This window comes from Camellia sinensis, chromosome 14 (genome assembly GCF_055761805.1).
Source record: "Camellia sinensis isolate YWXY chromosome 14, ASM5576180v1, whole genome shotgun sequence".
Lineage (NCBI taxonomy): Eukaryota > Viridiplantae > Streptophyta > Magnoliopsida > Ericales > Theaceae > Camellia > Camellia sinensis.
The window spans coordinates 112,866,941-113,011,119 of NC_138974.1; the positions used below are offsets into that span (position 1 = coordinate 112,866,941).

The window sequence follows — 144,179 nt, forward strand, 5'->3', positions numbered from 1 at the left end:
AACTCTGCTTTTCTTTGCCATTTCTTCTTCAGCTGTTAGTGGGACAAGTCTTATCTCGGGCAAAGTTGGGTCCGGTTCTGGGTCTTCCTCGAGAAGAAAATCGGTTACCTTTGCTTTCCGTCGACCGCTGTACCGGTAGGTCGGTTCGAAATTCAGAAGCTTAGCCCAACTCCTCTTTTGGCACCGTAGTGCGGCTCGCAAAATTGCAAGGTTGGGATAACTATATAGAGAACGGAGGTGGGCAAAATCTGCAAAAAAGAGAAGTGTTAGTTCGGTCAATGGACTGAAAAACCGAAATAAAATGCAAAGAAGAAGACCGAAGTTAAATTACCAGGCTCTCCCATTTTCCAATTTATAGGTCGGCCAGGAATTTGAGCTTGAAAATCCTCAAAGTTCCCAGAGACCCAAAAGAAATCATCATCGTTAAGATCTTTGTCCGGAGTGTGTTTAATTATCTTCTCTCGGCGGCGGCGAATTCTAAGGTAATAGACCCACCCAGCATTCTTTGAGCCGATGGAATACTGATGGAATATTTCGGCTAGGCCAAGATTTAGTCCGGTTTGGTGGTTTAATGCGGCTATTCCCATTATAATACGATATGTATTGGTGGACAGTTGGGTGGGGCACAACCTAGTTTGTCTAAGAAATTCGCAGATTAGCGGTTGGACAGGAAACCGTAGTCCGGTTTCTATTATGGATTGAAGGGTAAAAGGGACGAAGCCTTCATTGTCCCAGGGAGTAGCATCTTTCTTGGCCAACACCAGTTGGACATCATCAGGAATCTGGTAATCTTGCCTAAATTCGGCCATGCCACCAGGGGTTTCGACTAAATATCTATACTTACCCATTTGTCGTATAATTTATGAATAAATTATTTCGGTACAAAAACTAGGCTCAGTAGCTCGGTTGAGCACACGCAGGAATGCCTGGGCAACCTAAGTCTGCAAGGTAGAAAACAAAGGGGTTAAGCACAGATCGTTGGACCGCGCTACAAATTATAAGCAAGATATACAAATCCTACTTCGGCTTAGTGGGCTGGTTCTACCTCGGCCCATCAGAAGGTTTGTTAGCTCGGTTTTGAGCAGTTTAGACCGGTTTAACGTCTAGGGGCAACTTTCTGAGTTCGGTCTAAAAAACTAAGAAAGCTGGTTTAGTCCCAAAGCTTAAATCGGTTGCGGTATGAGGAAAGTTACTTCGGTTGAACCCCTAGGGGCGGTTTTCTGAGTTCGGTTTAAGAGCTAAGAAAGCCGGCTTGGCCCCGAAAGGCTTAGCTCGGTTATTAACCGAAGTACCTAGTTCGGTATGTACACGTTTTTTCGGTGAGCTTATCTTGGCTAGAGTGGTTCAGAAGAAACTACTGATATTCCTACAAGTCCTAGTTCGGTTGTTCTCTGAAATCTATCTACATACATAACACAAACAGTATCCTAGTTCGGTTGGGATGTGATTCTGGATCAAAATCGAGTTTTCTCTAGGGTATATGACATATACTCATGGGTTCTACTGGTTTCTTCATAAAAGTACAAAAGCAAAGCAGACAAATGGAGAAAAATGTTTGCAAAAAGCATACAAAACAAAAACAGATGAAAAAACAGGCAAAACAAGAGGGATAGGCGTGTTTACCCGTATAAGAGAGAAGCTAGAGATGGAGACGACAGCAGCAATGGAGACACGAGCACAGCAAGAACACAGAAAGGAAATGAAGAATGGAAGGTGAAGTGATTCAAGGAAAAGAGAGGATGTTTTGTGAAAAAAGAGAGAGAAAAAGGCGGAAAGAAAATGCGGGAACTGTTTCAAAATCACGAAACACGAAGACGGCGTGACAGCCGTCCTTAACCAATCAAAACATGCCACGTGTCATAAGAATGGGAAGCGTTACAGACACTATGATTGAAGAGACATTTTTGACCGGACAAAACAAGGCCCAGAGTAAAATTAGCTCGGCTGAAAAATTCGAGGGTTTTTAGCTCGGCTGGAATAGCTTAAAACGACGTCAGCTCGGCTGATGGACTGGTAATCCCAATCATGCTATGCAGATGGAATTAAGGGGCAATTGAGAGGGTAATTTTTGGGAAAAATTGGGCCGAGCTGCGAGTTGGGCATTGAGGCCCAAAACGCGAAGGACTAAGTAAGAAGGCCGCAATAGATACTCCGGCCCAGAAGGGCAAAGTTACTCCGGCCTTGGGAAGACAAGGTTACTTCGGCCCAAGGAGGTAAAATTACTTCGGCTCACGAAGGGTAGAGTTACTTCGGTTAGAAGATTGTAAATGAACTTCGGTTTGGGAGCAACTTGAAGTTATACCGGTTTGAGAGTTATACCGGTCGACTCGTTGGTTCGGTCCGAACACACCACGGTTCGTGTATGAGAGAACCGAGATATGGTGTAGCATGAAGAAGAACCGAACAACTGGTAGTACGGCCTACTTTGTGGCTCGGCATAGCCAAGTTTACTTCGGTCTAAAGGAAGTTCGGCCGTAAAGAAAACCATCCCACTTGGTTTGAGCAGTGGGGGAGGGTGTAAAAGGATAAGCATTATCCTTAGGAGAATGAATCCTAGGAGGACTCTGCATGGAGAAGTGCAAGTCCTACTAGGATTGTGCCACGGGAAACTTATAAAGGCTCACAAGCATCACCTTGGAGGAGGTAATTGAAAACAATCTTTCTGAGAACTTAGAGCTTTGTCTATTTATCAAGTTTTCTGACTTAGGCATCGGAGAGGTTTCCGGCACACACCCGCCGGCTAGCTCACGTTTGTGTTTTCAGGTGACAAAGCGACGTCGTACGGAGGAGCGTGGACTTGGTCAACAGGATTATACGAGGAGAATTATTTCCTCCCCGTACACTACTCATGTTAAAAAGTGTGCCTAACACTTACTGTAAAAGAAGGTTGGTGTTGCTAGGCAACCCTTTGAGAAGTTATTGGTTTTGAACAACACAAAGTTGAAAAGCAATTTGCAAATAATAATAATAATAAAATATTGTATGCTTTAGTTGGAGTATTCTGATTTTATGACATTTAGGCTTGGTTAGGGTACACTATATACGTATATTTTTTTTGGGTCACATCACCTCTCTATTTTTATGCACATTTTTTTATAAAAAATTAAAAAATATATTTATTTAGATCATTTCAAACAACCCCTTAATTTGGTTAACCATAAAGAAAGTAATTACTTAATTACGACATTGTTTTTATTTTTATAGTAATAATGAACTTATGAATTCAATTTTTTTTTAAAACAGAATTTATCCCCAAAAAATTTGCTAAGAAAGATTATTTGTACTTTAGATTGAACTTTTATATGGTCGGAAAAATAAAAAAAGTTTTTCATAAAAATATGAGCCTAAAATCCACATCATAATGTATATATATATTTTTTGGGTTTGTTTGTTATTTTTTCAATCAACATGTTCAACAAAATGGAATTATAGAATTTTTCATATTTTCAAAAATTATAGAATTTATACTTGAAATAAAAATAAATTGAATGTAATGAACAAAATGAATGTAAACAATAATTAAAAGGAAACCAAACACTCATAAAACATGTACGGTCAAAGCAGATAAGATGTGCTAGCAATTTTTTTTCTTACATAATTACAGAATTTATACAAAAATTAAAAAAAAAAAACAATGACTAAGATGTATTTTGATAATAAAAAAATAAATAATAAATAAATACCATTTTTTTTTGACTAAACAATTATTTATACTATAAAAAAAGCAATCACTGATAGAACACCTACAGTTAAAGAAGGGTGGTGTTGTTAAATAACCCCTGGAGAAGTTATTAGTTTTGAACAATATACAAAAAAACAAAAAAACAAATTAGTTAACATAAAGAATGCGATTATATAATCAAGATATTATTTCTAGTTTTTTATTTTTATAATATATGCAATAAGATTTTTACATAGTGGGGTTGCATCATTGGTGTATTTTAATTTTTTTTATATAATGGCATATGTTACGATATGTTTGGTTGGTAAAAATAAAAGAAAAATAATGTGATGAGGCCATTAAATATCACTTAGATTGAACTTTTATATGATGGGAAAAATAAAAAAGTCTTTCATAAAAATATGAGCCTAAAATCCATATCATAATGTATATATGTTTTTTTTTTTTAATTTGTAATTTAGATTGAACTTTTATATGGTGGTTTTTACGAATAAATTTGTCATAAAAATATGAGTCTAAAATCCACATCATAATGTATATATGTTTTTTTATTTTTATTTATTTTTATTTTATTCTATTTGTAATTTAGATTGAACTTTTATTTGGTGGGAAAAATGAAAAAGTTTTTCATAAAAATATGAGCCTAAAATCCACATTATAATGTATAAATGTTTTTTTTTTTTTTTTTTGTTGTTGTTGTTGTTTTTTCAATCTACATGATCAACTAAATGAAACAATAATGTATACATGTTTTTTGTTTTGTTTTGTTTTGTAATTTGGATTGAACTTTTATACGGTTGAAAAAATGAAAAAAAAAAAAATCATAAAAATATGAGCGTAAAATTGACATCATAATGTATACATTTTTTATTTTATTTTATTTGTAATATACATTGAACTTTTATATGGTGGAAAAAATGAAAAAAAAATCATAAAAATATGAGCCTACAATCCACATCATAATGTATACGGACCTTTTTCTTCTTCTTGTTATTTTTTCAATCAACATGATCAACTAAATGGAAATGTGAATTTTTATTAGTTCTAAATTGTTAATTAATAAACATAAAAAATTAATAATAAATAAATACTATTTTTTTTACTAAACAATTACAAAATTTATACTTAAAAAAAAAAACAAACATTAATAGAACACTTACAATAGAAGAAAGTTGATTGTGTTAAACGACCCCTTGAAAAGTTATTTGTTTTAAATAGCACAAAGTTGAAAAGCAACCTGCAAAAAAAATAACAATCTGACAACAGGTCATCCCAAAAAAAGAAGTCAGTACCTAAAAAATTCTCACATGGTGATGAGGGCATTCATTATCACTTAGATTAAAATTTTATATGGTGGGAAAAATAAAAAAAAAAGAAAAGAAAAAAAGAAATAGGATACCTTGAATAATTGAAGAGAAACCATTATGCTTATATTATAATTTTTATACATTATAATATGGATTTTAAACTCCACCAATACACAAAATAAGAAGTTTGTGAAACAACAAAAAGAAAGTAAACTTCTAAGTTTGAGTTTCAAAATTCGATGCACCTTTAATTTGCTTTCTCATGTTCTTATGTATTGCCTAAAAATTAAGGAAGCAATAGGGTAATAGAACAACACCTCCATCTGAATTGATTCATCAGAATTTTTATGATACATCATAATAAAGTAATAAAATTTAAAAATAAATTAAAAAAAACTAAAGAAAAGAGTTTTAGTTAAAAAGAAATTTAGAGAAAAGTGGAAGAAGAAATTTTTTTTACAGTACGTAGTCTGTATTTTACATACCAATAACAAAAAAATAAATTGTATAAAAAAACATACCTAACAATACTTATTTTTATATTTTTACTTGAGTAACAATCGCTTCAAAAATTAACAAAATGATTAAGATTAAAAATAAGAACAACAATCGATCCGAACCCATTAAAATCAGACCCGCACCAATCTTCCAACCATGGTTGAACCCATTCAAATTTGACTCATCTGACTTCAAACTATTGGGCGAATTAACTGAATTGAATTCGCTGATACAGAATCGTTGAGAGAGATTGGAAATTCTTTGAAAAGTTTGGGCAAAGGGATGAAGTAAAAAGTGAGGGAATAGATGTGAGGGATAAAGTTAAAAAATGTAATTGGGCAGTTAAAAGTGAGAGACGATGTAGGTGTGAAACAATAAAAAGTGAAAGAATAGAACATGTAAGTAGTGACTCATGCAGTTGTGGTTTTTTTTTTATTTTTTATTGCTCCTGTTTGGTACAGTTTTTTTTTTAAATTTATTTTAATTTAAACTATTTTGATATATTTGATTTAGTTTAATAATTCAGCTTATAATTTTTTGTAAATCAGAAATCAGCTTATTCTTTGAGTGGGACAGGAGAAGTTTAATTTATAAGTCAGAAATCAATTTATGTTCATACTTATAAGGTATAAACTGTTAAGGCATAAGCTATAAGTACTTTCCTACAATTCTATTAAACATGGCCATTATATAATTTTTAGGGGACGAAAACTTCAAAGGACTATTGAAAAGTTAGATATGAACTTATTTTTTTATCCTCCTATCTTTTCTAGATCACATAATTTTTTAATTATTTTATACATATTTTTATAAAAAATTAAAAAATAACCTTATTTATTTAGATTATTTGAAATACTTCACTTAATAGATAGTATATAGCTATAGATACAGATAATAGATAGTATGTAGCTATAGATGCAGATATAGATATATAAAACTGAGGTTCATCCAAGTTCCACCTTTGATGGTTAATCTCCTTCTCATCAACCTCAGATCTAGGCTTTGGACACCAAAACCCTTTTCAAACCCTTCTTCTCTCTCTTCTATTCACACTCGCTCTCTCTTACCCCACAAACACAAACCCACCAACTGGAACACAAACCATAGCTTCGTCCTCTCAAACCCCTTACTCTCCCTCTTGGAAAAATGCACTTCCATGGCCCGTTTGAAGCAAATCCAATCCCAAATGACCGTAACCGGCTTGATCTTAGATGGGTTCGCTTTGAGTCGATTGGTCGCCTTTTGTGCAATCTCAGAATCTGGTAGTCTTGATTATTGTAAAACAATATTGAACAATGCCCAAAACACCAATGTGTTTTCTTGGAATGTAGCAATTAGAGGGTATTCGGAGAGCGTAAACCCAAAAGAAGCTTTTTTGTTGTATAAGAACATGTTGACAAGTGGTGCATCGAGGCCAGACAATTACACTTACCCTTTGCTGCTTAAATGTTGTGCTCGTTTGTCATTAATTCGGATGGGTCATGAACTTCTGGGGCATGCTTTACAATTGGGTTTTGATTCGGATATCTTTGTGCATAATGCTGTAATTCATTTGTTAATGTCATTTGGAGAATTAGAGGTTGCCCATAAGGTGTTTGTTGAAAGTAGTGTTAGAGATTTGGTTTCTTGGAATTCTTTGATTAATGGATATGTTCGGAGTGGGAAAGCGCATGATGCTTTAAGGATTTATCGAGAAATGGAGGCACAGGGGATTCAACCAGATGAGGTAACAATGATTGGGGTGGTTTCATCATGCTCTCAGTTGGAGGATTTGAACCTTGGAAGGGAATTTCATCAATATATTCTAGAAAATAAATTGAATTTTACAGTTCCACTTGCTAATGCTCTTATTGATATGTATGTGAAATGTGGGAATCTTGGGGCAGCAAAGGTGTTATTTGACAACGTGGAAAAGAAAACCATGGTGTCTTGGACCACAATGATTGTAGGATTTGTCAAATTTGGGCATTTGGAGGTTGCTCGGAGGCTTTTTGATGAAATGCCAGAGAAAGATGTTGTGCCGTGGAATGCCATGATAGGTGGTTATGTTCAAGCCAAGCATTGCAAGGAAGCGTTGGCTTTGTTTCACGAGATGCAAGCTAGGAACATAAAGCCTGATGAGGTGACTATGGTTAGCTGCTTATCTGCTTGCTCACAACTTGGAGCACTTGATGTTGGAATATGGATTCATCATTACATTGAGAAGCACAAACTTTCTCTAAATGTTGCCGTTGGCACTGCTCTAGTTGATATGTATGCCAAGTGTGGTAACATCACTAAGGCACTTCAGGTTTTTCATGAGATTCCGGGAAGAAATTCTTTGACTTGGACAGCAATAATTGGTGGTTTAGCCCTTCATGGCAATGCACATGATGCCATATCTCACTTTTTGGAGATGATTGACATTGGTTTGATGCCAGATGAAGTTACATTTCTTGGGTTATTATCAGCATGTTGTCATGGTGGTTTGGTTCAAGAGGGTCGTAAATTTTTTACCCAAATGACCACCAGATTTAACCTCTCCCCCAAGCTTAAACACTACTCTTGCATGGTGGACCTTTTTGGTAGGGCTGGTCTCTTGGATGAGGCAGAAGAGATTATTGGGAGCATGCCAATGGAGGCAGATGCTGTGGTGTGGGGGTCATTGTTTTTTGCTTGTCGAATTCATGGAAATGTTGATATGGGAGAAAGGGCAGCTAAGAATCTACTTGAGTTGGATCCTCATGATAGTGGAATTTACGTTTTGCTTGCAAATATGTATGGGGAAGCTAGAATGTGGGAGAAGGCTCGGAAAGTGAGGAAGATGATGACGGATAGAGGAGTGGATAAGACTCCTGGTTGTAGCTCAATTGAGGTTAATGGTAGTGTTTTTGAGTTCATTATTAGAGATAAGTCTCACCCTCAGTCAGAGCAGATTTTTGAATGCATAGATCAGTTAACAAGGCAGCTAGAACTTGTTGAGTGCATACCTGGTATTCTTCCTCTGGGAGATAACTTTCTTTTTGGCTCTGAATCTTGCAAGCAAATTTGAATAATCTGGTTAGTTAGATCTCAATCTGCTTCTTCTTTTGGGAGATAACTTTCTTCTTCTGCTTCTTCAAGACTCGTTTTCAGATCATAAATCTGATTTTGGAAAGGTGTATAGATAGTTGTTATTGTGAATGAATTTTTGGTGACAACTTTCTGTGCTTTGGTTTAATTGCTAGGTTTTTGTTCGTTTACATGTTCATTATTTTGTTAGTCTGAATATCTGTGTTCTGCAATTAATCTGGTACTCATAGTCTTAAATATGCTCCTCATGAGTGGAAATTTTTTCAAAATTGTGTTCAGTGGATGATACTGAATTGCTATCTTTCGATTATCTTTGGCTGAAGTTAAAGTTGGAGGATCAGTCTCCACAATGACTATTGTCTCTTTAAACAAGAAGATTGGTTTAGGGGCATACAATAACTTTTTCCCCAGTGCTACAAGTTAATTATTCTCTATTTTATCTGCATGTGTGTTGTGTGCAAGCGTGTGTCAATATTTCTCTCTCTCTCTCTCTCTCTCTCTCACCTTTTTGTTCTTTTATTGTTAATATCTTTACTGATGCAGTAGGAATCTGGCCAGTTGCATTTATTCCAGTCTCCCCAAGGTTTTTGAGCTCATTGTGGGTGATTCCAAACCACTAAAATCCCATGACATGGACATGCCAACTACAAGCGATCTGTCATTGTTTTCCTATAACTGCTGACCTATGTCTGTTCAGCTCTGTCAGACAAATGGCTTTGCCAGCTTTGCTCCAAAGAGGAAGAACCATTCCTGCAGTGTTTAAACTGGTTGGCTGCTCAAGGTATGTGAAACATTCGTATAGTACCACAAATAAATATTTAAGGCATGTCAGTTCTCTGTTTTGTTGGCACTGACTTGGATACTTTTGGGTAATTATGGAATTGGGTTTTATGGCCTAACATCAAAGATGAAGGGATCATACTATGGAGATGGAACGGAGTTGTCAATATGTCATGCCATCCTGCGTCTGGTCTCGGTTTGCTATTTTTTGTATTTTAATGACTTACGTCCCAAAATTTTCTGTGCATTGCAAATTATTGCATGCTTATTGTTATTGGTGCCTGAACTTGTCCCCAGGCCTTAAATTTTGCACTCTAAGCCAATTTCCAATTTCAAGAAACATCGGCTGTCCCTGGAAATGGTATCCTTTAACCTGGTTTCTAAGGAATGCTTTTCTGATGCAAAGGTATTATTCTTTATTTCAGATTCTGCATGTCACGTGTTTGTCCCACATTTTTTGATGTTCTCCAATTTGAAATAGATGGATCTATTAAGCAGTGATCGTAATGAGATTTATGTGTGTGTGGCTATAGTGATGTTTAAGCTTTTAAGGAGACTTGAACCGAAGCACTTAACGTCATACCAGCATGCTTGATTGACACAACTAAGCTAGCTTGCATATATCCTGAATTGTAAAGTTGCTTTGTTGGATACTTCTTATATGAGTATAAGATCTGAGAATGAAATTTTTGTTAGTTCTCATTACCTGGGTGTTTTTTTCTATCAAATAGATTTCAACATTAAACTTGAAACATGTTGATGAACACGTAATAGTTTCGTAATTAAGACTGACGTGTATTGTTACTTAAACATAAAAAATAAAAAAGATTGCGAGGCATGGAGCAAAGTGTTAGAGTTTGGCTATGGCAAATTCATAGGAATAGTACGCTAAAGTAAAACTAATAATTTACATGGATCCCAATATCCCAACCCAAATAACCTTATCATTATTCTGAACGTTAAACTTGGTAATCAGATTATTAATCATATTTCTTTGACAATGGGCTCCTAAGTTCTTGGAAAATAATGAAGATTAATTTTATTTTGTTTTAATGTCTCTATGTATATCCATGACAATGATTTCAAATCCCCAATTGTACCCTCTGCCTTCAATGTTATACTTGACGCAACAAGTCATTAACATTTATCTCCATTGGCTTCTATATTTGTTCCTGTAAACTCTAATGGCCCATGAACTCCTTTCAAATTTCCTTCAACACCACATTACTATGGTAAAATATTTACATTTTTCTAAAAGTTGGTTTAATTTCTTTTTTTTTTTTTTGGATAAATAAAAGTAAATGGTTTAATTTTAAATCCATTTCAAAGAAGATCTATTAAATTAACAATCAATCTCATGATTCTATAACTCTCAAGACTTTTATCATTTTTATGATATAAAAATTAAAGTTGATTTTTTAATGAAGGTTTTACCTGTTAAAAAAGAGAAGTAAATAGGATAGGTTGGCTTAATTAATTTCATTCTAAGAGATTTATTAGTTACATATATTGATTTAATGTTAAAGACATGTATAGTGTGACTATGACTTGTGTGAGAATAGTAGGGGAAGAAATAAGTAAATTTCAAATAACAATAGTCTTATACCAAGGATCATCTTACTAGGAACATTTAGGAGAACATCACCCGGTGTATGTTATTTGCAGTCAATGTAGTTTTAGATAACTTTTAGCTAGAATTGTGGAGAGATACTTTAGAATCTAAAGGGTTTGAATTAAGAATGAATATGAAGTATAACTTTAACAAAACTAGAAGTAAGGATGAAATTAGAGTAAAACTTGATGGGTGAGATATTCCTAAGAGTGATCATTTTTTGGTATCTTGGGTCAATTATAAAGATGGATAGAATAAGAGGATGTGACCCACATATTTTGGGAATTGGCCTTTTTAGTAACTTTTTGATTTTTTACGAAAATACATATAAAAAAGAAGAGAGAGAGTGGGTTGACTTTTTGTTGTGGCTTTTTGGCTAAAATTGTTACTTCCCAAAATAGGCTAGTGAAATATTGGAGTTTGAATAGATTGTGCCTAGAGGGAGGTGAATAGGCCAAATTCTTAAAATTATGATTAATTAATCTGATTCCCAATTTTAATCTTTTGTACAGTTAATCAATCAACAAAGTAATCGATGCAATCACATTGTAAATTTATACAGAAAACCCAATAGAAAAATCTCCAAGAGGGAATAAAAAAACCACGGTCCCGGCACCCAACAAAATCCACTACATGAATCCAGAGTACAAGACACAAATGAGCGGACTTACAACCAATCACCTAGTGTACGTAACTCTGACGCCTTGAAGAAGCTCCATGTGCACAATCTGACCTATTCAACCTTCTTGGTCTGCTAGACACAATGAAGCTCCATGCTTCAATCTTCATTCTTGGATGGCTTCAGATTACCCAATCGGCCTTGGGTGATAGAACGATGCAATGATATACAATGGTATGATGGTTTTTGAAAACGATGTCTCACATAAATCAGATATAAACCTTAGAATTTTTATAGAGCTTAGAGATAAAACGATTGTGTAAAATAATGGTTGTGATCCCTAACAATGAATTATGAACTGTTTATATAGAAAATCAGGGTTTCAAAGCCAATTTAGGGAAGGATTTGGAGATTCCGTCCTAGCTATAGATCCTCTTAAGTGAGTGATTGATTGCTACCCTTTTGACAGCAACCAATTGCCCATCCATCTCTGGTTGATCATTGTTTGCTGGAAAAACATTGTTTTTAATTTTGATAGAGGGATTGATCGCACTGTGATCTCATGTCGATTGCCAGTCTCTAGAGAAGATTATATCAAAAAGTACATTAAGGGGATTGATTGCTCCTAGAGGGGATCAATCGCCATACCGTTTTAAGTTCTAATGGAACTATTTCTAGAAACGTCTTGCGATCCATTAAAACACTTCTTGCCAACAAGTCCTTTTTCAGTTGCAATTAAAACATGTATGCAAGAGAATACCTGAGCAGTTAATGGAGTGAGGCTTGAATCCGATGTGCCGGGCTGACCGAGTGTGACCAATTGTTCAACTACCCATACACAACTAAATATTCTAAACTACATTACAACGTGACTTGTCACCAAAAAATGTCAATTAACTTTACTCGATTGCACACAGAATTAGGTCATGATGGATGAATGGAGCAGTGCATCAGGAGTGTGGTGTGATTTTAGGATTCCTATTAAGTTGAAAAGGAAACTTTATAGGACTACTATACGACTTGCTATGATGTATGCTACTGAATGTTGGGCAATTAAGAAAAAAAACACGTTTAGAAATGAGTGTAGTTGAAATGAGAATGTTGAGATGGATGAATGGTATTAATTTAGATAAAATAAGAAATGAATCTATTAGGAAGAAGTTAGAAGTGACACAAATTGAAGATAAGATGGGGGAATTTGGTTTGTGATGGTATGAATATGTGCAGCGCGGACCAATTAACATGCTGTTTGTATCATAAATTTCCTTATCAAATATAACAAGGTTACCTGTGCACAACCGAGTCCTTTTTGCTTTCCCCTATTCTTCATCCTCTTTTTTTCTGTTGTTGTTGTTGTTGATATGTTGCTTTTTTACTTCCAAGATCTTGGCCATTTATCCAAGTGTAAGGGATAAGATTGTTTTTTGTTCAAGACTTGCCTTTTGATTTGGATTTGTTTGTTTGTTTGTACACTGGTATTTTTTCTCAATGAGGATATTTTTATTTTCAATTATCATACATGAAATTGTTGAGTGGACTATTCATTTCGGATGCATGAAGTGATATGTTGCACATGGTGCATCTCAACACTACATGCAATCTCGGTATTTTCACATTGCGGACCTTGTGGTGCGTCACACAAGATACTCCTCTATACTTGAATAAACCCTCCAACTAGATGGTGGCCTTTGAATTTTTTTGCTGACAAAAGTGAGTTGCATTGCATTAGCAAAGCGTTATGAATAGAGTAGTGTCTTATATTGGTATATTTACATACTCCTGTTTGTATTACCAATTCTTGATCATTAAGTAATTTTTTGGTTTTTTGGTGCAACCTTAAGCAACTTTTTGATGCTTCTGCTTGTGCATATAACTTTGTTTTTAGTTGAAAATTTTATGTTCTTTGAAAGGAATATGTAATATTATACATATGTGTTTGAGTAGTTTAACATTTTTTTTTTCTCTCTTTTTTCTTTTTTTTCTTTTTTTTTTTTAGTTTATGGATTTAGTGATGTCACACACGTGAGCAAGAAGGAAAGTATTGGCACATGATAGAAATAAATTTTTATGATTCATCTGGATACCTATGTTTTTTCAGATATTGATCTAATTAAAGGGTACCATCTTGGACATTGTTAATCAATTTCGTGGTTCCTTAAATCATTAAATTACTCCTTTTGTGTAGTTTGGAGTTTCTTGTCTTTAACCATAAAGCTACATTGCAGGATTGAACTTCAAGCATGTCTTTCTGGGTTGTTTCTTTATCAACATAGATACTAGTGCTTTAATCTTGAAGTGGCAGAAATCTCACATTTTATGAAAATTCTTCCCTTACTGGCAGAAATCTCTCATTTGTTTCTAATTTTGAATTCTTCCCCAAGTGGCTTCTTCCTCTACCTCTTTCTACTCCTCCATAAGTGGCTAGTCTCCCTCTTTCTAGGGTTTTGGTGAAACCCTAGCCAAGTATATAGGGTCTTTCTTAGGTTTTTGATTGTTGTAATGATTTGAACAAATTGTATAGTGTTTAAAAAGTTTTTCAATATATTTTTCTTTCATTCTCTTTAAATGTTCTTCTTTTTGTGATTATTGAATGCTTTCCATACAATTATTATCTTTTCTTTCGTATTCAAAATATGTGACGAGTCATGCTATGAGACATGAATCGTGTTGCTATCCTAGTTCAGAGCGAACGACTCGTACTATTTGAGATTATTCGTGCCCATACGTTGAACGCGACAATCTTCTTGATCAATACTTCATGTTTGTAGTTGTGAAGTATTGGGTGGTTCGAACCATAGCACAATCGATTTTCAATTTTAAACCTTATTTATGTAACTAGTGGTGAATTTATTGTCCTAGAATCTTCCAAAATCAGTATCTCAAACGATACTTTTAATTGTCAATTCAATTTCTAAATTTCATTTTAATTCTTGCTTAGTCATGATATCCCACAATCTTTTTTTATCAAAATTAATTTAGGAAACTAGCAATTAAATTAGTTTAATTTCATAATTCTCCCTGTGGATCGATATCTAGACTTGCCATTATTCTGGCATAGTTTAGCTCTTTATTTTTGGTTTGCAAATGACCCATCATCGGGTCATAGACGGTATAAGGTAAATATTATGAGTGATATAATTTTGGGATTAATCTATGCATTCAATAGTCGGCCTAAAGGAAGACTTATTGTTTATTGGGAGAAGACCACTTGCATATTATAATACTTGTCCAAAAACTTGATTTAATAATGTGTTAGGTTTCTCATGAGGGCCCATTGCTAAGGTTTAATATTTTATTATTAAAGTTAATGCCCTATAGTCTAATTAATTGCCTCTTTAATTAGACTATTTTTTTGCATGATAATAATAATTATGGTTTTATTTTTATCAATGCATTAATGTAGATGGGACATTTATTAATTGTAAGATTTATGGTCTTATATAAAGTGAACGCATTTGCTATATCTGTGAGTTTGAATAGTATTCTAGTTCTCAATTGTTGTAATTTTACAAAATTGAAAAGAACATGTTGCTAGTGTTTTTTGGTGTATGTATTTGAATCATGCGCTTTGTGTTGATGAGCTTTCCACACTTACTGATAAAAGTACAGCTGATAAAAGCTATATATGAAAGTGGGAACGCTTGAATCGCTTAGGTCTTATAATAACAAAGTTATTTGTCTTTGACACAATTCGAGGTGCAATGTCTGAGGAAAGAAATGTCAAGAAATTTCTAAGCCAAATTGCAAACTGATTTGTTGCATCGGAAAAGGTGGAGGCGAGTATGCTTTTTAGCAAACTTGTTACCATGTGATATAATGGCAAAGGAAATATAAGGGAGAATACTATGAAGATGTCTAATCTTGTTACTAGAATGAGAGCACTAAAGTTAGAATTTTCTGATGAAATTCATGTGTCTCATTCTAATTTCACTTATGGCACAATTTGGTCCCTTTAAAATTAATTGTAAAATTTAAAGAGAAAAGTGGACTCTTAATGAGCTCATTGCTTAGCATGTGCAAGAGAAAGTGATGCTAAAGAAAAGACAAAAAGTGCTCACTTGATAATTTTTCTCATGGCAATTCGGGCACTAAAGGAAAAAAGAAAAAAAGAAAAATGAAAAGAGACAATAAAGTAAGGAAATTGCAGATGTTGGAACCTCACAAGCAAAAGTGCAATAGAAATAGAATAAGGTTCTTTACTAATTCTTTTACAAGGTTGCTGGTCATGTGAAGAGGGATTATCCCAAGTACCATTACTTAGCTCGCAAAGAAATGTGGCAATTTCTATTTTTTTTGTTTGTTCTAGATTTAATTTAGCTGAAGTACCAATCCACACTTGGTGAATAGTGTAGAGTTGCCTAAGGAGTTGTCTGGCCAATGAATGCCGAAAGGTTTATTTACATGGGAGATGATAATAAAGTATGTGTTGAGGCAATTAAAGTCTATAGATTAAATTAGAATCTGATTTTTATTTGAATTTAGATGAGAATGTTTATGTGTCGTCATTTAGACAGATTTTGATTTCTTTTCCCTGTTTGAACAAATCTAGTTATACTTGTTCATTTGGAAAATGAAGATCTATCTCTTTCAAAATTTATTGGTAATGATTCTTTGATTGATAATCTATATTGGTTAGATTTGGATGCCTCACACTTAAAGTCAAATGAAACTTTGTATGTGATAAATTATGGTACAAAGCAAAAATTGATTAGTGAGAGCTCTTTCTCTTTTGGGTTATCTCTTTATAGAGATATGAAAGGCTTGTGTCAAGTAGAGTTCTTGGTCCTCTTGATTTTACAGATTTTAAAATTTGTACTGTTTGTGTGAAGAGGAGGCAAACAAACATAAGGAAGTTAGGTGCCAACATGAGTTCAAATGTCTTAGAAGTGATTTATATCAATATTTGTGGTCTATTTCTTATGGTTTCTTGGAATAGTCAACGATATTTTATCACGTCCATTGATGAATATTCTTGTTATGGATATCTATACTTGATATATAAGTATTGGATGTATTTAAGGCATATAAAGCTAAGGTTGAAAATCGGCTTCATAAGAAAATTAAAGATGTTATATTTGATCATGGTGGTGAATACTATGGTAGATATGATGGATCAGGTGAATAACGTCTAGGGCATTTGCGAGATACTTATAGGAATGTGGCATCGTTCCTCCGTATACATATCAAGGACCCTATGTCAAAATGGTGAGAAACGAAATTGGATCCTAAAAGATGTGGTTAGAAGTATGATAAGTCATTCATTTGATAGAGTTTCTTTTGGGGAAAGGCCTTGAAACTGTAGTTTACATTTTTAATTAAGTACCTAGTAAGGCAGTAGCTAAAACCCCATATGAATTATAGACTGGAAAGAGACCTAAAATTAAACATTTTCATGTCTGTGGTTGTCCAACAAAAGTTTAGCTTTATGAGCCAAATGAAAGAAAATTGGGCTCAAGAACTATAGTTGCTACTTTATTGGATACTCGGAAAAGGTTAAGGGGTTTTAAGTTTTATTGCCCATTCAGTAATGTCATTATTGAGATGAATAATGTCTAAATTATTGGGAATGCTAAAACTAGTGAGAGTTTAAACCCAATAATATTTTGTTTAAAAGTATTGACATTCCTATGGTAAATGTTGAAAATAATGAGGCTGTGACACCTGTTATTGTACAGGAGGCAGGCAGATGCATGTGGGCTCCCTCCTACTAATGCAGGAGAATCTCAATAACTTTAATTAAATAGGGAGAAGAGATCAGTAATTTTGGTTGATGATGTCATTTATCTCCAAGAGCATGAGTTTGATAAATGATTAAAAGATGTTGTAATTTTTTTTAGTCAAGCCAAACAAAGTGCTCACTTCTTAAAGAGATAGATGCTATAGTTGATGAGTTAAAGCATACGTGAGACAATGACTTTTGAAATCTTATTGAATTGTCTGTAAAACCAATTTGTTATAAATGGGTCTTTAAGACCAAACGGGACTCTAAAAGCAGTGTAAGTACATCTTGTCAATAAAGGCTTCACTCAAAAGGAAGGCATTGATTACCAAGATATCTCTGGTTTTATTGAAGACTCATTAGGATTATTGTGGCACTTGTGGCTCATAATGATTTATAGTTTCACCAAATAGATGTAAAGACTCTGTTTCTAAATAACAACGTTGAAGAAACCACAATGGTGAAACTGTAAGTTTTTTATACTAAGGGATCAGAACCTTAGTAGCAGGAATCGTTACAGTAGGTGACGATTTTCTTGAAGAAACACAATTTTGCGTTCCTGAATCAGAATCGTGTAAGAAACGCAATTCTTAAGAGAGAAAGTCGCGTTTCGGTATGAGATGGAAACATTTATGAAAATCAAACAACTCCAGATGCAAAATAAATAAAAACAAAGATTTGAACAAAATTTTGGGTAAAAAATACGAAGCATATATACAAAAAAAAAAAATAAATAATAACAAATACTAAATAACCATTAAATTCAAATATTACTTATAGAATTTGGGTATATCTAAATCTGATTGGCAATTTCATGAATAGGTTCATATCTATTCATATATCCATTACTCCATAATCAGTGAGGATGGCTCTGGGTCTGTCGTTGGTAATGTAATTGCTGGGCTTGAGGTTAGAAAATGTTTGGTGTGGAGAGAGAAGATAGATACTGGGTTGTTTGAATGGAGGAAGAGGAACTGTGTGGTGGGGTTGATAAGACTTAGCACCTATCAAAAAGAATGGAGGAAGAGGAACTATGGTGGAGTCAGTCGGCAAGAAATTGGAAAGTTGGTCATCGAAGATATAAGAGGGGGGGGGGGAGAGAGAGAGAGAGAGAGAGAGAGAGAGAGAGGTATATGCAGAGTTTTTTAGTTTTATTTTTTTAGATGGGTGTATATGCAGAGTTTGGGTGAGAGAGTAAACAGTGTTTTAATCAGACTTTTAAGATCTCCAATGGCCTCTACAAATAGGTGTAGGCTGTAATTATTTTCTTTGGGATAATAGAATAAATAGTGTTGTAGAAGAACAAACATTATAAGGAGGCACTTGTTAATATATTGGAAATGTGAGAAAAAATATACTCCCTCCGTCCTAAAGTATTAATCCCTGAATCCCTTATTCCATTTTTTATTATTCCAAAATATTAGTTCTTTTTCAAAAATTAAGGACAAAAATAATATAAATTTTTGATTTTGCCCTTCTTTTAAATTTATTAACTACATAAAAACTACAACTATGACAGTTGATATACCCCAAAAAATGTATTATCAAAGAATAATTTTGGAAAATCAATTTTTTTAAAGTGCAATAATTGTACTACCAAAAAAAGTTAGATTCTCCAAAAGGGACTATTATTTTGAGATGGAGGGAGTATTGAAAAAGTGTATTGATTTTATAAAAAAGTGTATTGAATTCATGAAAAATGTATTGAATTTAATAATAAATGTCTCAAAATTGATATATTTTTTGTCTTGTGAAGTGCCCTGGAGGCACTTGTTAGCAAAATCGATATAATAATAATAATAATAACAATAATAATAGAAGAAACAACAGTAATAATCAAAAAACAAAATTTATAGCAGTGAAAAAAATTATATAAATGTTATATTTTTTCATAATTTAATAATTTATTTTACTGTCATCATCACTGTATTGTTATTTTCTCATGATAATATTATGACATAGAAAATAACAAAAAAAAATTTACTAGAACAATTTTAAATACGAATTTTTAAATATTTTATTTAATATTTACGTGAGTTTAAATACAAGCCATAAAAAACCCACCCTTATCATATTTATGTCAATATTTAATAAATATTTGACAATTCATTTATGGTGTCTAATATTTTTGAATACCCCACCTCACTTATTCATACAAAAAATTTACAATAATGATGTGACAATGTCATTATTATAAATAAATGTATCTTCAATAATGTTTTGTTATAAAGTGAATGAATTATGAGACATATCATTTTGTATAAAAATTATGTAGTAATTTTGTGTTCATATAGTATTACTATTTTGAAAAAATTATACATAATAATATGTTTCAACGAACACATTTTTTCAAAACACAATCATAATTGTATTGTGATTGTGTCACATATGATGTTATTTAAAATAATATATATAGCGATTCTGGTTTAGATCTGACCTATTTGATGTTCTGAATTCAGGTTTCATTGTCTTATATGGTTGTTCATGCTTTGTTTCTCCTTATTTCTCATTGAGTTTGGCTATTGGAGTGTCTCAATTGCATTTGGAACAGGTTGGTAGCTTGTTTTTCAAAACTATTGTTGTTCAGAATTTTGCTTCTTTGCTTGAGCGGTGATTTTTGCGCTCGAGCGGTCTTTGTGAATTTCCACTACTTTTGTAGGTCTGCAGAGATACTGAGAGATGGTATTCTTCGCTCGAATGGTGTTGGCTTGAGAGGCCCTTCTTGTCACGACCCCAAACCGCCCCTAGTAGTTTGGTGCCGTGATGGCCAGTAATCCGAGATTACCGAAGGCCAATTTTCAAAATTCACACACAATCAGAGTATAGATATAGGGGGCTCACAAGTGCGGAAGTAATAATCTAAAATACAAGTGATCCATAAGAGCAGTGCATAAGTCCAATGGAATGGCATACATCTTTACATAGCTTTGAAACTTGGATACAAATACAATGAAGTACAAAAACACATATTACATCCTGGTAAAAGGCTTCTCAAGCCGACATGTTCAAATACATAAGCTTCAAAATTGCCGACATAAACATTGCTGACCTAACATGCATCCAAAACATCTTGCAAAACATACATCTCGGCGCAGCCGACTACTTGCTTGTTACCTACATACATACATAGGGAGGGTGAGCTTGGATACTTAGTGAATGGTATAAGTAATAAAGGGGTTAAATGAATGATACCCGAGATCTTTACAAAATAATACATATTATATCCTTGTCAAAATCATACATAATATAGCTTAGCTTGGCTTGAAATAAAACATCATTCGAAACTTGGTCTTTCAAAACTTACTTACATACTTAACATACGTCAATCTTAAAACATAACCTCGGCATAACCTTGGTCCTTCAAAACAAAAGCATAACCTCGGCATCGAGCACACCCGTTCATAGTCCGTTGGTGGTCGATATCTTAACAAGGGTGCTACTTAGGCTTAACGTCCCCTAGCACGAAAGGACGGTGCTACTTAGGCTTAAAGTCCCCTAGCACGGAAGGACCCTCAAAACAAGATGTGCTGCGAAAGTTTAGAGTCCTCCAGCACAAGGGAATAATCGACCCGGAATCGATTAGACAAACCCACCCGCATAAGGCAGTCGGTGGCAAGGGAGATATCTCAAACAAGGGTGCTGCGAAAGTTTAGAGTCCTCCAGCACGAAGGACCTATGTTACAAAGGCCCGTAGCCCTTTAACACTAGAGTGCTGCGAAAGTTTAGAGTCCTCCAGTATAAGGGACTTTCAAATCAAGAGGTGCTGCGAAAGTTTAGAGTCCTCCAGCACGAGGGACTTTCCGAGAATGTCGTCAAAACAAAGCTTACTTGATACATAAAATAGGGATATCATTCATGCTTAACAAATACTTTTATCACAACAAGGCAAAGCTTTATCAAAACCTTAAGAACATAACTTTATTAAAAATACCACTCACATAGTTCTTGGGACGTCGGGGTCAAGGCAAAGGTCCAAGTCTTACAACACATGGCAAAGCATACTGAACATACTTCTCAAAACAAGTCTTGCATGCATGCAATTAATCTCGGGAAAACATGCTAGAAGTCAAAACACTGTTTTACATGTCAGGAAGACATGCTGGGTACCAACCAGGTCTTTGCCGAGATCCCACACCTCCTAGCCGAGGTGTGGCTACCTAGCCTTCGGCATGCGGCTGCACGCCGAGGTGCGCACAAGACAAACTAAAAGTGTAAGTGATCATGCAAGGTAGGCCAAGGTGAGATACGATGCTTGGCCTAAGTGTGAGGTCTAGGTAAGAGTGATCTTGGCGACTACACCTCGGGGAGTGAGGTCTGGAGATCTGGGTTTCCACCCGTGAAGAACAGGAAGAACATGAACATGAAGAACATGAGGAACATGAATGCTAAAATCATAACTTCTTTATTACAAAAAAATATGGGATTTTATGCTATGAGTTCGAAAACATGGACCTGGGTACCCATACTTGAAAATCATGTGAAAACAAACACAAAACATGGATTTAGGCATGAGCTTTCGGATCAAAACATAACTTTTCTTGAAGAACACATGAATGCTATTTTTTCTTTCCAAAACCGAACTTCAAAGCAATGCATGGCTTACAAATCATATTCAATCATGCAATGCAATAACATTAACATGAAGAACGACAAGAGCAGATCAAGAATCTAACCTTAGAACACGGATCTAACGGTTCGATTTCTAGGGATCAAGCTTGGAAATCTACTTTCTCTCAAGAACTCTCTTCCTCACCTAGAGCTTCTCTCTCCTCTTCAAAACAAAGATATAGAAATGATAGGTTTTCTCTCTCTATCGGCTGACTTAATGCTCAGCTCGGACACGTGGCAACGACTGGTTGGTTCTCCTAAAAAAGGTGATAGATTGACAAGACAAGACAAGACTATGACAAAGTGTATCTAACAAGCTACTCGGTATGGCACTCCGGCAAGTGTTGACATCGGCTAAGGACAAGGCTTCGGCAACTAAGGTGACAATGATCTCGGCTAGGAAGGACGACACTTGACTAAGCTGTGCCACACCTTGGCCTAGACGTGCCACACCTCGGTCTAGGTCATACCACTCTAAGACAAGATCACTCAGGTGCAAAGGTAACATCTCGGCCTAGATGATACACATCTCGGCCTTGGTGATTTACACCTCGGCCTAGATAATGACATCTCGGCCAATATGCCAGGGCGAAGGTGGAGGTCAAACAAAGGGGTTCCAAGATACTTTTAGACTGAAGATGACCTCGGCTTGGAATGATCTAGGCATAACGTAACCTAGGCTTGGCATAACTTCGACTTAAACATAACTTAGGCTTAACATAGCAGGGAAGGGGCAAAGCATGCAAGCAACACTTAGACGTAACACATAAAACACAAAGCAAGACGAGATTCATGAATGCAAACTTAACAAGACAAAGTCATGTAAATGAACATGAACATGACTACAACATGAATATGGGTTGCTACATAAATCTTAACATGGCAAAACATATAAATGCATGCAAACATGACTAAGCCATAAATGTGGGTTGTTACACTTCTTGAGCTCGAGTGGTGGTCTTCTGTCCGCAAAACTTCTGAGAGATTGTATTCTACGCTCGAGTGGTAATACTTTTTGTGTTTGGTCGCTCGAGCGACACTTCTTGCGCTTGAGCGGTCTGAGCGTATATTAGATCGTGAAGTCACCTTTTTGAGTCACTTTTTCATCTCTAAACATTTCAAAACCTTATTTTCTCTCACTCTCTCTGTAAAATTCACCTTCTCTCTACAAATACACCTAGATCCATTGATTTCTTCACCCGTGTTCCTTTGATAAAAAGGTAGAGCACGGCGAGGGTTTTGTTATAATCGGAACAAAGTTGGATTTCGGCTCCATGGTGGTTTCTTCTTCTCTCTCTCTCTCCTTGGTCTTCTAGCTTTGAGGTAGGGATTGTTTGCACCTTGTTATGGTTTTTAACTTAGTTATTTGCTATTTCTAAAACAATATTGTGATTTGGAAATTTTTGGACAAATCTAGGGTTTAGGATTAAAAATCAAAAAGAGGGGTTTTCAAATGGACTCTTGAAAATGGTTGTGGGATTGGAAATGAGATTGAGTTGTGATAAATGATTGGTCTTTATACTTGGAATTAATTTTGGAAGAAAATAGGGTTTTGCACTAATTATCTCAAATGTTGATGTTGTATAAATAAATGGAATTGATGTTGAAAATGCGAAATTGGATTGATGTTGATAAGGATGGTTGAGTTGGGTTTGTATTACCACTCACCTCTTGGAATTTGGAAAGTCTATCCTTAAGAAAGTTATTTATCTGTTTAGAGATATCTGTTTTGGGCTATCGGTGGATGGTAACTACGATTGTTGTAAAAATTGCATGAGAATTAAGAGAATTGAAACTATTTTCTCATCCATGGCATTGAGCATTGTTGCATATTTACTACATTGAAAATGTGTATTGTTTTGAGAAAAATGGGTGAATCTGGGAAGTAAGTATTGCCTTGTTGAAATAAGTTGGCCTGTGTGTCCATGATGAAAGTCCTAAAAACCGCGCATTTACATGGGTGCCGATCTCGCTGATGAAATTTCCATGAAATGGCAATAGTAGTGCTTGTATAGCCTACGTTTACATGGGTGCCGGTCTACGGTTTCCTACAGATGAAATTTCCATGAAGGTTGTATTCGTTTTGACATTGCCAGAGAGTGTGATTCATTGCCCTGTTTTCTGTCATAATGGAAATGATTTTATGAATTATGACATTAACCTGACATTGCATGGTTTGGAAAGAGATATAAAATATTTTGGCACGAGCATTGCATATGCATTCATCTTATATCTTTGTTAAGATTCATATACTGTGTTGGATTATTTATACTGGGCTTTGGCTCACCCCATATGGGAAACCATTTTTAGATGCTGATGATATGCCTCCACTACGATCATAGCTTGAGAGGAACTTCGAGCTGAAGGCTTCTTTTTAATTATCTGATGTATTTGTTTTGTACAAGCCAAGGGCTTTTGACTGTATTAGATTTTAAATCCATCTATGCTGTAACTAAGCATCGTCTTGGGAAGTTGTAAGCCTTTAAGGCATTTGTTATCTGTTTAACTTTTATTTCATATTTCTCGTTATAACACATGCTGTAGATTCAAGTTTATGACTTATGAATGTATAATTACATATGTTATCTTTTGTATATCTGAATCATAATGGAAGGACATTATAATTAGAATGCTTGTCATTTATTTATTATTGAGAAAAGAGTTTATTATCATTTATTTCGGGGCGTTACAAAATGGTATCAGAGCATACCGGGTTTGAATATTTTGGGTACGTGGGGAGTGGTTCTTACCACAATGGGTTCATCTCACTTGATAGAGATTTTTGTATATTTGATATGCTACGTGATAACATGTTTATGTGACTAAGTGTGTATGAAATTTAATTTCTAAGACATTGATTGGGTCTGCAAGTTTCTAGAAGTCTTGTTAGAAGAGCATTTGATCACCGTTATTTCTAACTAGAACTCTGGCAACGTTGCGGGACGATCATTATCTAGAAAGTAGTTTGTATGTGTTTATGTGATTATGTGGAGTGAATTATCTGTTGTCCATTGCATTAGGACACGAGTGAGTTTGCTGCGACACATTGGTAGGCCTAGGCGGCAGGAGGTGCCTATAGCAATTCTGGTTTAGATCCGACCCATTTGATGTTATGGATTCGGGTTTCATTGTTTTGTATTATTGTTTGTGTCTTATTCCTCTTTTCCCTCCTTGAATTTTGCTATTGGGTTGTGTTGATTATGTTTGGAACAGGTTGGTGGCTTATTTTTCAAACTTGTGTTGCCCAGATTTTTGTTCTTTCGCTCAAGCAACACTTCTTGTGCTCGAGCGATCTTTGTGAAACTCCAGTACTTTTGCAGGTCTGCAAAAATACTAGGAGTTTGTATTCTTCTCTTGAGCGAAGCTTCTTGCGCTCGAGCGACGACCTCTATCTGCAAAACTACTGGGAGTGTGTATTCTGCGCTTGAGCAAAGTTTCTTGCGCTCGAGCAGAACAACTTATTGTGTTTGGTTGCTCAAGCGACAAGTCTTGTGCTCGAGCGAGCTGTGCGTATATCAATTCGTAAAAAGGCCATTTTGTATCACTTTTTCATCTCTCTCTCCCTCTCTCTAAACTTTCTAAAAACCTTAAGTTGAGACCCTATCTTTCTAAAACTCACATTCTCTCTTCTAAAACACTTGGATCCATTGATTTCTTCACCCTACTCCCTTTGAGAAAAAGGTAGAGCTCACTTAGTGCTCCGTTTTCATCCGAGCAAAGTTGGATTTCGGCTTCCTTGAGGTTTCTCTATTCTCTTCTTGGCCTTCTAGCTTCGAGATAGGGATTCTGCACACTCTTTTATGATTTTTAATTTAACTATTTGTTTTTATGAAACAATCTTGTGATTTTGGAGAATTTTGAACAAACCTAAGGTTTTGGTTTAAAATCAAAAGAGAGGTTTTCAAATGGGTGTATTGAAATTGGTTGTGGGGTTGGTTATTAGGTTGAGTCGTGAAGAAATGATTGATTTTGATACTTGGAAGGGATTTGGAAGAAAAAGGGGTTTTTATCCTAAGTGGCTCAAATATTTATTTTGTATAATTAAATGAAATTGAAGTTGAAAATATGAAACTGGTTGGGTATTGATATGGATGATGGAGTTGGATATGTATTATTACTTACATCTTAAATTTTGGAAAGTTTATCTATATTCGAGATTTTATATCTGTTTAGAAATATTTGTTTGGGCTATTAGTGGAGGATAGCTATAATTGTTGTAGAAATTGCATGAAAACTAGGTGAATTGAAACCAAAATTCTCTCCTACGTGCATTGACCATTGTTGCTCATTTAATACATTGCAAATGTATATGAATTTGAGAAAAAGGGGTGAATGTTGGAAGGAGGTGTGTAAGACCAAAGTAAGTTGGCCTGTGTGTCCAGGATGAAGTCCCGAAAAATGCGTGTATACATGGGTGCTGGTTTTCGCGGACGAAATAACCGTAAAATGGTAATAGTAGTGCTTGTATAGACTATGTTTACATGGGTGTCGTTTGACGGTTTCCCACAGACGAAATATCCGAGAAAGGTTGTATCGGTTGAGATTTCCCCCTATTTTCTATTGTAAAAGTCGTGACTTGAGAATTGAGATATAAACTGAGCATGGCATGGTTTTGGGAAAGAAATGTAAAACATTTTGACATGGGCATTGCACATGCATTCAACCCTTATATCTTTGTTAAGATTCATATATTGTGTTATATTATTTCTATTGGACTCTAGTTCACTCTATTTGGAGAAAACCGTTTTCAGGTACTGGTGATATGACTTCACCAAGGACTTAGCTTGGGAGGACTATGGAGCTAAAGGCTCAATTTTGTTATTTTGTATTCACTTTTGTATAAGCCTAGGGCTTTATTTATATTAAGCTCAAGACTTATTTTTGATGTACCCAAGCCTTGACTTAGAAAGATGCAAGCCTTTAAGGTATATGATTATCTATTTAACTTTTATTTCTTTTTACTGTTTCATAATACATGTTGTAGATCCAGGATGTATTATTTATGAATATATATCGCATGTGTCATCTCTCTTGTATAGCTGCATCTTTTGTAATAGAAGGGTATTATACTCTGATTTATATTGTCATTTAATTATTGTTTATAGATGGTTTATTGTTTTTATTTTGGGTCTTGACAATGCCGATATCGGATGATATTCCAGTACAGGAGGAAGGGGTTGGTTAGGCCATTGTGGCCGAACTAGTTAGTCAGTAGGCCATAGGTATAGCGACCCCGGTCTTTCTCCTTTTGGTTGTTGTATCCGGACTTAGGTTCCCTGGATTCTCTCAATGTATAATTGTGGTTGTCATCCTTTATTTTCTCTTTTTGAGTTATCGGAATGTGTTGGGCAGGTTTGTTTTAGATTGGTTGGGTTTGGAAACCAGGTGTTACTGTCCAGAATTTGGATTGGTCGCTCGAGCGAGAGTTTGGTCGCTCGAGCGAGTGTTGGGTTTTGTGTCTGGTGGCTCGAGCCAGGGTTTCTTCGCTCGAGCGAGAGTTTGCGTCTAGTTTAGACCTGAGAGCAGTGTTTCTTAGCTCGAGCGAGCGTTTCTTCGCTCGAGCGAGGCTTTCCTGTGTCTGGTCGCTCGAGCGACCAAGTCTTCGCTCGAGCGAGCCTGTCCAGTTTAAATAGGCAGCAGCGAGTTTTGATCAGTCTTTTCATCCTCTTCTAGTTTCCAAACCCTAGGTCCGACTTCTCTCTCTCTAAACTCATCTTCTTTCTAGGTTTTCATCTACTTCTAGTGTGAATCCATCTTAAGTTCTTTGTAAGAAAGATAGAGGGCGGCTTGGGCTTCATTCTAATCTGAAAAATAGTGGATTTGGAGCACTTGGACTTTGGGTCATCTTCTCCATTTTTGTTCTTCGTTCGAGGTAGGGATTCTCCTTGTTTCTTTTCAATACTTCGTCTATAGATAGACATGTGGTAGTTTTTGTATTGCATAAAAATGGTATCATGTTGGATTTGTGAAAATCATTGGGACTGAACCTGGGGTTGGTTGTTGAATTTGGGTTTATTATCATTAGTTGTGGTTTGGGCTAATTGGAGTGTTAATTAGCATGTAGTTGTTGAAAGGAGAGGAAACCCTAATTTCTTTTATTTGATTTAATAAATTAATTGAGGGGTTTTGATCTTTGGGAAAATACTTAGGTATTTTGAGTCTTAATTGTGGTTATTGTTGTTTGTTGATGTTAATTGGGCCTTTTTGGTCAATATTGAGAAAGAGGAAGGAAAGACCCTAAATTGTTGTTTATGACTTAATGTGCATAATTAGTTTGAAATGGCTTTGAAAAGAATGTAGCCAATTTAAATGAAGTATGGCTTTTGTCCATGGGAATGATTTTTGTGAAAACAAAGGAAGTAGAATTCATTTTGTGAAATGGGAAAGGTATTTTGAAACAAGTATAATAAAATTGGAATGTTGTATCTTGAGTATTGAACACACTTGTGTGGGGTATAGCTTTAACTACCATGTTCATGTTGTTGCTGAGTTTTGTAATCTCATGTTAGTTGGGTCTGTTAGTAGATGTATAATATGCATGCATCTGGAGATTTTGGTCATCAGTGGAGGATGATAAGGTTGTGTTGAATTGTTGTGTATGTATTACACCATTGTTGATTGAACATCATATGTAATGAAATGCTGAATTACATTATATTTGTATACCGGTTGGGGAGAAGAGAGGGGTTGTACTCCAGTGTGTGTGAGAAGATAGGGGATGGACTCCACACACTTATGTGTTCAGCGCTTATAATCAGAGGTATCATACCCTTCCAGCTAGCGCCTGGAGAACTGACGCGCTGATAATCTAAGGTACCATACCCTTCCAGCTAGCGCCTGGTAAACTGGTAGATTGTGGTGAGAAGTGTATCTTTGGCTTACTACACATATAGCTAGTAGTGCAGTGTTGTTTTGTTATTGTTTCAGTGTATCTGGAAACATTGTGGATTGTATTTGTTACAGTGTTGGAGGGACGAGTTGACTCATTGATTGATTTTATGTATGTAGTTGAGTTGTTCTCTTTTTATAGAGGTGTGCATGGATAATTATGATATAATTGGAATTGTATTGAAATGCCAAATATGTTTTGAAAAGGCACATCTGTTGTATGTGTGGCAAATGAAAGAGTAACGGGCTTAATGAATCTATTTTTCTAAGTAGTTGTTAATGTTATAAAGATTGGGAACGTGGGTTAAACAAAGGAAAAATGAAGGAGAAATCGCTTATAGCGGTGAATTAAATGATTGTTTTCAAGAAAAGTTCATATATATATTCATATATATATTTTGTATAAACTGTCACATTATTATTTTAGTATGAGAATGGGTGTTCATGATCATAGCTATCTGTAATGTTGTTATTGTTAAGGAGCATGTTGAGTTCTCTACTGGACTATATGTTCATCCCACGTTGTTGAATCTTTTTCAGGTGTTTAGCAGGGTGTGCTACAAGTTTGGATCTTCTTATTTGTTGGCCACGGGGCCTCAGTTATGTTGGCGGAATGCCATTGTTGTAAAGGGTTACACCCTTCTTCTTGTACTTTTAATGATGTAAGCCCAAGGGCAATTTATTAAGTTAGTTCATGTAATATTTACTTTGCATACGAATGAGAGTATTGTTAATCACTTCTACGGATTGAATGTATGAGTTTATTTCCGCATGTTATCTCTGAAATTGAATTAAGTTAAAGAATTTGGTAATGACTCCGAGTAATAAAAAGTGGGGCGTGACAATAGGCGTTTTGGCCTGAGAAATGGTCGGAGCTTTGCGAGAATCCATGGATAGTCTCAGGATTGAGAATCAAGCCCAAGCCCATGTTATTGAGACAGAGCCGTCTTTCTTAAAGAGGGAGTTTTTCCGGTTGAATCTGGATGAGTTTTTGGGTGATCCTAAGAAGCCACTGAAGGCGGATGAGTGGCTAGAACAGATGGTGAAAACATTTGAGATGCTTGGCATCGAGGATGATGATTTGAGGGTGACCTTGGCATCCTTCCAACTAAAGGGAGATGTGTGTCAATGGTGGAAGTATGCACGAGGGCGCATTGGGGTGACTTGGGGGAGGCTTTTGACAATGCCTTCCAAGATAAGTTCTTGCCTCCCACTGCTAGGGAGAAGTTGAGGGAGCAGTTTTTGGAGCTCAAGCAGCTTGGTTTACCAGTAGACGAGCTTGAGGTAGTTTTCACTAGCCTCTCTAGATTTGCACCAGAGCTCATGGCGACGGAGGAACGCCGTTGTATCGAGTTTGAGAAGAGATTGAGGACCAGACTCCTTTTCAAATTGGCTAGGTTTATGATTAGGGACTATGGACGCCTTATGGAGGCGGCGGCTCATCTCGAGACCGTGGTTCAGATGGAGGAGAAGCAGATGAGGGGCTGCAAGAGGAGTGAAGAGGTTCAACAGGAGATTCGAGACAACAAGAGATAGAGGGATTCTACCCAAAACAATCTTAGGCAGCACAGTCTAGATCCACCTTTCCTGTGCCTAGTTCGGGTTCATGGAGAGGTAATCAGGGAGGTTTCACTTGTTTTAAGTGTGACTAGTTGGGTCGCAAGTCTTCAGCTTGCCTGCAGAGAGGAGGAGGGCAACAATCTGCACCGTTTTCGGCTGGTCCTCAAAGCCGGAGTCAGAGAAGAGGGCAGCTGCCTACTTGTTATTAGTGTGGGCAGTCAGGGCATGTGAGGAGGTTTTTCCCTCAGTTGGGTGGCACACCTGGTGCGTTTGGTTCAAGGTAGACATAGAGTCATCAACCTACCCAGTTAGTACAGGCCTCGAGGGCTAATTAGGGTGCCTCTTCGGCTCAATCTGTGCATCAGACTTATGCTCTGAGGGGTGAGTAGGTAGAGCAGAGACCTACATGGCGTGTGTATGCTGTTACTACACCATATTTAGTGCCAGCGCCTTCGGTAGTGAGAGGTAACTTCTTGTTGTATAATTTTATTGCCAATGTGTTGATTGATACCGGTGCATCCCATTCTTTTATCTCGTCTGCATTTTCATTGGTATTGGTCTTAGAAATGGCTCAGTTAGCATCTCTACTCAGGGTATAGTCATCGGCTGGTGGAGAGGTTGTGTTGGACCATGGGTGTCGGGGTTGTGAGATAGAGGTTGCCGGATGCTGACGTCCTTTTGCATTTGTATTGATTGATATGTCAAGTTTCGATGTTATATTGGGTATGGATTGGTTATCATCCTATCAGGCTGTTATAGACTGTCACCATTAGAGGGTTACTGTATGTACCTCGAGTGGTGACTGTTTTTATTTCTTGGGGGACCGAGTTGATAGAGCTTTATTGCCAATGTGTGATCCAAGTGGTCAGGGTGATCTTAGTCTCATTTTTGTTACATTTTTGGGTGTTGAGAGTGATGTGGTCCGAGTTGAGTTGCCAAGGGTAGTTTGTGAATACCCAGACGTCTTTCTCGAGGATCTCACTAGTTTGCCACCTCACCGTGAGATGGAGTTCTCTATTGATTTAGTGCCTGGCACGACAATAATTTCTATGGCACTGTATAGATTTGCACTCGCCGAGTTGAGTGAGTTGAATGTTCAACTTCAAGAATTGTTAGATAGGGGCTTTATGGGAGCACCGAGTCTCTTTGCCAAGAAGAAGGATGGCATGTTGTGACTTTGTATTGATTACCGGAAGTTGAACTGGGTAACTGTTAAGAACAAGTACCCACTACCTTGCATAGATGATTTGTTTGATCAGTTAAAGAGGTCCTATTATTTCTCTAAGATAGACTTGAGATCGTGTTATCACCAGTTGAGGATAGGGAGGAGGATATCCAGAAGACGACATTCCGTATGCGGTATGGTCATTATGAGTTCTTAGTGATGCCTTTTAGGCTAACCATTGTGTCGGCCTTGTTTATGGACTTAATGGACCGAATCTTTCGCGAGTTTCAAAACCATTTTTTGGTTGTCTTTGTTGATGACATCTTGATTTACTCACCCTCTCAGGAGGAGCACGAGGAACACTTGCGAGTTGTACTTGAGTTGCTTAGAGTCCACAAATTGTATGCTAAGATCGGGAAGTGTGAATTCCAGTTGAAAGAAGTGAAGTTCTTGGGCCATGTGGTATCCGGGGAATGAGTGACTGTAGATTCTTCTAAAATAGAAGTAGTACAAGATTGGGAATAACCTAAGAATGCCTTTGAGATTCGTAGTTTCTTGGGGTTGGCCAGGTATTACCATTGTTTCCTGAAGGATTTCTCTAGATTAGCCTCACCATTCACTAGACTGACGAGGAAGGGAGTTAAATTTGTGTGGAATGTGTGACAGCCGGGTTCCTTCCCTTTCTCTTTCTTTCTTTCTTCGCTTCGTCCTCTAATTGCCTTCATTGGATTGAAATGTCTGGGATGGTTCCCTAGTTTAGAGCTCTAGTGTTTTTCTTTTCGGTGTTAAATTTCGCTTGTTCCGGAGGATGCGTGGGTGAGTCTGGAGTGCCGGAAGTGAAGCAGATTTCTTTGGGTGGCTGGGCTTGGGCCGCACGTGCGGGGCCCTAGGCCACACGTGCGGGACTGGGCCGCACGAGCAGTGGAGGCTTAGACCCAGAAAATTCGATTCTGCCTAGAGCGCACGAGCGGAGAAAATGGACCGCACGAGCGGTCAAGGTGGGGCGCTCGAGCGATGGAGAAGGCCGCACGAGCGGCCAAATGGGCAGTCCGTGCCCTGTTTTCTTATAACATTTTGGTCTGAATATATATCACCTCTAACTCATTTTTCTTTCATTCTAAACCTAATTTCTCTCCTCCTTCTCTCTAGAAAACACCTCAATCACCCAAAACTCTTTGATTCTTGTGATTCTTTGAGCAAGATCATCAACATTTTCTCTCAAATCTTGAAGATCCAAGGCTAGGGCTTCACTTGGTGGGTAGAAATCAAAGCTCCCTCTCCTCTTTGAAACTGGGGTTTCTCTTCTCCATCTTCTCAAAGACTTTGAGGTAGACATTTCTTGAGTTATATATATAGTTTTGCCATTTGTTGTTGATTTAAAAAGTGTTCTTGAGTCTTGTGTTGATTATATTGATTTTGATTTAAAATGTAGAGAGAGTTTTGAATGGGGGTTTATAACTAAATCTTTTACTACTTCTTGAGGGTTTTTCCTCTACTAAATTCAAAGAAAATTTCTAGATGGAGCATCTGTTGGAAACATGAGGAAAGCTTGTTTTCTATGAAAACCCTAGAGATTGGGGATTTTTTTTTAAAAAAATAAAGTAGTGCCTTTGAAATTATTTATTTTCTTGTGTTATGAGGATGTGTGGGATTGAGTTCATCAAACTTTTAGCAAAATAATAATGTACTTCATATATGAGATATGAGATGTTAACTTAACATTATTGCCAACACTTAAACTTGTAATGTTGTAAGATGGTAAGTTGTTGAGTGCCATTGATGATGTGAAAATGCTTAATCGTAGTGTAATGGAAAAGTGAAATGAATGATGGCATGTTAGCCATATTGAAAGTTTGGTCATGATGGATTAATGTTGAGGAATTGTTGTGGTGTGTTGAAGACACATGACTATTGGGTGAAATGAGAAATTGTAATTATGCGTTGGAGACGCATGGGTATCTTGTGGAAGAACAAGATAAGGAGGAAATGAAAATGTGATGTTGCATATTATTGTAGGCATGTTTTTGAATATAAAAGAATGCTATGAGTTAGTTGTTATTGCATCATATTCTCAATTGTTTAATGTCATTATTGCACATCATGACATGAGTTGGAAAAACATTCATTTTGAGAAAGATCATTGTAATGAGAACTAATGGAAATGTGTATGGGGTAAATACGCTGGTAAGTCTGGATAGGGGGTGTAGATGAATTTTATGAGTTGGCCTGAGTGTCCAGGGTGAAAGACCCGAAAGCCGCGCGAATAGGTGTTGAGTCTTCTGGTTAATACCGGTAGAAATGACAGTTTGGTAGTGCTCGTAGAGACTACTTGTAGACACCAGCCTAGGGATTACCAGTGTCGTATTTACCGCCCCTGTTGATTTAAATATTGAAAGTTTGAAATTGATGAGATTGCTAAATATTATTGAGAACATAGTGATTTTAAAATGTTGCGTTGAATATTATTGAGAACATGATGATTTTGAAAAAGTGCATTGAAATAAAATTCTCCTTCATTATTGGCACTTGCATGGCATTATATATGCATTTTTTTTTTAACATTGATGGTATTGGCATAACTATATATACTTTGTGAGGAATCTCTACTGGGCTTTATGTTCACCCCTATGGGAATTGGTACAGGTAAAGATGTGGTGATCCCGCCAAGCTAAGGGTGTGGAGATGTTTGAAGAAGAGTAGTTTGACTCTTATTTTGTTGTGATATTTGTTATAAGCCAAGGGCTAATGTGTTTGGGTCTGAGAGACCATTATGTGTAACCGGGCTATTGCCTTGGAACTTGTAAGCCCTTGAGGGCCTTATTTGTTATGATTTAATGATTTCTTTTACATGCTATCGGTTCATGTACTAGTTTGTAAATAAATGTATAATGGCATGTGTGAATACTTTAGTAAGCATTTGGAACCATGTAAATGATTTTGGTTAATATCTCATTTTAGAAGTGAGCAGACGTAATAGTTATGTGGGATTATTTTCGGGGCGTGATAGAATGAGACTTGTGAGAAGTCATTTCAGGAGTTTAAGGTTAGACTTACCATAGTTGCAGTGTTGATTATTCCGGAGACGGGTTTGGGCTATTCTGTATATTGTGACGCATCTCGAGAATGTTTGGGTTGTGTCTTAATGCAAGAGGGAAATGTGGTAGTCTATGGCTCACGTCAGTTGAAAACACAGGAGAGAAACTATCCTACTCATGATTTAGAGCTAGCAGCGGTGATTTTTGTCCTGAAGATTTGGAGGCTTTACTTGTATGGTGAGAGATTTGAGGTCTTTTCCGATCATAAGAGTTTGAAGTATCTGTTTTCACAAAAATATTTGAATTTGAGGCAGAGGATGGAGTTCATATAGGACTATAATTTTGAGTTGCACTATTATCCGGGGAAGGCCATGCAGTGGTTGATGCCTCCTTTAGCTGTGTAGCGAGTATTTCCATTCGGGAATACAAGATGGGTGCTATTGGCAAGTTCGACTTGAATCTTGGCGAGTTTGTTCAGCAGCTTTGTTTATAGTAGTTGCACAACCTACACTTGTGAGTCGGGTTATAGAAGCACAACGGGGTGATTGTGAGGTAGAAACTCTCCGGGAGAAGATCTCTAGTGGGAAGGTAGAGAAGGGCTTGAACGTGTATTCTGACTCGAGTGTTAGATACCTTAATCGTTTTTTCGTGCCGGAGTCTTGTTGAAAGGAGGTACTTTGAGAGTTTCACCATTCACGTCTTGTGGTACATCCGGGAGGCACAAAGATGTATCACGACCTTAGTCGTCAGTTTTGGTGGAAGGGTATGAAGAAGGACATAGCCGTGTTTGTATTGAGATGCCTTGTCAACAAGTGAATGTTGAGCATCAAAGGCCAGCGCGTTTGTTGCAACCTTTGCCTATAGCTGAGTGGAAGTGGGAGCATGTCACGATGGATTTTGTTGTGGGTCTTCTGAGGACTCAACGGGGTAATGACGCCATTTGGGTAGTAGTTGACCGGTTAACTAAGTCAGTGTACTTTGTACCTATGCGCACGAGTGACTCAGTAGATTTTCTTGCCGACCTTTATGTTAGGGACATTATTCAACTGCATGGGGTCCTTGTGACTATTGTTTTGGATAGAGATCCGTGTTTTACGGCTTGGTTGTGGTAGAGCCTACAGAATGCTTTGGGCACTAGATTGACTTTTAGTATCGCTTATCATCCTTAGACTGATGGGCAGTCAGAGTGTACCATTTAGATCCTAGAGGATATGTTTCGGGGTTGTGTTCTTGACTTTAAGGGGTCGTGGGAGAGACACTTTCCCTTAGTGGAGTTTACCTATAATAATAGCATTCAGTCGAGTATTGGCATGACACCGTTTGAGGCCTTGTATGGCCGACCGTGTAGATCTTTTGTATGTTGGGCCGAGGTGGGTGATGCACTTGTGATAGGTCCTAAGTTAGTCCAGGAAAAAAAGGAGAAGGTTGTGCTTATTCGCAAGAGGTTGGTCACAGTTCAGAGTCGCAAAAAGAGCTATGTTGATCGTAAGATCATTATCATTTGAGGTAGGAGACCACGTCTTCTTGAAGCTATCACCTAGATGGGGTTTGGGAAGAGCAGGAAGTTGTCCCCTAGATTTATTGGACCTTTTGAAATCCTAGAGCGGATTGGGGAGGTAGCTTATCGTTTGGCCTTGCCGCCACAGCTTTCCGGGGTTCATGATGTGTTTCATATTTGTATGCTCCAAAAGTATGAGCCGGATCCATCACACGTGTTGGATTGGACCGAGCTACAGGTAGATGAGGATGCTCGTCTGAGAAGAAACTGGTTAGAGTTTTAGATACTCGAGACCAAGTCTTGCATGGCAAGACAATTCCATTGATAAAGGTGCTATGGAGACACCACGGAATTGAGGAAGCGACTTCGGAACGCGAGGTGAAAGTTCGTGAGAAGTATCTAGATCTATTTGTTGATGTTTGAATTTGTATTGAATATCTTGTCTTGCCTATTTAATAGAAACATTGTATATATTTTAGAAATGTGAATTCTATATCAGTGATGAGCACGTGTTTATCATGATGATGAGAATGAATGCCCGATGGATGGGTCATGGTGATGAATTTGCTTTACTACCATTGTTGTAATTAGTTTAATCATGGTTTTGTAGTTGATTTAAAATTTTGGAGACGAAATTCCTTAAGGGGGAGAGGTCATAGCGATTTTGGTTTAGACTCGACCCATTTGATGCTCTGAATTCGGGTTTCATTGTCTTATATGGTTATTCATGCTTCGTTTCTTCTTATTCCTCATTGCATTTGGTTATTGGAGTGTCTCGGTTGCATTTGGAACAGGTTGGTAGCTTGTTTTTCAAAACTGTTGTTGCCCAGAATTTTGCTTCTTCATTTGAGCAGTGATTCTTGCGCTTGAGCGGTCTGTATGAACTCCTAGTACTTTTGTAGGTCTACAGAGATACTGGGAGATGGTATTCTTCGCTCGAGTAGTGATTCTTGTGCTCGAGCGGTCTTTGTGAACGTCCAGTACTTTTGCAGGTCTGCAGAGATACTAGGACATGGTATTCTTCGCTCGAGCGGTGTTGGCTCGAGCGGCCCTTCTTGAACTCGAGCGGTGGTCTTCTGTTTGCAAAACTTCTAAGAGATTGTATTCTACACTCGGGCTGTCACTTCCTATGCTCGAGCGGTAACACTTTTTATGTCTAGTTGCTCGAGCGACACTTTTTGCACTCAAGTGGTCTGCTCGTATATCAGATTATGAAGTCACCTTTTTGAGTCACTTTTCATCTCTAAACATTTCAAAAACGTTATTTTCTCTTACTCGCTCTCTAAAACTCACATTCTCTCTACAAATACACCTAGATCTATTGATTTCTTCACCCGTGTTCCTTTGATAAAAAGGTAAAGCACGATAAGGGCTTCGTTCTAATCGGAGCAAAGTTGGATTTCGACTCCATTGTGGTTTCTTCTCTCTCTCCTTGGTCTTCTAGCTTTGAGGTATGGATTCTTCGCACTTTCTTATAATTTTTAACTTAGTTATTTGTTATTGCTAAAACAATATTGTGATTTAGGGATTTTTGGACAAATCTAGGGTTTTGGGTTAAAAATCAAAAGAGAAGCTTTCAAATAGACTCTTGAAAATGGTTGTGAGATTGGAAATGAGGTTGAGTTGTGATAAATGGTTGGTCTTTATACTTGGAATTGATTTTGGAAAAAAATAGTGTTTTGCCGTAATTATCTCGAATGTTGATTTTGTATACATAAATGGAATTGATGTTGGAAATGCGAAATAGGATTGATATTGATGAGGATGATGAAGTTGGGTATGTATTACCACTCACATCTTGGAATTTGGAAAGTCTATCGTTAAGAAAGTTATTTATCTGTTTAGAGATATCTGTTTTGGGGTATCAGTGGATGGTAGCTATGATTGTTGTAGAAATTGCATGAGAATTAGGAGAATTGAAACTATTTTCTCATCCATGACATTGAGCATTGTTGCATATTTACTACATTGAAAATGTGCATTGTTTTGAAGAAAAAGTGGTGAATTTAGCAAGTAAGTGTTGCCTTGTTGAAATAAGTTAGCCTGTGTGTCTATGGTGAAAGTCCTAAAAACCGCGCATTTGCATGGGTGCCAATCCCGCGAATGAAATTTCCGTGAAATGACAATAGTAGTGCTTGTATAGCCTAGGTTTACATGGGTACCGGTCTACGATTTCCTACAGACGAAATTTCTGTAAAACGTTATATTTGTTTTGACATTCCCGGAGAATGTGATTCACTGTGTTATTTTCTATCATAATGGAAATGATTTTATGAATTGTGATATTAACCTGACATTGCATGTTTTGTAAAGAGATATAAAATGTTTTGGCACGAGCATTGCATATGTATTCACCTTATATTTTTGTTAAAATTCATATACTGTATTGGATTATTTTTACTGAGTTTTGGCTCACCCTATATGAGAAATCATTTTCAGATGCTAATGATATGCCTTCACCAAAATCATAGTTTTGAAGGAACTTGGAGCTGAAGGATTCTTTTTGATTATCTGATGTATTTGTTTTGTACAATTCAAGGGCTTTTGATTATATTGGATTTTAAATCCATGTTTGTTATAACCAAGCATTGTCTTAGAAAATTGTATGCCTTTAAGGCATTTATTATCTGTTTAACTTTTATTTTATATTTCTCGTTATAACACATGCTATAGATTCAGGGTTAGGACTTATGAATGTAGAATTGCATATGTTATCTTTTGTATATCTGAATCATATGAAATGGAAGGACATTATAATTAGAATGCTTGTCATCTATTTATTATTGAGAAAAGAGTTTTTTATCATTTATTTCGAGGCGTTACAATATATATATATATATATGAATTAAACATTATTAAAAAATTTAATTCAACAGTAATATGATGTCATTACCAATCTATTATATTATTAACTATGTGAATTAATTTAAGAAGAAATATAAAATTACATCAGAATAAATAGTTACAGTTTGAATAATAAAACTCATTATCTCATCTCATGTGTAATATTATTATTGATTATATAAATAATAATGTGATATACTGAATTTTAACTTCTTACTAGAGATTCCAAATCTCTAACCCCAAAATTTACTATTATCTGGTTACTTTCAAATGAGTCACATTTTTTTGTTAATTTTTTTAGTGGCCTACTTTCAAAATTAGGTAATTTTTTTTCTTTTTCTAGTTCCTCTTGTGTAAACGAATTTAAAAAAAAGAAAAAAATTCAGAAAAAGTTAAAAAATTCAAAAGACTCAGAGATTGATTGTCAATCACAAACTCAAACAATTGATCAAAAAGTCTACCATGCCAATTTAGATCTCAAGAGATTAGATCATTATGAAAAATCTTAAAATCCCTGAGATATTGATTTGTGCTTATGTATCAATTTTAAATAGTAAATAACAATCCCAATCAAACAATCAAAGACAAATCGACATAACGACTTAATGTAGAAAATCACAATTGGAGAGCCTCCAATTGTGATAAAAAAACCCATGGGCAAAAGCCACAAAACAATTTACTAAGAAGGTAAAAAAGAATTGCACAAGTGTATTCTCAATTATCTAGCGAATACACGCCCAAATTGAATTGACCCTAATGTGTCTCTTTTACCACCATCTTCACTTCGGAATTGTCTTGCCTAGCGTTGAATCTACAATGATGATGTCGAATACACGATGATGAGCCCCTCTGGAGTCTACTAAAGCTTCAGGCTCATGTTCCACGGAATCCACCGAAGAACTACTCTATCTTTTGTGGATAAACAAAAACAAACAAACCCTTGATGATGTTGATATGAAGTTCACGGATCCATCGATCACTCTTAAATCATCAAGGAAACACTCAGAAAGCACCCTCCAATATAAACCACTTTGTATCTTGTTCCTCTCTGAAAATCTGGATGGCTCAAACCCTAGAAACAGCGAAAAGCGCACTTTATAGAGAATAGTGAAAAATCTAAGCGATTCATGATTCAGATCAAGATTAATTGTACCAATTCCTAAATGATTAAAACTAACAATCTAAACCATCTAGCACGTACGAAAGTAATTTAGGTTGTTGCTTCAAAATCAATAAATCAACAGAATCGATTTTTACGTGGAAAAATCACAATTGGAGCACCTCTAATTGTGATTAAAAAACCACGGTCGAAATGCCACTAATCAATCCACTATGAAAGAAAAAAATAATACAAATATACCCAAAAAAATTATCCAAACGCAATCAATTTGTCTTCAATAATCTGTATCTCTTTCACCACAGCCCTCGCCTTGGAATTGATCAATTTGATGTTGAATCCATAACATCCATGTCGAAATAACGACTACGCACAGCTTCGAACTCCTTCGAATACTCCACGCTTGAATCTCCGGATTTCACCAAAGAAGAATAACACTCTTGAAGTTGAACTATCAAACAACTCTTTGATGTATACTTGTCAAACCATGAGTTTAATACTCAATCAAACATCAAAGAAAACTAGCAAAATAGCCCCAGAAGAAAACCCTAGAACTCTCAAAGAAGATCTTGCAGCAATAACCCATAAAACTGACTGAAAGACATATTTACAGAAAACAGGACCGCGAAGGTCGCTTGAGCGAAGGATCTTTCGCTCGAGCGAAGAGACAGATATGCGTGAACCCTATAAGTGCTTTCGCTCGAGCCACCAAGAGGTTCGCTCGAGCGCACAAATTCCATTCCCAATATTTTTGCAGACAGAGCAAAGTACTAGGACCAAGATTTCTTCGCTCGAGCTAAGAGTCCGTCGCTCGAGCGAGTAAGACAAAAACCAGGTACACTTATAACTCGATAAATAATGTTTGTTCGCAGAATTGGCAAGACTAAGGGACCTAACAAATAGGATTGCGCAGACCGCTCGAGCGCACATATCACCACTCAAGCAGTGTGACTAAAGACTGTGTGAAACACATAGGCTGACCTCTCGAGCGGTAAACCTTTAGTCGCAGAAGTTCAGATGTTGTGCAAAAGTATTGGATGATCCTTTTCTTCGCTCGAGTGCACAAATGACCGCTCGAGCAGTGAAAGTTGTGCATAAATGACCGCTCGAGCGCACATAGTCAACGAAGTGGCAAACATGAAAGAATTAAGATCGCAAACTCCTCTACAAGGCACAATTCAGCTTGGATTCATATTTAAACACTCATAGTTTCGCTGTAATAAAAGAGTGAATAAAATTACAATTGAAAGGAGTTTTGTCAAACATGATTGCCAATAACAAAAACTTAACAATCTCACTCTTTGACAATTCTGTGACAAAACACACTTGATAAATAAAATCTTAATCACCCCAACCCATTATAGCCAACAAAAACAAAATTCTTTCTCAAGGTTATGATCTGCAAAACAGCTATTAGTGCCACAAGAGTATATGAAAAAGCAATAGACATTTGACAAGATTATCTTGAAGCATGAGATGGAAATATGAATAGATGAAAATTGGGAATTTTAAGAACATGCAGTATGAATAGATGAAAATCTTAAGAAACAAAAACAACACTAAAAAAATTGTTCCTCAAAATTCTTCCCCTTTTTGTCATGAATTGACAAAGGAAGCTTAATCAACTCAATCAAGAGCACAAACCAGACAAACAGGGACAAGATGATATAAAAATTAATAGCATGCAAGAAGTAAGTAATAAATAAGCAGTGCATAGCAACATGCAAACCAACTAATGCCAATCTCCCTTATCAAACCAATCAAAGTACGTTTATGCTAAAAAAAACCTTTGCAATGATTAACCAAACTCCCCCTCACTAAAAGCAATCACAAGCACTGAAAACAATGAATAAGAAAAAAAAATGGTAGAACAAGCAAGGAATTTCAGATTTGTACCTTAAAACACACAATAATACCCAAGAAACACAATTACTTGAAAACACAATGTGCACATCCTCTAGAAGATTTCTCATGAAAAAAAAAAATGTGATGCAACATGTGGAAAACATAGATCTCATGATAAAAGTATGTGGTTTTTAGAGTTCGGCAAACACTAGATTCAAATCCTAGTAGTGATCTGATAACTGGACCTCTAGCAAGAGAATCTAACCATAACTAAGGAAAGTCAAACCACTAGGAATCAAGGAGTATTTATTGAGTAAATGCGGAGGCTCTCCCTCAATATATGAATCTGATTTTTTTTTATAATTTTCTTTCTTTATTTTGTGCACTCATTGGCAGCTTTTACGCTCAAGAGTATGGAAACTGAACTAAAGAAGCATGGATGCAATAAGGATAGCTTGGTCGGTAACTCTGAGGTAGCCTTTTCCTCATGCCTTGACTACAAAGAACTGAGGGAAAAGTAGCGGAGATGCAAAAAGATGGAAGGCGGTTAAGAGACTCAACATCACCCATGATGTGCTAGTATAGGTCAATTCTTCTAGAAAAGAAAAAAACACAATGCTAGAAGTTCAAAGAGAATTTGATCACTTATGCAGAAGAGTCCGATATTTACACACACTTTGAAATGAGTAATGATCACAGAGAGCACACACATATTAACATGTAGTGGATATTCTCATCAATTCCAATATGCACTAAGAACTTCTAAAAAATTTCAAGCTTGCAAAACCATACTAAGAAAATCTTTTTAGATTTTTTTAAAAAAATTAAAACAAAGCAACATAGAAAATGATCAAGCACACACTAAACGACCCAAAAAGAAAACAAACAGAAACCCAAAAACAAGAAGAGAAAAAAAAAAACGAATAAACAAATTGACACAAGTCAAGTTTTCTCACCCAAACTGCTTTAGTATGAAATAAGTTGTGAGAATTGTGGTTCTTGGGTGGTGTCTTAACCTTGTGGTTCCGTTCCCCTTCAATGGAAACCCATCTTGACTTGGTTTCCAACTTCCAACTTCCAATTCCTAGGTCTAGGCAAACACAACCTTTGTTCATGTTTGGTCTCAAGCAAATCAAAATAGAGAGGTCTAATATGACCCTTAACCTCATTACGACCAATGAAATGCCTCCTACCCCATGAGATGTTGGAATTTCTTCCATCTCTATGAGACACTCTCCTATGTAACTCATAACAATAAGGACGAATATGACCATACACACCACAATGATGACAAATAAAAATAGGGTGTACCTTCTTTTCTTTGGCCTTACCAACTCTAGGAAGATTGAGAAGTCCATCCTGATGTTGAATTTTTTGTTCCCCCTTTCCTTAAGTTCTTGTATAATGAGATGTAGATGCACTCCATTTTTGCTCCTTGTTACCACAAAAGCCAATGCCACTCTTGTCACAACACATTTGTTGAGACCTAATGATATTGTCCAACTTCTTTGATCCTTTGTTCCAAAGTCCAATGGTAGCCATAGCACACTTGAGCTCTTCCTCTTTCTTGATGACTAGCTCTTCCAAGGCAACTTGAGACATCTCGAGAGTTTCAATATTTTCTTCATATGTTGCATAGATTTTTTGTAGGTCATTCCTTTCTGTTTCACAAGTAAAGAGTTTTGCACAAAGAGTTTGTCGATCACTAGAAATCTTGATGGCATAATTCCTAGCCTCAGAAATCTCCTTCATTAATTTGACATTCTCACTTTCATAGGCTTTGAGTTTGATAGTGAGTTTGTCATTCAATTTTGATAAGTTAAAAGATTCCTTATACAAATTTTCATAAGCTTGTTGAAGATCTTCATCATCACTCCCTGAGAATTCATCATCAGTGACATTCTCAACCGGCCTTTTCAGGTACGCCATTCGTCCTTCAGTTCCGGAAGTCGCCGTGAAATCAAGAAATTGTTCACTCCCCTCTTCGCCATGAGTCTCGTTGTACCTTTCATCCTTATCAGACTCTGATTCATCATCCCAAGTGATAGCGAAAGCTTTCTTCTTCCTTAATCAACTAGGGCATTCTTGAGAAAAGTGGCCAAATCCTTGGCATTCATAGCATTGGACTCTTTCATAGCTCCCTTGTATGTTTCTTTTCTTCTTCTTGGTTGTAGAATTAATTTTGAGTTTATTTGTCTTTGGATTTATGAGTTGATTCCAAAAGATCAAGCTTCTTTTTCAGAAAAGACTTTTTAAATTGTTGTACAAAAACATCCGTAATCTTGGAATCAATCTCACAATCTTCATCAGAATCCTTTCCAACTCTATGAGCACTACTAAAAACAATATCGTCTTTTTGTTTCTTTTTGAAATTCATATGTGCCTCATAGGTTTGGAGATTTCCAACCAAATGATCCAGCTTGAGGTTATCAACATCTTGAGCCTCCTCAATAGCCGTAACTTTTGGTTGGAACCAATTGGGCAAGGACCTTAAATTTTTTCCCACAATGTTGGATTCCGGTATTTTTTCACCTAAATTGAAGCTGGAATTTACAATGTCACTTAGCTTTTCATAAAATTCATTAAAGGTCTCATTATTTTTCATTGAAAGCTTTCGAAACTAGACATGAGCCTTTGAAGGTTTGAGCATTTAACAGAAGGAGTGCCCTCATAAATAGTTTGTAAGATATCCCAAGCCTCTTTTACAACTTCACAATTGCAAATATGGCTAAACTCTTCTGGTGTGACGGCGCAAAAGAGAGAATTGATAGCTTTACTATTCCAGCTACTATTTTGGTAATCAGTTGTGTCCCACTTATCAATTGGTTTGGGGAAAGTTACTTCATCAATGGTAATAGTTGGTTCGGTCCACCCACAAATAACGGATTGCCATACTTTTTCATCAATAGATTTTAAAAACGCTTTCATTCGAGCTTTCCAAAAGGAATAATTAGATCCGTCAAGTAGGGGTGGTCGAATCATAGAATTCCCCTCATGAATTGAATCCATTATCACAAATCAAATAGCAAGATCTTGCTCTAATAGTTTGAAAAAATCGACACAACAATTTAATGTGGAAAAACCACAATTGGAGCGCCTCTAATTGTGATAAACGTGATTTTTTACAAGAATATAGTACTCGACGAGTTCTACATATTAAACGGTTTGGATTATCAAAATGAGACCCGTGGTGGGCCCCCATGGGCCCAACAACACTGTCTAGTCCGATCTCGGACTGGACACAAGCTGAACCCAACAAACAAACCCTTAATGATGTTGATATGAAGTTCACGGATCTATCAATCACTTTCAAGTCATCAAGGAAACACTCAAAAAGCACCCTCAAATATAAAACACTTTGTATCTTGTTCCTCTCTGAAAATTTGGATGGCTACCCTAGAAACAGCAAATAGCGAACAATGCACTTTATAGAGAACATGATCGTGCAGACTGCTGGAGCCCATATTTCACCGTTCGAGCGGTGTGACTAAAGATGGTGCGAAACATATAGGCTGACTGCTTGATCCTTGACATAGTCAGCAAAGTGGCAAACATGAAAGAATTAAGATCACAAACTCCTCTACAAGGCACAATTCAGCTTGGATTCGCATTTAAACACTCATAGTTTCACTGTAATAAAAGAGCGAATAAAATTATAACTGAAAGGAGTTTTGTCAAATAGGATTGCAAATAACAAAAACTTAACACATTAATCAAATAGTAAGTTAGTCAGTGACATATGACAAAGTCTCAGAGATTAATTATCAGTCACAAACTCAAATAATTGATCAGAAAGTCTACCATGCCAATTCAAATCTCAAGAGATTAGATCATTAGTCAAAAAGTAAGTTGGTCAGTGATGTATGACAAAGGCTCATAAATTGATTAGAAATGACAAACTCAAACAATTGATTAGAAAGTCTACCATGCCAATTCAAATCTCAAGAGATTAGATCATTAGTCAAATAGTAAGTTGGTTAGTGATGTATGACAAAGACTCAGAGATTGATTATCAATCACAAACTCAAACGATCGATCAGAAAGTCTACCATGCCAATTCAAATCTGAAGAAATTAGATCATTAGTCAAATAGTAAGTTGGTCAGTGACGTATGACAAAGTCTTAAAGATCAGAAACTCAAACCATTGCTCAGAAAGTCTATCTTATCAATTCAGCTCTCAAGGGAATAGATTGTTAGTCAAATAGTAAGTTTTTCAATGACGTATGATGAAGTCTTAGAGATCGATTATCAATTCAGAACTCAAACAATTGATTAGAAAGTCTACCATATCAATTCAATTCTCAATAGATTAGATCAGTAGTCAAATAATAAGGTATACTATGTCAATTCAGATATGAACGATGAGATTCGATTTTCAAAATTAATCGAACGGTGCACAACTTAACCCAAAGGAACACCCGATTACAAATATAGACCACAATATATAGTTGGGTTATTAAAATAGTTTACTAATTTGTAATTTATTTTTTAAATGTACACTGATTAACTAAAACCCAATTTCATATTTCTTGAGCCAAACGGCCCAAATTTGTCCATAACAGTCACTTTATTTCTTGAGGGTTGTTCTAGTACTATCAACTTGCCATACACATACATCTCATTTAATGTTTTAGATTGACAAATTTGCCCATAACAGTCACTTTCTTTATTGAGAGTTGTTCTAGTACCATCAACTTGCCATACACATGCGTCTCATTTAATGTTTGAGATTGATAACCACCAATAAGTCAATTTTTTATTATTTATTTGCTTTCACTTGCTTCTAGCAGTGGACAAAAATTTAAAGAATACTTATAAATTTATTTTCTTAGAGTTTTGTTGTACACATCTTATTAATGGCAACTGCAGATCAAAAAAAACTTTTTGAGTTTCTATATATTTTTCTTTATGCTCGTCTTCGGTACTGATGTAATCAGTCCATCTAGGAACTTGGTGATCTTTCTCTCCCATCAACACCAACACCAACACCAGCACCAACACCAACACCAACTCTATGATGAGGGCAAAACAAACAAACGGATGCAAAAGCAGAGCCTTTGCATATGATTACTCATATATTCCTATCAGCAGAGTTTGCAAACATTCATCTCTGACAAAGGTATGATATCCTTCCAAACACTTTCAGATTTTCCATTTCTTTTACATATATATATATATATATATATATATATATATATTTATAATAATGTGTTGCATGTTTTCAGATTTTTCATAGATCTACATAGTCAAAACATGGACTCTAAAGATTATGATGGAGATGAAGATGAAGATGAAGTTGAAGAACCAAGTGCAACTCCACTTTGGAAATATGTTACAAAAGTTCCTAGTGAAGGATCTAGTGCCAAACCTAGAGGTGGTGGATCAATGAAATTCATTTGCAATTTTGGTTGCAAAATTGTGGCATATACTGGTTCTTATTCACGAGTTTGACAACACTTAATTGGAAAATTACTAGGCCAACGATATCAAGGGACAGAAGTACGTCCAAAGCTGAGCCAAGCTGAGAAGGAATTATTAAAGGAAGAGGAGTTGGCTGCACAAAGAATTTTTGGTGGAAATTTTAAGTCTAGAAAAATTCCCATGCCTTCAAAGACGCAGCAAACATCTCAGACCACTGGAAAATCTTCAGTCAAGGCTTCAATTGACAAAATGTTTCAAACAACTAGTAGAGAAGAAGTTGATTAGAAGATTGCAAGATGCATTTACGGCAATGGCATTGCCTTCAATGTTGTGAGGTCACCATTGTGGACAGATATGGTCACTACAAGAAATTGCACTTTTGGCCACTAAATTTTTAGTCGCTAAAAGTCATATTTTAGTCACCAAAACATTTTCCAGCCTAAATATTTTGGTCACTGGATTTGTCGCGGGAAGATTGTTAGGGAAGGTATTGGTGACTGAAAAATATTTAGTCGCCAAAAGTCCTAAAATGACAATTTTTTAGTCGCCAAAAGTAAAGGTATTGTAGACAAAAAAAAATATTTAGTCACTGATAGGCTAAATTGGCAGCTATTTTATTAGTCGCCAAAAGCTTAGAATTTAATTTAACATCACATTTTTAACTACTAAAATTGTTGTCGCCAAAACCTGAATGATCTAGGGTGACCAAAGTTTTAGTCACCAATTTTTTTTTTTTATTCATCTAACTTTTTTTAGCTACTAAATGTTTAGTACCCCAAAGTCCAATTTGTTGTTTAGCTACTAAATAGTTTAGTAGCCTAAAGTTTAATTTTTTTGTTTAGCTACTAAATCATTAGTCGCCTAAAGTCTTTTTTAAATGGCTACTAAATATTTAGTTGCCTAAAGATTTGTTTCCATTTAATTCTTTTTTAGCTACTAACTATTTAGTCGCTAAAAATATTTAACTCCATTTTTTGGCTACCAATTATTTAGTTGCCAAAAACACCATTTTATTTTATTTTTGTATTTTAATTAATTTGTCCACAACCTATATGTATCCTACACAACCTGTAATAGGTATAAAAACAAAATAATCCGTATATATTATCACCCATTCCACAACATGTATTTCACTTACAACCATCCAACAAAAAAGAATAACTTATAATGTCAAATTCTATACAAACCAAGTATATATTCCAATTGAAAATAATAATTTCATACATAACAAATAAGCATACAAAAACAATGTCCTCCGTACACAAAAATATATTTACTACTATTCGAAATGGCCGTTTGGCATGGGTCAAATTATCATGGGAATCTGTACCACGACAAATGGTAATCTATATACCATGGCAATAAATCTTTGTTTTATGTCAAAAGTATTCTGTACCCCGCCAAAAGTTATATATACGATTCATTCAAATTCCACACAAAAAGTAGGGGACAATAAAAAAATGAGATTATTCAAAAGTCTAAATTATCCTCCGTACACAAAAATGGAAGATCCACATGTCTATGCCAAAAGTCATCTACAAAACCAAAATTGCACCCATTAATTCCATATAGCATTTGAACATAATTTCTATGCCAAAAAAAAGATCTTATATTTGTAAAGGGAAATTTTTTTTTTGGCTGAGGTGTAGTTTCATCCTTGCAATCATAATATATTGAAAATGAAATTAACATTATTGAAATGTTGGAAACCTAAATAACGCAAAGTGCATAGGAGTAAAAGTCCAATTACCCCCTAAAAAATGATAATCCATGTAAGGTTGTGCAGCATATTCAGTAGTAATAAGAAAAAGTTTAGCCCCTAAAAATGACAATCACTGTAAGGTTGTGCAGCATATTCAGTAGTATTGACAACACATTTCTTTAAAAAACAACTTGGCAATGCTTATTTGTCAAACCAGAAGATGATTAAAGGTCAACATTAAGGTTAAATTAGGTCTTCAGATCAGGTATGTTTCTCTTCAGTTTGGGCCTATGTGTGCTAATTACATCCCCTCTGTCTCCATAAGTCTTATTTGTCACGAGGAAGCTACCCGTGACATCCACAGAGTGGTTCGGGGGCTACTGTGCATTTTCGCCCACTGAACGGTCTTTTTCAACTAAGTTTAAGGCGCTTTTCACTCCAACTCCCAACCTTCGTGTGCTAATTAAGATGATTTTTTACTGAGTTGTACACCTTAGTTTATGACTGTTTGTTGCCCTCATCTATTTGTGGTTTATATTATTGTTGTCAAATTTGGTGCTATGTAGTTACAATGCAAGCGCAAAAGTTGGCTCCTCCTCACATGATATGCAAAGACATGTTGTTACTTGTGCAGTTCATTAGGAAAAGGGATTTGTGTTAGGCATTCAACAGATGACTTATGCTATCTGTGATATTACGATGAAGTTCTAAGTCCATTGTCCATTTGAAAATCATGGTGCTGCAAATTAATTCCAAGTTCACTTGGTTGATTCAACTCAGTCTAAAATCTCAAATGACACTTGGATATCTATGTATTAATGTGTTCGAAAGGAAAAAAAATAAAACAAAATAACTATCAACAAGTATCTATGTTGTTAATTGGTTGATTATATTCAGAGTAGATTTTGATATATTAATAATGCCATTCAATTGGATGGGGCTCCTAATTCAATGACTTACCTCATATTCATAGAGCAATCCACACATGTAATTTTTTTTTTTTTGCCCAAGCACTTGCCTTGATGGTTCTTCTTGGGTCAATGGAATTCCTATTTCGGTGGCTACCACTTCTAGATTCACCATCTCATTCGGTCATGACAAAAAAAAAAAAAAAAGTATTCACCAAAAGCACAAACAATGACGAAGGAATTTAAAACAACATTCCTCATTAATATTCAACACAATTGGTTTTAATGTTCAATACTCACATGTAGCTCACTACATTTGTGGTCAATCCAGTCTCCCGTCTTCTTCGACTTGTGTGATTTCTTATAAAATTCAGGCTCATCTCCCTGTTAGGTTTGAAATAACAAAATTAAGAACTGGATAAAGTATTATTCAAAATTAAGAACAAGCAGTGATTTGTACATTATTAAATTAACAACTGCTCACCATAAGTGACATTGCTATTGGAAATGATCGAGATCCACTTGAATGGTTGAAAGGTAGCATACTCTTATTTGCTTTACTAGCTTTTGAGTGCTTCTGACAAGAAATATTTAGTCAAGAAATTTTACATATTAACGTATAATAGAATTTCAATCTTTCCAAGTGAGATTTTGTTACCAAGTGAGATTCAACTTTCCAAGCCACATCAATAAGTTGTTTTCAGTCCTCCAAGCTAAGTCCAGTAGGTGGATGACTATTGGGGTCAACATCACATTATTCCTCAAGTTCGAGGAACTCTTGCTTTAGGTTGTATCTCCAATCCTTGTATTTCCAAAGGATAGTAGAATGTCCTATTTGTCCTATTCTATATTTTATAAACTTTTTTTGTGAAATCCTATTTGTCCTTTGGTCACCACCTCATGTGATCGACAACCCCTCTCCCCCACAATCTGCAATCATTTTTGGTCATCACTTCTTTTCGAAAACCACCTTCGATGGTCAACAACTACGTTCGATTTTCTCTTTTAAATATTCCCATTTAATTAAGAGTAAGCACGACTTCATTTGGTTATAACTTAAAAACCTATTGAAGAAAAGAAAAGAAAAAACCTACTTTACTGTATAAGTCTTAATTCATTTGGTAAATCAATTTCTTATAAAAACAAAAAAAAAATTGACAAGTCAGCTTTAAGGTACTCTAAAAAAAACCATTAGGATTGTTAGGTTTTTGTTCTTGGCAATTCCATTTGACAAAACTCATTTCAGTTGTAATTTAGTTCATCTTTTATTTCAGTGAGGCTATGAGTTTTTAGATGCGAACCTATCTCGAATTGTGCCTTGCAGAGAAGTTTGTGATCTTAATCCTATCATGTTTGCCACTTCACTCACTATGTCGGGGATCGAGCTGCCCAGTTAGCTTGCGAAGGTCCAGAGGGTAGCGCCTAGGCGGGGTTGAGGGGCAGCGCCCCTAAAGCCAGAAGCAAAATTGCAGTCGAAGTTGTTTGTCCGCTCAAGCGGCCATTCCTGCGTTCAAGCGGAGATCATGACCTTGCAGAAGCTTCACTTGCTTGCAAAAGTATTGGGAGTTATTTTTTTCCGTTCGAGCGGCCATTCCTATGCTCAAGCATAGACCCTATTTAGTCACATGTATTTTAGTCAGTCCGCTCGAGCAGCCATTCCTGCGCTCGAGCGGAGATCGTGGATCTGTTTTTTATAAATATGTGGTTCTATCAGATATTAGGGTTACAGCTTCCAGATCTTGTTCTTGGGTATTAGGGTTTTCATCTGGAGTTTCGTTGCTTGTTTCCTTTGATATCTGTGAGAGTTTATATCATGAATTGAGTGGATTATATCAAAGGGTTTGTTTACTTTGTTTTGTTAAAAAATAGACAGTTGTTCTTCTATGGATTCTGTGAAATTTGGGCCTGAAGCTTTTGTGGATTCCAGAGTGGTTCATCGTCGTGGATTCGACATCAGTGTTGTGGAATCAACGTTGGGCAAGACAATTCCAAGGTGAAGACAGGCCTAGAAGAGGCACATAGGGGTCGGTTTGATTCGGGCGTGGATTCGCTAGGTAATTGAGAGTGCACTTGTGCAATTCCTTTATGTCTTCTTAGTGGATTGTTTTGTGGCTTTTGCCCATGATTTTTTTTATCACAATTGGAGGCGCTCTAATTGTGGTTTTTCCATGTAAATCGTTGTGTTAATTTGTCTTTGATTGTTTGATTGGGATTGCTATTTACTGGTTAAAATTGATACATAATCACAAATCAATATCTAGGGAAATTTTAAAATTTTCAAGGATAGCCTGAAAGATGAAAATTGTATAAACAAATTAATTTTTTTAACTTTTTAACTGACTTAAAATATATATATATATATATAACGTCATATATTGCTTGTTAATTTGTGATAAAAGTTGCTTGTAAGCTGGATAATGAAAAGTGGAAAAGGGAGAAGCCAAGCAACCATGTGACTCTCTTTGATAATAATTTGGAAACAAAGGAAAATGTAGACATAAGGAAGCTACTTATGGGTCATAATGTTTTTGTCATTTATATTGAGAGTTTTCTTCATCTTCAAATCAGGTTCACATAAAGGTCAGATCATAGGAGATAAGGGGAATTTATAGAATGGTTCTGGGGTAAATTTATGCAGTGTCTCAATTTATCTTTTGTTAGTTAAAATAATAGAGCTCGTTATTTTTGTGTTGACTTTTGAGACACAGCTAGACATGTGACACAAAATGAATGATATTGGGCAATACTTCAAGACTAGTAAAATAAAGCAAATAATCTCTAAAGATAGAGAGAATTCATGGGAGAAAAATAAAGTGAATCATGTTATGTTGTGGAATATTTTTGGTTTTGATCATTGATACAATCTTGTAGTAAAAATGGTTCAGATTGTTCATTGATTATGGGTTTGACATCAAAATTTCTTCTTTGTCAAACCCATAAAACTAAAATCAAACCCATTTTGGACATCAAGAATAACATAATTTCAAAGAAATCAAACACTTCAACCAAACCCATTTACGAAATCAACACAAACTTAAACTAAAAAAATCATATAAACCTTAGATGAAGTGTGAGAAATGGGGAAATAGGGAAAGAGAGAGAGAGAGAGAGAGAGAGAGAGAGAGAGAGAGAGAGAGAGAGAGAGAGAGAGAGAACCTGTGATTTGCGGAGTGGCGATGGTGATTTGCGGTCGTGGCGATGGTGAAGTGCGACGATGGGGTGGTGACCGTCAGTGGTGAGCGAGTGTCAGGTTTGGTGGTGACTAGTCTGTGTTTTTGTGAGACAAAATAGAGACAAAAGATCTATGTGAAACAAAGAGGAGAGGGCGCCAATATTCATACGCTTCCCTCTAAATTTTTTTTTCTTACGACTAAATTATGATTTGTTGGCAAATACAACTCAATAATGACAATTTTTTTTTTTGTAGTTGTTTGTGTAATTTGGCTACTAGGTATTGTTTTCGTCGGCAAAAACTAACTATACAATGACTAAATTTTTTTAGTCACTGATGGTTTATATTTCCTGACTAAATTCTTGGGCCGACAGATAGTAACTCAATAAATAAGCCTATATTTTGTTGACTAAAAAGTTTTTGGTCGGTAAACATTTGTGTACACTGACTAAAACCATAATTAGTAGCCTAAAATATAGGCAAACGCCGACTAAAATTTTTTTAGTTGCCTATTTACATTATTTTTAGCGACCAAATTTTTTTTTAATCGCCAATAACTAATATATGGCTACTAAAAAAATTTTAGTAGCTAAAACACAAAACATTGCTGACCAATAGAAAAATTAGTCGGTAAAGGCCTGACTTTTGGCGACTAAATTTGTTTTAGTCGCCAAATTTGGTCGCCAAAGGTGCAAATTGTTGTAGTAGGTCTCTTCTATTCTGTATGCACCAAAAGGGTACCAGTCCCCCAACTATGAGAAAGTTAGGACTGCTCTTTTGGACAAAGAACAGAAGAATGTGCAATAATCTCTCACTCCCTTGATGTAGGATTGGAGCACTCATGGGATCACTATAATTTCTGATGGCTAGTCTAATTTAAAAAAACCAACCTCTTATTAACATCATGATTTTCTCTGGATGTAAAGCCATTTTTATAAATGGACATGATGTTTCTTCCATAGAGAAAACTAGGGCTAATATTGCTGAGCTACTCTTGAAGGCCATTTGTAGCGATTCCAATTTTGACCCGGTTAGCTCGCCAAAGCAAAAATGCAAAATGCATTTGAAGTTGCTTGAGCCGCACGTGCGGAAAACAGGGGAGGGCTTGTTTGGCTACTACAATAAATGCAGGTGCGGGAGTGCAAGTACTGGAGAAGTGCCGCACGTGCAGTGGTAGGTCAGTTCGAAATTTTGGTCTTTCCTTCTCTTTAGGCTGAGTGTATCTCACTCTTGTTAGGTCTTTCTCTCTCTAAAAACCATTTCCTCTCCCTTCTCTCTACATTTCCCTATGCCAAATTGGATCAAAACCTTGATTTCTCAAGATCCAGAACTCAACTTCTCGAGGGGCTTCGTTGTGTGCGGTGAAGATCGAGTTTCGACATCGTTGATTTTGGTGGTTTCATCTCATTTCTTCTTCAAAACTTGAGATAGCGATTTTCTTAGAGTTATATATATATATATATATTTGCAAGATCTAGATGATTTTCGAAATCATCTTTCGATAGCTTTGAAAATTGATTGTTGATTCAAGAAGTTGAGCAATTTTGAAAGTGGGTTTGTCTCTTGTTCTTTTAAAATGATCATATGGGTTTTGATCTTCGTTGATTGAAGAAAAGATGATTTTGGAAAGTTTTCTTTCAAAAGATTTGAGTTGTATAGTTTTGGTGAGAAAACCTAGAATTTGGGAATTTTTTTAAAAGAGACTGAAAATCCATGAATGATATTGTTATATTTATTTTGTGTGTCAAAATAAATGGATGTTTGGAAAATTTCTTATTTATATTTATATAAATGATGAATTTCAAGGAATATGAGAATTGTTGTTCATTGTGGAAATTATTGTTCAAAACGTTGAAGTAGTCTTGAAATGACTAATTGTTGAGGATACTTGAGAAGAGGGAATTGTGTTATTCCTTGGATGATGAATTGGAATAAAAGTATTTATATTCATCTTGTGTTATTGGCATATCAATTCATTTGATTACATTAAACTTTGAAAGTTGATTTGAAAACTTGCATTGAGAAAAGAATGTTGAGAAACAAGTTTTCATGGAATGGTTTTGGGGTAAATACGTTGGTAAGTCTTGATAGGTGGTGTAGATGATATTGAATAAGTTGGCCTGAGAGTCCGGGGTGAAAGACCGAAAACCCGTGCGGATAGGTGTCGAGCCTTCCGGTTAATACCGGTAAAAATGACAAATTGGTTGTACTTGTATAGTCTACTTGTAGACATTGACCTAGGGATTACCAGAGTCATATTACCGCTTTTGAAATGAATTGTTAAGTTTTGAAGAATTGAAATTGCATGACATCATTGAGCATTATGGTTTTCAAAGATGAAGATGTGATTTTCTTTCAAAAGGGCATAGCATGGCATGTGCATTTCATCTCTTGAGACTTATATAAAATGTATATACTTTGTTAAGGATTTCCTACTGGGCTTTATGCTCACCTACGGGATTTTTGTCCAGGAAAAGATGTGGTGATGCCGCCTAACTAAAGGCGAGAAAATGTGTGTTGAGAGTATGAGACTCTCATTTTGCTGTGACTCTGTGTGTAAGCCAATGGCTGTATGTGTGTGGGTTTGAATAACCGTTTTATGTAACCAGGCTCAAGCCTTGGAAACTTGTAAACCCTTAGGGGTATTTATTTGTTTATTTACTTGTTGTTGGATTAATGTATTGTTGCATGAAGAACTATTGTATCATGTAATGTAAGTTTGGAGATTTATATTCAGTTTTCCTTGAAAGAGCCATGATTGTTGTATTATCATTTGGGCTAAAAATTTGGGGCGTTACACCATTAATTATGTTGGCCCTTCTAATGTGGTCCAAGTTGTGACAGTTAATGCTTCCAATTACAAGGCTGCAGGTGCGACAATTCAGCGGAAGGATGCCCATATTTTTCGGTTTGGTTGTATGGCTCATACCTTAAATCTGTTGATGAAGGATATAGCTAAAAGTGAGGATTCATTGCTGTCCTTTGTTGACGAGTCTTATAAAAAAAATGCAAGGCAATTGTTAAATACATCAAAAATCACTCCTCTTGTCAGTACTTGTTCAAGACCTTTTCAGCATTGGAGCTTCTCGAAGAAAAAAAAAAAAAAAAAACCAAGTTTGGCTATAATTTTATTGTATTGCAACGACTTGTTAAAGTGAGACCATCATTAATGTCTATTGCTCTAAGCAAGCAATGGGATAACTTGAGGAGGAGTTCATCCTCACCAGAGCAGCATGACATTGTCCAACAAACAATCATGAACAATGACTTTTGGAAAAAATCAAAAAAAGCCCTAAAGTTACAAAGCATATATATAAGATGCTTCGTTTTTTTGATTATGATAAAGTAGTTATTGGGGAGGTTTATGGGCAAATGCATACAATATTAGGAAATATCAAAGACTCTCTTTTTGATGATCTTGCAATCTGTGATTTGGTTCAACAATTTGTGGTGGCAAGATAGGATCAAATGAATATTCCTCTACATTGCCTTGCATATGTTCCTGTTCCTAAGTACTACAAAAATTCTTGGCTTTCACAACCAGCTTTTGGTGGTGTGAGTAGGAAAAAGCCTCATTTTGATAAAAAGGTGCAAACAGGATATCTTCAAGCAATTGGAAAAATTGTTGTTGATCAAAATGAAGCGTCTTTGATACGCCATCGAATCAACAATTTTGTGAGTAACAAAGGTGTTTTTTCACAAGCCCAAGTTGTGAAAGATAGAGCAACCATGACTGCATTATCATGATGGCATATGTATGGTGGAGCTGCTCTTGAATTGTTCTCATTGGCTGTGAAAGTTTTGTCTCAAAGTGTAAATACTTCTTGTGCTGAGAGATGTTGGAGTACATATTCCTACATTCACAATGTGAAAAGGAACAAGTTGAATGTGGATCATGCTAAAAAATTAGTTTTTGTGCACTACAATCATAGGTTATTATTCTCTTCTTTGTTTTATTTGTATTATCTATTATGTTATAGTTTTTGTATTTATTTTTTCTTATTATAATATAATATTTGTTCTTCTCTTGTCAACAAATTATAGGTTGTTGACAAGATATAGGGATGATTATGAGGACTTCAAGACTTGGGATGCCTATCTAGAAGATGCCAAGATAGAGGAGGATTTCATTACAATAGAACAAAGGGATAATGTGTCTCTCTCAGATAGTGAAGACGATGGTGAAAACAACTTTGATGATGTTGGTGTTCCAAGCCTAGCTTTAACTATTACTGCCATCTTGCCCACCTCCAAGTGTTTAAGAGTCTTCTTCAATGGAGAAAATGGAGAGAGTATAGAAGAGGCTTGAATAGGCACGGGGTAAAAAGCAAAAGAAATGAAGAATCTGCTGCACTTTGGACAAAGAATGAATCAGAAATTGTCTTGGTTTTTCTTTTTTTTTTGGTAGCAATTCTATTTTTGTGGATTGGTGGACTTCTGTTGTTTTGTTGGACTTTTGTTTTTTTGTGGTGATGCTTAATTTTTTGTCCAGACTTGGTGATATATTCTGTCTATCTAATGGGAATTTATAAAATATTTATATTTTGGTAGCAACTCTACTTTTTTCATTTATAACACACACACACACACACACACACACACACACACATGTATGTCAATTATTTATTAAAAAAATATATATACATGTATGTCAATTAAAAAAAAATATAGATAAATTAAAAATATAATTAATAAAAGTAATACATAAGCGCAATTTTTAATTAAATTTCACCATAGGTTCTAAAAATCATGCTAATCACAATGACACAGTCAATTTCAGTTTCTCTTGCCTCTACGGCCTTCAATTTAAATTTATAACAAAAATTCAAATATTTTACTTTTTCTCTCACAAACATCACATCCAATCACAAAAAAAAATCGAATTACCTTCCCAATCACAAAAAAAAATTTCTCCAATAATATCCTATAACTAAAAAAATTTACAAAAAAACCCACTTCTCTTTTCTACGACTCCTCTAAGTGGTCACGTTTCCCCGCGCTTCCACTCCCGCTTCATGCAACTAAGGTCTCTCCACACTCAATCATAACCCATTTGATTGGTGATAAACTTTCCTGCAAAAAAGGAGAACAATCTAGAAGAAGTTTGAATACGAAACATCACAATTCTTTATGAAGTGTTGTGATCATTAACATAATAGAATTTCAAGAATGGTTGTGTCCATTGGCAAAGGACATATAGTTGATAAACATCCTCACAGGACAATATTTGAGTTGTTGTGATCATTAACACAACAACATCTACAAATAGATATTTGAGCAAACTATTAGGATCATATAAATAAGTCAACTAGAATTTGTGTTCATCTTGCTTATGGATTATCGACATTCTTGCGTGATAAACACCCTCACAGGACAATATTTGAGTTGTTGTGATCATTAACACAACAACATCTATAAATAGATATTTGAGCAAACTATTTGGATCATATAAATAAGTCAACTAGAATTTGTGTTCATCTTGCTTATGGATTATCGGCATTCTTGCGTGATAAACACCCTCACAGGACAATTGATCTATTGTCATTGTTTAGTTAACTCTATCGCACATGCCATGTGAAAGGCTTGTTCAGACTATAAGGATATAGTTTGATGCGCGTAAATTAGCCTAGGATACCCAACATATTAAAAAAAAAAAAATCAAATCTTCTTATAGATAACATTGTTTATTTGTATGAAAACAAAGAAATTGGCTATTGAGAAATCAAATATTCTTATAGATAGCATGTATCAAAAGATGGAACTTTGATTGTTTTTAAGGAATTGGCTATTGAGAAAATGATGAATTATCCTTGTATAATAGGCTTGATCAATAAATAAAGAAGGAAAATTATATTCATAAATAACATTCATGCAAAAATCTTGACAACAATAATGTAGTAATGACATTATTGTAAATAAATGTATCTTTAATGGTGCTTTGTTTTAAAGTGTGTTAATGAAAATACCAGAAAAAATATATATTTTATTGATAAATAATACAAAGAAAAAGAGATACAAATAGATCAGGCTGAGGCACGAATATCTCGTTTTCTTTAAGGAAATCAAGCCCACTGCGGTAGGAAGAACCCAAATACTGTTGCAGCAATCACAAAATTATGACTTGTCCCTTCCAGAATACAATAGCCCGACCACTTGTCGTGTGATTTAGGCCAACTCTGCACAAGATGGTGAACCCAAAATTCCACCTAGAAAAACACCATTCTTTGCTAGTAATCTCTCAAGTATAGAAAAATAGTTGGTGAGTTGATGCAGAAAAGAGTAGATGAGATGGACTATTTATAGGCCACAAAGACATACAAATGACCAAGAACCTAGAGAAAAGGGAGAGTGTACCAAACATTAACTCACTACCAAGTTCATAAATTCTAATAAATCTTAATCCATGAACAAACAAAAGGACACCAAAGCAATGAATCTCAATACATGAACAAGATGAGATTCATGAATAAAATAAAAGAAGATTCAAGAACAATATAAATAAATAAATAAATAAATAAATAAAAGATATTAAAATGGTCCAACAATCTCCCACTCATTTTGTCACGCCCCACTTTTTATTACTCGAAGTATTACCAATTTCATTTACTTAATTCCATTTCAGAGATAACATGCGGAAATAAACTCGTATATTCAACTTGTAGAAGTTAATAACATTGCTCTCATTCGTATGCAAGTAAATACAACATGAGAACACTAAATAAATTGCCCTTGGGCTTACATCATTAAAAGTCAAGAAGAAGGGTATAACCCTTTTACATAAATGGCATTCCGCCAACACAAAAGAGGCCCTGTGGCCAACAAATAAGAAGATCCAAAACCTTGTAGCACATCCTGGCTATCACCTGAAAAAGATTCAACAACGTGGGATGAACATATAGTCCAGTAGAGATCTCAACATGATCCTCAACAATAACAACTTACAGATAGCTATGATCATGAATGTTCAATCTCATACTAGAATAGTTATGTGGCAGTTTATACAAAATATAGATAAGTATGAACTTTTTTCGAAAACAGCCATTTCATTCAACGCTATAAGCGGTTCACCTTCTTTCCTTTTAATTACCCATTTTTCCAAACTTTCATGACTATAACAGTTTTAGAAAAACAATTTCACCAAGCCCATTACTCTTCCCCCATTTTCCGTACTTACAACAAAATGACCTTTTTTTGAAAACATGTTCACAAATACCCCATTTTCCTTCACACTTTCCAAAATCTCAAAATGGCATTTTGGTTTGTTCCCAATACATTCATATCAATACATGCATGCCTTAAATAAAAGGGAAATAACAAATCATCAACATGTATATAATCCACAAATGAGGCAGCTCGACCTTTCAAAACTGTAACCACCGCAACCCATAACATACTTAGATACACTGACGATAACAATTAAAACTCTGCTCTACCGGCTATATGCACAGTAAGCTAAGGATACGCCAAGCGATAAGCGAGATAATAACTCATTTTAAACATTTCATACCTCATAATAGATACACATTTTAGTACTGTATCAATCTCAGATAAAAACACTTCCATACTTCACAAATAATACACATTTTGGTGTTGTATCAATATCAAACAAAAACACTTCTATACTTCACAAATGATACACATTGTAGTGTTGTATCAATGTCAAACAGTTTTCGGTTTAGAGGTCCATCCCCTATCTTCCCCTAAACCGTGGAGTACATCCCCTATCTCCTCCCACACAAAACAATGTATATAAACAATTATCATATACAAATTCCTCAATACAACAAAGCATCAATAACAAGTGTAATACATACACATAAACTATTCAATAATGTTTAACCAACACAAGTGTAACGCATACATCACAATTCAACACACCAATGTCATCCTCCACCGATGACCAAGGACAAAACCTCTAGATGCATGTATTCAGTACACCTAATAAAAGAGACTCAACTCTCAAGCAAACCTTAAACCCAACAACGACACTAGTACGATAGGTAAGGATAAAACCCCCAAATATGTGTATTCGACACTCAAGATACAATAGTTTAATTCTCAAATTTACTCTCCGAGACACACATAGAGTTAACATTTCATTTACCATTTTCAAGATCAACTACATAATTTTCTTAAGTCAACATGTTCCATCACTTATTCCAAAAACACTTTTCCCTTTTCACAAAACCAATTACATTTTCTTCATTTTACAAAATCAATTCCATGGATAATAAGCCATAACCCAACTTGATTCAATACGTTCATTTCAAAATAACCCCAATACCATAATTAATCCCTTAACTGTTAACACCTTCTACACAACTCATATTAACAATAGAAATTTACCAACATTGTTCAACCGTAAATCCTTTTTATTTTACCAAATCAAAATATAATTTAGTGCTTTCTCTTCTTTCAACAATAACATGCTAATTTTACTCTCTGATTAGTCCAAACCACAGTCAGTGATAACAAAACCATTCTCAAACAACCAACCCTAGGTTCCCCTCATGATTTTCAAACAAATCCAACACGGATATGATTTTCATGCAATACAAAATTACCACATGTCTATCTATAGATGGAGTATTGAAAAAGAACAAAGAAATCCCTACCTCAAATGGAGAGACCAAATGGAGAAGATGAAGGCCAAAAACCAAAGTGCTCCAAATCGCCAAACTTTCAGATTAAAAATGAAGCCCTCAACCCACTCTACCTTTCTTACAAAGGACTTAGTATAGATTTACACTAGAGGGAGATGAAAACCTAGAGAGAAGGTGTGTAGAGAGAGAGAAGATGGTTCTAGGGTTTTGAAATCAAAAGGGAGATGAACAAGTGATATTGAAAGATTGTTATTAAAGCCCATTAATTGGAAAATGAAAGGACAAGTTAGAATATGAATGGACCACTAATAAGGGTAGTAACTGAACTACTAATAAGGATATTAAATGAACAAGTTTGTAACCACTAATAAGGATATTAAATGAACCACTAATAAGGATATTAAATGAACAAGTTTGTAACCACTAATAAGGATATTAAATGAACCATTATGAAAATTTAATGGACACTAACCCTTGGTTTCCAAACACAACTAACGTGTTTTAAACCTACCCAACACGACCCAAGACTCATATACAAAGAGTAAAGGATGGAAACTAGAAAAAGACAACAACACATCCACGGAACCGAGTCTAAAATACCATTAAACAATGAAGGGAAAACTGGGATCGCTATACATTTTAATATCAACAAGGAAAGAGAGATTACCAAACAAAGATAGATTAGTATGCATTATGAAGGTGTGCTCTGCATTGAACCTTCAAGTGAAACAGAAACCTCTACTTTAGAGTTAGTAGTGGTCTCAGACTTGAACTATGATTGCTTAGGGGAAATAAAGTATTACTGCTCACACATAATAATCCAGGTGTTGACATGAGCTTTTAATAGCCAGCACATTACGGCCTTGTGCTTATCACAGTTTTCATGAGCATAATTGAGAATAAACCTTGTTCTCATAGAAAGCGGCCCCACTTTCATGCTCACATAGGTGAAATCTATCAAGGATGTTCCTGTAATTTACACACCCCACTCAACAAGAGCTACAGAATTTCATTAAGAGTATAAAAACTCAACCCTCCAACATTACAGGATAAATGTACTTACATCATAGGGATGGACAACAAAATATTAAGGAGTGCTTTTTTACAACCACCATATGATTCGTTCTTCCCATTGAACCTAGTTACAGGATCTCTGGTCCCTAGGTTGGGTATCCTCATACATAGTTTATGATTTTATAGGCTTCAAACCCATCCCCCTCGATGCATTCCAGACCTTATCTCTCGCCAAGGCCTTGGTTAACTGATCCGCAAGATTATCACAAGATCTTACATAATTTACAGTTATGATGCCATTACTCAAATAGGATCTCACATTACTGTGTTTCCTTCGAATAGGTCTGGATTTACCATTATAAAAATGGTTGTTCACTCTACCAATAGCAGCAGTGCTATCACAACGAATTAACACATGAGGAATTGGTTTTTCCCAAAAAGGGATTTCATGTAACAAATCTCTTAACCAATTCGCTTCCTCACATGTTGAAACTAACGCTATAAGCTCAGCTTCCATTGTAGAATTAGCAATTATAGTCTGTTTTTTAGACTTCCAACATGTAGCACCACCACCTAAGGTAAAAATAAAACCCGAGGTAGAGAGAGAATCACCTGGCAAAGTGTTCCGATCGGCATCACTATATCCCTCAAGTACCGCAGGATACTTATTATAAAACATATCATAATTTTTGGTACCAGATAAATATCTCATAATTCTTCCCATGGCAAGCCAATGATCTCGACTTGGCTTGCTAGTAAACTTGCTAAGTACTCCAACAACTTGTGCAATGTCAGATCTAGTACAGTCAGTAGCATATCTCAAACTATCAATCATGCTGACATATTCCTTTTGATTAATCACTTCTTTTTCATTTGTTACAACAGACAAATGTATGCTTGCATCAAAAGGAGTAGCAACATGTTTGCAATCTAGAAAATTATATTTCTTTAAAATTTTCTCAACATAATGCGACTGACCAAGAAAAATGCCATCATTAGTCTTGGTAATTTTAATTCCCAAAATAAAATTGGCTTCACCAAGATCTTTCATATCAAAATGGCTATTAAGCATATTTTTAGTCTCATTTATAATATGCAAATTGGAGCCAAAGATAAGTAGATCATCTACATATAGGCTAATAATTACATGTGCATTCTCACAAGTTTTATAATATATGCACTTATCACATTCATTAGTCTTATAGCCATTCTCAAGCATACATGAATCAAATTTCTCATGCCACTGTTTAGGAGCTTGTTTCAAACCATAAAGGGATTTAGTTAGCTTACACACCTTGCTTTCTTGGCCAGGCTCCACAAAGCTTTTGGGTTGGTCCATGTAAATCTCCTCATCTAGATCTCCATTTAAAAATGCTGTTTTCACATCCATTTGATGAATTTTTAAATCATGTATTGTAGCCACTGCTATCAACAGTCTAATGGATGTAATTCTAGTAATCGGAGAAAAAGTATTAAAGAAATCAAGATCAACTTGTTGTTTAAAACCTTTAGTGACAAGCCTCGCTTTATATTTATCTATAGTTCCATCCGGTTTAAGTTTTTTTACGAAGGACCCATTTACACCCAATAGTTTTACAACCTGGAGGTAAATTCACCAGGTTCCATGTTTTATTTGAAAGTAGTAAATCTATCTCATCATTTACAGTCTCTTTTCAGAAAATAGCATTAGGTGATGATAAAGCTTCTTGCACTGTAAGAGGAATTTCTTTCGCATTGTAAAGATAATAGTCAGGGCCAAAATCTTTTTCAACTCTAGCTTGTTTACTCATTCTTGGTTGGATTTGAAAATTTTCTTGTTCTTGAAAAACTTGAGAAGGAGTAGAAGAGCTAGGCACGGATAAAATATTTTTAGAAATTATTTGACCCCCACTATTTTTAGATTTGAAAGGAAATTTATTTTCATGAAAAATAGCATCACTTGATTCAAAAATAATATTATTTTCTATGTCAAAAAATCTATAAGCTGTACTATACAACGCATACCCAAGAAAAGCACAGGTGGTAGCTCGTTCACCCAATTTAGGTCGTTTAGGATCTACAAGCCCCGCAAAAGCTAAACAACCCCAAACCCTCAAATAACGTAGATTTGGTTTATACCCCCGTCACAACTCATAAGGTACAATTTTAGTCTTTTTGTGTGGCACTCTATTTATCACATGGCAAGCTGTCAAAATAGCCTCGTCCCAAAGATTTGAGGGAGCACCTGAATCGATAAGCATAACATTCGTCAAGTCAATTAATGTTCTATTTTTTTTTTTCCAGCTATGCCATTAGATGAAGGTGAATATGGTGGAGTAGTCTCATGAATAATTCCCAATGATTGAACAAAAGAGTTGAATCCAAGAGATTCATACTCCCGGCCTCTATCACTTCTAATTCTTTTTACCGAATTGATTTTTCACTTCAAGTAGGAATTCTTTAAATTTCTCAAAAGCATCACTTTTATTTTTTAATAAATATACGTTTGTGTATTTTGAAAAATCATCAAAAAAGTGATAAAATATCGGTTACCACCCTGAGTTAAAATTCCTTCAAACTCACATAAATCAGTATGAAATAATTCTAGCAATTCAGTATTTTTTTTTCCCAACACTTTTATGAGGCCTCTTGGTGATTTTTTCTTCACTGCAAACTTCACATTTCTCAAAATTTTTTGTCACTTTGGGAATTAATCCTAAACTACTTATGATTCCCACATATTTACTGTTAATATGACACTAGCGAACATGCCAAAATATTAATAGAAGACAAAGTGTAAGTAATGTCATAGTAATAATCATAAAATTAATTAGCAAGGAAATTTACGAGATAAAAATGACATTTATACTCATCTGTATTATAGGAAGCCACTTTTGCTTCATGTGCGTCGTAGTCTTCATCATTCATCTCCTCGGTTGGGATTTTGTTTGGGTTCTTCTCGGTAAGAACATATGCAGCTTTCAAAAAGTTAAGGTAAAAAAGAACTTTTCATTTCCACCTCTTAAAATGAACTCCCTGGAACTTGAAAGGTTGGTTGAGATCTCCAATTCCATCATTAGTTTTTTCTGGTACTTGATCCATGTTTTTTTTTTTTTTTTTTTTCCAGTCACTCACGGTATCCCTAGGTTTTTTTGGACCCAGGACTAATCCGCCGAGGAAGCTGCTAGGTGCAAATGCGGGGTCCTCTCCCAAGGGGGTTTGCTACATCCACAAAGGCTCGAACTCGAGACCTTTGGTTAAGCGACCCAAGTCCCTTTCCACTTGGACCAACCCCCATTGGTGTACTTGATCTATGATTGATCTCCTTAAAATTGTTGGTGAAAATACTAGAAAAAATATATATTTTATTGATAAATAATACAAAGAAAAAGATATACAAATAGATCTGGCTGAGGCACGTATATCTCGTTTTCTTTAAGGAGATCAAGCCCACTGCGGTAGGAAGAACTCAAATACCGGTGCAGCAGTCACAAACCTATGACTTGTTCCCTCCAGGATACAACAGCCCGACCACTTATCGTATGGTTCAGGCCAACTCTACAAAAGATGGTGAACCCAAAGCTCCACCAAGAAAAACACCCTTCTTTGCTAGTAATCTCTCAAGTATGGAAAAATAGTTGGTGAGTTGATGTAGAAAAGAGTAGATAAGATGGACTATTTATAGGCCACTAAGACATACAAATGACCAAGAACTTAGAGAAAATGGAGAGTATACCAAACATTAACTCACACTCCAAGTTCATAAATTCTAATAAATCTTAATCCATGAACAAAACAAAAGGACACCAAAGCAATGAATCTCAATACATGAACAAGATGAGATTCATGAATAAAATAAAAGAAGATTCAAGAACAATATAAATAAATAAAAGATATTAAAATGGTCCAACAAAGTGAATGGTCCATAATGAGCCACATCTTATGTATGATATTATGTATGAATTTTTTTGTTTGCATAGAGCATTACTCATAAAAGAATGCTGTCAAAACAAGATCTAAATTATTTGAATCTTCTATATTAAATTAGAAATGCCACCCCTTCAACAAATGCCATGCTCTTTTACATATACGTTGCGATGAAGGTCATGCCATGGTATGCTGCTTTTCTTTACAGTTTTTGAGCACATAGTTGAAAATGGTTGGACAGGATGTTTTCCAAGAATGAGTGATGTCAATTGGCTCACCTACGTTGTGTACTTAACGATTTATCTTGTAATTGTGGATTTAGGGATTTACTGGATGCACAGGGGATTGCATGACATAAAACTTGTCTATAAGTATTATCATGCACCACATCACATCTACAAGAAGCAAAACATTCTCTTCCCACTACAGGAAAAAGAGGTTTAGGCGGCGTTTTTTTAACGACGCATTTTTAAACGTCACTTTTTTGTAACATTTAACGACGTTTTATAAAACGTCGCATATTTATTTAACAAAACGACACCGTTTAATAATAGGAGGCGTTTAAAACGCCTCCAAATGTGTTGTGCCTCACGCGCTTGGTCTCCTCTTTTCAAAGCCTAATTTTGAATCTCAGACAGACTCACCTAAGACCCAAATTTTCGATCTCTCTCTCTCTCTCTAAATCTCAGAGCGATTTCGAAGCTCCACCACTGTCTCTCTTTCTTTCTCTAAATCTCTCTCTCAACCCTCTCTAAACCCTTATCAGAGCAATTCAGAGATTCATCTCAGTGATTTCATCACAAAGATTCAGAGCGATTTCATCTTAGTGATTTCATCGCAGAGATTCAGAGATTCAGATCGGTCTCCCCCATCTGCACCGTCGTCTCCATCATCATCTACACCATCATCTCCTAAGGTCAGCTCCACCGTCTCTCTCTCTCTCTCTCTCTGAAGCCCTTCCTTCCCATCTCTCTCTCTGTTTCAGTGATTGATGAGTTATATATGCTCTAGTTCGCCCCCAATCCAAGATTGATCCATATGAGGTTAGGGCCCGTGCTAAACAGGTTGTGCAAGATCAGCGCCGTCTGAGGGTTGATCTTCCAATCTCAGTTTCATCGATTCTTCTCTCTCCCTCTCTCTCTCTGTCTCCCTCTCCCTCGATCTCTATCTCTCTCGCACAATCTCGTTATCTGCGTACACATTATCTGTACTTTTTTTCGGATAATTTTTTTTTCTCCTAAAAATCTCTTTATACAAGTATATATATGAATTTATATATGTATTGATTGAATAATCATCCTTATTTTATTTTCAAGCTCTCGAATGATCCAATCGTTGATCGGTAGTGATGGAAAAAATCAACTCCTGTGAGAAAAGAAACCCTTTCTCATTGGAGGTAAGTTCTAATATATTCGTTTACATGTTTGTTCTGGTTTTGATCTTGTGATTTGAATTGAACAACTCTGTGTTAGCTTTTTGTTCATTGTTTGGGAATTGATATCAATTTTTTAGCATTTGTAGTTTGAATGCCATGTTTTGTTCATTGAAAATACAGTTAAGGTAATAAAACGACATTTAATTTTTATTATGTTGGACTGATTATGTTTTGCCGTTGACAAAGGACAAGCATTTTGCACCACTGCTGCTGTCCTAGGAGGAAAGAGCTGGGCATCTCAGATATCTGAGTTCTATCCAATCAGAGAGTAATATGAAAATAAGGGTTTTTAAGATCTATATTAATATTATACCATGTACTACCTTAAGAAATTTTCTATTTATCCTTTTTATATAATATATTATTACAATATCATATATCAATCAGTAATCTCACTGATTTTTCTTACAGGATGGATAAGATTCTAAAGATCCAAAGCAAAGCACTGCTGATATGACAGTTTTTGTAAGTCGCGTGATATATGGTCCTCCCTATTAGAATTTTTGTAACTCTGTGGCTTTCATCTAGCCATGGTGAGGTGATACTTTTCTGGTGATATGAAGTATACTTCAGGCATTTGGATTTGTTCGGCTCTTATTGTGACAACTCCTTTGTTCAAATGCATAATACATACATAATACATAACATATATTGTTTGTTCAAATGCATAATGCATACATAGATATATATACTCCTTTGTCACAGTGCTGTTCAATTCATGGCTGTTATTGTGGTTGATACTGCTATTTATTGTTTGGCTCGATGAATTTTACTTTGGTTTTTCTTCCCATTTGGTCGTCATGGACAAATAAAACTTTTCTATGCTACTATTATTTTCTGGAAGCAGTCTATTAACTGCACAGATCCATAATTAAGAATTTAGTTTGCCAATGTTACCCCAAAAGTTGTGTGAGTTAATGCCTACTAGCTTTATTTGAACTACCTAATAGTTAATAGGATTTAAAGTATGAGGTCCAATGTTTGGTCTAGGAAGAGCTATAAATTGAGTCATATTTTGCGTTGTGCTTATCAAGAGGGAAAAGAAAAAACATGTTATCAGATTGTTCTCAAACCAGTATTGCATAGTTTCTTATTGGAACTTTAATGTGCAAGTTTTGGTGTTTCTTGATCTGCAAAAGATGGTTGAGCTATAATTTTTGCTTAATCATTGCCATTTCAGGTGGAAATAGTGCTACTGGAGCAATTGGGGGAGGTGTAGCTGCTGGTGCTACCTTACTTTTTGCTGCACCAGCATTTGGGTTTGCATGGTGGCGCCGAAGGAAACCACATGAACATTTCTTTGATGTACCTGGTTTGTGCTCTTAACTGAAAAATAGGTTAAATTGTCCATTTGGATGTGGAATGTGTTCGATTTATACATTTTTCATCAGCCGATGAGGATCCAGAAGTCCACTTGGGACAGTTCAAAAGTTTTTCGTTACGAGAATTGTAAGTTGCAACAGATAGTTTTAGCATCTCTCTCTCGATCTCTGTCTCTCGCACAATCACGTTCTTTGCTTACACATTAGTTGTACTTTTTTTTGGATAATTTTTTTTCTCCTAAAAATTTCTCTATACAAGTATATATATGAATTTATATATGTATCTCTATGTATTGATTGAATAATCATCATTATTTTGTTTTCAGGCTCTCGAATGATCCAATCGTTGATTGGCAGTGATGGAAAAAAATCAACTCCTGTGAGAAAAGAAACCCTAACTTTCTCATTGGAGGTAAGTTTTAATATATCGTTGTAACATCTCCATGGATTTGGTCCCAAGATACAATGTCTTTTCAGATAGAGTTAAAGTAGCATTTGTTATTAGTGATCCTGTTGATTGGGGCAGGGATATTCAGGTATTTTGTCCAATTTTATATTGTATTTATGCACTAGGGTCCGGTTAAATGCATTTTGAAACCTAATGTAGTAGCTTCAGTGATTATAGTGGTGGCCTTAAATTCACAAGAAATTGGTCAATATGTCATGGTTTACTTGCCAATATGTTTTGATCATTTTTAATATTGGTATTCCCTTTATAATATATTTCCAACTACATGTGGTGAAGGAAATTTTACTTGACTTCTTGCATGACAACCAATCTCTGTAATAATCATTATTTTTATGAAAGAATTAGGAATTGAAGCTCTATGTGCCGCCCTTTGTTGTCAGTTGCTGCAATTAAATAGTTGAGTAAATTGTAGCTGTGTTTGTGGCCTCTTTCCAATTACTGATTAGATCCATTGTTTCTTTAGTTCATTTTCTTCGGCCTTTTGTAAGAAATTATTTAAGAGCCTCTCAGATTTTATTATGCACTTGAATACATTTCATGCTAGTAAGTAATACATGCAGCTAATAGTTGTTAATTACTATAATTTGTTAGTTTAGTGATTTTTCATATTACATACTTCGTTGTTTGTCTTTGCATTATCAGCTGCTTATGTGTCTTGGCCTCTTAGCTTGCCAAAGTCCTACATTATAACCAATATATGGTTTAATTTCTCAACAACATAGCTGTAATTATATTGAGCTGTATATGGTATTTTGCTCACTTAAGTGCATTTCTTGCAGTTCATCGGGAATTATCAAGAAACCATTGGCATCAAGACTGGGTGGGGTGCTAGTAAGGGTAAACTTATTTTTTTCTTTCTCATGTTCTCTATCAAATGAAATTAGATTAGTGAAGTTTAAATGACCAAAAGATGAATTTATTATTTGTGTAAATTTAGAATATCGTACTGGTTTTCTTGAGTTTCAAACTCAACTTCTTATTTCATGCCCTTTCTTCTGAAGTCTCAGCACAAATAGTGGACTAGACACTCAATCATGCACGTGCCACTTTTATTGAGGGACAAATAAATTAAATTGTGCACAGTGCATTGACCGAGAAGGAGACTACCTTTATGAATAGCTTTCTTAAGATCACCACTTCCTCAACCAATGGTGGCTGGTGGGGATCTAGCTTGTCAGTTTGAATTCTCTAGTATCCTTGAATTTTTTGTGCTAATACGTCCATTTTTGATGATGTTAAGCACTGGAAAATACTATCACACCATTCTCGTTCATCTTCTATGGTCTTCACTTTGTATTCCACTTGATACAGTGAGGAGCACCTAACCACCTTGGAGACGGGACTTGCTTAGGTGCAGGGCTGGATGCTTGTTCAGTTTAATGGCAAGGGATATAGCATAAGTTTTTTGTGTCATGTTTGAGGCGCATGTTAAGAAACTGCTTATGGTTTGTGTTCCATCTCTTGAATCAGAACTGATCTTGTGGCTGCCATGTCTGTTACGTGATGCTGATTTTTTTTCTATGAATTAGGCACATCCGTGAATTAGTTTTTTGTGTCATGTTAAGAAACTGCTTATGATTTGTGTTCCTTTATCAGGCACCTCTTCTGGAGGTATGTGTACTAATTATGAAAATAAGAAAAATATTATTTATACTACCATTTGCACACTTAGATATTGTGAAAGTGCAAATTCAATATTGCAGCGAGTTTATGAGCTTTCAATTAGAGCAAAAAATTGATAGAAAATTCATTCAAATAGAATCATCATTCAACATTGTAAGGGAATGGTCATTCTAATGGGATGCTAAGTAATGATTATTCCATTCCATTCTACCTTCATTTCAGTGAACCAAACACCGTCTTAGAGTGTATGGACTCATCAAATGGGTGGTCTGAAACATGTTTTCTTATTTCCTACTAAACCAAATGGTTCCTTTTTTATTTTTATTTTTTATAGATACTTACTAAATGTTTCTTTTAAGATCCAACCATTGTTACTAAATGGAGTTGTTATGATGGATAAATATTCTATTCTTAAGCTACTATTGAAACTAATAGTTTCAATTGATCAAATGCTTTTGTAGTTTGTGATATTAGTTGAAAAGTCCCTATTAACAACTGAGATTTGGATTGCAGGCCCATTGGCTATGCTGCTCTTTGCATCAGTAACCTTTGTTTCTGCCTTCTCTCTGTGCCACTGTTACAGATCACCCGGTCCAGGGCCCAAGAGAAATCCCTCCTCCCTAGAAGCTGTTCGGACGATTTTAGGTGAGAGTTCTAAGTTAGTTAAAATAAACGATCATCACAACATATCCCTTTTTAAGGAAAGCAATTCTCTTGATATTCCATTTTTCAGCAACAACTCAGATCTTTATTTTATGAAAAGTTGGTGATTAGTGTATTATTTTACTCATTGATAGGCAATTCTTCAGAAATTAATTGATTGCGAAGGTTGAAACAGCTGAAGGGATTCATTGATGGTGTTACTAGCCCGACCGGGCATTGGCTCCTGCCTCAAATTTGTCAAATTTGTTTGGGAGACTTCAAGTGCAGAGATGGTCTAACCAATGGCTTCTGGTGCTGACCTAAATACCATCCTAAATGAGGGAGATTCTCTTAACTGTTAACATTTGTAATGTTTTTCATTTCATTCTTTTTGTCCATTTATTGAAGTTTCACACAAGCTCCAGCAGTTGGGTTGGATTCCTGAGCTTATTTTGTCCAGGTTAGGATTCTCTAGAAATACTTGCACAGTACAGATGACCCCATAAGGCTAGATTGACTTGTGTACAATGAGTGAGTAGTTCATTGGAGTTCCATTTAATAGGTGACGTATTTGTGTATATTAAGGGTGCATCTTGATGGCAAATGGAAAAGAAACTCTGGGTGTGTTTTACATAGTATGTCAAATAAATTCACTAAACTTGTGTAGTTTTTGTAATTAGTCTACTTAGCTGTGATTTAAAATTTTTATTTAAATTGACATTTCCATATATGGTTTCATTTTTTTCAATAGCAACTATCATCTCCATGGGACCTCTGATGACCCTTGTCATGTCTTGACAATAGATGTCTTTTCAACAACAATCTAATTTATATAGTTTTAGAATGTACTTGTGCAAGAAGCAAGTAGGACTATACAGGTGTAGATACTTATTCTCACTTGTTTTTTCCTTTGTTTTTTCTTATCTCTATCTTATTAGTTTTTTTTTTCTCACATAATTTATATAGGAATATATAAAAAAGTTCATTAAGAATTTTGACAGAAAGTTAAATGTGCAGGTGTATGGGACATAACAGAGGATGGGAGGAGGCAGCCTCAATGTTCTCAGGCACCTCCATAGAGCTGAAGACTTGCAATGCTGCTTTGCTTGAAGCTACTGGGAAATGTGCAGGTGTATCTGCTTTGCAATGCTGATAATAAAATTAATATTATAATATATATTTAGTTTAATATAGTGATATTTTTTAGTTTGCTTCATAATTGTCGCATCTACAGGCGGTTGATGCATGGGGAACAGTTGATATATTGATAAACAATGTAGGTTCTTGAATGTTCCACCTCCTCTTCCATCATTAACAGTTTCAGATATAGTCCACTAACTGATCAACAATGGTTTCAGGTATTACTAGAGATGGTTTATTGATGAGAATGAAGACTGCTCAATGGAAGAAGGTTATTGATCTAAATCTCACTGGTGTATACCTATGCACACAGGCATGTAGATTTTAAGCTCAGTTTTGGCAGTCATAGCTTTCCTCTTAGTTGGATCTAAGCAGCTTTTTTACTACTCTTTGCAGGCTGCAGCCAAAATTATGATGAAAAAGAAAAAGGTATTCCTTTCTCAGAGGCTCAATTTTATTTATATTAAAAATGTATTTTCCAGACAACTACACTTTTTTTCCCACCTGCAGGGGGGTGGGTAGGGATTTTAGTTTCAACCTATTTTTGATGCATTTCCACTTGAAAGTTTGTTTCTCAAATTTGCAGCAGAAATAGTTTTTGGAAAAATATTTCAATTCTCTCCTCATTTCATGCTCTTTCATAATGCATCACAAGTTGCTTACAATTGAGAAAGAAATTTGATATTTTGAGAAACAATTGAGAAAAAAAATTTCAATTATTTGGTAGCTATTTATTATCTTTTTGCTTTTCAATCTCCCATTTATCTTAATTGCTGATGTGGCAGGGAAGGATAATCAACATAGCATCAATTGTTGGTCTTGTTGGTAACGTTGGGCACGCCAATTATAATGCTGCAAAGGCAGGGGTACTTGGCCTCACAAAAACCATGGCAAGGGAATATGTGAGTAGGAATATTAATGTGAGTTTTCCAGATATGTTTCATTTCATTCTTGTAATTAGACACAAGAATGACTTTTTATCTGTTGTAAAATGACTTTTTGTGATGATATGTAACTTTCTGTATGAGTGATTGGTTGATTGACACAATTAAGAGAAATCATTGAGTTAGTTTTTATCTATTTTTTGGGATTAATTAGGGACACCAGAGTTCATGGCTTCAGAAGTATATGCTGAAGAATAAAATGAATTGGTTGATAGCTTATTTCTAGTTAATGCCTAGAAATAAATTATTTTTCTGCTATTTCAAAGCCTCAGAAATGACTGATTTGTTTAAATTGTTTTCCAGGTACAAAACATTCTTCAACAGATGGTGAGTTGTAATGTAGATCTTATGTTTAACACTTCTACAGTTATTGATTTATTGATTTGGCTTCCATGTTCTGATGCAGGTATCTAAACCAGTGACGCCTACAGATTCTATGCTATATCAGTTGAGTTCAGTGAATTTAGTAATAAAGACAAGACATTAAATTAAATCATAACTCATGGGGTTTGTCTTGATGTTTTTCCTATTATTTTTTGACAAATATTAAAACATGATTTGTGGATATGTTATTTTTTAGTTAATGGTGATTGGATATTAAATTGAATGGGAAAGTGAATTAATGATATATTTGCTAATTGACAGCTTTTCGTATAATCGGCTCTTTTTGACAAATGTTCATTTGAATGGAAATAGGAGTTATTGTTTTATGTTAGTGTTACTTTTTAATTTTATTACATGTATTTTTTTAGTTTAACCACATAAAATTAGCATAATTTAAAAAAAAAAACAATCAAAAACATAAAGATGGCATTTTTCAAAACCCCACACTTAACGGTTAGTTTTTTAAAATTAAAAAAAGGCTATGACGACGTTTTTGAAACGTCACTAAAAGTTGTTAGACGTCATTTTGTAATTATGTATAACATTCAGAGGCGTTTTTTAAAAAACGTCGCCTATAACAAATTAACGACGTTTCTTAAGTGCCGCTAAAAATTGTCATGACGTCACTTTGGTTTATGTATCACATTTAAAAACGCCGCCTATAACAAATTAACGACGTTTTTAAGGCGCCACAATGCTATAGCGACGGCCGCGTCCTCGACGTTTGGTGCTAAGCGTCACAAAAAGAAATAGTGGCGTTTTTTACACTTATCGCGGCGTTTTTTAAACGCCGCTAAAAGCTGAATTTCCTGCAGTGTCCCATTTGCTGATAAATTGTACTTTCTATGCTCATTTGAGTTTCCATAATTTTGGTAATAAGGCCTTGTTTGTTAACTAAGAATTTTAACAAAAAAGTCAAAAAGTCACTAAAATAATCAATTCCGAACGAGGTCAAACCAATATTTCCAAAATCCCAAACTCATTACTCAGCACAGTCAATTCTCAAGAAAAGCTAAAAGTTGTGATTGATTCATTGTAAAAATGAAAACATTTCATTCTTGTCATCTATTAAATTTTAGATATGGTAGAAAAATGCGCACAATTTAGTCCCCATTCCATTTCGAGCATCCTCATAATCAAAAACTTTTGTCTTTATATCTATCTAAATAAACTAATTCAATTTTGTTTTTGGGTATTAGGTTTGGCGTTCCATCCCTTGGATGGGATATTGCAGGCATTACCACACGTTATAGCACTCTTCCTTGTGCCAACGCATTTGAAAATGCATATATTGCTCTTATTTGTGGAAGGCGTGTATGGACAACCAACATTCATGATTGTATCCACGCTAAACTCTAGCCATTCATGGGTGCTGGCTACCACACCATCCACTCATCACATATTGCCATAACTATGGCCACTTCACGATATGGATGGACTGGATGTTTGAAACTTTTCAACATCCTACGCATGATGAAGCCAAGAAGATGTGATGTGTTGTGTGTATGTATGTAGTCTTTATTGACAGGCGTGTAAATTGTGTATTGTGTTCTTAACTAGAGAGTTGGTTTTAGGAAAGAAAACAGGAATTATGGGTTGTTGGGGAGTATTTTGTCATTTTATATTCAATTGTCAGGCTCAGCCTTAGCCCAAAGCGGAATCAGGATCCTCTCCTTGAGGTTCCTACTTGACTTCCTACTTGCTGGGTCATTAGGCCTACTTTTAGGCCTAATTTTGATAATCTGAACCGTTCACATTTTAAGATTTGTTGAGTATATCATACCTGTAAAAAATCAAGTTAATCGGATATCAGAAAACATGTGTTTAGAAAACAGTTTATTAAATTTTTTAAAATAATAATTTTTAGTTCGATAATTCGAAAACATGCTTTCTGATATTCGATCAACTTGATTTTTTACAGGTATGATATGCTCAACAAATCTTAAAATGTGAATGGTTCGGATTATAGAAATTGGGCCTAAAAATAGGCCCAATAACCTAACAAGTAGGAAATCAAGTAGGAACCTCAAGGAGAGGATCTTGATTCCCCAAAGCGAGCAAGGCTATCGTTTGGGGTCCCCAAGAATTAAGGGCCCAAAATATATATTTTATATATGTAATACTAAGCATTTCTAATGGTTCATGTCATTTTAACATTGTCAAAGTTATAATTTGGCTAGTTACAGTATCAAATTGTCAAATTATAGCAATCTTGTCACAGTGATGAAACGTTATTTTGGCATGATGTTAATCAATTTTTCCTCTTTTTTTTTTTTTTTTTTTTTTTTTTTTTTTTTTTAAGATGGTGTTTTGGGTTTTGTTTTTTGAGTGGTTCTTTTTGTTGATTTTGTTTTACAATTTGTGAACTTTTTTTAATTTTTTTTAAAAAATTCAAAATTTTAAATCTAACCAGACCATAAAAAAGTTTTTTTTTTTAAAAAAAAAAAAAAAGTAATTGAATTTTTTTTCTTCCAGTGGTTCACTCATTTCTCTAATTTTTTTTATTATTTTATTTTATTTTTTTCTAATGGGCGAAGACTTTAAATACCTTTAAAACAAATAAAAATAAAAACTATAAATACACCTACCGTTGGATGGCCATCTCAATAATTGGTCACTCAACTTTAGCCATTCAATGTCCATCATTTCAACAGAGAAATGCCCATCCTTCCAACTTTAGCCAGTCAATTTTCTTTCTGTGATAATTCAACCCGTATTATGCTTACTTATGCATGTGATTATGTGTTTGATATGAATTTGCATGTTTGTGAATTATGTGATTTTGGAATATATCTGTTGAATGCAGGAATATCTGTTGCAATTACAACTTTGAACGAAAATTGAAAGCCTTAGAGGCGTTAAAAACCAAAATCGAATTTATATCAGTGTTTAGCATGATTTTTAGATCCTACTGTGAAATTTTGTAAAATTACGATTCATAATGATTTAATTAAGTTAATTAGCCTATGTATATAGCTATTTTGAGTTCGTCATTCTTGAGAACTATTGCTAGAGAGTGAGTTAGAGAGAGAGGAAGATGAGAAGCTAGGGATTTGGAAGAGATTCAAGGGACAAACCCTAGATTTGATCTAAGGTATGGAAATCTACTTAGAATCTTTATAAATAACTCATCTTTTGCTTGAAATCAAGAGGAATTTGAAGATTCAACACTTATATGAGTTAGGGTTTTGAGTAATGTAATTATTTGAACTAAATTCAAGAAATGGAACCTTAATTTCTTCAACCTTGTTTGATTTGAGTTTAATCTTGTGAATAATTCATGAAATAAGCTCTAGATTGTTCATACAACAAAGATTTGTTGAAAGATCATCCATGTTTATATGTATTTTGTCAAAATTTGGTGAGATAATTCAAATTTCAAGGTAAAATATTTCTATAAAGTGAGAGACAAATTTCACTTTTCTTGGAAATTAAAATCAAATTTTGGAGTTTTCAAAATTAATTTCTCTCTCTTAAGTCTATCAATAGAGACTCTCACTATTGAGAAAATGACAGACATTTGGCCAAGGGCTTGTAAACTCCTAAATAATCTCAAGACTGTCAAATTCTTTTCTTAAAATTCTCTCTAAAGCTTTTCAAACTTGAAGTGAAGGATTATTAAGCACTCCAAACTTGTGTCAATTCTTTCAAGTTACAAACATAAATTGGATTACATTTTTTTTTTTTCAAAGAGATTATTTCAAAACTTGTTCAAGATCAAGCTGTTCAAGCTCTAGATCAAACCTCTTTTCTCCAAGTTTCTCTATTTGAAGACTTGAAGAAAGCCATCAACTTGTCTTGTTCAACACCAAGATTCTACTGCTGTTGGATTACAACCTATTTAGGAGATTGAATTAGAGGATCTATTCTTTAATAATAGAGCAAATTAGAGAAAATTGTACTTATTTTTATTCAAATCAATAAAATTAATTATTCGTTTATTTATTTCTTGTCTTAATTGCTAGACCCGAAATTTGTGTTTACATGGACCAATAATGACATTCCAATCAGTTGACAATAATCGCCAATAATGACATTTTCAATTGGTTTTCATTTTTTTTTAATAAAAAATAAGATTTTTTTTTCTCCTAAAATATAGACCAAGTATGGCAAATATTTCATTTTATGTTATTTGATCACAAATATATTGTCATGGAGTTCTAATTCATCGAGCCTAAGCAAAATATTAGATAAGTCTTCTTCTCGTTACTAGCATTGTGTTCTTTTCTTCGGCGTGGAACAGAGATCCGTAATTAAAAAAATAGCTGATTTTCTTCAGTGTGAAATGTGTTGGAGATGCGGATCTCGTTACTAGCATTGTGTTCTTTTCTTTGGCGTGAAATGGAGCATCTCCAATGGTTCATTACTTTTTTCACCAAATCTGAGTAAAAAATAGTTGATTTTCTCAATCTGATACGGCTAGCTCCAATGGTGTGCACCAAAAGGGAAGGGGTCGTCCGGTTGGTCAACCGGCGGGTTGACCGGCCGGTCGATCGGTAAGGCTTATGATTTTTTTTTTCCCTCTTGATTACTCTTGTCAAAACCTTTTATATGTTAGTAGACATTGCTAAGTTGTGAACTGAGTGTAACATTTGATTTGCATTCTATCTTGATTTTGATTTTTCAGAAACAACCCACATGGGTATTGAAAGGATCAGAATTACAGGCTCAATTGAGTCTTGTTCAAGAAGATCTTAAGAAGGCACAGGAGAAATTGGTTTTGGTTGAGAAAGAAAAAGCTCAGGAAAATGAAGAATTAAAAGAAGCCCAAAGACTGGCAAAGGAAGCAAATGAGAAACTCAGGGAGGCTTTGGTGGCTCAAAAACGAGCCGAAGAAAATTCAGAGATTGAAAAGTTCCGGGCTGTTAAAATGGAACAAGCCGGAATTGAGGCATGTCAGAATAAGGAAGAGGAGTGGCAGAAAGAGATTGAGGCTGTGAGGAACCAACATGAAAGATTAGTAGAGAGAGTGAGAGAGTTGTTGGTTACTGTTGATGGCTACCAAAGAGAATGAGAGATTGGAGGAGAGATTGCTCTTGGAAGATGAATTTCCACAGGTACTTTTGACGCTTTGATTCAAATTTCAAGCTTGAGGGTCATCCGGGGGGTCGACCTCCCAGTGTAAAATCTATACAAAATTTTGCGAAAATTGGTCATCCGGTTGGTCATTCGGTAGTGAAAATACAACGGTAATGAATAGTGTTTTGGTGAAAGACCGAGCGTATTCTCATTTTGGTGAAACTTTTGGTGAATTCTCATTTTGATATCCATTTGGTGAAACCATTGGAGTGAGAAAAAGTGACTTTTTCATCAAATTTCAAATCTGATGCAGGGTTTGATGCACCGTTGGAGATGGCCTTATGTGTTCAAATTTGATGAAATGTGTTGAAATCTATTTTGTGTTGATTTATTCTTGTGGTGAAATATGTGGAGTAAGAATACAGTTGGGGGAAGATGAGTTGGCAAATTTGGCAAAGTCAAATCTTGTGCCAAATTTATGTCACGTCTCAAATTTTATTTCTCAGAAACATTACCAAAACCTTTAATTCAAATCCGTTTATTAAATAAATTCAAAAATACAAATAACCATTACATTTGTGTAATAGTAAAATTGTTCTCTCTCCAATACATACAACAATAATACATGCCAATGTTTACATTGAAATACTCATATTTCCCACATTAAAATGAACATCTCTCATTTACATTTTGTCATATAAAAGAAAAAAAATCTCCTCAAATCTTCAATCCGGTGTTCTTGACTTCGTTCCTGAAAATGGTTAAATAGATGGGATGAACATGAAGTCCAGTAAGAATCTTCCATGATTCTCAACAATAAGATCTTTAGATAAATGAGATCATGGATGCTAAATAGTGATATATACATAATTAATGCGCTCTTTTCATACTCAAAATACAATATATATAGATCATTCCATTCTCATAAAGCAATCCATGAAAACTTTTCAAAGTAAACTCTTTCTTTTGTTTTCTGTATCCTTCTAGTATAGTTTTCAAAAGTTCTTTTCAAGAAACCCTTGTTAACATTTCTTAAAGGTCTAAATAGAGAAATGGGTCATTTTACTATAAGTCACAACCAACCATTACCCATTATAATCCACATAAGAAGAATCTACACGATCCCATATGTTCAACTTTACAAAATTAAGATTATTCACTTTCTATTATCACAATCACACGTACAGATTTTATTGTGATCATTCCACACAATCCAATTAGAAACTGACTCCATTACCAAGCCATATCATCACACCACACGCTTTTCTAGGCATTACTCTGGAAGGAATGCGAAATCTCTGTTAAGCGCCACGCTTTACCAGTCACGAATCGAAAGGAATGCGGAACCTCACGCTTTATCGATCACAAGTTAAACGTGTCACCACCCAAACCCGCCCTTATGGGTTTAGCACTGTAACCGGCCAGTAATCCGTGATTACCGAAGGCTTGCTTAACAGTAATGATAGTAATACAGAATAAAGGGGCTGGCGGAAGCCAAAACAGTAAATAAAAGATGCCCAATGAGCTATGACAATCTGGATGCAAAAATACTTTTTATAAACATGCCACACCTGATAACCAAAACATATGTACATGCGACATACACACAAACATCCATATCAGGGACCAAATCCCTAACTATAACTGTACAATCAAGTCTTAAACATTTATTACAGATCAGAAACAAAGGATGAAACTGAGACACCCCAAAATAGCCTTAGCTTGAACAGACTCGGAACCTCGAGGTGAGGCACGGTGGTTGGCTTGACAAAACAGGAGCTTAACTTGACGCTCCTAGCATCGATTCGGTGCCTGGACACCTACATATAAATATAAACAGTGAGCTAAAGCCCAGTGAATAACAGCTATGTAAAGAGGTTAAGAATGAATGTCCTTTCAGTAATTAAATAGTCATATCAGTCACTTAGAAACCGAAGCAGCCATATGTGGTATATCCAATAGCAAAACAATACAGTAGGCCTTAACAGACCGAACAGTCAGTTGATGGCCATCATAACGGTAAACAGTAGTAGTTCCAACATGGGAACTGACAGAGATCTCTGTAACAGTAGCAGTAATAGTAACAGTAACAGTAGGTTGCTATGGATACCACGAGTACAGTTTACAAATAAGACAAACATTCATTTATTGAACAATAGCATTTCAGTAAGCAGTACAGTTGATCATTCAAAAAATAATCATAATTGAACATATCTTTACAACATTATTACTCACAGAGCACTGGGCTACGGATAGGCTAATGAGCGTCCTCGGATGCCAACCCTACACAGTTACAGAACGAACACACACTAAGTTACGCACTAGGAAATCAATAACTTAGCCCCTTATCTAGACTTGGTGTGGTTCTATAACATTATCCTCATTAAGATGCCTTAAACTAGGCCTAGGAATGCCTAGGATGGAATGAGGATGCAAAAATGCACTTTAAAACACTTTTCAAATTTTTGCTGAAACAGGGGTCTCGCTTGAGCGTGGCTTTCTACGCTTGAGTGAGCATGCCAAAATAGAGGGGTCACTCGAGCGTGGACTTCCTCGCTCGAGCGGTCTGTAAAAATGCAAAAAGTGCTGGATGTTGAAAATCTTCGCTCGACGCTCGCTTGATTCTCGCTCGAGCGTAAGTTCCTTCGCTCGAGCGTGTATCTGCATACGTAGAAAACCTGAGAGCTCGCGATCTATGGTCGAGCTAGCATTCCGTCGCTCGAGCGGAGCTCTGAACAAAACGACGGTCGCTCGAGTGTGGAATCCTTTGCTCGAGCGTGGAAGCCAAATCTGGAATTTCCAGATTTGCCTTCAAAGCTCAAACCAAGCATTCAACACATCAAAACTCAACCTTTTGGGCCAATTTTCTGGAAAACACTTGCAAACTCATACTACAACATGTTTTGAAAATTAATTTTGTAAAATCAAGCCCAAAGGTGAGACAATTCAACACAATTTCAAAGAAATCTCCAAGAATAAAACTTAAATGCAACATGCATGATCTCTCTTGAATTTCAACACTTCAAACCAAGATTAAACTGGCAATTTGATAGAGAGACATGGTGAATTCATGGACTACAACAAAATTATGAACTTGCATGTGAGGATTTCATGAAAAACAACTTCAAAATGCTATGATATGAACATACATGCATGAGTTAACTCTCAATTCAACTCTTTCACAATAATTCTTGACTTTAAACTCCAAATCTCCATGAACCATGCAAGAAACAACTCAATTACATAGATGAGGGGATGAATTCCCTACCTTGGGTCTTGAATTCAAAGTGTACAAGCTCACTTTTGCAAATTCCGCTCAAGTCTTCTAAGTTTCCAAGCAAAGCTCTTGATAAAACCAATTTCTCCTACTCTCCCTCTCTCTCTCGGTTTGGTCTAAGAAAATGGCTGAATAATGGTGCATCAAGAATAAATTAAACTCCAAACAATGCCCCTAAAGTGGCCCACTACGCATGGCAAAAGTGTAATTAACTTTGATTCAACCATTAATCATTATTTAATCTAATTTAATCATTCCAAACCAAATTTTAATTAAACCTACCATAAAATCACATAAATTCTAATTAGCATAAAACACTAATCAATTTCTGGTTCGGTCGCCGATAAGACCTTCAATCCGCAGTTTAAAGTTAAAACATGAACAGATTCATTCAGAAATCAAACAGATAGAAATGCATTCAAAACAATACACTCATACCATCAGTTCAGAATTTCATTCTTATCAGTTACTTATCATGCTTAATCATAGATTAGCACTAATCAGAGGTGAGGGTTGTCACAAAAAGGAACACGGAACTTAGAACTTCCACATGCCTCAACAGACCACATGCTTTATCGGACGCTAATTCGGAAGGAAGGCGGAACCTCTATTAAGCACCCCGCTTTACCAGTCACATGTCGGAAGGAAACATACCTTAATCCAATACCACCATCCCTCAATTCATCATATTATTCTTTATTACAATTCCAACAAAAGCCAACAATATCATTCATCGTTTTCCATTACACATTAATCCAACAAAACACCTACCAAAAGAAAAAAAAATAAATAAATAAATAAAAAGTTCATCTTTAGAAGCATTCACAATTCTTGTGTTCCAATTATTTTTTTACTTTTCCACATTATCATTGAGTGTTCATACACAATTTCACAATATACTAATTATCATAGATTATCCAAGATTATTTGATGTAATTACCAACTTTAATTTCTTTAACATAACCCTCCCTTACAATAATCAATTTTCCCAACCAGTAATTATCATTATTCATACTCATTTTAACCAAACATAAACTTAATTTCATGAATCAAATATCAATTGAAACATTTCTCATATCGACATAAATTACACAACTAGGGTTAGTCACAAATTAGGGCTTTTTACTTCAAGGCAAAAAATCTTGTTCTAACAACTTAAAACTTCTCTACTCCACCTTAATCTTGCATTTAAGTTTTCTATTTTGAAAACCCTAACTTTCTCTACATGTTTTTATGAAAATCCCTCAAGATGAGGTTTTGATGCAATAGGAATCTACCACCCATCTATCTATAATAAAATATTGAAGAGAAGCAAGGAAAATCCCTACCTCTAGCAAGAAGAGAAGAGACCCAAAATTTCAACTTCCACAAAATAGCGATCCGCTTGGATGGATAGAAAGCCCTCGGTGTGTTCTTTGTTTTGATATAAGGAACATGAGGTAGAAAATTAAGGAAAGGAGATGAAAAACAAGCTTGAAAGCTTGAAACCATCAACAATGGTGGAAAAGGAGAAGAAGAGAGAGAAAGAACAAGAGAAAATGAAGAAAAGTGGACCACAAAGTGACTTTTAAAGTCATTGATCCCGAACAGACCGCTTGAGCGCACTATCCTTCGCTCGAGTGAAGTACCAAAATACAGAGAGACCGCTTGAGCGAACCTTCTATTGCTCGAGTAGTAAACATAAGGTCTCAGAAGTTTGCAGAGCTACCGTGAAAATACTGGGAGTTCGCATTCTATACTTAAGCGACCATTCCTTTGCTCGAGCGGTCTCATCTGCAAACCTATGAGATACTGGGAGCTAGAAATCACTGCTTGAGTGACCAAATGACCACTCAAGCGGTCACCCAAAAACAGCTGTTACAATTTAGCCCAAGATATGACATTGCTATATTTAGGAGATGCAATAACACACCATTAAAGAAGCATTTTTCCTAATTATTGTCATATTTTAGTAATGACAGCTCCAATTAGAGGTGTTTATCGGTCGGTTTGGTTCGGTTTAATACTAAATTTGGAACCAATCCAATTATGATTGATTCTAAGTTTTTGAACTTAGAACTAAACCAATCATGCACTAAAATCAACCCAACCCAAACCAATATAACTCGGATTGGTTCGGGCTGGAACCACAGTTCCACTATATTAAAAATAAGTGAAGCAATCAATAATAAATAATTAAAATAAATAAGTGTTTAATATTTAAACATAACACAAATAAGGAGTAAAATATTGTTAATACAAATTAAATCCAACTTAAGCTTAAATATAATCAATACAAATTAAATTCATTAATGCAACTAATGCAAATTAAATCAATTGTGAAATCTGACTCAAGCTTCTAGTACTTCATTCTTTTATTTAATAATTCTTGTATATGGAAAATTATTAGGTTTGATCAAATCCATTGTAATAGAGCAATAAATTAAAGATATGTCAATATAAATAAAATTTTAAGAAATATATATACATATATAAATAGCTTCAATTTTCGGGTTGTTTTGGTTTAAGCAAGATTTAAATCAAGAACCAACTCAATCTTATCGGTTTGATTATTTGAAGGCCCAAAACTAAACCAATACACTCAAAAAGTAAGCCAACCCAACCCAAAAAGGTCAATTTTCTTTAATTTTTCGGTTCACTAGGTATTTTGAACACCTCTAACTCCAATGGCGTGCCATTAGAGATGCTTTATAATTCAAAAATGAGGTCCCGCCCGATAGTAATTATTCGGTAGTTTCGAAGTATGGCCAAGTGATGCTCCATGATAGTATGATTAGTGGAGAAGGTAAAATATTAATTATTTATGTTAAGTGATTGAAGAATATAAAAAAATATAATGAATGGTGAGAGAGTATGACTATGTGGTACTCTGGACTATTGTGTAATTTTTCCCAACGGAATCCTGTTTCAATTTCAATAGACAATCAAGACAAATTCGGGGCCCCAAAGTATATTATGAAATGTATTGGGTAATTGGGTAAAATTTGTAAATAACAAAAGAGCATTGCTTGGCAGCCTGAATTTGAACTTGGCCCGAATGACTCGAAATTCATCTTATCGGTCGTCCGGTGAGAAGACTGACAGTCGCGGTTGACAAAGGTGACAACTATGGTAGATAAGTTTACAACTGGTCGTCCAGGCGGACATTCGGCAGGTCGTCTAGGCGAACATCCGGTGAATACCCATTCAGGCCATTTGAGCCCCTCCTTTTTCAGGTTACCAAGCATTTTTTATAACAAAAACTCTACCACTTTGTAATTTTAGATAGATTCCTGTGTGTCCCTCCCCTAATCTTGTGTTGAAGCTATAGCGATCCCGGATTTACCCTTGTTGTACAGTGATCCGGACATGTGTCCGTGGATGTTGGTAGTTGATTATTATCTTGTTTACATCCTTTTTACTTCGTATTTGAGTTGTAGGATGTGTTGGGCAGGTTTGTTACAGGTTGGTTGAGTTTAGAAACCAAAACTAGCTGCCCAGATTTTGACTTGTCCGCTCGAGCGGGGGTTCTGGCGCTCGAGCGGGAATTGCACCCATCCAGTATTTCCTGTGCAGTGTTGGACGCTCGAGCGTGGAGTTGGCCGCTCGAGCGGGGTTGTGTGAGTGCCGCTCGAGCGGGGAGTTGGAAGCTCGAGCGGAGACCTGGTTCTGTAAAAGTTCTGGGAGTGTGTATCCGACGCTCGAGCGGGATTGTTGACGCTCGAGCGGGAGTCTGTGAGTGACGCTCGAGCGGGGTGTTTGACGCTCGAGCGGGGCGACTGGGTTTAAGTTCCGAGTTTTGACTTTTCAAATCACTTTTTCACTTTCTCATCTCTCTCCTACTTTTCCAAAAACACCATTGTTGAGCCTCTCACTCTAGAACTCTACCTTCTCTCTAGGTTTTGATCTAGTAGGAGTGATTTGCTCATCTTTGGCCTTTACAAAAAGGTTGTTGATCGTCGAGGGCTACATTTTAATCTGAAAATTTCGAGATTTGGGGCACGTTGGGTTTTGTCATCTTCTCCCTTGGGGCTCCGAATTTGAGGTAGGGATATCCTACTCCTCGCTATGGATTTTGTCTTTAAATTTTGGTATTTTGAGATGTTGGGGTTGGTTTGGTAACTTTGTGAAAGTTTGGGGCTTTTGTGTTATTTTACAAAGGTTGGGGTTTTATTTATAATGAACCTAGATGCATGTTTGGTATAGAGGAATGGAATAAATGTTGAATCATTGATGAAAATGGGACCTAAGGGTTGTAATGTTAATTATGGAAAATGACCTAATTACATTGATTGATTAATTGGGGTAATTAATTGTGAGAAATAAGGAAATGAAATGGAATTGTTGAGATTGGGAGTGCATGGGGTTAAAGGGTGTAGTTGAATTGTTTATCACACACCGAATTGAAATGTTGATTGAATATCCATTTGTGCATTTATTTTCTGTTTAGAAATAACTGCTTTGGGCTATCGGTGGAGGATAGTCGTGATTGTTGTAGACAATGCATGATGATTAGGCAAACGGAAACTAATCAATGGAATGTGTCATGGAATTTGACGGTTAATAGAATACATTAACTGTATGTATTGAGTGATTGTATATAGAACCAATGTGTTTGTATACGTTATGTGTAGAGGAGGAGATGGGGGATGTACTCCGCGGTTTAGGGGAAGATGGGGGATGTACCTCTAAACCGAATAGTATTGGAAGAAGATAGGGGATGAACTCCGTAGATACAGCTCATATGCTTGTCTAGAGAAGTGAAGATAGAGCTAATATACTTATCTTTGTGAATGTGGGATATTGTTGTTATACATATCTGTTGGGAATGTGGATATAGCTTATATGCTTATCTGTGAATGTGGGATATTGTTGTTATACATATCTGTTGGGAATGTGGATATAGCTTATATGCTTATCTGTGAATGTGGGATATTGTTGTTATACATATCTGTTGGGAATGTGGATATAGCTTATATGCTTATCTGTGAATGTGGGATATAGTTTTTATACATATCTGTTAAGGTGATGATAGAGCTAATATGCTCATCTGTTGAAAAAGGAAAAATGAAAAGTAACTTGGACTCATAAGTCGGATGATATAAAATGTGATTTATGTGGATGTATCAGTGTTGGCCATCTATAAATTGCTAATCTTTTAGTCATTGTTCATGGTTGGTTTAGTGTATTTCTACTGGGCTGTGGCTCACCCTATATGGGAATATCATTTTCAGGTACAGGTAGCATGCCACCTCCAAGGTCATAGCTTGGGAGGCTAGAGGCGAGCAGACTGTTGTGGTTTTAGTTCCTTTTTGATGTATTACATGTATATTCAAGCCGAGGGCTTAATGTGTAGATGAGTTAGCACTCTTTTGTTGTAACCAAGTGTTAACTTGGAAAATTGTAAGCCCGTAGGGCATTTTTGCTTTTGTTGTTAACATGTAATACTTTTGTAATGAAACTCTGGTGAATAGAAGAATGTGGTTATTTCATTTGTCAATGAATGTCTTATTTGATGGGTTTAATGTTATTATTCTGAGGGCGTTACAGAAGCTTTGGAAGCAATCGTGAGAGAGAGAGAGAGCAAACGTCCAGAAGTAAACAGTGGGTTGAAATTTTACAATCGTGTGGTGTCTCTACGGCATTGAATCATCGAATCATCGATGGTGGCAGTGAGTCAACTCTCTCACTCTCTCTCTCTCCCTAAATCTAATTATGTGCCCAAATTAATTTTAAAAATTCATTGCTCTTCTTTTTTGATTTGATTTGAGGACGTTGCTTGTTAATCTAGTATCTCCACATTTTTTTTTAAAATTATGAATTTCATTGCTTTAATTTATTAAATTTAATTTCAGTACCCTATTTGTTTTAATCTAATTTTTGTGACATAATTTTGTTAATTTTTATTTCATTTAAAGAATGAGAAATATTTGTACATAATTCTAGAATCTATTCTTAATTAATAAGGGTTATAGATATTTGTATATAATTCCAGAATCTATTCTAGAATATTCTAAAATATTCAGGTAAGTTGTAGTCTATGAAATTCTACACCCTTAATTAATAAGGTTCTAGATTTGAGGGTAAGATTTCTCAAGGAATAAAAAAATAACATTTACTCAAACTCTCTGTGCCTACTTTTTAATAAATATTAGTAGTATAAGTACTTTTCATTTATTCTAATTTCTTTTTTTTCCACTAGTACTTTTCATTTATTCAAAAAAAATTTCCACACTATATATGAAGGATCCTATTTTAATGGGTTACCTTGGACCTCAAAAAACTTGGACCTCAAAAAACTCAGGCCGCCCGATCAATTGTAATAAATTAATTCATGAAAAATTGAAGACGACCTTATAAGTCATTTTGTTTCAAATTGTTGGGTCATAGGGTAGACGATTCTCTTTTCTTAGGTTCTAATAAATTTTTAGTTTTATAATTTTTATATTTCTTAATTTTAAAATAATCTTGTAATTAAAAATGCAATTATCTTTTCAGAAATTAAAAATACATGAAGAAATAAGAAGTTGGGAGAGAAAAGAATACCTTGCCCAAGATAAGAGGTGTAGAGGATTCTCTATCAATTCTACTTCCAAACAAAAGATATGAGCTGAGAAGAGCAGAGATGAAATAAAACTGTAAAAACGGCCAAACCATCCTCTGCTCTCTGAGTTGAGAAGTGAGAGCTGACTATCTATAATCCATGGCTGCCACTCTCTTTCTCTCTGCTCTTCTTCCTCCATCATCAAACACCCACCATTTCCCTCACATCTCTAACCCAATTTCAAACTACTACATTCCCACTTCACTCTCCCTCCTCTACCCCAATTCTTTTAGAAGCCGTAAATCAACCCCTCCCTCCAATTCCCTCAAATCCCTCCCATCCACCTCCACCCTCTACACCATTCAATCCCCAAACCCAGATTATTTGTTATCAGCAGAGCCAATTTTACTCTCCGATGCGGTAATTAAGATGCCCACAGCTCCGTGGATGAAGGGTCCTCTTCTTCTTCATCCTAATCAAGTCTTGGACCTCTCTAAACCAAGAAAGAAGAAGAACAACTTGACCAACAACGAAGAAGAAAATCCCGACCCGTCATTGATTGACAGAGTTAGCGGTGGAAGAAGGAAGAAGGCAATGAAGAAGATTTTCGAAGGCGTCGGGAAACTTCAAGAAACCCTTGGTTCGGAAGAGACCCAGAAAAACCCAGAAGAAATTGGATTTGATTTTTCGTTAGGAGAATTGGGGAAAGATGGGAATCCAAAGTTTGGGGAGAAAATGCCGTGGGAAAGCAATGAGAGGGTCGTGTTTAGGAGAACCAAGAAAGAGAAGGTGGTGACTGCTGCTGAAGTGAGTCTTGATGGGGAGTTGCTTGGGAGATTGAGGGGTGAGGCTGCAAGGATGAGGAAGTGGGTCAAGGTTATGAAAGCTGGGGTGACTCACACTGTTATTGATCAGATTCATCAGATTTGGAAGGACAATGAACTTGCCATGGTGAAATTCGATTTGCCACTGTGTCGGAATATGGATCGGGCTCGAGAAATTGTTGAGGTATGTTTTCTTTACTTTCTTTAGACCCTAAACCCATGAATTTTTAATTTTCTTTTTACTTGGGAGTTCATGTATAGAGACCTAGGTTCACTTGTACTGAGGGCTGCTATAAGATTGTGCATTGCATGGTGAAAGAATTGCTTTATTAATATGTCAATGCGACGCTGTTTTCTTCTTATGAAACCATGTCTGGAATAGCAACTGTTTAGAATTCCTTCTGGTAAAGTGTATGCTAACTCCTGTGGTAATAGCTTTAGGGTCAGGTGCAGCAAGAGCAAAAAGAAAAAACGTAAAATATACTCAACTTCACGGTCTTTTGGATGCTAAATTGTTTGTATGCTTGTAATTCTGTGCCTAGTTGTTGGAGCTACTTATTACATCAAGATTTCAAGCTTAGTATGCATTTGGAGTTAGTTTGGGCATGCCTGTTTTTCATGTTTAATTGCCTTCTCACTTCAACCATGTCTCCCATTACCCAATCCCACTGTCTCATTTATCTGGTATACTATGCATAGATTTGTAGAGAAAACTTCAGCTGGTTCAGCAATATCTATTTCTAAGTTGCTTTTATCATCTTTGATTATTGTTTTTCTTGTTTGATTTTAAAGATTTTCTGATGGTTGCTTTCTTAATTTTAACTTGTTAATCAGATCAAGACTGGAGGCTTAGTTGTATGGTGCAAGAAAGATGCACTTGTTGTTTATAGAGGATGTAATTATCAGTTCAGATTGAGATCTTTTTCAAAGATGCATTCAGGTTTTGCTAGAGGTCAAACAACTTCTTCCTTGAATATCAGAAATCATCAAATAAAACTCAACATGACTCTTTCTCAAGTAGAATCAGATGAAAGTACTGGGGAAGAAATGAAAAGCAGAAACGATTGTGAAATGGCAAATATACCGATAAATGGTTCTTTGTACGAAAGGGAAGCTGATAGATTATTGGATGGCTTGGGACCCCGCTTCATTGATTGGTGGAGGCCAAAGCCTTTGCCTGTAGATGCAGACTTGCTTCCAGAAGTGGTTCCTAGATTCAAGCCTCCATTTAGGCTTTGCCCACCTCATGCTAGAGCAAAGCTGACCGATGATGAACTGACATACTTGAGGAAGCTTGCTCGCCCGTTACCGTTTCATTTCGTACTTGGTACTTAACTTTTTTCCCATCAGCTAATATAATGTTATCATAAATTTATATAACTTTATGCTTTTTCTTTGTGCATGACGTCAAATATGCTCTGCTGTGAACAAGTTATGAACATGTGATGGAGACAAGTGGCAGCGTAAAGTCTATAAACGGCGTGGCAATGATGCTTCTAAGGCTCAAGTTTTGATTTGGCATGTGTTGGATGATGCCGGGCCCACTTGGGAACTAGAATAAATTAATTAATTTGAGTCTTTCCTCTATATATATTTATGTTTTAGGGGCAAGGGTATTTTTGTAATTGCAGAATTTCTGGAGCGGGTCTCAATAATGGGTCGTTGTGTTGATCCATGGGTCTTGGTATTGGTTTAATATGTTTATGAGTTTTATTTGACATTATAAGTTTTAGAAGTCAAAGATTTTATAGTAGTTTTAGTTTCCTATTTTGGTCCTAGTTGGTTAAGTAAGTCTTCTAGTCCTATATAAAGCACTCTATTGCTTCTAATAAAATAACAATCAGAATTTATATAATTTTCAGAGCTTTGAGCCTCTTTAGGGTTTGTGTGACGCAACCCAATCCTAGGTGTGATGATGTCTAAGGGATTTTAGGAGTGATTCCTAGTTTTCTTCTTCTTTTTTCTCTTTTCCTATTCTGTCTCTGTTCACAGATTACTACTTTCAGCCCATGAACAGTCTTTATTTTGTCACCAAATTCTGGTCTCCTTAAGCCCAAACCATTCATAACCAAATCCTAAACCACCCTTAGCATTATTTCACTAAACCCTAAGTTAGCTTAAACTTGCTTCAAACTTGTGTGCTGCATCAACATGAGTGCTCTAGTGTATACATGTTGCTGTTTAAGTTTCCCTTTTGCTAATTTTTCTTCAATTTTGTTTTGAAGGTAGAAACAGAAAACTTCAGGGCTTGGCTGCTGCTATTTTAAAACTGTGGGAAAAATGTCATACAGTGAAGATTGCTGTGAAGTTTGGAATTCCAAATACTAATAATGCACAAATGGCATATGAGCTCAAGGCAAGTTTTATAACTAGAAGCTGTACGTATTTGAGATTCATGACCTACTAGAAGCCATTTTGTTACTCATATTGGACCTGTACTTGTAAGTTATATATGTTTAAAGAGTTCCATAAAAATGTTGCTCACAAATAGGACCCTTTTTGAATAGCTTGTGTTTCTTCGATTATTACATTGTTGTAAGAAGTGTTCTGATGGGAGACTTACTAAAGTGCTTCTGTCTTACTTCTTCAGTGTCTTACAGGTGGAGTTCTGTTGTTGCGTAACAAGTTCATTATAATACTTTATAGAGGCAAGGACTTTCTTACTGACGGAGTTGCAAACCAAGTGGCGGAGAGAGAAATGGAGCTTTCAAAATGTCAAATTCAGGAAGAAGTTGCACGCTTAAAAGCAATTGAAACTTTTCACATGACTGATGAATCACATGTAAACACTAGCACAAGTGGAAGTTTATCAGAATTCAAGATTATTCAATCAGAATGTGCAAACCTGAAAAATAGATATGGGGAGCTTGACGTTCAACTACAGGCTGAAAAAGAAATACTAAAGAAGCAACTGAGAAATCAAGAACGAAAGCTTTTTATTGTAAGATTGAAGCTATTTTCGTCATTTTGCATTCCACTATTGAGAAATTTGTTATGCATTTATATGGCTTTGTGCAGCTTAAAGTGAAGATACGGAAGTCAACAATGGAGTTATCAAAACTAAATTCTGCATGGAGGCCTTCTGAGCAGGATGCAGACCAGGAAATGTTAACACAAGAGGAGAGAGAATGCTTTAGGAAAATGGGATTGAAGATGGACAGCAATTTAGTTCTTGGTAAGCAAGATATTTTATTTCTCTCTATGGATGAATCAAATCCCACCAACTCAAAATGAGTTTCGTTTTTTAGTATCAGAATTATTTGTTTGCAAGGATATTTCTCTGGAAATTTTTGTTTGCCTTAGAATTGTTTTCATATTTCCATTTTTATGTGTATTTATTTGTATGTCTGAAAATGTTTAACGTACTGTGTCTGCAGGAAGGCGTGGGGTGTTTGATGGTGTAATAGAAGGTTTGCATCAGCACTGGAAGCACAGAGAAATTGCCAAGGTGATTACAATGCAGAGATTATATTCGCAGGTCCTTTATACTGCAAAACATCTTGAAGTAGAAAGTGGTGGAATACTAGTTTCAGTAGACAAGCTGAAAGAAGGCCATGCTATTATTATTTACCGAGGGAAAAACTATAGACGGCCTTTAAATTTGGTGCCTCCAAATCTTCTGAGCAAAAGAGAAGCACTACACAGGTCTCTTGAAATGCAGAGGATTGGAGTAAGTAAAGCTCATTCTTGTTTTCTTACGACATATATTATCTTTTGGTTACTGGGACTTGATTGTTCTTACTTTTTCTTTCTGTCTCAGTCACTGAAGTTTTTTGCATATAAGAGACAGCAGGAAATCTCTGACTTGAAATGTAAGCTGGTAAGAGCTGAACCTTTCTTCGATAAATAATTTTAAATTTTATTTTGTATCTTTCTGAAAAAGTGAACACTGAGATACTGATTATTTATATTAGACATACCAGATATGATTTCTCCTTGGCTCATTCATTAGCTGTAAAAATTTGCAGGCAGATTTAGAAAAGAGATGGGAAATTGATAAAAGAGAATCTGAGAAGGTCACATGGAATGGACTCAAAGAACCAACTTGCCATGGAATCTCTTGAATTTGTCTCTTTCTAGAGAGGAAACAACACAGATATGATAAATCCATATCTAAATATTGTGTTTTGATAAATCCATTTGAAATGTTTACCTTTTACAATTTCAATATCTTTTTAACTTTTTCATAAACCATGGGTCCCCAAACGAAAGACATTACTGTATAATACAAAGTTCTCTATCTGAATTGGCAACTGCCTCCTCTCTTTCTCTCTTCATCTCATTATTCATTACAAAATTCAATGGGTAAATTCTACTTTGCACCCCTACACTTTATACAAAATCTCACTTTGGTCTCTACACATCAAATTGTGACACTTAACCCCCCTGCACTTTTGGTCAAGTGTCACATTGTCCTTCTATTACTCCACTGTTTTACTGTTTAACAGAAGTTAGTCACATGATATGCATGTGATCACTAAATTGGGGAAGGGGGAAATTGACCATATGTCCCGGCAATACACCATGTGATTGTTCCAAAATTTATATCAATTTAGGGCTTAAACCAAAATGCAGATGGTGAACTATTAGGGTTTTGCAAAAAGTGAGTCACGAGTTGAAGAGAATGGAAGACAGAGGTGCGCATTCATTAGGTAAAGCATAACCTTGCAATATTTTATAACAATTGATTGTGGTTTGTTTGTGTGTGTGGGTTTTTACAATAATTTCTTGATTTATCATTTTTTTTTTTTTGGTTTGGTTTTGGGTGTGGGTTTCCAGAACAATTTCTTGGATCAAATGTAACTTTTGTTTGATTTTTTTATTTACTACTTTTTTGGTTGAAGAAAAATGTGGTCCCGAGTGTGTTGGCTAGTCTTTGTCTGCTTGTATTAACACTTGTATTGTGTTTGGTTCATGGATTTGTATAGGAATTTGGAAAGGAAAAGGAAAAAGTATGTGAAAAGGTGTTTGAAATGTAACTACATTTCAAACACCTTTTCTCTTTCCGTTTCCAAATCCCTACCCAAATCCATGAACCAAACACACTTTTAGTTCACAATGGAGATTTGTGGATGTTGTGGTCCCTTAACTCATTTGTTTATGAATTGTTTAACTAAAATGGTTGAAGAAAATTTGTTCATGGCTTTGTGGTCTCTAAACTGTTTTCTACAGGGGATGGTTATTGTTTTACTGTTGAGATTCACCATGGGGGTGACTTTGTTTACTCTCCAAGAAAGATGTACATTGGTGGAAACATTACTTTAGTTGAAAATTGTGATCCTGCTAAATTTTCTCTACTTGACTTTAATCATGATGTGAAGAAATTTGGGTATGATGGTTTAATTATTTACTTCTACAGAATCCATGGGATGGACTTAGATAATGTTTTAAGGTTGGTAGCAACTGATGCTAATTTGGTTGAAATGATTGCTCAAATGCCTCCTAGTAGAGTCATTAAAGTGTACTTAGAAAAAGTTCCAGTAAGTAATTAGTCAAATTGAAAGTGATCAAATAGAGGAATTAATTGCTGATAATGTTGATGTTTCTGTAGACAAGTGCAGATAAGAGTCATGATGTTCAGGTTGAAAATGATGGTGATGACAGTGAGGTTGAAAATGATAGTGTAGATGACAGTGAGGATGTAGACTTCTATGATAGTGATTATGGCATGAGTGATGATGATGTATTGTTTGAAAACAATGTTGACAAAGGTGTTGAGTGGGTTGGGAGCGGTAGAGGGAACACTAATGACCAAGCAGATGAGTATACATATGGGTTTACAAGCATTGGACTAGAGGGTGTAGAGCTTGAGCAAGATGGTGGATCATCTGATGAGCTCCAAAGCATTTATGACTCCAGTGATGAGGATAGAAGAGGTCGAAAGTATCCAGAGTTTAATCCTGACACTTAATGACCAATGTTGAATTTAAAGTGGGCATGTTATTTGGTTCAGCAACAGAATTTAGAGCTGCAGTGAGAGAGTATGCAATAAAGAATGGTAAGAATGTAAAGTTTGTCAGGAATGAGAAAACAAGGGTGAGGGCAGTGTGTAGGGAGGGATGTAGATGGATGATATTTGCTTTTAATATGCAGAACCAGAACATTTTGCAAGTGAAGACATATAGGAAAGAATATAATTGTGGAAGGGTGTTTCAGAACAGGCATGTGAACTCTAGGTGGCTGTCAAAAAAGTATGGATAGCATTAGGAGAAACCCTAAACTCCCCCAATTGAATCTTTTCAAGCACAAGTTCAGGAGGATTATGTGGTTGGAGCATCTAGGAGTCGTTTATACAAGGCCAAGAGAAAGGCTTTAACCATCATATACTAACAATGAGCAATATAATCAACTTTGGGATTACTGTAAAGAGTCAGATCCTGACGCAACCATTATCATGAAGTTAACTCCTCCTGAACACCCTGAGGACCCTACTAATCAACCTACCTTTGAGAGATTGTACATTTGCCTTGGAGCTTGCAAGAGGGGTTTTGTAACAGGGTGTAGGTCGCTCATTGGTCTAGGTGGATGCCATTTGAAAGCTGGACAAGCTGGACAAACTGGACAGTTACTATGTGCAGTAGGAATTGATGCCAATAACCAAATGTTCCCAGTAGCATACGCAGTGGTGGAGGGTGAGACAAAGAGCTCTTGGTTGTGGTTCATTCAGTTGCTCATAGAAGACATTGGCATAGAGAATCAACATGGATGGACATTTATTACATGCAAACAAAAGGTAAGTAATGTGTCATTAATTTAATATATTGTTATTGTTTATATTTGATAATTGATTGTGCTAATTGCAGGGTTTGATTCCTGCACTGGAGGAGCTTGTGCTAATTGCAGGTTAACATTTTAGCCAAAAAGTCAAAAAGTTACCAAAAAAGCCAAAAACCTATAACTTATAACAAAAAGCCAAAGATTCCATTTTTTCTCTACATCTTGCACATCTTTTTGTAAAAAGTCAAAAAGCCACTCCAAACATACTAGTTTTTTTAAACTCATATTTTAGCAAAAAAGCAAAAAAGTTACTAAAATAGCCTGTTCCCAAACAAGGACAAGTTGTGGAGTGCTGCTACGTCAACCACTGTCCACAAACATGAAGAAGGGATGGACCAAATCAAGGGAGTCGACAACGAGGCATTCAAGTGGTTGGAAGAAAAACCCCCTAGGCACTGGTCCAGGTCACACTTTAGAACCTTCCCAAAGTGTGACATACTCTTGAACATTATGTGTGAGTCATTCAACAAGTTTATTTTAGAGACCAGAGACAAGCCAATCATAACAATGCTTGACAGGATAAGGTGTTTGTTGATGAGAAGAATGCAAGTGAGGGACTTAATGAGGCAACATGAGGGTAAATTATGTCCAAAAATACAAAAAAAGCTGGAGCAATTGAAAATTGAATCAGGGGGTTGTTTTCCTATGTGGTCAGGAGGGCCTAAGTTCCAAGTTAATTGTTCAAATGTTGATCAGTGGGTAGTGGACCTGGATGAACTTGCTCATGCAGAAGGTGGGATTTAAAGGGTATACCTTGCGCTCATGGTGTGCCTTCTATCTGGAACAAGGGTGAGACACCTGAAGATCATGTGAATGAATGTTACTGGACAGAGAACAATTTAAAGATTTATGAAAATATGATACAACCTCTAAATGTTCCTAAATTGTGGTCCAAGACTGGATTAGTACCCCCATTTCCTCCTGTTTATCATAAGCCTCCAGGAAGGCCCCCAACTTGTAGAAGGAAGGGACCAGATGAACCTGCCGATCCTACCAAAGTCATGGGGCCATAACTATAGGAGCTGCAAGAATCTACCAAACAGGGAGTACCAACTTAAAAACAAACCAAGGTGGAAGTGCTTAGGCAATATAAGGAAAAAGGGTGAGTGCATACTTTGTTGTTAATGTTTTAAATAAATACAACTAAATATATGTTTGATTGGACCAAATATTTTTTGCCTCTACTTAGGCTGGATCAACATCATCCCAAGCATCAGCGCCAATGGCAACCCAAACACGAACACCAATGGCAACACCAAATCCAGCTTTGGCCATTCCAATCGCAGCTTCAGCAATTCCAAGGGCACCAAATCCATCTACATCAAGGGCAAGTTCACAAGCACAAAGGGAAACTTCTGCAGCAATGGCAACTTCAACATTGAGTGCAACAATAGCAGCAAGAATCAGGGCAACAGCAACAAGGGGGGCAAGAGCAACACCAACAGAAACAAGTGCAATAACAACAAAGGCGGCATCATCACAAACATCTGAAGCATATCAAGGGGAGCAACATCAACACCAACACCAACACCAGCCTCATTTACATGGAGAAGGAGGAATGTTGTGACCTTGTCCTCACTTCAGAATGCATCTGCCTCTAAGGAGAACAACCCAAAGTAAGGGTGTTGTTTATTTTGATTATCAAACTCTTTTGACAATGTGGCATGTTTTGTCTATGTAGTTATGGATACTGCCAGCATGTTTGCATCATGAATGTGGCCATTTTGACTAGATGGATACCAACAATATATTTTATAAAATGAATTATTGCCATTTGTGTGTTCATGTGGATATTGGCTTCATTTGCGGCAATGTAGCTATTGGCACTTATTAGATTTTTGTGGCCCTTTTTTTTCTTTTTTTCTTTTTTTTTTTTTTTTTTTTTTTTTTTCATTACACTTTCCTGATGCCCTTATTTTCACAAGTAGTTTTGGATAAATTACACTTTAACCTTGTTTTGACAAGTTTTTGGCCTTATTTTGTGATAACAAGTTTTCCCTTTTGCTGTCATTTAGTGGTAATATGTTTGTCATGTGACTAACTTCTGTTAAAGAGTCAAACAGTTTAATAATAGAAGGGTTAATGTGATATTTGACCAAAAATGTTGGGGGCTAAGTGTTACAATTTGATATTTAGGGATAAAAGTAAGATTTTGTGCAAGTATAAGAGTGCAAAAATGTAGTTTCTGCAAATTCAATTTACCCCATCTAACGATTGGTTTGGAACATTGCATATTTTATAAATAACATTGACAAACAATTGCAAATATACTTTCATTTCGATCCTGCAAATTCAATTTACCTCATCTAACAATTGGTTTGGAACATTGCATATTTTTATAAATAACATCGATAAACAATTGCAAATATACTTTCATTTCGATTGGTAGACGGCGACGTTTTGCTGGTGTGTGAGCAACTTGTCCACGTCATGACGTGCCTCCTGTTGGTCTCACCACACCACTCAAGTATGAAATTTTAGCATTATTAATATGATTTTTCATGTTGGATTTTTTTGAGTAAAATATAAAAGGATGAATTATAAACGAGGAATTTAATTACACGAGGGTGTGGGACTTGGGAAAAAAATATTTAAAAAATATAAATTATGTTTATTTGACATAACTTATATAAGTGCACTTATCTAAATATAGATTATGTTTGTTTGACATAACTTATATAAGTGCAGTTATTAGATAAATGCATTTATTTAGGTCATATCATCTCTGTATTTTTTTTACATATCTTTTTGTAAAAATCTAAAAAGTATACTTATTTAGATTATTCCAAATACCCAGTTTGATTTTAAACTTGTTTTGAAAAAGATTAACAAATTAAAAATTAATTTAGTTAAAGAAATAAGTATTTTAAAAATAATAATTATTTTTATATAATTTTATCTTTTAAGAGTTTGGAAATAAGTTTTAAAAATTTAAAATTATATTCTTAATATTTATTTTTATCAAATTAAATTTTTTTTATTTAAAAAAAACAAATCAAACATAGTCATAATTTTTTTTTTTTTCCCTCTTTCCTCTTTCTTCTTTCTTCTCCATTTTCCCTCTTTTTCACCCAACTTTTCAACCCAATACTACCGACTTCTCTATTGGTCATCACTAGTGTCATCCTCACCTATCCACGAAAGACCTTTTCCACCACCAGCAGTAGCCCTTTCTCTACTCCCTCATAACTATAACGTCAACCATTGGTCCTCTTTTTCAGCCAACTTTTCAACCCAATACTACCGGCTTCTCTATTGGTCATCACTAGTGCCATCCTCACCTATCCACAAAAGACCTTTTCCACCACCAGCAGTAGCCCTTTCTCTACTCCCTCATAACTATAACGTCAACCATTGGTGTGGCAATCTCAACATGCATATTATAATTATATTTATTTAATTGTGTGTGAATTTGAAGTTGTCATATGTGCTTTGTGATTAATTAGTGCATATCTGTTTGATTCGAAAATTATTTATTGTAATTTCTGTTCTAAATTTGAAATTGAAACCTTAAATGATTTCAGAAATCAAAATTGACAAGATGAATAGATTAATTAGAATATTTAGAACCATTTGAAAAGTTTAATTAAAATTTGGTTCAGTAAAATTAACCTTTATTGAATCTGTTCTAAGTCTTGATTAATTAGCCTCGTGACCTAATTAGCATTTAAGCTAATCATATGATATATATATATATATATATATATGAACTTTGAGAGGCTTTGAGCTCATTTTTGAGTTCATTTTGCTGGAGAGTCCTTAAGAAAAAGAAGAGAGCTCTCATCTAGAAAGAGGGAAAGCATTGTTGAAGAAGATCTCGAGGATTTTGTAGAGAAGCTCAAGTTTTGCAAGAATTTAGCTAATTCAAGGCTCTAGGTAAGAATTTGACTCTTAATTCTTAAAGATAATCCATCTTAGAGTTATGTTCATGGAGTAATAAGGATAATTTGTATGTGTTTTGCAAAAGATTGTTAAAAAGATGAAGAAAATTGAAATAGCTCTACATGCATGCATGATTTTTTCATGTTTTACCATTTTTCAGTTTGAATTCTATTATCCATGTTGAATTAGAAGCTAATTTGTACATGCATCATTGATTTTCAAAGCTTCAAGGGTTTTACTACATGAATTTGAGAGTCAAATGCATATTTTGAAGAGTACAAGTGAAAAAGAGTTTGAAAATCTTAAAGAACAAGCCATGCATGAATTTTGCTTTTGAATTGGTGTTTGGAAGCTCAATCTTTCAGTTTTGAAATTCAGAATTTTTGCAGAGCGCTCGAATGACCAAGTGGTGGCTCGAGCGAATATTACGAGCTTCCAGCATTTTTGCAGAACATCACAAACCACTTGAGCAATCTGGGATGGCTCGAGCGCACATTTTGATCATTCAGTATTTTTGCAGTCTTTGCAAACTGCTCGAGCAACCAACTCTATTTCAGCATATTTTTGAAAGTTGTTTTGTGATCATATCTTCGTTCACATCTTCTTCTGAGCATACCTAGGCATGACTTATGATTCAAAGGGAACTAATAAGTAAGAAGACAATGTGAGTAATAGAATTAGAAAAGAGAAGAAAGAGTTATTTGATTTGAACAATGTGATTCCATATGTGTATGGTTATGTGAATGTATAGGCTGGAATGTTGAGGAGGAACATTGAACTAGTTAAGGTGAGTAATGTCTTTGTAAAGATATTTTTGTATAAGCTACTTTGAAATTGGCTTTGTTATACAATGGTTTATGCAATCTATATTTTGATTACAAGATATTCGATAAGACAAGTCTTTTCTAAAATGATAAGATATGTTATGAATCTATGATTGTTCATGATATGATAAATTTTCCGCGTAAGTGCTTTTGAGACGCTAAGTCATGCCATGAAATTCTGAAATGAATGCGATATGATAAGCTTTTCAAAAATGAGATTTGGCTAAGAATGAATGAGTTTCTTTTTGAAACAACAACTATTGTAATAACTTGGGAAATGTATTTTGATCTTTAATGACTTCCGTTTTGTTTTCGACTCGTCATGTATGTACTTTTCGTATAAGTTATTGATTCACTGTAAATGTTTTGTATGATGTGGATCTTTAATGACCATTCCACATGACTTCAATTGTAATCATTCCTGTTTGATATCTACCCGTTATGTCATGACCCGAACCCGCTCCCATAGATTAAGGTCATAACTGACCAGTGATTATGAAATTACCTATGGCCTCAAACCTGATATCAATTAATAATTAATAATATGGGGCCAGATGCGGAAGCAAACTTAAAAATTTTGTTCAATGAGCTATGCTTACATGGCATATCAAAACATTTCACATATACTTAATAATAACTCACACCACATATCAGTAGTTAACATTTTGTATACCCAGGATCATTCAAACACATAGTCAGCTAAACCAAAAGCTTATACACATAACGGTCTATCATGACCAATAGAAATAGCAAAAGAAATACAAAAGATCATAAACAAAGCTTCTTGCGTGAGGCACCTGGGCTGACTTCACAAAACTCGGGTTCCTTTTTTAAATTCCACTAAGGTTGTGGTTGAACGTCCCTTTGCTCACCTACATACATATAAATAAGAGTGAGCTAATGCCCAGTGAATAATATCAAAATAAAGAGGTTAATGAATGAAATTCGTTCACAATGAGTCATACTTATAATGTACACATTTGAACCACTTTTCTCATTCACATCAGATTTACAAATCTCAACATATGCAAAACGACCTCGGGTCCAACACATCATATCTATATACAAAATGATCTCTGGTCCAATTCTTATATAAAATAAAACGACCTTGGGTCCATCTATGCAAAACGACCTTTGGTCCCACCGACTCTTTATTCAAAACGACCTTTGGTCCAACTCAAACATATCAAACGGCCTCGGGCCCAATTCAAACATATCAGGCGTATCAAACGGCCTCGGGCCCATTCTCTTTATATTCATATCTATGCGTATTCCATATTCATGATCATGATCCCTTTTCATTCAAATGACCTTTGGCCCATTACGCTCATGTTCAAACGGCCTTTGGCCCATCACGGTATTCAAACGGCCTTTGGGCCATCATCATTATATTCAAACGGCCTTTGGTCCATCTTTATATTCAAACATATCAAATGGCAAACGGCCTTAGGCCCAATTCGGACATATCAAACGTATCAAACGGCCTTATACAAAATTAGGCATATAGAATACTCATTCATATTTCAAATTAACAAATCCATGAAGCTTATACAGAAGTAGCATTTGGAAAGTAACATGCTTGAAAATATCTTTACTAAGATATTACTCACAGTGTTTCGCCGATGGATTTGTCCTTGTGCTTGACCCTACACATTTCATATTACAATGGGTCATAAGCGATTCAATCCGTTCTTAACTTATTATTTCTCTTAGGCTTCTTTCTTATCCCTTTAGGTTATATATAAAGCTCAATGCATGCCTAAGAGTGCTTAAAAATGAAAGAGAACGGAAAATGAAACACAAAACATCTTTTCAAAATTTTCGAAGCAGGGTTCCCTGCTCGAGCGGACCCCTTTGGTCTGCAAAAGTACTGGTTACTTCATTTTTACGCTCGAGCGTGACTTCGGACGCTTGAGCTAAGAGCCAAAGTGTGTGTTTGGGCGCTCGAGCGTAACTTTTCCCCGCTCGAGCGGACATCATGTCTGCAAAACTTCTGGGAACTAACATTTCACGCTCGAGCGGCATTTTCCCCGCTCAAGCGGACATGCCAAATTCTGGAATTTCCAGAATTGTTCTTGAAGCTCAAACTTAGCATTCAAAGGTTCAAAGTTCGTGTTTTTGGTACAAAATCATGGAAAAACATTACATAGAATGAAAATATAGGTTATTTAAAACCAGTTGTCCAAAACCATAATCTAATTCTCAAATTAATCAACATTTCTCTTGGTATGGTCACAGCTCATGCATTCAAACTTTATACAAGCCTCATATCTTCACAAACCTTTCATGCATGTCAATTATTGACTCCAATTCCACTTTAAATGGAACAAATGATGTTCAAAATCATGGAATCTATTAGAATTATGCATGCATGTGTGATATCCCTGTTCCGTAGTATGCTAATTGGTCCTTAATATGAATATGATTATGTGTTTGATATGATTTTGTGTGCCATTATGTGAAAATATGTGGTTTTGAATTTCTATCTGTTCACCGTAGGAATATTTGTTTGATTATCTGCTTTAGAATTTAAATCTTCGCCTTATCGGCCACAGAAATTGAAATTGATTGCACCATTGTGACTGGCATAATTTTTAGAGCCTACGGTGAAATTTAATTGAAAATTGATTCGGATCAAATTAATTAGATTAAATTAATCAATTAAGTGCTCAAATATCTAATATTAAATTAATGTGACTTAGTGGGGTTATATAACGGCCATTACACTCTCAATTCTTCTCTTTTGTGTTCATTTGGCTGATATCAACTCTAAGAGAGAGAGAGAGAGAGAGGGTCGGCTAGAGAGGGAACAAGAGGGAAAAATTTGTGTTTGGCTCAAGTTTGAGAAATTGGAAGGTTGAACTCAAGAATTAATCATGCATTGGGGAGATTGAGCTTCTAGGTGAGTAATCAACCCTTTGATTCGTGAGTTGAGTTGTAATTTTGTGGATTGAAGATTAATTAGTGAGTTAGACTATGAATTGAGTTGATCATGTTGAATTGAAAGTCAATGTATGCATACATGTATGTAATTGCTTTGAATTTGCATGTTGAGCTTGAAATACATGATCCATGTAGAATTTTGGTTAAAGCTCATGTTTGTAATCACCATTTGCACTTTGTAAGTTGAGAAGGAGAGTAAGATGTCACATGCATGTACAATTCATAGGAGTGTAAGTGTTGAATGCATGAATTTGTCATGTTGGAAATGAGTTTATGTAATTTGGAACATGCATGTGATTAATTTGTGGAATTGAGCTTCAAAATGATGTAATTTGGTATTTATACCATGTTAGTATATGTATATGCGAAGATTGAGCCAAAAGCATGCAATTAGAGCCTTTGAATATCAAGTTGAAGCTCAAGAACATGTTCTAGATTTTTCAGAAAATTTGATGTTCGCTCAAGCGGGAGAACCTCCGCTCGAGCGTGAAATTCGTGCTCCCAGTATATTTCTGCAGACAAGGTGTCCGCTCGAGTGGTGAAGTTCACACTCGAGCGGGGAGCTATGTAGACAGGCCTTCAGCTCGAGCACCCGACTTTCACGCTCGAGTGTAATTTTGATGCATCCAGAACTTTTGCAAACCGCATGGGTCCGCTCGAGCGGGGAAGTCCACGCTCGAGCGGGGACCCTATTTCTGAAAATTTTAAAAAGGCATTCTATGTTTCATTTTCTGTTCTCTTTCACTTCTAAGTACTCTTAGGCATACATTGAGCATTGTAATTGAATTAAAGGGATAAGAATAAAGCATAAAGAGGAATATGTGAATTAAAGAACGGATTGAATCATTTGTGACCCATCTGTGTTATGTGATGTGTAGGGTCAAACTCTAGGGCAAACCAACCAACCGATCACTGTGAGTAATATCTTGACAAAGATATCTGAAATATGTTGTTGTCCATTTGCTTACTTCTATGTAAGTTTGTAAGTTTGTTAAATTGATTGGTGGACAATGTTTGCTATGCCAAATGAATGGGCTAGAGGCCAGTATGATTTGAGTGGTAAAATGAATGGACCAGAGGCTAGTATGGTTTGAATGAAAGTATGAATGGGCCAAAGGACAATTTGACACGAATAAATGAATGAATGGGCCAGAGGCCAGTATGATTTGAATGGTAAAATGAATGGGCTAGAGGCCAGTATGATTTGAATGAAAGAATGAATGGGCCAAAGGCCAGTTTGACATGAATAAATGAATGAATGGGCCAGAGGCCAGTATGATTTGAATGGTAAAATGAATGGGCCAGAGGCCAGTATGATTTGAATGAAAGACGAATGGGCCAAAGGCCAGTTTGACATGAATGGATTGGTCCCGAGGCCGTTCGAAGTGTTTGGAACTGAAGTTACTTGATCCATATCTATTTATGCACTAGATAGAAATATGAATTGGGCCTAAGGCCGTCCGATGTATATTGTTCCAATGCATCTTCTTTAATTGATATTATTCACTGGGCTTTCGCTCACGCACATTCATGTGTTTGTAGGTGAGCCAAGAGAGGTCCAGACCCAGCTCAGTGAAGTCTGTGTGGAACAACCAAGGTTTTGAAGAGTCAGCCCTTGCGTCTCACGCACGAGACTCGTCTTCACCCTTTTGTTATGTATTTATATTTTGTCATGTTGGCAAAGACTTTGAATCTGTTGTACATAGTTTCATGGGTTGACTTAGACTTGAATGATCCTGTTTGTACAGAACTTTATGTTACTGTGTTTTCCGTTGTGAGTTATTAATATGTTTATGTATGGTTTGTTATGATATGCCATGTAAGCACAGCTCTATGGACAAAGATTTAAATTTTGCTTCCCTTTGGCCCCCTTTACTCTGATGAGTTATGTCCGGTTTGGTTTGAGGCCGTAGGTAATCTCATGATTACTGGCCGGTTATGTCCTTAACCCTTGAGGGCGGGTTCGGGTCATGACAGCGTGTATGATTTGGTGTGATATTCTTCATGTTCTCATAATCAACTTCTAATTGTAACATGAATCTTTTGAATTGAGTTCCATACCATGGAAATTCTTACATGCATGTAGTATATGACTGAGCTACATGTTTCATGCTGAAATATGCAAATTCATGGCAATTTCTTACATGCATGTGTATATTGACTTCAATTTCATCAATTACAACTTAATTCTTGCTCTTGGTTACATATTCTCTTTGAATTCATATAATTACAAACTCAACTCATGAATTAAGGGTTGGTTACTCACCTAAGAACTTCAATTCTTTCAACTATAGCCAATTCTTGAGCTAATCCTCTTAGTTTCTTAAATTCTCTTGCAATTTTCAATGTTGACCCACTTCTCACTCTAATTTCAGTTCTCTCTCTCTCTAGAGTGTAACTTTAGATTTTGAGCTCAAAAATGGTGAGTTTAAGTGTATATGGGGCCTATTTATAGGCTTATCTAATTAGACTTGGTTAAGGCTAATTAATTGTACCAAATTCAATCAATTTAATCTAATTATTTTGATCCAAATCAATTTCTAATTAAATTTCACCGTATGCTCTAAAAATTACTCCAATCACAATGGCGTAGTCAATTTCAGTTTCTGTGGCCGATAAGGCCTTCAATTTTCAGTTCAAAGCACAGATTCTAACAAATTTTCCTACGGTGAATAGATATAAAGCCAAAATCACATATAATCATGCAATTAACACCCAAATTGAAATTAAGCACATAATTACAAACATAATCATGATTAATTAACATAGTAAAGGACAGGGTTATTACACGTTATATATGTTCTGCACAAGTCGTCCAATGTGGGCGTTCCGTATGAAGTCGTCCAATGTGGGTGTTTCACATAAGTCGCCCAATGTGGGCATTTTGTATGATGCCGTCCCAAGTGGGCATTCCGCATAAGTCATCCAATATGGGCGTTTCATATGAAGCCGTCCAATGAGGGTGTTCTGAATGCTTCGTTCTGTCGTGAACGTTGTGTACGGTATTCTGTCAAGTTCTGATAAGGCTTTTGGGTACTGTGAAATGTGTTAATGCTATGAAAGGTTTGATGAACTATATTTGTTATTATACATTTCCGAAACACGCTTTAATTATGTCAAGAATATCATATTGTTTTGATAAGTTATGAAACTCATTCATTTAACCATTTTACTTAGAGATTACTTAGGCTTCCAGCTCACTCCATTTCATATATATATATATGTAGGTGAGCATCAGGAAGTTCAGTGTTAGAGACTACTTTGGAGTCAACCCTTTTGTGAAGCCACCTGAGATGTGCCTCCGTGTTGAGGTTTTTGCTGTTGTTATTGGTTAAGCTTTGTTAAGCTTAATTTCATTAAGTTTTGTTAAGACATCTTTTAATCTTTGGTTTTGTATATTCAGATGAATGTTTGTAAATATGTTATGTATGTTATGCGATATGATGTATGTCTCTAATCATGTCAAATTTTATATTCTGCTTCCGCTAAGCCCCGTAATTTATATAATGATTTGATTTTGTCTTTGAGGGCGAAGGTAATCTCAGATTATTGGCCGGTCATGATCCAAACTTCTAGGGGCAGGTTCGGGTCGTGACAATTGGAATCTCCTCCTCTGTGATCGACGTCATTGTGGCCTTCAAATTTGGGTTTTCTCATTTCCATCTTCATAGTTGTGTGTGTAATTGGGGTCCATACTTGCATCTCTTCATACTCATGCATACTCTTTTTTGTGAGCTCAAATTTGGACTCAAATCGCGATGATCCGAACCATTTACTTTGTAAGTTCCGTAATAAAGATCATTCATGCAAAAAATTAATTTCATCAAATATTTATAAATATAAAAACAAATTATATTTTGTTTTACAAAATGAATGACAATTAAGATTGTAAATTTAAACCATTCATTTTGTAAAACAAAACGTGATTTGTTTATATATTTATAGTTATTCGATAAATATAATTTTTTGTATGGATAATGAAACTGTTGGCTGTATAATTTGTAAAAGCCAATCACAATTCAACAAGTGGTATAAAGATGTCAATTTGGGGAGTTAATTCAAGTTGCCAATCATAGTCAGACACGCGTCATCCCGTATTGATAATAATAGGTCTGCGTAGCACTGGAACGATCGAGGGATATAAGGTGATGTGGCCTAACGGTTACTCACAAAGTTCAAATTCAAAATCAGGAGGAAAAGCCTAACTGCAAAGGTGGCGTAATGGGACTGACTGTGAGAGAGCATGTTTAGCAATCATGGGAGGACATTTCGACGGTTAGAAGCCCACTTTGACGGTTATTATTGAGAAGTATAAATAGCAGAGAAGGCTCCAGAGTGAAAGATCTAGACTCAGATCATAAAACCAGTTTTATTTACTTTGTTTTTCCTTCCAGTTTTTACAATTCTTTACATTTTTGTACTTCAAATTCCTGTACTGCACTTCATTCATAGGAGTAGTTTCAAATAGCTTGTTTCTGTAAACCTCTACGAGGCTAGGTTAGATCATTGTAAGTTTTTCATTTTACTTAATGAAATTTTGAAATTATTCTTCACTTAATTGTTATTTACTAAATTCTCCTAAACAAGCCACCAGTAAAAGTCTTCTTCATTGAGGCTGAGAGAACTAAAACACAATCGTTTGATAATTGGTTGGCAATTAATCTTCTGTAAGCACTGATTGATCCTTGCTGGCACGCTTAAAATTACAATATTAACATTCGAAAGCCAAAAAAGCCAACAGAAACATATGAAATAGGCAGTTTGAATCATCAAAGTGAGTCCAAATTGAGACCCACAAGAGGAGTATGAATGAGTATGAAGAAAACAAGTATGGAGGGGAGCTTATCCCATGTAGTTGTGTGTATTTATTTATTTTTTTTCAAATTTCTAGAAAGTAGAAAGCACTTTATTTTTCTCCCTCAAGAGAGTTGAGTTCAAGGTTGGAATAGGCTTCCATTTGATGTTCATTCGCATCATTTGTTAAAATACCATTTTTATGTCTAGAAAAAACCTTTTTAGTATTTTCATTTTAAAATCTTATTTAGAAAACTGATTTTTAAAAAATTTAAAACTTACAACAAACTAAACTTGGCCATGGTTTATTTGATCAGTCTTTCTTTGCATATATAGATATAGACTCATCAAATAACATGTTGGTTGTGTGTACACATCCAAAAGAATTACATGGTTTAAAAAAATAATAAAAATAATGAACCAATCGTGAAACGCTATTGATTGAACATATAGACAAGGGTGGGGGTTGTCTAAGGTTTTCTCGATTCCCACTTTACATACACATAATTTTTCTAAATATTTGTGTATTTTATGAAATGGTCCCTAAAAACTCAATCTGGCATCTTAAAAAATTGTAGAAATCTCACTTTATGTTAGGTTGTCATTTAAAATATGTCTGATCCTCAAAAAAGTTTAATATAGAATACAATTTATTTGTGTGAGAACCCGAATATACAAATCAAGTAAATAATTAAATAATAATAATTTCACAATCTCAAATATTTTGATAGTGAATCCTAAAGTACAAATTAATTATTATTAATTATTATTGAATGATCTTTTAATTAATTTTAAACTTAAAATAAATTCATGGTGAAAGTCTTTAATTTATATAGAGAGAGGAGGGTGTGACTTGAACTTTAGACTACAAGGTTAATATATAAGACTCTTACAATTTGAGTTGCATATAACTTATATGTATATTTTGTATATTTATCTATTTATTTGACCTATGTGTGCCCATCACTAGTATAAAACAAAATAAACACAAACCCTACTTTATTAGTTGTTCACCACATAGGGCAACGACACAGTAGCCACGGGAGAGGGTTTGAGAGAAGGAAAAAAAAGAAGAAAAGAAGTTGCAATCTAAGAACTTTTGGGTATGTGGTAGGGTTCTAACTTTCTTCTTTATTTTATATTTGTTCTTTATCCTTATTCTATTTTATGATTTAATTTATTGATGGGGAGGTTGTAGGTGTATGTAATTTGTGTATATATATATACTGTTAAGAAATCTGAGGAGTTAAATTCATGTATAAAGAATGGTGTAATTCTTAGTCCAAGAATTCTGTACAGAATCACAAACTTTAAAAATCAAGAAACCATATCAAACAAATGAGTTTTAAACTGAAATTTTTGTAGTAGATTAATTATATATTGAATTTCATATCTGAATTTCTCATAATTTTTGGGAGTCAAAATCCATATTAACTGTTGGATTCAAATCTGTCCAGAAAACTGGTTTAAAACGGTAACTTCGGAAGTGTTGTTCTCTTTGGGTATAAATCTGAAAATTATCAAATCAGCTTCATTAGAACCGCTTACGAGTCTGGTTTCTTTCATTTTTGGCCTTGCGTTGATTTCTTGTGTATACTAACTGAACTGTCATTTTCTTTAAAGTGCTGCAAAAAATAACCTGTTTGGATATAATAAATTGTATATAATTATTTTGATAAGAAAATCAAGTGAAACCAATTGGGTTTGAAACTTAGCATATATTGGTTGATATCTGGTGGGTTTTGGAAATTTTTGAATAGCATGGACTGGGTTTTTAATTTTCAAAGTTAACGAATAGATTGAAAAAACTTGTTTAAAACTCTATTTTATTTTAAAGTTACTTTTAGTTAAGTTTCGATCGAAACCCATGTATTGGGTAAATTTAGACCTTGAAGAACATGAACTTAGGTATTATTTAAGAGTAACGGTGAGTAGGGTTGAGCTGTGTTAGTACGCTTTAGTATGGGGTACTTAGTTTATTATTCTCTTTAGTATTTTTAATTAGTAGTGACGTGTAGTTTTCATACTTGGTTCAAGGTACTAGTTGAACTTTCATACTCTATTCGAGGATTATATTATTTCTTTTCAGGTGAGCAGTTTCATGCTACATATTTTTGTAAATGCTCCCCTACTCTGAACTGTTGAAAAATTTAATTGTTGTTTCAGGACTAAACTATTTTGATAAATTATTATATTATCAATGGAATCAAATTATTTCTGAAACATGTGTGAACTTGACATATTGTAAACTATTTATTTTGGTCTCATGTTTATAATGGTGAACTACCATGTTTTGCGAAACTGATTGTAGACAGCCCATTTTTGACTGCCCTTAAGACTTGGGTGCTACTGATGGTTTACTTTGTGATGAAAGGTGCGCAGTGCAAGGATTCAATTTCTTCAGCGAAGAGAGTGTCAAATCCAAACCTCACTCCTCATTTTGAACCAAACCTATTTTGAATGGTTTTTAGACCTTAAAACCCTCTCTTTCAAAATATTTTTGAAATAAAGTTCCTACGATGTTCCAACGCTCGCATTTTGTTAAATGTTGCGCTTTTCGGTAAACCGGGCAAGGGCAAAGTGGAAATGGATGAAAGAGAGTTGAAATCTATGAAAAATCTTACAAAACATCATGTTTAGGGGTTTGGAGTTGAAGAAAGAGGAGAGGAGAGAAGAAACCAAGTGAGGGAAGAAGATAGGCATGAACCGTTAAAAGAGAGTCAGACAACCCTCGCTAAATCAGGCCTATCCTTTTGTATACTTAGATTTAAGCTATGAGGCCACCACCGTTGGAAAGAAGACTTTCGGGGATTCATTTTTCACTCAATAATCTCCTAAAGCTGAGTCCGGATGGGAGATATATGATTGGTTGAAATTGGGCATCATTCCGGTTGGACCGAAATTGAGTAGCCTTCACTAAAAGAGGGATATCTATTAGCACAGTTGTAATTTTGATGCAAGCCTGCCACCATTGGAAAGCTTACTTCTGGAGCTTCAATTTGGACATAAGAATGACCTGAAAAGGAGTCCAGATGAAGGAGTTAGGCATGCTTCAAGTCAGGGACCAGGACTGATTTTTGCCGTCGGCCTCTATGGAAGTGTGCCGGCCAAAATTTGAGCATGCCGGCCATAGGTCGGCCAAAAGTGAACCTTATCGGCCACAAATGGTGGCCTGTCGGCCCCCAAGATGGCTGGTCAGTCAGAAATGTCCAAAACTCAGATTTTTTGCAGATATTTCTCCTCCAGCTGTTTCCAGCTTGTGTCACCTGTCCTAGCTTAGAGATTTCGACCAGGCTTGATATTTTGCTATATATGAGAGCCTTATATCTCATATTCAAGAGGGTTAGAACATTTAAAAGGCTTAGAGAAAAATTGAGAGCTTCTCACTCTAGAATCCTCTCTCTCTAGAAGCTTTGTGAGCAAACTCTCCACTCTCTCTAGAATTCTCTCTTTCTCCTCTTGTTTTAGGTTTGAAAATGAGAATTCCTTGCATATTTGCATACACTCCCTTCATCAAAGTTGCATGTCATTGGGCTGAGGTCCCTTGGAACCTATTTTTGGGCTGTTGGAAAGTTGTTTGACTCAGAAAAGAGGCTGATTTGCTGTTGTGCTTCGCTGGTGACCTCTCATCCCTTTTAAGCTCTTTGTGCACTATTGTTTTGAAATAGTTTTCAACTACTTAGGGGCTGTTTTGGGGGGTGGTGTTGAACTACAAAAACCTCTTTTTTCCTCTGTTTTTCAGTCCTAAAAGTGTTGATTTGAGCCTTGTTTGGCTAGGAGGTGTTTCCTTCCTTTTGCTCTTTGGCTTGTAAGGCCTTTTGAGCTATCTTTCAAGCTTTTCAAACAACTTCCTTTTGGCCTTAAAACCACAGAATTCCAGAGGAATTTTAGTGGTGGAAAACTTGTTTTGAGGCTCAACATATGAGGGGGTGGTCCCCCTTCCTCTTGTCTTGTTAGCATGTGTTGTTGGCCTATCAAATAAGCATGTATTTATCCCTTCGTGAGGCTTAGTTTAAGCATGTTTTTATGACTTTTTGGGCCTATTCTAACTCTATTTTAGGCTGGTTTGGTTGTTGCTTGCATGCTTCATACACTTGTAATGTAATCCTACTCACTAGCCTAACATGCTTCATGTCTTAGCCTTTAATTGTAACATGTTTTGGCTCCACTCCAGCACATTTTTGGCCATTATTTAACATGATTTAGCTCTGTTTTGAGCCGGTTTGATCACTTGATCTTTGCTTCGTATGCTTGTAGTGCAATTGTGCTAAATTGCCTAACATGTGCTATTGTGTTAGCTTTTCATTCTAGCTATTCTTAGCTTATTTCAAGCATGTATTAGAACTCCATTTGGGCTGTTTTAGGATTGTTTTGGGTTTCCTTGGTCATATGACTCATGTTTTGTATAGCTATAGTGCAAATGCCTTGACTAGTCTTGAGTTTTGAGACCACTAGCATGCTATATTTGTGATGTGTGCATGATATGGCTCCATTTGGCATGTAATTTCAGTGCATGCAGTGTAGTCACACTCTCATATACTTCACTCCTTCATTGCTTTTGAGGGTTGTGTGTCATGCCTTGCGTGTAGGCCAACATGTGTGCATGTTCTTGTAACATTTCATGCTATCATTTTAGATCATTTTGGCCACTGTTTTGGCATGCATGAGGTCTGTTTGGTGTTGGTTTAGTCCATTGAACATTGTGTTGCATGGTCCTAGTGTTGCATCCTTCACTAGTGTTTAATGCTTAAGTGTTCTAGTATGTTGTGCATGAGTGTTTGCATGTTAGAGTCTTGTTCATACCACCTTAACATGCCAAGATAACATGTTTGTGTTGCATTGCATGTGTTTGGATCAGATGTTGATCCAAACACAAGAAACGAGAGACGTTTTATACTTGAAGTGATGAAACGCGCCTCATTTCTTTGTCGCTGTCCCCCTTGATTGTGCATGATAGGGTGGAGGCCTCTCGAGTCCTATGTGTTATTTGTGCATTCATCAACATTGTGCAAGCTTGACTCTTTGGCCATCATGCATTGAGATGCGTGATTGGTGGCTTGAGAGCCAAGCACTACACTTCTTTGAGCTTGAGACATGATAAGGAGTGTGGTTGCGCACATATTCCCTTGAAAATATACTGCCATGCCTCTGTTTGTGCTCTATTGCAGCAAAAGGAGAAATTGCAAGAAGCAGTGGCTGGCCATCAAAGCTGCCAACCGGCTACCAAGGCTGCCGACCGGTTATCAGAAGTGGCCAATGACCATCCACTTTGGCTGATGGCCATCCCTCTTGGCCGACCACCCATCAACATGTTTCTAGGGTGGATCAAAAGCATCTTGGAAGTTGGCACAATTTTCAGAGGTCTAAAGGTGTGCAAACAGAGGCATCATGAGGCACGGTAGTAGATTTTTGAGCGAAACCGACCAAGCATGCATATCCCCCTCACTTCCCGAGGCCATTTGTTTAAATTGCTTAGCTAAACTAGTTCATTAGCTTAGTTATTTTGCGATTAATTAGTTAATGTGTTAGCTAATTTAATTCATTATTGTAATTTCTTAATTAGCTTAACATAACTAGTTTTCAATTCGGTTCTGTAATAATTAGTCTAATTAGATTATTAGATTAGTTATTTAGCTTAGCTTTCATTCAAACCCTCCGTCGAGAGGGAAAATGTTGTAATAAGTGTGCGTGTGTGTGTGAATGTCTTCCAACCCGACGTCTTTCTCCTTTTTACTTAACTACTTACGATGGTTAGTTTTAGGTTATGTTTTGATTAGCATCCTTATGTTTTGCATGCGTGCATCATTCATTCCTCTTGCATGCACCGAGCTTGGCGCATCATTCAAATTGCATTGTATTTCAATACGCTTTCTTGAATACGTGTTTCAAAGCATGTTATCAAGTGTTGCATTCATATGCCATTCTAGATAGCCGAGCCTATTTTAGTTGCATTAGCCATTGTTGACATAGCTAGGATCATGCATTGATTACTAACTAGCTTTTTTTTTGGCTCGGAGTACACTGTGAGTGTTTACGCTTTAGCATGCTTGCCATGAGGGTATTTGCTTAATTGCTATAACTGTTTGAATGCCCGTGGAAGAAGGCTTGATTGCTTGAATTGGAACAATTCATCAAAATGTGCGCTTTAAGCCCACTTGGAGTGGCAAAATCATGTTTTTCTAAGTCCACTTAAGGGTGGCAAATCCGCGCTTTAGCTTACTTGCGAGTAGTAACTTCAAACCATTTTCGAAAAACAAACATGAGATGTTTTGTTCCAACTTGAGTGATTGAGTCTATACTTGTATGCTGTGCGCATCACATAGTAATTCTAGATTAAATAACCAGAATAAGAACACATGTGTTTTCAAAAACAACATATCATGTTAGTAGAGGCCAATCTTTGATCGGGCGAGCGGAGGTGCTCATTTCAGGACCTTCCTCTCTCGTACCCAAGTTCCCGAGCCGAGACAACTTTGGTGATGACGAACACGTGGCCTTAGGCACGAGTCAGGGTTTCCTAAATTTTTCAAAATAAAATATTTTGGTGGCGACTCTGAAATCTGGCAAAGCAGTTCATAATTGGTGCTTTTTGATTAAAATCGATTTTCCAAAACGATTTGTCGGATTTGGACTCTTTGGTGATTTGTCAGTCTTACATTGCACTTTGTGAGATTAGATTCAGAACCGTGACAAGAGTCCGAACTGTAGTAGCTAGAACTACAATTCACACTCTCTCCGAAAAGGGGGCGTGTTGAGCGGAGTTTTGGGGCGGTCTACACTGATGTGTATTGATTATTGGGACCATCTGTATATTTTAGTCTAGGGAAATTATTCTACTGTGTGTGGTGACTCTGGAAACTAGAGAACAGATCCGAGTCGGGCCGTGATGACTCTAGTGCTCAACGATTGTAAGGAAAAGACTTAGGTTGGGCTAGGTGACCTTCAATCGGATCGTCTTAGAGAAAAGGCCTAGGTTGCCACCGTGAGGATGACTTTTAGTTCAGTATTGGATCCAACGAGGCTTATAGCCTTGAGAAACTGTGTGGCATGTTACTTGTTATTTCTTGGTATCCAGAAAATTGTTGGTGTTCATGTTGTAATCTGTTTTAAGTGGAAAATGTCATTTATCATGTTCTTAAGAGACATGAGTATTTTAACTATTGAACTATGGAACCTTCTTTTTGAAACAGATTCTCTTTGCCAAACTGTATGCCAATCTAGTTTTTGTGATATATATCTTATTTTGAAATTGGTCCCTGTTTTTAAAACTGTATATACTATCTATGTTGCTACTCACTGAGCTATCAGCTGGCTTAGTTGTTTACCATTTCCAGATGTTAGAAGGATTTAGAGTGACCTCATGGCATAGCGGGGACTCAGTTGCATGGATCTCTAGGACATTCATTTATTTTGTTTTAGACTGTTATGTCAAGTTTGTGCATATTTATTTTTATTTTTATTTTTATTTTTATTAAGGTTTATTTAGGATTATTTTGATGTGTGGGCTGTTTATATTTCATAAGTTTGGATGGTATTGATTACGGTTGGTTTTGCCGTTTATACTTGTGACATGTTGGATTGAGTTTTGGTTATTTATTAATGAACTATATTATAGTTATTCAATGTGTTTGTGGATTCGTATTTAGGCTTACGTGTGCCTTGGGCTAAGGCCCTGTGGGTCACGGCCGGCCATACCCGGGTTTGGTGCGTGACAATTTGATTGGTAAGAAATCATATTTAATTAAAAAAAAAAAGCATTTGCTTAAATTCTACTAGAGAAATGAAATTGGTTTCTTGTGTGAATTTCTCTAGTTTTTTAAATAGATCACTTATGAAACTTTGTAAACTTAATCGTATTAAATGATATTCAAATAATTACATAGCGTTATTTAAAATTGATAATAAAAAAATAGAAGTTAAAAATTATATTCTCAAGATAATTATGTATAAATTGTCCGAATAAATTCTACCAAATAGAACCATAGGCTTATAAAAATTGAATAGCATATGTAAATTTAGACTAGGCTTCTATAGTTTTTAATTATGCTACTTGCCTTATTTGATTTATATTTTAATAATTATCTAATCCTTTTAAACTTGACTTGACAAACCATTTGCCTGTCCCAAATTTGCCCTTGCCTTCCTTTCGGCCCCTGATGGAAGATTCCTGACTTCGCCCTTGCATACAACCACAGTGTTAAGTGATAGACAAAAACAAAAGAGTTAAGCTTGTTTCTAATTTACATGATTCATGATATTTGTGTTGAAGAAAATAAATGACAGAGTATGATTTTGAAAATCGACCGGTTATTTTTGTAAGATAAATATGATGATATCATGGTTCTAATAATTATTGGATTAATTCGTTTATTTTTATAAACATTAAAAAAGAAAAAAATAATTTACACATAATAACTTATAAGATCAATGATTTAAATCACTAGAATGTGGACATCTAGTGAGCCATATGGAGCCAACGCTCTCCAAATAAGCTTGAATCAAAACAAAATGACGTTCAGGATGAGGACTTTGATGGGTTTGGTTTTTTGTTCACTTTATCAACTGGGAATTTTTTATTATTTATTTTTTATTTTAAGATCCTGTATTTTAAATGCATTTTAATTGAAATATATTAAATTATATGAATTAATTAAAAATGATATTTTATTTACTCAATTTGTAAGGTAAAATCTTGTATTTTTGAGATATTAATATTTTAGTGAGAAGTGTTGGTAGTTTATTATAGTAGTTTGGTGATAAAATTTTTAAATGAGAACCTAATTTATTTTCTTATATTTATTTTATCTCTTTTATTTTTACTTCATTATTATTCATATCTTTTTGAAAATAATTTTTCTCTCATTTTTGAGATTTCTTCTTCACTAAAAAATAAAAAAATAAAAAATTTGTTGGCCAGCAAACACACATGGGCTACCATTCCCATGCCATACCCCACAACTAACTCCATGTCCTTTCTTTTCTTTTTATTTTATTTATGTTTTATTATTTTTTTCCCCTCAGGCCCCAAGTTTCTTTTACTATAAATTGTGCAAAGTGTGCTCATCCTCTCATCCTTCTCTTTCAACCCTTTTCTCCTTCGTCTCTCTCTCTCTCTCCATTTGTTATCAAAATCTTGAGTTTATATTGGGAGTGCCCATTTGTTATCAAAATCTTGAGTTTATATTGGGAGTGTTTCGAGTGAGAGTTAACAGTTTTATTAAAAAAGAGAATTGTAGATTTTATTAAACTTTATATATCTTGTACATTAAAATTTTAATTTGCCATTCGGACATCTATAGAGAAATATCAGATGATTAAAATGTTGGTGACGGTGAAGATTATTTTGAGGTAACCGTGTGGCATACAATATGTTTTCTCTAAATCTTTTTGGAAAGAGTTTTTGTTTTAATTACTTGCAATTTGTATTCCTCTTGATTATTCTGGTCATTTGATAAATTTAATGAAATAATTTTTTATTGGTATGTTTGATTACTCTAGTAATTTGCTAAATTTTGTAAAGTTATTTTATATTGAAAGTGTTGATTTGTCTGATTAAATGACGTGAAAATGTTCTGTATATGGATCGAGTGGACCTTGTCAATAGCTTGCACCAATATGCTCGGATAAGCGGTTGTGCTTGGGTAAGGTGGGGGAGGCCGGTCACTGGTTTTGTACTGAATAGGACCGGGTATTTGGTCTTGGACAAATTATCATATGTTTAGTTGATTTGTTTGTACAATTGGGTAAATTACTTGATTATCGAATCTAATTGTTTGTGTAATGTTGTGAATTATTAGATCCCTATTGATTTATCTGAGTTTTGTTACTTTTGTCGTATTGTATACTTCTTGAATTAATTAATTTTTTTAAGTGCAGAGCAATTTAGTGGCGATTAGAGTTGAAGCATTAAAGGATTTACTCAATTAGATATTTGGGGCCACCACTGTGATAGCATTTTTGGAGACAATTGTATAAATTATATTTTGGAGACATTTGTGTAAATTATTTTTGGAGATAATTTGTACATTTGAGGTTATCAGTTATTTGGAATTGTGATTTGAGGTTGATTTGATTTATTAACGGTCTGAAAATTGGGACGTTACAGAATGGTATCAGAGCGAAATGATTAGGTGTTACATGGGATTTGTTGGTTGGTTGATATTTGAGGTTAAAAAAAAAAATGATTGACATTTAAGGTTAAAAAAAGTTGGTAGATATTTGAGGTGCAAATAAAAAAAAGATTGTTGTTCATATTAGAGTGCGTAATAGAAACATGTTATTTAAGGATTTATTCATTACTAAATTTTGGAGTATTAGCTTGTAGCGAATTTTGACGACGAATATTTTTTAAAGGTGATAGATTGTGAAATCTATTTTTTTGAGGTATTAATATTTTAGCGAGAGGTGCTGGTTTTAGTTGAATGTTTTCCATCTAGTATTGTTGTTGCGGTTGTTGCTTTTGTTGTTGTATTTTCAGCACAGTTTAGCCATGTGTTTTGGCACATTTTCACATCCTATTCCACTTGTTTTCCTATATTTCTCGGGACACTTTTAGGCATGTTTTGGCACTGAACACATGGAGGACATAATTAGGAACCCACTTGAAACATGTGTGAATAGAAAATAAAATTAAAGATTAATTGCATGATAATTGATATAGGAAATTTAAGCATTTTTCAATGCTTAAGTGTTTTTGTTCTTGTTTTGTATAGGTTAAGCTTGAGGACAATTAAACCCTTGTTCGTGACACCCGTTGTGAGTAGTAGTGTAATAAAATTATATTCCTAAAATTTATGATTCGAAATGCAAACGTATGGTATGTTTATGAAAATTATGATATTATTTTGTTATGAATGAATATTATATATTTTTGTATCATGTATTAAGATGATTTCTTGAAATCTGCTTGTTATTGGGAATCAAACCAATAATCTTCTCCAAACTGAGCTCTTCAGCCACCTATTGTAATTCACACAACATTTTCATCAGTTATTCATTAAATGTATAAAAGGAAAAATGATATTATCTTCCATTTATTTATAGTGTTAATGTACACCTCCTACACCACTAAAACCTACCACTACCACTACACACCTCCACTACTCCTCACCCACTCCACCTACCACCTCCACTTTACCTACTACCACCACCCACTCTACACCTACTACTCCCAAAACCTCTCTATATATAGGACTTGTAATATACAGATAACAATACAACAATCTTGTAATTCAATACACATCAATCAATAATAATACATCAATTTATTTTACATGGTATCAGAGCTATAGGTTAAGCTCTTGGTGCTCTTCGCCTTCTGGCGGGCGGCAACTTTGCCTTGACCGCCCGCCGGGTCTCAACCCATTCACACCTCCCTCTCCCTCTCGGCACCTCACTGAAACACACAAGTTCCCAGATAGATAGAAATCATACTTGAAAGCATTAATTTTTTTTTTTTTTTTTTTTACCCCCTTCAAACCAGGGTGTGCAATCCATTATATCTTGCATGAAATTGGACATTGGTTATGCTACAGTAGTTGCATCCGTGGCCAGAATATATCCAATCTGTGGAAGCCCCTCGAAGCCTCAACAATGAAGTGAGCCCACGTATTGTTTGAATGACTCTCCATCATACCCTTCAAGATCGTCCACTCCAAACGACAGATAACCTCAGCAATCTCCATGAGGAGCACCATTTTTTCAGTGGGGATGAGGCTTGTAAGGCTTGTAATTTCTTTTCGGATGATCAAGCTCCGACCCGTCCATGGTATTGCTCCGCTCAGTGGAAACCATGACTGAGCTCCCTCACCATGCACCTCCCACCGCGCACCTCCCACCGCCCTTCCCCCAAGGGCTTCCTCCTTAACCGTGTCCTCGACTACGCCACCACCGCGGCCGCTCCGTCGCCGACGGCGGCGACACCACCTCTCCCGAAAACAGGCGGCCCTAGCGGAACGATCACCGACGAGTTCACCAGTGCTGGCTCCATCGGGAAGTTCTGCCAAGTCATCGGCGCCGTCGTCGATGTGAGATTTGACGAGGGGTTGCTGCCGATCCTGACGGCTCTGGAGTTTCTGCACACCTCGATCCGGTTGGCGTTCCACAGAGACACACAGCACACTCGGGTGAGAGAGGAGGGGGGGGAAGAACCCACATACAGAACAACACACCACATGTTAGCTTCACCACGGCAGCTTCACCATACACAAGACACTCACACACTGAGATACTGAGAACACACATTTTTCGAAGCTCTCTCTTTAGGGCTGGTTCTCTCCTTCCACACCCAGATACACACCTCACATTCTCACCCCAATACCCTACAACATACACTCCACTCACCCGACAAACACACTCAGATTCATACACACACACCACTCACGGTTTCTCTCTCTCTAAAGACGCACACCACTCACATTTTTCTCACCTTTTTCGAATCTCTCCCTCTCTCCTCACGGCCATCCACTGAGTCACCCACTCAATTTCTTTATTTTTTCTTTTATTTCCTTTACACCACGACACCCATGTGTCTTGTCCCCTCTCTCCTCCGTTTTGATTCCCAATTCATTATTTTTATTTATTTTCTTTATTTCTTTGCACAAAAAAAAAAAAAAAAAAAAAAAAAGAAGAAGAAGAAGAAAACGAACACCAAACTCATTTCCTTTTATTCATGTCGGGGCTCACCCCGCTCACCATTTTACACACACACAAAAAAAAAATAAATAAAATAAAAAAAACAAAAAAAAAAAAAAAAAAAAAAACAAATATATCACACAACCAAACAACCACATCCACAGGCGGGATATTGCTTCTCTACTCTGCTGCAGGTCTCTTCTTCTTGCCTCCGTCCTGAGCAGCCCTTGACGGTGTTGCCTCCGTGTTTCCTTGTCCACCGAGCACGTTCACTCCCCCAAACTCTTCCACTGCAGCATATGGCGGACCTCCAAATCGGAACATCACGGTGGCCTTCCGCTTCAGCTCCTTATTTTCTGCCCTTAGCACGCTCATCTCTGCTCGCGCATCCTTATACATGCGTTGGAGCAGAGCCAGCTGGGAGTTTAACTGCTGCACCTCATTTGTCCTACTCTGTAGCCGGTGCGACAGATTTGTGACCGCCGTCATGGACTCCACACATGCCTTCAACGTATACTGATTGGCCTCCACATCCGACTGCACCGCCATTTTTTGCTCCACAGACCGCATCGGAAAGTTCAGCGGAGCAAACCCAGCAGTGTTTGGTTGAGGTTCACTGGCCACCGCACCAGTTCTCTCTCCTGTAGACTCGTTGAGGTCGGGAAAGAGGGTAAGCAGCCCGCGGGAAGACGAAGCCATTTTTTCTGGGCAACAGAGTGTTATAGAGAGTGTTACAGAGTCTCTTCTCAGCAAAACCTTCTCAGCAAAACGAAGAGTTTTTCAGAGGATTTTCGCCAATTGTTTGTCTTCGCCTCTGCCTCAGCTCTGTCTTGGTTAAATAGCCGAGGCAGCCACGCGCATCGCGCGCCTCTTCTCGCCGACAAACAGGCACGCCTTTTGATGCATTCAGGGCACGCCTTTTGATGGCACGCCTTTTGAGGGTGTGGGCACACCTTTTGAGGGCACGACTTTTGAGGGCTCGATATCTACATCCATGTATATTTTTTTGGGCAGCCTATATACACACTCATACAGTGTCTTTTACACCGGTCAGCTTTATCAATCCCTTTGTTTCAACCTCAAATAGGTTTCTATCTTCACACCTATTTGAGTTTGAGGGGGGTTATACCAGTATCATGTATCATGTTCAAGTCACCCCATGGCGCACTCCCTAAGTCGCCCCCTTGGTGCACCACCACAAGCTTCAACAACGGTCTGACACGACCACACAGTGTCTGCTACATCGGTCCGACATGACCCCGTAAACTGTCCTGCTACATCGGTCCGACATGACCCCGTAAACTGTCCTGCTACAATGGTCCGACATGACCCCGTAAACTGTCTTCTACATCTGACACGACCACACAGTGTCTGCTTCAACGGTCCGACATGACCCCGTAAACTGTGTCTTCTACAACGGTCTGACACGACCACACAGTGTCTGCTACAATGGTCCGACATGACCCCGTAAACTGTCCTGCTACAACGGTCCGACATGACCCCATAAACTGTCTTCTACAACGGTCTGACACGACCATACCGTGTCTCCTATCCTGTTTTATTTATCAGTTTACTTTCCTGTTTTGTTACTCTCTTCAAACTCAAGTTGGTTAGTTCCTATCCTCCTTGAGTTTGAGGGGGGCTGTTAATGTACACCTCCTACACCACTAAAACCTACCACTACCACTACACACCTCCACTACTCCTCACCCACTCCACCTACCACCTCCACTTTACCTACTACCACCACCCACTCTACACCTACTACTCCCAAAACCTCTCTATATATAGGACTTGTAATATACAGATAACAATACAACAATCTTGTAATTCAATACACATCAATCAATAATAATACATCAATTTATTTTACATATAGTTTTGTAAACATATAAATAAATAACAGGATTTTGATGCGTTCATGAACAAACCTAGGCACCAGGCAGCCCATGAGAGGAAGAAAAACTGCGTGGAAAGAAAAGATTTTGATGTTTTTATTAACAATATCTTTAACAGTTGCTTCTACAGAAAGAAATTTTTCAAAATTAATATTGATAAAATTTGACCTTAGATCAACTGTGTAACAAGAAAGATTAACTATATTATCAATTGAAAAAGATTTGTTAGCAAAACTTGAATATAAAGATTTAATTAATTTACATGTTCTTTATACTATAAAATCTTAATATGAGAGATATTAAAAAAAAATTTCCCTAAATTTTTTTGATAGTTTTTTTTTATTATTTTGATTTAATAGTGTAATTTATAAGTTTTATGGTATTTTTTTAACAGATATAAATTTCCTAACTACTATGAAAATATTTCATATCCTTTATGATATAAAATCTTAATATGAGAGATCTTAAAAAAAATTCACCTAAAATTTTTTGGTAGTTTTTTATTATTATTTTGATTTAATAGTGTAATTAATTTATTAAGAAAGAGAAAAAAATATTAATTTTTATTTATTTTTTCTTTTTTTGTTATAAAACATATCTAGAATCTTGAACAATCATATAGTTAAAATTGTTTTTTTTTTTTTTGGGGGGGGGGGTGGGGGAAGGGTGGAGATAATTAGAGAGAGAGAGAGAGAGAGAGAGAGAGAGAGAGAGAGAGAGAGAGAGAGAGAGAGCTGAAGAAGAGAGTGAAAGAGAATGATGAGAGAATGAGAGTTAGCAATTTTATTAAAGATGAAATTGTATATTTTGTCAAAACTTACATACCTTGTGCATTAGAATTGTAATCCGTCATTTGGAGATCTATGGGGAAATATCGAATGAGTAAAGTGTTGGTGACAGAGGAGATTGTTTTGAGATAATTAGGTGGTATACAGTATGCTTTCTCTAAATCTCTCTGCAAAGAGTATTTTTTATTTTTTATTTTAATCACCTACAATTTATATTCCTTTTGATTATTCTAGTTATTTGATAAATATTATGAAATTATTTGTTGTTGATACATTTGATTACTCTAGTCATTTGTAAATTCTATGAAGTTATTCTATATTGAAAGTATTGATTTGTCTGACTAAATGACGTGAAAATACTCTGTATATGGATTGAGTGGACCTTGCTAATAGCTTGCATCAATATGCCCAGATAAGCAGTTGTGCTTGGGTGAGGTGAGTGAGGCCAGTCACTAGTCATCTACTGAGTAGGACTAGGTATTTGGTCTTGAGCAAGTTATCACATGTTTAGTTTATTTGTTTGTGCAGTTGGATAAATTGCTTGATTATCGAATCTAATCGTTTTGTAATGTTGTAAAATGTTAGATCCCTGCTGATTTATTCTCTATCAGAGCCTAGTTACTCTTGTCGTATTGTATACTTTCCGAGTTAATTTATTTTTTAGGTGCGAAACAATTTAGTAGCGATTGGAGTTGAAGTATTAAATGATTTACTGAATTAGATATTTGGGAGCCACCACTGTGATAATTTTTATGGCGACAATTGCATAAATTATCACTACCACAAAATTGATTTTTTACGGCACCACATCAACGGCATACAATAAATGCAAGCCATAGTTTCTCACTTTTACGACTTGTTTTTTTTGCATATCGTAACTAATTTTCCAACCACGGCGTGTCTATTGCATAGGCCGTGAATGCTAATAACGACAATTTTTTTACGGCTTGCAATGTTAGCTGTAAATAATAAAACTTTTTATGACATGCATATGGTATGTCGTTAATGCATCGACTATACACAACAAACATACGCCAGCCGTTAAAAGTATTGCACTTTTCACAGCGTACAAAATGGTAGCCGTTAAAAATATTGCATTTTTTACGACGCACAATTTATGTCGTGAATGGTATGACCGAAAAAAATAAGCACCAACATAAAATTTCTAGAGCCAATCACCAAAAAAAAATATGAGAAGTTTTTTTTTCCCCCCAAACTAACTCTTTGCCTTCTAGTTCGTCTAATTAGAAAAGAAACATAGCATGGGTTTCAATCTCTCTCTCTCTCTCTCTCTCTCTCTCTCTCTCTGATGATGATGAAGGATGAATCAATTGCTGAGGGTTACTAGGCTCATCTCATCTCTTCTCTTCGGTTGTATATCTGAAATCAAAGGTATCTATCGTCGTCTCGGCCTTCTTTTCCTTTCTCGGTTGTGTATCTGAGTTCGATTGCTTCCTCAAGGTGTTCCATTCGAAGCCATGAAGTGATGAAAGATCCTCATTGTCATTTTCTCGACATTTAGGTCATTTTCTCGGCTTCCAATCAAGCTTCCTTTCCACCACAATGTCACCCTCACTTCTTTCTCTCAGTCCTCGACATGGGCAGCGAACTCTCATCGCTTAACTGTGAAAAAACCCAAATTTCCCAACCCATATTTGACTCATGGCTTCACTCCATTGTTTTTTCCCCAATAATTTCATCTTTTATTGGTTTTTTAATGCACTTTTTATTGGTTTTCTAGATGAATCAGAGTTGTTCAGTTTCTTAGCCATGCATTTTGTGACAACCTCGCTCTGTGTTATGTCACTAATTTTTAATTATACTTGTGATTATGTGCTTAATATGATTTTAAATGCTAAGCATGCGATTATATGCACTTTTGAATTCATATATGTCCATTGTAGAGATATATGTCCTATATTCTAGTACAATTTGAAATTAAGGACCGTAAAGATGACAAAAATCAAAATTGACTACATCATTGTGATTAGCATAATTTTCAGAGCCTATGGTAAAATTTAATTAAAAATTGATTTGGATCAAAATAATTAAATTAAATTGATTAGAATTAAGTAGAATTGATTAGCCTAAATCAAACTTAATTAACCTAAGCTAATCACCTATTATATATATGACTAACTAGTGCTTAGGCTCATATAATTGATCTTTTCCCTTCAAACTTGCTGAGTTTATATACAAAATAGAGAAAGAGGTGAAAATTCAAGGGAGAGGAGTAGAACTTGAACATTTTGTTCAAAAGGTTGAAGAACAGTGAAGCTAGGCTCAAGAACTTGCTAGAGTTGGAAGAATTAAAGTCTCTAAGTGAGTGATTGATCCTTAACTCATGAGTTTAAGTCTAGTAATTTTAAATTCAAGAAGAGTATGTAGGTAAATGTAAGCATTGAGTTGAATATGTTGAGAATGTGATCAAAATGTGCATGCATGTATAAATTTGTTATGATTTCTCATATTTGAGCATAAACCATGATAATTATGTTGAATTGGGAGTTATTTGATACATGCATTCATAAATTATAAGGTTATTGTAGCTTGCTTTTGTGCTCCCTTCGGATACGACTAGCCCTATAGTTCGGACTCCTGTGGTTTTGAATTTGATTTCACAAGTGCAATGTGAAACAGTGAAAACACAAAAAGAGTCCAAATCCGGCAATTCTTTTGGAAAATCAATTTGAATAAAAAAATGCCAAAAATGGACTGCGTTGCCAGATTTTAGTGTAGCCACCTAAATATTTTTGAAAAATTTAGGAAGCCCGTGACTCGTGACAAAGGCCACTTATCCGTCATTACCAAAATGTCTTGGCTCGGGAACTTAGGTACGAGAGGGGAAGGTCATGAATTGAGCACCCTACTCGCCCGATCAAAGATCGACCTTTACTAATCATGATGTGATTCTTATTTACATTATATGTTCTTGTTCCGATTATTAGACTAACATTATTATGTGTTGCACACAAGTATAGACTAAGTTGCAAAAAATTAGAACATTTGATTTTGTATTTGTTTGAAAATTGTTTAAATACTTAAAAAAGTGAATTTGTATGCACATTAATCCACTTATCCCAATTTTAAGCAATTAGCCTTCATCCACTGATATTCAAATAGTTATATCATTTAAACATTTAGCCTCATGGAAAGCATGCTCGACATGGAAACAATCACACGCAATGAAAGATGCTAAAACAATAAATCGCTCACCTAGTACTCCAAGGCAAGCCCAAACAAAGCAAAATAATTAGAAAATATGCATGTTTCTAAACAATGCAATATGACTAATGCAACGCACACATTTATGCAATCTTATAGGCTTGGCTATAAGCATGGTATGTGATCCAATTCAAGACATGTGATAAATCATGTATTCAAACAATGAAAGTGAAATTGGCATTAGTTAGTATGATGAGCCAAACCCAAATGCATGTAAGACGAATGTATGCAAACATGAGAAATGCTACGAAACATGACGCTCTACACTACCATTATAAGTGGGTAAATAAAAGGGAGAAAGAAATGGGGGTTGGAAGATATACACGTTATTACATATTTGCCCTCACGCAAGAGGGTCCGAATGAATGTCCAAGTGTCCGAATTAAACTACTTATTACAAGACCAAATGAATGAATAATAAATAAATAACTAGCTAACTAATTTATTACAACAAGGATATTATAATAATATTATAACAATAATACGAACAATAATATTACAACATTTAATATGAACTAAAGATGCACAATTTTTAGAAGGTGCTCTGTCTGCCTTGCTGGGAAACTGCCCCGTGTTCACCCTCAGCCACTGCTTTGTATTTCTCAAAACTGCTCTGTGTACCAAACATTGGGGCTCGGCTGGCCCCCAACGAAGCTCGGTCGGTCCCAAATAGGGCCGGCCATGCCTTAAGTTCATGCAAAACTCTGTTTTTGTGTTCTGAGGTGAAAACAGTGCAGACAAAGTTTTTTGAGCCCTATTTGTCCCTCTTACACTTGTCTGTCGTGGAAAGCCTCAAGAGAAGGATGAAGTCGTTTCCAAAACCATCAATGAGTAAGTTGCTTGCTTGATGATTTCAGCCATGATTTGGACAAAAATCAATGAATGCAATGAATCAACATCAACTCCTCCCCTTCATCATGGAGTGAACTCAAACGGGGAAGTAAAGACGCTTCAAAGGTCGTTAAAACACCATGAATTGACGTGTGATGACTCTTGACACAATAGACTCGGCATAACGTCCGGCCGAGCCCAAGAGACCTTATTCATTTTCTTTACAAAGGTTGATCCAATTTTAAGCCAATTTCATTAGTCTTGTCCATTTTTTAATCCATTTGTCCAAGGTGATGGTTAAGTCCACTAAATGAGAAGAACGTCAAGCGAGAGGTACTCCTAAATATAAAGGAGAGACCATGTCTTTGACAATGAACTTCCGTAGAGATTAAGCCATTGAGCATAGGTCTCTAGCTCATATTTTGAATAACCACCAACCAATTGAATTAACTCTCAAACAAGAAGAAAAGAAGAAAAGAGGGAGATTGCAGACATGATTGCGAGATTGATTCGTAATTGATCATAGAAAAGCTACCGAAAAGCTATTGAGACATGCATAACACAACATAACAAGCTAGATGTGAAGACTTATAATGCAACAAGCTTTGATATTCAAGCATATACTAATTAAATAAATTGTAACAACCCTAAAACAACCCCTAATATGTTAAGAACAGTGACCAAAAATTATGTTGGAGAGCATAAAAAGGTAGGAAAGAATAAGGCAAAGCAAAGCTAGTGAACAAAAAGTAAGGAGAGGTGGCTAACCTTTTCATTTTTGAGACTTCAAACCATATTTTTTTTAGCCTTTTTCAAGCAATGAAAATCAGTTTAAAAGGCAAAGAAAAGAGTGTAAAACAAAGGGCTTGAGCTATGAAATAAGGTGCAAAAGAAGGTGTTAACCTTCTTTACCCTTTGGTAGCTATCCAAATCCAAGTTTAAACACTTGAAATGGATTCGAGATAGCATAAAAACACAAGAAGTAGATAGTAAGAGATAGAACAAGAAGTAAAAGAGAATGTGATAAGCTTATACCTCTCAAAGAAGTAAGCTCTTGTTTGTAACGCAAACTTGGTTCAAGCACACTCTCAAGCTTGAATCGTGATGCTCAAGCCTCAACCAAAGTTCTAAGGTTATGATGTATGGTGTATAGATATTGATCAAGAGAGATAGGTTGGCTCAAAGGTAACTTGTATAGGAAGAAGGAGCTCTCTCTTGTGTATATATGTTCTTTTGAAAATTTTCAGCCCTCAAAACAGAGGTATAACCTCATTTTTATAGAATTTGAGCAAAACAAGTTGAAAATATCTTTAAAAAAAATAAAAATAAACAGTTGGCAGGCGCTTGCCCAAAACAGTGTGCATCGCCAATGAGGCATGGTTGGGCCCAAAAAGCCACGGCCGGCTCTTAATGGGGCACGATCGGGCCCTAATGTGCTGCCCCACTTCCCTATTTCAAACTTAGTATAAGGTGGCACAATGGTCAAAAATGAACCTTTGAGGTAAGAATGAGACAAGTAGGAAGGTTTTGGGATTATTTCGGGGCTCGACCTTGGATTCCCTCAACGAGAACTCGAATCACACAATGCAGTTTTCATCATCGAGCACGTTGGACCAAGCACCTAAGTCTACTGGGTGGTAAAAAATGGGGTGTCTACAGTTATGAAACTCAATTGCATGTTTTGAAGATGATAGAACAAGAGTTCAAGCTAGATTCATACATGCATGAAAGTTGAGAATTTCATTTTGTCAAATTCATGAAGTTTTGAGAAATTGGTTTCAAAGTGAAAATGTTTTCATGTTATACAATGTTTTTCCATGATTTTATACCGATCATGCAAGGTTTGAGCCTTTGAATTGCAAGTTTGAGCTTCAAACATAATTATGGAAATTCCATAATTCGAGCAGTTCGGTCGAGCAATGGAATTGATGCTTGAGCGCACATTTCAAGCTCCTAGTACTTTTATAGACATTTGGTCGTTGGCTCGAGAGACCAAGTGTGTACTTGAGCGAGCCCACTTTTTTTCAACACTTGGCTCGAGCGACTATCGAGGCATTGTCGAGCATGAAAATCAAGCATCCATTACTTTTGTAGTCTTTACAAATGGCTCAAGCAACCAAGTGTGCGCTTGAGCGAAGTACCTTATTTGAGGAAACTTTGAAAAGTTATTTTATGTTCTAATCTCTGTTCCTTTTCATTTCAAAGCATTCTTAGGCATACATTAGGCATCCTAAATGAACTAAAGAGTTAGAAAGAAGCTTAAGAAAGATATGCAAATTTGGGAACAAATTGAATTGTATTGTGACCTAATTTGTGTATGTGTTACGAATTGTGTAGGGTCAACTCTGAACACTGTGAGTAATATCTTAGTAAGATCTTTCCATGTATGTTAGTTTCTAAATACTAACTATGTGGTAAGTTTTCTGAACTCACGAATCTGTATTATGAATGAGTATTCTACTTGTTTGATTTGTAAAAGGCTTGTGAATATGAATTGGGCCCAAGGCCATTTTGTATATTTGACAAGGACACAGAATGGGCCTAAGGACGTTTGGAATGTTTGACAAGATAGACCTAAGGTCGTCTTATATATGAATTGGACCGAAGGTTGTTTTGTATGTTTGTTAAATGGACCAAAGGTCATTTTGAATAAGGAATTGATTGGACCAAATGTCATTTTGAATACGAATATGAATGTGAATATGATCATGACTATGGACCAAAAGTCACTTTGAATGAGGAATTGATTGAACCAAATGTCATTTTGAATGTGAATACAAATGTGAACATGATCATGATTATAAACGCGCGCATGAATATGAATTTGAAAATGATGGACCTAGGGTCATTTTGTACATGTGATGTGAAGGACTAGATGGTCATTTGTGTATGAATCTATTAAATGTGAACGTGATCATGAATTTGAATATGCGTATGAACAATAATATGGAAATGTTGAACCCAAGGTCATTTAGTACATATGTTATGATTAGTTATGAAAAATGTTTGGACCTAAGGTCGTTTTGTCCCTTTCATATGCCTTGAGCATATGGAATGGACCCGAGGTCGTTTTGTTTTGATAATGATCAATATGTGTTACTCATGAGTATGATTTACCTATTTAAGAGTCTCATTTATATAACCTCTTTACTCTGGTATTATTCACTGGGCGTTAGCTCACTCTTTATCTATATGTATGTAGGTGAGCAGTAGGATGTCCAGCCCCAGCCCTAGTGAAATTGTGAAAGAGTACCGAGATTTTGAAGTTTGCTAAGGTTGCCTCACGTATGAGGCTTTTGTTTTGAACTTTTGTTTTCTCTTTTGGTCCCTTTGATAAATATCTGTAAATGATCCTTGGTTTATGATATGACAGTTTTTGAATGATCCTGGACATGTATAATTTGATTATGTATGTGATGTGTGAGTTATTATCTATATGTGAAAGGTTTTTATTTTTCTATATATGCACAACTCATTGGAAAAAATTTATTATTCTGCTTCCTTTTTTGGCCCGTTATTAATTAAATATGATTTGATTTTAGTCTGAGGTCGTAGATAATCTCGTGATTATTGGCCGATTATGATCCTAACCTATAAGGACGGGTTCGGGTCATGACATATTTGCTGCTTGTTACTGTTTGAAATTATTATTTTATTAGGGCTACTTTTTTTTTCCCTTGGCAATTGGAAACTATTTTTATAATTATTTTATTTTATTTTAAAACCCACTTCTTATTTCTAAATGTGCTCTTGCCAATTTTAGATCTCATTCTTCTCTCCCATTGATTTGGGGTTTTGGGGTTTTTGCAAAACAAGGTAATCTTTCTTCCCTTTCAATGCCCATTTTATTATTTTATTTTTTGATGATGTGGGTTCATGAGAATTGTAGCTGGTTTTATTATTTTATTGTTTTTCAACGCCCATTTTATTATTTTATTGTTTGATGAGGTTCATATAAAATAATTGCTTGGTGATGATGTGGCAATTTGGTAGTAGTTGAAATTGTTGTTGAAAATCTGTTTGCCATTGAGATTGAACAATCGCTATTTTTTAGGAATAGGTATATGATGTCCTGTATTCCTTAGCTTTAGTATTGCTTGTTCACCTGTAAGTCCCCATGAAGTTGTTTTTGTAGTAATCTGTCTTGTTTAATTTGTTTGACATTTTCAATTATTGCATTTTTAAAATTCTTGAAGAGTATTATGGAGAGCTTCTTTGGGCGTATGAACGCAAGTAACTGTAGCTGTTTTATAATCTTTGTAGCATGAGGTAAATTTTACTAGTAGATCAAGTTTGCATCGCATCTGTGGAGTTGCCTAATTATAACTGAGTGCTTTGCTATCATTGTTACGGTTTATTCAATTTTAGAATAAAGTATTAGTAATTTAATTTTTGTTCTGATTATTATTTTTATTTTCACTACTATTACTCGATTAATATGACCAAGGCAATTACTTTAAATTGGTTGCATGTATTATGAATGTGTGAGAGAGTTTATTTATCAAGGCAATTACTCGATTAAATCATTTTGAGATAAGAGATTTATTGAATGTCTGAGAGAGTTGATTTTGAGCTATCTTCACTATCTGGGCCACCCCATTTACAGTGGCTGATTTTTTATTTTAAGATTTGACATTTATTTTTTAATCCAAAGTTGATCTGTTGCATGAATTTAACAGTCAACTACAGATTTTGTGATAGCAATGAAGGTTTTTTTCCCCCATTTTTGTCTCCTCCACTTTTGCTTTTATAATTTTTTTGCTTTTGTATTTTTATTTTGAAATTGACAAATGAAAAGTGGGTTGAGATTCAAGTTAAAAGGTATTCTTCATGGTGGAATCCATACGATTTTGAGAAAAATTGTTTCTGTTATGCTTTTTTCATCATGGGTATTGTTTCAGAGTGATTAATATTATTCCCCCCCCCCCCCCCACTTTTGTCCCCTCCAACTGCTTGTAGCATCTTCTCGGCTCACTGTTGTTCTTAGAATGTTATTGGGTGTCTATTAAATTGGGTGTCTATTAGAATGTTGTTGGAAATTGTTTTCATGTTAATGGAGAACAATGGTTAGTGGGCTATTTTTTTATTCTTGTTTTTTTCCCATGGCAGTGGAGAGTTGTTAGGGAGGTGGATCTGTTATAGGAAGGTTGTATTATATGCTTGTAGAGTCTTGTGATGTGGGGAGTGTTTGGTAGCTAAGATCTCCTTAGCTACTTTTCGTATCCTTTTTATGTTTTTTTCTTGTGGTGCGTGGGTGCCAGTGCTCACATTCGTCACCTTGTATCTTTATGTTCTTGTGTTAACGAAGACTTCTTTGCTGATAAAAAAGAGTAATAATCCCAAAAATTCTACCAAAAGTTTTACCAAATGTCTCACATGGCTGTGCGAGTCCCACACCCATGTGAGACATTTGGTAAAACTTTTGGTAGAATATTTGGGACCTCTAGCATTTTTGGATAAAAAAAAAAAGAAGACTGTTTTCATAGTTATTTTTTTTTGTTATTTTAAAACCCACTTTTTATTTCTAATTAAATGTTTTCTTTTGCCCATGTCAGATCTTATTCTTCTCTCCCATTGATTTGGGGTTTTGGGACTTTTGCAAAACAAGGTACTTTTCTTCTCTTTCAATGCCCATTTTATTGTTTGATGATGCTGGTGATGCAGGTTCATGAGATGATGATTATGTTTATATAAAATAATTGCTTGCTGTCATTATAGTCTTTGCTGAGAAATTTTAATAGTTGATACAAGGAAAACTCATGCTTGAGATTCAATCAAAAATTGATGCTTCACTTAACTCCAAAACAATATTTTAAAGAAAATCTGAAGAATATGATATTTCATTCCATGAATTGATTTACGAAACCAGAGATTACATTTATTTTATACAATCTATTACTTAACGTAACCACAACTGCCGAACCAGAGGTACAACTACTCAACTAAACTATGGTAAGCTCCTAACAGAGTAACGGCTCAAACTAATTCTATTACAATATATTTTGAGATCCACACGTGTTAGATTGGGACTGAAGTGCTGCAGCTTTAGCTGCTACTCTGTTCTAGACTGAGGCATGGGCTGCGGCCTGGCTGGCCTGGGCTGTGGCCTGGTTTGTGACAGTGGTTGAACACTGATTTGCTGCAGCATGGATTTGTTGCAGCTGGGCCTTCGACTTTTGAGGCTACAACTCATGCTGCAGCTGTGTCTTGGATTTGGTTTCTGGCTACAGCAGCTTGGCTTGCTAAAGCTGAGGTGCTTTATTATTCTATTGTTGTTTTTGTTGTTGTTGTATTATAATCCAATAAATAATTATTCACTCTTTGTTTGCTTCTTGGGATGAAATGGGGGTATAAATGACTCTAAAGGACATTATGATATTATTTTTTACTTCTTTGTACTATTCCTGTCAATTGATCTTTTCCCCCTCAAATAGTGTTCTTTATGCCAATTGTGCTTTGTGTTTGTATGTTTGCCTATAAGGATTTTTGGACTGTTTTTAAAGTGCTATAGTGTTTCAACTTACTTAACTTAATTGTATTGCCTTCTTTTATGTTACGTGAAATTGCTGCTTTTGTACTATAAGATGATTCTTAATGTAATCCTTCCATATCCAATATGAAAACACTATGCAAACACAAATATTTTAATGCATGTGTGTCTTTATATGAAATTTGTATTTGTTCAATTCATTTCTTAATGGGTTTAATTTTTTTTTTAAAAAATAAATCTTTGGGTTAATTTGATTATTTGATTAAAAAACAGGTCAACTAATGGTGTTTGATTACATTTCTAGATTCTAGATTATCTGAAACTCTAAAATATCATCTTAGTGTATTTGCTAATAATTTTGAGCATTGATGCATGTAACTAATTTGAGTAGTTTTTGTGGATGCAATTTGTTAGCAAGTGGAAAGTTCAAGATGGACAAAACATGGGTGCATTTTCCAAGGTTTATATCTAAATACAACCATAAATATGCTTTCAAATGTTAAGGTACTCATTTTGTTTGGATGGAATTAATAATAATTTCAAGATTTCTGAGTATCGGATGAGTATTTGGACGAATGAGTATTTGGACAGAGCGAGAAAATTTGTCAATATGGCTAAGGCAAATTTAGAGAATCCCGATATGATCATATGCCCTTGTGGAAGTTGTTGAAACCTATCACAACAACATTGTGATACTATTTTCGAGCATTTGGTCATGGAAGGGATGGATCCTGAATATACGTCATGAGTTCTTCATTGGGAATGACTTAGTGAATCTATAGAAGTTCAAGAGAATGTTGAAAATCTGGAAACAGATAGGTTATTTAGAGATGTTTATGCACACGATGATTTTTCGCAACCTACAAATGAAAGTAGAGAGAGTGAGTTCACACAAGCATTAGAAGATGCTGAAACTCCTTTATATCCAGGTTGTACAAAGTACACTAAGTTCTCAGCAATTCTCAACAATTGTCGCTTTATACAAGCATAAAGCTATGCATGGGGCATCTGATAAGAGTTTTGATGAACATTTGAGAATAGTGTCTGACATGCTACTAGAAGGCAACACACTTGTGCAATCTATATATTCAACAAAGAAGTTGCTTAAAGCATTTGATCTTGGGTATGACGAAATACATGCTTATGTCAATGATTGTTGTTTATTTAGAAAAGATTTACAGCATATGGAGGCATGCCCGAAATGCAGTTGTTCATGTTGGAAAGTAGATAAGTGAACTAAAAAGATTAAAAAGGGGGTTCCAACGAAGGTGTTGCGTTATTTTCCTATAATTCCATGATTTAGAAGAATGCTCTGGTCATAAGAAAAAGCAGAACAATTAATTTGGTATTCCACTCACAAAAGTCAAGATGGAAAGATGTGACATCTAGTTGATTCGTTGGCATGGGATTCAATTGATCACAAGTGGCCCTCTTTTGCATCGGATCCATAAAACCTTCGACTTAGTCTTGCAACAGATGGATTCAATCCCTTTGTGAATCTTAGCTCAACGTACAGTTGTTGACCATTGATGTTAGTGACTTATAATCTTCTTTCATGGTTATGCATGGCAAAGGAAAATATAATGTTGACATTACTTATACCGAGACCAAAGAAACCAGGGAATGACATAGATGTGTATCTACAGCCATGTGTGGAGGTCTATGATGCAACCAACAAGTCTATGTTTAATTTAAAGGCTATGTTGATATGGACAATAAATGATTTTCCAGCTTATGGAAACTTAGCTGGATGTGCCACAAAAGGGAAAGTTGCATGTCTTGTAAATAGCATTAACACATGCTCACAGTGGTTGAATCACAGTAAGAAGACATTGTACATGGGCCACAGGCAGTTTCTATCTTTGGATCATCCATTTCTAATGAAAAGAAGTTGGTTTGATGGAAAGCAAGAACCTGGGGGGAAGCCTAAACCATTGAGTGGATCTGATGTGTTACATGTAGTAAGGGACATTGAAACTAATTGGGGAAAAACTACAAAGGAAAGGAAAAGACAAAGGGCCCAAACCAAAAAGAAAAAAGACCAAAAAGAGTCAGAGTAAGTCCAACCATGGAAGAAGAAGTCCATATTTTTCAATCTACTATATTGCGATGTAAGTCCTTGGAAAGTAGGATTTCATATTCTTTTGTCTATCGTTAATCTTAGTTAAACTATTTTCTTCCAATTTCTTTTGAATAATAAATCTTTGATTGATGTTACAGGCATTGCTTGACGTCAAAACTTGGATGTGATGCACATTGAGATGATGCACACCGAGAAAAATGTTTGTGAAAACATTTTATGCACACTTCTAAATGTTAAGGGGAAATCAAAAGATGGTCTTAAGGCTCATAAAGATTTCGTAGAAACGGGAATTAGAAGTGAATTGCATGCAGAGGATAAAGGATCCCATGTTTACTTGCCACCAGCATCACATACACTTTCAAAAGATGAGAAGAAGATTTTTTGTTCTAGGCTACAAGATTTGAAGTTGCCTGATGGTTATAGCTAAAATATTGCTAATTGTGTTTGATTACAAGAATGCAAGTTAGTTGGACTCAAGTCACATGATTATCAAGCCTTGTTACAACAATTGTTGTTAGTCACATTGAGAGGACTTTTTCCAAAAGGACCAAGGAATGCAATATTCCAAATGTGCTCCTTTTTCAATCAGTTATATCACAGGGTGATTGATAAGAATAAGATAGAACAACTTGAAAATGATGTTGTTGAGACTTAGTGTATGTTAGAAAGATTCTTCCCTCCATCATTTCTTTTGATATTATAGTACACTTAACAATTCACATAGGGCGAGAAGCTCGCTTATGTGGACCAGTGCAATTTCGTTGGATGTACACATTTGAAAGGTAAGTCTATATCATATTTTAAATATAAATATTATTTTTTCTCTGACATAAATAAACTTCTAAAAAAAATTGTTAAGTTAAATTTTATTGTTGTTTAGATACATGAAGATACTCAAGGGTTATGTTAAAAATCGCATAAGACTTGAGGGATGCATTGCAGAATGCTATCTAGCTAAAGAGTGTATGCAATTTTGTAGTGCATATATGAAGAAAGCAGCTGAAATAGGTGCTCGACATAATCACATATATAGAGTTTGAAAGTGAAACAATACTAGAAGGACGCCCAATTACTTCGGGAAAATCAATAGCGATACTAGATGATGTGTTGCAAATTGCTCATCGATGTTTGCTGATAAATAGTGCAGAAGTCTAGCCTTATCTAGAGTAAGTATGATGAGCTAAATATTCCTTTGTAATTGACTATTCAAAGAATGTTGGGTTCTTACCGTTTTACTTTCTTATTAGGATGCATGCGGAGGAGCTTAAGTGTCATGACCTAAACCTGCCCCCAAAAGTTTGGACATGACCAGCCTAACTCATGCCTTAACTTAGCTATTTTAAATGATACTCAATTTGGGGGCCTAAACGGAAGCGAAAATAATCAAAGTATAAACATTTATTGAGCTTTGACTAAATGCCAGGATCACGTAGCATTGTTATACGCACACAACATTACAAAAGACCCATTTGAAAGTTAGATATTAACAGTATTTATATACATATCCTTTGTTTCCAAAATTAGTAATATATGTGATCACAAGGTTTTCCAAAAAAATGCAACAAAAGAGTTCCTTTGGGTGTTTTAGCAAAACGGGTTCTGTGATAGACTACTGGGCTGACCTCGGGTTGACCTGGAAGTTAATTACCTACAAAACATTCAGAAGAGTAGAGTGAGCAAGGCTCAGTGAATGATAGCAGTACAAGTAAATTAAAAGTACGAACATGAGTTAATATTGCATATTCACAGTCCATAATCTCATTTGTTTCTTCCCCATTTCTGAACGGCCTCGAGCCCATATTGAGTAGAACGACCTAAGGCCCATTGGAATGCAGAACGGCCTCAGGCCCAATTGAGTATAGAACGACCTCAGGCCCAACAATATACGGAACGGCCTCAGGCCCAATAGAATAGCAGAACGGCCTCAGGCCCATCGTTTTAACAGACAAAACGACCTTGGGTCCATAAATCACATACCAAAGTTCTACAGATTAACATATCTCATTTAACATAAGGCATTCACTAAAGTGTGAATAAGATCTTAAACAACATATGCACAATGTATTATTTGCATAGGACATTCTATTCAGCTACCACCATTCACTGTGATGCGGGTGGATGCTGATTCCCTCCTGCGAATGCCCTATACATAGCATATAAATCATGAGCACATCATTTTTCCTTAGTTTCTCTTTATTTTTCATTATTCGATTCGCTAAGTTATGGGTAATTAAACGTATTAAAAGAAATATCAAACGGGCATTTAGACACCTCCGGAGGCTTAAGTAACTCAAAAGAAGATTACAGAATTTCCCAGCTTGCGCCGCACGTACGGGAGTCTCCACCGCACGTGCCTTTTTAGCAGAATGCATCCATCATTTTCCCTTGTTTTCCACACGTGCGGCTGTGAGCTCCGCAAGTGCAGCTGAGTCTCCTGCATGTGCGGCTATGGGTCCTGCACGTGCGGCTGTTTACCCTATTTTTCAGTCCGAAACTTCAACATTTCTAAGTGTACAAGAGGTAGTCCCACAACCAAATTCATGGTAGATGCACTCCAAAAACATAGCATATAAACATATAAACATGTGGTTTTAACCAATTAAGATCAAGACTTGCTCATTGAGCCTCTACATCTCCAATCCTCTATAAATTCTTCATTCTCACTATGTAATTATACATATACGCATGCATATGCATCATCTAGCTCCAACACCCAAAAAAAGAATGAGTTTTTAACTAATCATGAAGTTTAATTTCTATCACCCACACTCACAAGAGTCATGAATACTTATAAAATGGATTACTCATCATCAAACCCTAAATTTATGGAGGATGTCTCATCTCAAGTTTAATTCAAGCCAATTAAAGAGAAATTGATGATTGAAAGCAATTTACACTTACTTCGAGTTGAAATCTCCAATTATCCCTACAAAACCTTCAATTTTTAACCTCCCCTCCTTGCTTTCTTTCTTTTCACTTCTTCCTCTCTTTCTTAGAAGCTCTCTAGAATTCCCACTCAATATATATGTAGAGATGAGTTGAATAAAGGAACTTATATAACATATAAATGAGTCTTTAATTCCTTGACTTGCCAAACGAGTCCTAACGATTCAGACAAAATGAGTTTTCAATTAAGTTTCCCAAATGGCTCTAAAAATTCCCACTAGCACATATACATACTCAATTCCAGTTTATTGCGCCTCCACGGCTCTAAATTTCCAATTTAATATTTTGATTTGAATAGATATGTACTAATGATCAATAGATAGGAATCATGATCAAACAATTAATACATGCAAGCATAATTTTTCATGGCATTTCACATCAAACATGTATTTTCTCATAGAATTAGAGATATAAGGTATGCAAGAGGGTCGGGTTATTACACTCCATCCCCCTTAAATAAGTTTGGTCCCTAAACTTGTTTTACCTTCTGTCGAAAACAACTCTGGGTACCGTTGTCTCATTTCCTCCTCTCGTTCCCGTGTAGCTTCTTTTCCATAATGCTCTTCCCACTTTAGTTTTACCATAGGAATCACTTTACTTCGCAATTGCTTCGTTTGCCGATCCAAAATTTGAGTGGGTCTCTCCTCATAAATCAATTGATCATCCAAGGTAACTTGCTGATAATCTATCACATGTGATGGGTCTTGCAAGTAACTCCGTAACATTGAGACGTGGAATACATCATGTACGTGTTCCAGATTCGGTGGAAGAGCAACACGATAGGCTACTGTACCTATCCTTTCTAGGATTTGAAATGGACCTACATATTTGGGTGCTAATTTTCCCTTTTGACCAAATCTTGAGTGCCCTTTTATTGGTGTGACTTTTACAAACACATAATTACCCACTTCGAATTCCAAGTCCCTTCGCCGATGATCGACATAACTCTTCTGCCTACTTTGTGCAGTTTTCAACCTTTCTTGAATAGTCTTAATTTTCTCTGTTGTCAGTTGCACAATCTCTGACCGAAATAATGATTTGTCACCGACTACAGTCCAGCACACAAGAGAGCGACATTTTCTTCCATATAGGGCTTCATAGGGTGCCATTTCTATACTCGTGTGGTAACTGTTGTTGTATGTGAATTCCGCCAACGGTAAATGCACTTCCCAGCTTCCTTTAAAATCCAAAGCACACATTCGAACTATGTCCTCCAGTGTTTGTATGGTCCTCTCTGATTGACCATTCGTCTGAGGGTGGAAGGCCGTGCTGAATTTTAGTTCTGTCACCAAGGCATCCTGTAGACTTCGCCAAAATCTTGATACAAACTTAGGATCTCTATCAGATACGATTGATACGGGAACACCATGTAGTCGCACAATTTCATCCACAAATAAGGTAGCCAGCTTATCCGCATTGTATTGAGTCTTTACAGGAAGAAAATGAGCTGTTTTAGTTAGTTTGTCAACAATAACCCATATGGAGTTCGTGCCCCGGGGAGTTCGCGGCAAACCCATAATAAAATCCATAGTTAAGTGTTTCCATTTCCATTCTGGAATCGGAAGGGGTTGGAGTAGGCCTGCCGGTCTTTGGTGTTTCATTTTCACCTGTTGACACTACAAACATTTTGAGACATTTTCTGCGATTTCCCTCTTCATACCTGACCACCAAAAATTCTGCTTCAAGTTGTGGTACATTTTTGTGTTACCAGGATGCATTGCAAATTTGGAGCTATGCGCCTCCTCCATAATTCTCTTCTTGATTTCCGGTACATTGGGGACACACCTCCTACCTTGAAATTTTATCACTGAATTCTCAATCGTGAACCCAAGCCTTGGTTTCGTTTCCCATTCGTCATAAATTTTTTGTAAAAATTCGTCTTCTAGTTGTCGTTGTTCAATTTCTTCTATAATTGCCAGTCGGGCTGCCATTGCTGCTACTGTTGCACTCTTAGCATTTAACACTACTTCCACAACCATCCTTTCCAAGTCACGCAGTAACTCCTTTTGTCTCGTGAGCAGATTTGCCACACCCTGTACTCTTTCGGCTAAGGGCATCTGCAACCTTGTTAGCTTTTCCAGGGTGATAATGAATTTGTAGGTCATAATCTTTAATAAGCTCTAACCACCGTCTCTATCGCATATTCAACTCCTTTTGAGTGAAGAAATACTTAAGACTCTTATGATCAGTATAGACCTCATATTTAGCCCCATACAGACAGTGACGCCATACTTTTAAAGCAAAAACCACTACAGCTAGCTCAAGGTCATGTGTGGGGTAGTTCTTTTCATGGGGTTTGAGTTGACGAGAGGCATATGCTATAACCCTCCCATTTTGCATAAGTACATAGCCCAACCCTTTATGAGAAGCGTCACTATAAATCTCAAATCCTTCATTACCGGAAGGTAAGGCCAAAACAGGTGCTGTAGTTAATCTTGTCTTCAGTTCCTGGAAATCAGATTCCCGTTGTTCCGACCATTCAAACAAAACACCTTTCTGAGTTAACTGAGTAAGTGGTACCATAATTTTAGAAAAGTCTTTAACAAACCGTCGGTGGTACCCATCCAGACCCAAGAAACTACGCATTTCTGACACATTAGTAGGCATCAGCCAATTCACAATAGCTTCAATCTTGTGCGGGTCCACTGCAACGCCCTCCTTCGTCACCACATGTCCTAAAAATCCCACTTCATGTAGCCAAAATTCACATTGCTTTAGTTTTGCATATAACTTCTTATCCCGCAGAGTCTGAAGAATTAACCGTAGATGATTCTCATGAGCTTATATACTTGTTGAGTAAATAAGGATGTCATCGATAAATACAACCACAAAATCGTCCAGATAGGGCTTAAATACTCGGTTCATCATATCTATGAAGACTACTGGTGCATTAGTGACCCCAAATGGCATAACCAAAAATTCATAATGTCCATAACGGGTTCCAAAGGCAGTTTTCTCGACATCCTCAGCCTTAACCTTTACTTGGTGATATCGCGACCGCAAATCTATTTTATAGAAGACTTGTGCACCTTGCAATTGGTCAAATAAATCGTCGATTCTAGGCAAAGGATATTTATTCTTTATGGTTACTTTATTGAGTTCCTTGTAATCTATACACGACTGAAGGGTCCCGTCTTTCTTTTTCACAAAAAGGACTGGTGCCCCCCAAGGGGAAATGCTCGGGCGAATGAATCCTTTGTCTAGAAGGTCTTGCAATTGAACCTTCAACCCTTTCATTTCAGCGAGAGACATTCGATAAGGAGTTTTAGAAATGAGTCGGGTTCTTGGCTCAAGGTCAATTGTAAACTCAATTTCACGATCCACTGGCTCTCCTGGTAGCTCTTCCGGAAAAACATCCGGAAAATCCTGTACAACTGGAATTGTATCATTGCCTCCATTCACTAGTTGTTCACTCAAAATACTGTACAAATATCCCTGACAACCCTTTTGTAGTAGCTTACACGCCTTCATTGCAGAAATTAGATTAGGTGGAGAAACTACCCTCTGACCATTAAAAACATACTCAGGTCGCCCTGGGAGTTGGAAAGTAACTTGCTTTGAGGCACAATCTGTAGTCGTGCAATATTTGCTTAACCAATCCATCCCCAAGATTATGTCAAAATAAACCATATCAAGAGGCAACAAGTTGGCATCTACCCAAACATCCCGGATTAGGATTTCACATGCAAGATAGATAGATGCACACACCATGGACTCCCCCGAAGGTGTAGATACACACAAAATATAGGGTAGCAGCTCCATTGGCCTATTTAAATGTCTAGCAAATGCTTTTGATACAAATGAATGAGTGGAGCCCGAATCAAATAACACATGCGCAGAATGACCATTACCAGAAAATGTACTTGATACCACGGCCTCAGTATTTTGCACGTCGCCCGGAACTAACG

The 144,179-nt window shown here is 35.8% G+C and overlaps 5 protein-coding genes, 1 long non-coding RNA gene and 1 pseudogene across 20 annotated transcripts in view; 6 read left to right on the forward strand and 1 right to left on the reverse strand.

Moving 5' to 3' along the window:
* Positions 1-6,360: 6,360 nt before the first annotated feature.
* On the forward strand, positions 6,361-14,115 carry SLO1 (SLOW GROWTH 1). 11 transcript variants are annotated; one of them, XR_003640723.2, is made up of 5 exons: positions 6,361-8,526; positions 9,082-9,319; positions 9,446-9,508; positions 9,616-9,724; positions 13,775-14,115. XR_003640723.2 is itself a non-coding variant. In XM_028239227.2 (2 exons), the coding sequence occupies exon 1, from the start codon at positions 6,452-6,454 to the stop codon at positions 8,516-8,518; it is 2,067 nt and encodes a 688-aa protein (XP_028095028.2). In that variant the 5' UTR covers positions 6,363-6,451; the 3' UTR covers positions 8,519-8,526; positions 9,082-9,735. The 11 variants fall into 11 exon arrangements, 1 of the variants encoding a protein (XP_028095028.2); XR_014351421.1 differs by having other exon boundaries at positions 6,396-8,526; positions 9,446-9,528; XR_003640724.2 differs by having other exon boundaries at positions 6,396-8,526; positions 9,446-9,514.
* Positions 14,116-66,683: 52,568 nt separating this feature from the next.
* On the forward strand, positions 66,684-76,007 carry LOC114295074 (delta(7)-sterol-C5(6)-desaturase-like; annotated as a pseudogene).
* Positions 68,175-72,398, forward strand: LOC145807973 (uncharacterized). The gene is made up of 4 exons (XR_014351418.1): positions 68,175-68,258; positions 68,402-68,455; positions 71,093-72,049; positions 72,202-72,398. It is a non-coding gene; the product is annotated as an uncharacterized LOC145807973 (long non-coding RNA).
* Positions 72,821-74,339, forward strand: LOC145807972 (3-oxoacyl-[acyl-carrier-protein] reductase, chloroplastic-like). 4 transcript variants are annotated; one of them, XM_082907133.1, is made up of 5 exons: positions 72,821-73,176; positions 73,254-73,322; positions 73,405-73,457; positions 73,583-73,615; positions 73,972-74,339. In XM_082907133.1, the coding sequence occupies exons 3-5, from the start codon at positions 73,428-73,430 to the stop codon at positions 74,179-74,181; spliced, it is 273 nt and encodes a 90-aa protein (XP_082763259.1). In that variant the 5' UTR covers positions 72,821-73,176; positions 73,254-73,322; positions 73,405-73,427; the 3' UTR covers positions 74,182-74,339. The 4 variants fall into 4 exon arrangements, with proteins under 4 accessions (XP_082763259.1, XP_082763258.1, XP_082763257.1 ...); XM_082907132.1 differs by having other exon boundaries at positions 72,822-73,176; positions 73,281-73,322; XM_082907131.1 differs by having other exon boundaries at positions 72,860-73,176; positions 73,405-73,499.
* Positions 76,008-89,280: 13,273 nt separating the features above from the next.
* On the forward strand, positions 89,281-94,434 carry CRS1 (maize chloroplast splicing factor-like protein). Of its 2 annotated transcripts, none has more exons than XM_028239260.2 (8): positions 89,281-90,341; positions 90,992-91,484; positions 92,383-92,513; positions 92,748-93,098; positions 93,176-93,332; positions 93,535-93,827; positions 93,918-93,977; positions 94,126-94,434. In XM_028239260.2, exons 1-8 carry the CDS (start codon positions 89,493-89,495, stop codon positions 94,219-94,221), a joined length of 2,430 nt encoding a protein of 809 aa, XP_028095061.2. In that variant the 5' UTR covers positions 89,281-89,492; the 3' UTR covers positions 94,222-94,434. The 2 variants fall into 2 exon arrangements, with proteins under 2 accessions (XP_028095061.2, XP_028095062.2); XM_028239261.2 differs by having other exon boundaries at positions 93,918-93,969.
* An 82-nt stretch (positions 94,435-94,516) lies between these two features.
* Positions 94,517-98,707, forward strand: LOC145807974 (uncharacterized). Its single transcript, XM_082907135.1, has 3 exons — positions 94,517-96,890; positions 96,961-98,036; positions 98,124-98,707. The coding sequence occupies exons 1-2, from the start codon at positions 96,552-96,554 to the stop codon at positions 97,003-97,005; spliced, it is 384 nt and encodes a 127-aa protein (XP_082763261.1). The 5' UTR covers positions 94,517-96,551; the 3' UTR covers positions 97,006-98,036; positions 98,124-98,707.
* A 43,697-nt stretch (positions 98,708-142,404) lies between these two features.
* LOC145807251 (uncharacterized) overlaps positions 142,405-144,179 on the reverse strand; it is a 2,831-nt gene continuing 1,056 nt past the window's right edge. The window contains exons 2-3 of the mRNA XM_082905205.1: positions 143,362-143,775; positions 142,405-143,019 (exon numbers count right to left, since the gene is read on the reverse strand). Of these exons, the coding sequence (XP_082761331.1) occupies positions 142,405-143,019; positions 143,362-143,775 (1,029 nt within the window). The remainder of the gene's footprint in view (positions 143,020-143,361; positions 143,776-144,179) is intronic.

Bases quoted from the DNA above. Each gene is read 5' to 3' on its own strand.
- SLO1 (XM_028239227.2), top strand. From the start codon at position 6,452: ATGGTTAATCTCCTTCTCATCAACCTCAGATCTAGGCTTTGGACACCA.
- LOC145807972 (XM_082907131.1), top strand. From the start codon at position 73,428: ATGAGAATGAAGACTGCTCAATGGAAGAAGGTTATTGATCTAAATCTC. The intron at 73,500-73,582 runs GCATGTAGATTT...TACTCTTTGCAG, and splicing joins GTGTATACCTATGCACACAG to GCTGCAGCCAAAATTATGAT. The intron at 73,616-73,971 runs GTATTCCTTTCT...CTGATGTGGCAG, and splicing joins TTATGATGAAAAAGAAAAAG to GGAAGGATAATCAACATAGC.
- CRS1 (XM_028239260.2), top strand. From the start codon at position 89,493: ATGGCTGCCACTCTCTTTCTCTCTGCTCTTCTTCCTCCATCATCAAAC. The intron at 92,514-92,747 runs GCAAGTTTTATA...TTACTTCTTCAG, and splicing joins AAATGGCATATGAGCTCAAG to TGTCTTACAGGTGGAGTTCT. The intron at 93,828-93,917 runs GTAAGTAAAGCT...TTTCTGTCTCAG, and splicing joins TTGAAATGCAGAGGATTGGA to TCACTGAAGTTTTTTGCATA.
- LOC145807974 (XM_082907135.1), top strand. From the start codon at position 96,552: ATGAAGTTAACTCCTCCTGAACACCCTGAGGACCCTACTAATCAACCT. The intron at 96,891-96,960 runs GTAAGTAATGTG...TGCTAATTGCAG, and splicing joins TTATTACATGCAAACAAAAG to GGTTTGATTCCTGCACTGGA.